We start from the raw sequence: 110,227 nt of genomic DNA, 5'->3' as shown, positions 1-110,227 counted from the left end.
CAAAACATAGAGAACCCCTCTAGGCAAAAACCTTAAGTTACAAAAAAGATACACAGACAGAAATAGTTATTCTATTCAGCACAATTCTTTTCTCAGCTATTTAAAGAAATCATAATCTAACACGTACCTAGCTAGATTACTTACTAAAAGTTCTAAGGCTTCATTCCTGATCTATCCCCGGCAAAGATAGAATATAGACAGACACACAGACCCTTTGTTTCTCTCCCTCCTCCCAGCTTTTGAAAGTATCTTGTCTCCTCATTGGTCATTTTGGTCAGGTGCCAGCGAGGTTACCTTTAGCTTCTTAACCCTTTACAGGTGAGAGGAGATTTCCTCTGGCCAGGAGGGATTTTAAAGGGGTTTACCCTTCCCTTTATATTTATGACAAGCCCCCACTTCTCTCTAGGCTTTGGTTTGTGGAGCCTGTCGGCCCGCGGCTGCCCTCCATGTCTCATGGCCCGATTCACGTTCTCTCCCTGGCACTCTTCCTATCTCTAACCATGCAGTGGCTCTGATCTCAGTCATTTCTATCTTCCTTCCCCCGCCCAGTACAATCACTCCACAGCTTCTTCCTCCCACACACTTGCATTATAACGGGTGTCTTCTCTCTCTCCACTCTGACTCAGTGTTTGCTCTTCAACCCCCTGTACTAGTGAACTTTTCTGAGGCTGTGACAGACGTATTAAGAATTTGCACCCTTATTCAGCAGTCCGTCCCTGTTTAGCAACGCACTTAAGCATACGCTTGACTTTAGTCACATGCTTAAGTCCCACTGACTTCAGTGACTTACGCTGGGGGTATTCCCTTGTGAGGAGTCTGCCGGGTTTGTGACCCCTGTATGCCCGCAAAGGGGCATACAAGTGCTGCCATGGAGGCAAGGATCAGGGCCCTAGGGTTGACGCAGCTTCCATTGAAGTTGATGGGAGTTTTGCTATTGACTTTAGTGGGAATAAAATTGGGTTCTTAATTTTCATTTTTCAGAGAACTGTGTTGGGTGTGTTTCAATTCAACTTTTACAGGCTCCTGCTTGCAAATTGTCCCAGCCTTTGGAAGTTTTTGTCCCAGCTGTTTTTGAAACTTTTGGGAGGGGGGAAAAAACTTAAACTATTGGAAAAGCGTGTTCCTCGCTATCCGAAATCTCACACTTTATGTGTTGTCTCTTTGTTGAGATTGAGCATGAAAAGTTTCAACCCTTAAAGGAGAACTTTGCAGAAAGTTATGAACATGTGAAATTAGAGTTATAAATGAAGGGCCTGCCATACCCTTAACTATAGCAGCTCTTGCTATTGCAAAGCCTTATAGTAATGGTTGTAAAGCTTTAGAAAAGGTTAATTGTTCCTGGGTTTTACCTTGCACGATCTGACACAAGCCTGCTCCCTGGCCCCTTCTTTGTCTTTTTACACACACACACACCTGTAGGGAGGTTTGGAATTCCATGCAACTGCCTGCCCCAATACTCCTTTCTGCTGAGACCTTGTCCAGACTGAGGATCTACCCTGATTCCAGCTATCAGTGACCAGCAACTCATGTAGCCAGGTCTGAATTAAGGCAATCCGGGGCCCTAGGCACACCATAGCATGATGCCCCGGTGAGTCCGACCCCATGGCCCCACTTCGACACCATCACACTCCTCCCCTCTTGGAGTGGTGGTGTGTGACATTATTGACATAATCTGGGACCGTATAGATCATTGTTGCTACCAAGTTCCTGTAGGGCACCAAATCTTGTTTAAAGGGAGTCAGATAAGGTGTCTAAGACAAGGTTATGGTTTGCTGGTTATGGTTATGCTGTCTATCTGTGTGTATCATTTTTGTAGTTAAAGTTATGAATATTGGCTCTATACTGTCTGTATTTCAAACTTGTGCTATGCTTCTGGGTGACACCCCAGACAAGTTGGCTTCAGCACTGCCTAGCCTGCTGAATGGCTCATTAAGGACCATCAGCTACACAACTGACCCATTGAGAAAAGGCAGACATGCCTGGGGACTCAGCCAGGTATGCAGGGACCTGCCTATGGACAGAACTCTGAGGTTTTTCCAGGCCATGTGATGGACAGCTTGTCTTTGGGACAAAGAAAGCAGAGACCACATGGCAAGAGACTACACAAAGCTGCTGCAGCTCCTCCATCTGGTCTTCAATCCTGCTTCCTACCTCTGGAGGGAGTTTGCTACAAACGGAAGCTCTACACAAAGGACTGAAGGACCCACCCCAGCTGTGGATGTTCTCCAGAGACCTGATTTGAACCTGCAGTTTATTCCATCACTGCTACAAGCCTGAACCAAGAACTTTGCCATCACTGTATGTCATTGATTCCATTTCACCAATCCTAGCTCTCATCGCTATCTGTTTCCTTTTATGAATAAACCTTTAGATTTTAGATTCTAAACGATTGGCAGCAGCGTGATTTGTGGGTAAGATCTGATTTGTATATTGACCTGGGTCTGGGGCATGGTCCTTTGGGAACAAGAGAACCTCTTTTCTTTTACTGGGGTATTGGTTTTCATAACCAGTTGTCCCCATAACGAGTGGCACTGGTGGGGATACTGGGAAACTGGAGTGTCTAAGGGAATTGCTTGTGTGACTTGTGGTTAGCCAGTGGGGTAAAACCAAAGTCCTCTCTGTCTGTCTGGTTTGATTTGCCTTGGTGTGCAAAGGAACCCCAGCCTTGGGCTGTAACTGCCCGGCTTGAAGCAATTTGTCCTGAATTGGCACTCTCAGTTGGGTCCCGCCAGGACCAGCATCGTTACATGATGTAAGGGGCCCTCCATCCCTTCCAGAGAGGCAGAAGTAGCAGCATGAAGTCCCCTTTTACCCACTTCCAAGAGTGGCATCAGGACCCCCTGCCCTTTTCAGAAGCACCCTTTTCTTCCAAAGACGCAGGGATGAAAGCAGGGGACCCTCAGTACTTACCCCAGCACCTGGGATGTATCTGCTACAGTGGGTGTGACAAGCCCACTGCACTTTTCTTTTGCTACCCCCAAAGCCGTCTGCTACCCCCAAAGCCATTGGCAGGCATCCCCAGTGTAGTGGGCTGTGGAGTTAACACCCCATTGAGAGATGGGATAGTTCCCCATTGAGAGATGGGATACAGCAATTGTATCAGGCTATCTGCAGACTCAGGCAGATGGCACTGCATCAGTTACACTTGCTTCATGCTTTCAGGTTTTTTTGTTTTTTGTTTTTTTCCCCCAACCACAAGGCCTAGACATGTCTTTTAATGGAAGCTGAGATTGCAATGTAATCACTTGACTCCAGGAGCCAGGGCCCTAGGCATAGGCATGGAATGCCTTTACTGTCATCTGGCCCTGGGTGTAGAATCCCCAGTGCAGGCAGGCAAAGCCACAATTTGCACCAGTGGACACCAGTGTCAAGCAGGAGCAAATAGCAGAGTTCCTTGTCTCCCCCAGGGTCTCACTGGTTCCTGGCCACCAACGACTGGGATGGAAGCAAACCCCAGAGTGGACAAGACCTGGTATTTCCAAGGCATGGCTGTTTACTGACCTTGGTAAAACGTTCTGCCAGCTCCCCACTCCTGGGAGCGAGAGTTCTGCCCAGATGTCTCGTCCAGCTTCCTGTTTCGTAGGTATAGGCTATGAGCCTGAGTCATGAGGTTCTGCATCAGCTTGGGGAGCTTTGTGTGTACGCGCCCCTCCCGCCCTTGTTTGCATGGCCGTGAGCCTCCCAGGGGAGGGTTCCCAACATTTTCCCAGTAGTGGGGAGCACATGTAAAAGAGGGTCTTATGGACACTTTCCTCTCTTCATGACCCCGCCGCAGCACCCTGGCTGTGGCCTGCGAGATGCAGGCGGTCAGGTGAGATGAAAAGTCTGCGAGCAGCAGGGCTGCCCTGGCAGAGTCACTCTGGAAAAGCACAGAAGCAGCTTTAGCTTCACAGTGCAGTTAGACTTTGTCCTTTCTGACAAACTTTACCTTCCCCTGTTGGGCATTCCCCTTCCCGTCACTCCAGGAGCAGAGCCAGCACCAGAGCCCCGTCCTAAAAAGCACGTAAGCATTCGTTGAAATCAATGGGTAACTCACCTGCCTAGAGTTACGTGTTCTTTGGTTTCAGAGTAGCAGCCGTGTTAGTCTGTATCGGCAAAAAGAACGAGGAGTACTTGTGGCACCTTAGAGACTAACAAATTTATTTGAGCATAAGCATCAGATACAACTGATTAAGTGGGCTTTAGCCCACGAAAGCTTATGCTCAAATAAATTTGTTAGTCTCTAAGGTGCCACAAGTCCTCCTCCTTCTTTGTGTTCTTTGTAGGATCACGGCCATGTGATCAGCCAGCACTTGGCAGACCTCCAGCAAATGCTCCCCTGACAGCAGCTTGGGAACTGCTGCTGGAAAGACTTTCATCGCCTCTCTTGTTATGTGTCTTCTGCAGCCAATATTTGCAGCCTTTGCCTCCTAGCCCCTTATCCTGCCTTGATGCCCTTCCCATTTCCTCAGTGCTTGTACTGTATCGCTTGCTAGGATGATTTTGGCTGACTTATACGGAAGCTGAGACCCCATTTTGCTGGGTCCTGGCCCAGCTTGTGCTCAGACACTGAGAACTGAAGTGAGATGTTGTTCTGGATGGTGCAAACCCCCCCCCCCCCCCCGGGCCAGTTTCATCTCTGCTGTAACTCTATGAACTTCCCTGGAGTTACATAAGGGGTGAATTTCACCCACTGGGTATTTGCCAAGCTATGCAAGCCTTGCCATCACAGGTGCAGAACTTGCCATGGTCACTGCTACTGGCACCTGGGTCCTGGAGATGGTCTGGAGCAGGGTCATTTGGGTTTTTGAAATGCAGGACGTTCACACACACTTCCAAATTGTTGAGGATTTACTTCCATGACCCTGCTAGTTACATATTGATGTTGTTATGACACTATGCCCCATATTCTTCAGAGAGAGATTGTTATGATATGAATATGGCATAACTAAGATATGTTTTATGCAAGATGGATCATGTGAAGTATCATTGGAAAGGTTATGATGTACTGACTATGATTATCCTATTTGTATGCATGTATCATTTTTGTATCTGAAGTTGGGAATATTGTCTATGTACCTATTTCGACTGTGTTTACACCTGGGGAATGCTATATGTGCTGGAGGAGGCTTGAGGGCCTGGCTCAGCAGGACAGCGTAAGGGAGCCCAGGCTGGTGGAATGGACCGGCTCAGTGGTACTCCAGTACATCAGGTGGCACCCTGGAGTTGGGGGGTAACCTGTCACAGTTGTATAGATGTTCTTTATCCAAAAGAGATGGCAGTGACCCTACAGAATTTGCTTCTGACCCATGCTATGTATCTATGACAGACATTTGTCCTGATTGTTTCCTCAAAAACGTTTCCCCCCCCACTACATTTTTTTTTTTTTTTGCATCTTAGACTTATCATCTTGTCCTCCCTGGAGGGCCACAGAGTCAGAATAGGAGCTTTCTCAGCCTCAGTAGAAGAGGAGGGGCAGGAGAATGCTGAATTTTTCAAAGGAATTTGTCTTGACAAGGACAAAAGTTTTTTTGGAATGGTAAATAATGACAAGGACAGGGCAGTCATGCCAGGCAATATGGATCACTTGATTAGCTGAACCCATTCAAACGTACCGCATTTTCATATAGCCAAATATGAGGTCAGACATCTAGGAATAAGGAAGGCAGGCCATGCCCCTTAGAGGGGCCTTGTAGCGAGGCGCACACTGGGCCTCTATGCTTTCGGCCCCTCTTGCCCTCTCCAATCACTCAGGAACGCCTGAGCTTGATGCCACACCAGTGTTCTTTATTTACTGTTGTTTTCTCACCACCACTTTCCACCTACGTACAGGTTTCGCAGCTAAATTTGCCAAGTGCAGGCCTGGCCAGCAACAGACCAGAAGGCTCCCACCTCTCACAGGAGGGACACCCACCTTCACCTTCCTTTTCCTCTGGCTTTCTCCCACCCTTTATAGCCCTGGCTAATGAGGCTGGCAGGTGCTGCCCATTACCAGGCAGACCCAGTTCTATCCAACCAGCCCCAGTCCATTCCCCTTGATCGGGGCTGGAGTGGCAGGGGCTGATTAAGTGCTTCTCACTCAGCACCCTGTCACAGGACTGTCACCTGGAAAGCAGTGACCCTGAGAAGGATTTAGGCCTCTTGGGCTATGTCTACACTAGAGACCTTATAGCAGCACAGCTGTACCATTGCAGCCCCGCTGCTGTATGGCCTCCCGTGTAGCTGCTCTGTGCCAGGGGCAGAGAGCTCTCCCATCGACATAATGAAACCGCCCCCAGCGAGCAGCAGTAGCTCTGTCTTCAGGAGAGTGTCCCCCACGGACATAGCGCTGTCCACACCGGTGAAACTTATGTTGGTCGGGGGTGTTTTTTTCACACCTCGACCAGCAAATTTTACTAATAAAAGTGCTAGTGCGAACATAGCCTTAGTGGACACATCCTGACCCTGAGCTCTCATTGCGATCCGATGGGGAAAAGGGCTCACGGGATCCTTGGAGGGACACAGCGGGGAGCAGTGAGTAGGAGCAGGGAGGTAATTTTACCTCTATACACAGCACTGGTGAGACTGATGCTGGAACACTGCGTCCAGCTCTGGTGTCCACATGTTAAAGGGGGGAGGTGCAGAGAGAGCCAGAAAGGTGATTTGAGGGCTGGAGAAAGTGCCTGACAGTGAGTGACTTGAGGAGCTTGATCTGTTTAGTTTCTCAAAATGATTGGGAAACGACTGGATTTGGGTCTAAGCAGCACCCGGTGTTTCTCCTAGGGAATGGATGGGCTCTTGAATCCAGGGAAGAACGTAATAAACACCAATGGGTGGAAGCTAAAGCCAGACAAATTCGAAGGAGAGATTAGGCACAAATTTGTAAGAGTGAAGGTGATGAAAAGCTGGAACAAACTACCACGAGAAGTGGTGGATTCCCAACACCAGAGGCCTTTCTGGAAGATGCTTTAGCCAAACAAGTTACTGGGCTTGTTGTAAGTAGGGCCCAGTAAATTCACCGTCCAATTTGGTTAATTTCATGACCAGAGGGTTTCAAAATTGGTCCATTTCAGATGTTTACATGGGAAGTTTCAGGGTGTTGTAACCATGGGCGTCCCGACCCAGAAGGGAATCGTGGGGGCTGGGGTTGGGGAGGATTGGAAGCTGTTGTAGAGGGGTTGTGGGATTGCCACCCTCATTTCTGTGAGGCCTTCAGAGCTGGGCACTGAAGGCAGCAGCCATGGAGCTTCCTGCAGCTGGAGGAGGCTGCTGGAGGTGGAGGTGAGTCTGATCTCCCCACTGCTGCTGGGAGCACCCCAGCCAGGGGCTCCTTGCTGCTAGTCCCGGCCAACTGGGGAGGGACAGGACTTGCTCTTCCCCTGCATGGCCCCTCTACGGGGGAGATCAGACCCACCTGGGGGTACCTCCCCCAGCTGCAGGAAGCTCCGCGGCTGGGCAGCAGCCCCAGAGCTTCCTGCAGCAGCAGGAGGTTCCTGGAGGTGGGTCTGATCTCCCTCATGCTGCTGGGAGCGCCCCAGCTGGGGGCTCCTCGCTGCTAGCCCCAGCCAGTGTCCAGGGGCCTCAGCCAATTTGGGGGCCCCTGGGAAAATGGGAGCCCCACGCCCAGCTCCAGGGCTGCGGCAGCGCAGAAGTGAGGGTGGTACGCTCTGCCCTGCCTCTGGAGGCGAGTCTGATCTCGCCACCGAGAGCCCCCTGGGGCGCGGAGATCGGATGCCACGGGGAGGGGCTTATTTCACGGTCCGTGACACGTGTTTCACGGCTGTGAAATTGGCAGGGCCCTAAATCTAAGGGTAAGTGGTGCTATTCTGTGGCCTGTGATCTACAGGCCACCCAACTAGATAATCGAATGGTCTCTTCTGGCCTTACAATCTTTAAAACCCTTGTATCTTTGAGAAGATCAAAGTGGTTAAACAATCTGGCTGATTCACCCCCCCCCCTCCCGGGCACAGTCAGGCTGAGCCGTTCCTCCCCCCCTCCCCCGGGGCACATTCAAGGCTGAGCCCCCCCCCACCCCCTTGGGCACAGTCTGGCTGAGCCGTTCCTCCCCCCCTTCCTCCCGGTCACAGTTAAGTCTAAGGCCCTCCCAGGGACAGTCGGGCTGAGCCGTCCCTCCCCACCCCCGGGCACAGTCGGGCTGAGCCGTCCCTCCCCACCCCCGGGCACAGTCGGGCTGAGCCGTCCCTCCCTCTCAGCTCTCTTTGGTCTCTTGGGACGGTATCATGGTTTCCATTTCACTCCCCTTTCATCTGACCAAAATGGAGGTACCGACATCACCTTCCCGGCCCTTATGTCAGACCATGACCCCCTCCCTCGGCTCCCCAATCCCCTTGTAAGGGTTAAACACGGCGTCCTTGTCTTCAGGGCTCTGCACAGCCTCACCCTCACTGGCATGGTGGTAATAACACAGCTGGCGCCTCTAGTGCTCATGGCCAGAGCTGCCCTGGTGTTAGCAGCCCTCGGACATTGGTACAGGAAATGCCCAGTGCAGACCAGATCCGAGCGGGCGGAGGGATGTCACAAGGAGCAGAGCTGCAGTTCAGCTGAGCCCCCTGGGTCTGCAGAGTGAAGCCACCTCCAGCGAGCCCCTGAGCCGTATCGATTACTGCAAAAGTGAGAGCGTTACTGCAAAATCCCGCCTGTCCTGCTGGAAACAGGAGGGGGCTGGGGGCGCCCTGCTGGCCTCTTTCAGGCCTGCGCCTTTTACTCGGATCACAAAAGCGTCCTGTTTGGGTTGTGAAATGTGATTTCGAATGGGGATTGCTGTTCCCAGGCCGATGAGCTCGCTGGGCTAGCCTGCACCAGGTGGTCCCGGACTGGCCTTGGCTGGGCCTTTGCAGTGTAATTTCTTTGGGGTGGGGACCCGTCATTTGTCTGGTTCTATTCACTCCCTTTGCAGCCAGCACTGTACAATTTGGCCAGTCTCTATGTAACAGTAACTAAGGAAGGCCTAGTTGCTCAGGGTGATTAGCGTACAATATGCTGAAATTGAAACAAGCCAGCGACTCAGCACCTGCAAGTCACTGAGCACTCGTCCCATGTCTTGTGAATTCTCCTGTTGTTTCCAAGTTCTGCTTGAAACCCAGCACTGTGGCCTGTGCCTCGAGCTGGCTATGGGCTTTCGGTGAGCGTCCAACAGCTGGATTCGGTTCCCAGGAGGGGCCTAGCTGGGGAGGCTGGAGGGCAATTCTGCAAACATCTCCTCTGATGAGCGCACATTGTAACCTCACAGCACCAGCTGAGCCCTGGGGGAACCTCACACAAGAGGTGCCCAGAATGAGCTGTTCTGTGTTAGCAGAATCCCAGTCTCCATGGACAATGGGTCCCTCCCCCACACAGGGGCCTGCCCAGCCCACCATCCATTTATTCCTGGAATGGCTTTGACAGCGGGGGAGGGGTGGGCTTAGCGGGGGTGGGGGTCGGGGGGGGAGAGCCCCTGCAGGGTCTGCTGGCTCCTATTCATTCTGAACGCACCCTGCGGGAAGCAGGGATAGGCTGGTGGCGTGCAGCCTTGCAGAGGTGAAGAGACCAAGGCACAGAATGACCTCGGCACTGTGTCACCACATTGCGGCAGTCACGACGACTCGTCGGAATGATGCCAACGTTGCCCCATAATCACCTGTGAGTCTGGCAGGCTGCTTCCCAGCTACAGACACACGCAGCACATATCTGCCCTAACTGCTGAGGGGTTGTGTGTGTGTGTGGCGGGGGGGGCAGTGTTTCTCCTCTCCGTCCTCTGGCTGCTTTGTCTGTTTCTTCCCAGTTGCAGGAGAGTTGGGGAAGGATGCACCTGGGCCATATCCTCAGCACTCCCCCCCCGCAGCCTCCCAGGAGGTCAGGCAATGAGAGGACCTCCCAGCACATCTGCAGACAACACAAAGGCCACGTGTAGCTCTGCAGCCTCAGGCTGTGTGTTTCAGTGACACAGAGAACCGAGACATGATGGAGCATCCCCTGGCTGGAAGGGGAATTCCCCTCTCTTCATCCTGCATGGGCCTGACCATACCCTCGTTCAGACCCCTCAGAGGGTCTAACCTACTTTAAACCCTAGCAGCTCTTCATATAGACTGTCAGGGCCATGGGGCTAGCTCAGTGCTGAAGAGACCTCTGGGGCTGCGTCAGAGCCACGCTATCAGCTGGGCCCAGCACTCAAGTTCACCGCCTTTCTAAACTTCCTGACTGCCGCAGCCCTGCGGGCCACTGCACTGCCTTGCCGATTACCGCCCTCCAAGCCGCTGGACAGAGAAGACATGTCTTTTTGTTAATTCAACATATTTATTTTTGCAAGATGATCACTGGAGCAGTCTGGTAGCTGGGCCTTTCCATAGCAAAGCTCACCCCACTGTGCAGCTGCTGAACTAACTCTGTTCATCCTGCCGGCTGCCCCCCGGCCATTCCCGTCATGCCCTCCGCTGGCCCTAGTTCTGTCCCTGACCCTCACTCCTGATCAGCAGCACCTCCAGCTGCTCTAGTGCTGGGGCTTTGCTGAGCCCAGCAGGATAATTGCATCAACTTTGATGCTGTTTTAATGACACACCAGAGAAATATCCAGCAGTGCTGCCGGAGTTTCTGTAGCTCAGTCAGAGGGTGATTGGCCCCTTTAAGAAATAATGGATCCAGCCCCACCTATGCCGTGCACAGCTCTGCTCCCCGGGGGGGGACAGTTATTGCCGTAGCATTGCAAATCAGTCCAGTAGACCTCGTGACAAAAGAGAAACTTCCAGCGAGCCAAGGGGGGTAGGAAATGAGCAGCCTGCCTGCCTGCAGACGGGGGGGTCTGGGGGGTAGGGAGGATTAAAAAGGACCACCTTGAAGAAGCTGAGGGCTGCAGCTTGTCCAGTTACCAACACAAACCCTAGAAGCAGACTATCAGAGCCAGGCCCAAAGGAGGCTCTGGGACTCCTGGCTCCAGGGGGAGGAAGGGTTGGACCCGACGGTCTAATGTCCCATTGCCATGCCGTACGGGACTCAGTCAGTGAGAGCCCTGGCAGCAGAATCTCACCTCACAGCATTCTGGCCTGGCAGTGACTCCGTAAAGAGCCAGACAAGGAGGTGCACAGGGCAGTACATCTGTAGGCCATGCGACTCTCTATGTGGGGGCCATGTTCTGTCTTGCCAGAGACATGGCTTAGTGACCACCCCTAGTTCCTCTGATCTTAATTTCATATGGGACCAAAGCCAGCTTTGAACCCAGGCCGTTAAAGAGAAAAGGCTGGTGCCTAGCCACACAGCAGTCCTGTGTGTGTGCCCCAAGCGCGGCCCAGCATGTGGGGGCCCAGCACTGAGCTTTGTGGGTGCCAAGCTATTCAAGAGGTCAGGCCTTGGGGGAAGATGGCTACCCCTTTGGGACTGTCAGAAGTGCTGAGGCCCCAGCTGCTTGCCCAGGTGCCGGGGTGGGACTAATCCAGCAGGAGCAGCTGAAGGGCTGAATTTCCAGATCTCCTGCACTGCCCACACTCAGTTTTGCAAATTCGTGCAAATTCTGGAGCAGCAGCCCTGTGTGCTTGCTCCCTGCTGTGAAACTGCATGGCCCTTGCGGAATTCCCCTCCCCACACAGCCGGCCCCTCACAATGGGTAACAAGGGCCAGTACCCAGAGCAGCCATGTTTTGCTTTGTGTATGGAGTTGGATGGCTATGCTAATGACAACGTGACAGCTCCCCTCAGAGCCTGTACCCGCAGATCAATAGGACGTAGGGAATAGGCAGTGTTTCTTCACCGCGCTGCGGGGTTTGCCTATGATGCCCCCAGGAAAGGAGATCCCAGCGGGATCCCCTTGAATCCTGGCTCAGCCCCAGATCTGCCCCCACCTGCCATCCCACCCATCCTGCTCAGTTCAGTTAATGACTTTAATGGCAGGACAAACTCTACCTCTGAGGCCATAGCATAAGAAACGACAGACTCCTCCACTTTGCCAAGAGGGTCCCCCATGGTTTGGGGGCTGATCCGTGTTCGTCAGCAGGTGGCTCCCTTGTGCGGGGCCAGCTCTGCATCACTCCCGCTCAGGCCCAGCCTTGGCCCTGCTCGCTGGGGTGTCTCTCGTGGCCCTGCTACGTTAGAGGAATGGCTCCCTCGTGTTGGGGATGCTGCACAGAAAGTGGCTCCGTCTCCCCACTGGCTGGCTGGCTGCAGAGTCACCCCGGGGTCGGACTGGGCTCTGGGCCTCCCACTCCTCACCCCAGCCTGGGGTCAATGGGTTTGCTGATCTAACTTAGTTTTTCACACACCGCACGGTCAACCTGGGGAAGTCTTTGCCAGAGGAGGCTGTGAAGGCCAAGACTATAACAGGGTTCAAAAAAGAACTAGATAAATTCATGGAGGACAGGTCCATCAATGGCTATTAGCCAGGATGGGCAGGGATGGTGTCCCTAGCCTCTGTTTGCCAGAAGCCGGGAATGGGCGACAGGGGATGGATCACTTGATGATTCCCTGTTCTGTTCATTCCCTCTGGGCACCTGGCATTGGCCACTGTCGGCAGACAGGACACTGGGCTGGATGGACCTTTGATCTGACCCAGTCTGGCCGTTCTCATGTTCTTAGCTCTGCTCAGCGCCCAAACCCCTGCCCCAACCTGACCTCCCCCTCCACACCCAGCTCAGCCCCAGCTCCTCCCCGCAAACCCACCCCTACTCCACATCCTCCCCCCGGCCAGCCCCCCAAACCTGCCCCACATCCTTCCCCCAAACCTGCCCCTGCTCCACATCCTCCCCCCAAACCCACCCCTACTCCACATGCTGCCCCGTCCAGCCCCCCAAACCTGCCCCTGCCCCACATCCTTCCCCCAAACCTGCCCCTGCCCCACATCCTCCCACTGTCCCACCCCCCGAAGCCCACCCCTGCTATCCTCCTCCTACCCAGACCCCCAAACCTGCCCCAGCCCCACCCCCACATCCTCCCCCCAAAACCCACCCACTGGATTGAGCCCCGCCCCTCCTGTCGTCTCTCCCTCGACAGCCCCGCCCGCAGAGACTCCTGTTCCAGCCCCGCCCATGTCCCGTACTAGCCCCGCCCCCATGGGGACGCTCCCTCGATAGCCCCTCCCACGCTAAGCCCCGCCCCTAGAAACTCCTGTTCCAGCTCCGCCCCGACGCTCATGTAGCCCCGCCCATGCCCAGCGCTCGGCCGCGTCTTCTGAGGCCCCGCCCATCGCCTGGCCTCTCCCGCACTAGCCCCGCCCATGGCATGAGGCCCCGCCCATCGCCGAGCCGGAGCCGCTGCCATGAGCCGCCCGTGCGAGGAGCGGGGCCTGCGCGCCGGCCGGTGCACTGCGAGCGGCTGCCCGGGCGCTGGGACCCGCCGGCCCTGCAGGGGTACGGAGCCCCCGCGCCGCTTCGGGCTGGGGCGCCACGGGCGCCGGGGGCGGGGCTCGCTGCGCGTGCGCGCAAGGGCGGGGGGGGCTGCGCGGGGCGGGGCTCGCTGCGCGTGCGCGCAAGGGCGGGGGGGGGGCTGCGCGGGGCGGGGCTCGCTGCGCGTGCGCGCAAGGGCGGGCGGTGGCCGGGCTGCGCGGCGTCCCCATAACCCCGCCCCCCCCCCCCCGCGCCTCCCAGAGCCCGGCACGGGCCTCGCGGGCCGGGGCTGTTGGGGAGACAGGGGGCAAGGTCCCTGCCGCTGGGCAGCCCTGCAGGCTGGGAATCGGCACCCGCCGCCCGCTGGGCTCTGGGGCTGGCGCTGAGCGGTGCGGGCCGGCGGGGGTTGGAACAGGGTTGTGCCGCGAGGACTGGGGTGGAAATGGCTCTCTGGAAAATCCTCTTGATATGTCCCATCCTAGGTAGAGCAGGACCAAGGCAGCCCTTCCTGGGATGAAATGAAATGCTCTGTAACCTGCGGAACTCACTGCTGCAGGGTGCTGTTGAGGCAAATGCTCAGTGGAGCTTTGTAAGGCTGAGAGGGATCTTTAAGTTTTATTTCTAAGACTAAGAACAGCATCTGTAGTGACACCGAGTGGGATAAAAGCCACAGGCACTCTCAGTCCTTATCCAACATCAAGGCTTGAGTTGACCAGCTGCTGAGTTCAGGAGAAATATCTGTCCTGCAGATGGGGCGGTTTTGTTTTTGTCTGAGGCATCTGGCTCTGGCCACAGCCTGAGCGGGGGACATGGGACTGGATGGCTGTCCTGGTGGCACGCACTGTGTCTGATTGTTCCCTTCCCCTCCCGTCTGCAGTGGGAACGGTGTGATTCTGGAGGGAGAGCTTCTTGATGTCTCTCGTCACCTCATCTTGGATATTAATGGCAGGAAGGTGAGCAAGGTGCCTTGTCCTGGGCTTCCCTTGGGGAGGAAGAGGCGCACAATGGGTGCCGGGGGTGGGGGGAGTCAGAGATAAATGACCATAATCTGTCTAGAGCTTGGTACAGAGAGGGCAGCAGCAGCAGACTTCCCCCAAGCAGGGCACAGAGGGGGCACGTGAGCCAGTCGTGGGAGGGCTTCCCACTGATGACGATACTTCACATTGGCATTTTTCTCCATATTTCTCAAAGCGCTCCCCACAGATGTGTTAGGATCTTTATAGCCATTCCACAGCTGGGGAAGTTGAGGCACAGCGATGGGCATTGACTCTCCTGTGGCCACGCAGGGAGTCGCTGGCAGATCTCCTGGGCCGTATCCACTGTATGTGATAGTGCTGCTGGCCATGCAGTGCATAGGGGTCTGTCTGTCCCTCTTTCTGCGCATCTCCTGCTTTTACTGATGCCTGCCCTCAGGCACTAGGGTTAGGGTTCCTGCTTCAGATGTTTGGCAGTCCAGCGGAGCACCTGGTGCAGAGTGGGAAGGTGCTTTTCTTGCTGATGCAGGTGCCCGTCGTGGGTGGGGTGCCTCCTCAGAGAGGGGCTGGCACCTCGCTGTCTTCCAGAACATTGTGCTGACTGCCTCCCTTGAATAGATGCTCCCTGGGAATGGCCTATCCCAGGGTGGACTTGTGCTGCAGTGAGCAGGTCCCAGCTGCTGTGTGGGGCTCTGGAGGCTGGGCCCTGGGGGTGTAGGTTTCTGCAGCTGACTTGCAGCCTGGAGTGTGGCTGGGTAGTGGCGGCTTTGCCGGTCTATGTCCTGTTACTGTTTGTAAGCACTGGTGCTGTCCCAGGTTCGCCCCCTTGCAGCAGGTGGGGTAGGGAATGCCATTACTCTGGCTGTCATCTCCCTGTGACTGGCTGGCAGTCTGCCGGTTGTGGGCTGGAGCAGGGGGACAGGGAGCTGGTGACCTGCTGTCTGGCTGTGAGCATCTCCGGTTCCTCCCTGCTGCAGGGGCGATACTGCGTGCTGCACATCAGGCCTGGCCAGGTCCATCGCCGCAGGTTTGATGCCAAGGGAAATGAGAGAGAGCCAAATTTCAGTGACACCAGGAAGGTGAACACCGGCTTCCTCATGTCCTCCTTCAGTAGGTACTGGGAGGAGCCCTCCTGCGGCTCCGTCCTGCCCTGCTCTCCCCAGAAACAAGAAAAGGAGGACTTGTGGCACCTTAGAGACTAACCAATTTATTTGAGCATGAGCTTTCGTGAGCTACAGCTCACTTCATCGGATGCATTAGACTCACGAAAGCTCATGCTCAAATAAATTGGTTAGTCTCTAAGGTGCCACAAGTCCTCCTTTTCTTTTTGCGAATACAGACTAACACGGCTGTTACTCTGAAACCTCTCCCCAGCAGTAGCGCAGAATCCATCTTGGGCACATTCAGCTCAGCCGCAGGAGGCTGGCTCCACCTTTCCATTCTCTCACCCCGGGGGAGGGGGAAGGCTTGTACCTGGGGTCGGGGACTTGTGCTCAATCTCCTGCCCAGTGGTTGCCATCTTGCCCATGCCCCCTGCTGGTTTCCCCTCAACTGGAAGTGGAGGCCAGCGTTCACCTTTGAACTGGGCTGGGGGGAGGGCGTGCGGCTCTCTTTAGCCCCTTGGAGGCGTGAAATACCACTGGCTTTGAGTCCTGTCCGACCCTGATCTCTCCCATTGGGGAAAGTCCTTTACTCATCGTGGGCTGTAGAGCCAGGCTGGAGGGGCTCTGTGTTACAGATGTTTTGGCACTTTAAGGCACATGTGAACCAGGGAGCTTGGTGTCAGGATCCTCGGGACCAGTGACCAGAATCAGAGCCCCCTCCCCCAGCCCGGGACTCCTGGGCATCCCGTGCACAGCTCCCCAGCTGGGATCCATCCCTTCCCTTGCGCTGAGAGGAGTTCAGTCTCCAAGTGCTGGGCGTTTCACGTACGCTGGCATTTGCTTTGCATGTGGCAGAAGTGGAAGCCAAAGGCGAGACAGACAGGCTGTCCCCCGAGGCGCTGAAGGGGCTGGTGAATAAGCCGGAGCTGCTGAGTTTGACAGAGCCCCACACCCCCAGCCAGGCTGTGGCCTTCTGGCTGCTGGAGATGGAGATGGAGAACATGGAGCTGGAGCTGGGGACAGAGATCCGTCTGAAAACCCAGGGTGACAGCCCCTTCATATGTGAGTGACCCCCTCCTCCCAGGCTGGGCTCTTTGTGCACCTGCTCCCCATAGTGGCACTGGGTCATTGCTCTTGGCTTTGGGGCACCATCCTCCAGCTGCCTCCTGCCTGTTAGTTACTGGTATTGACAGGGATTGAGGCTCTGTGGCCCTGTGCGTGGTGTTGGGCTTGTCGCCCTTTGGGTGTTCTGAGGCCTTATCCCAGATCCCCAGGGAGCTGGAGCAGGTGTAGCACGTGTCCTAGGCGTTCCCCAGCTTACCCAGGAACGAGGATTTCTGCTGCTCCTGCCTTGCTGTTTCTTCTCTGCCGGCGTCACCCAGAGACAGCGCAATCAACTTCCACATGCCAGCTGGGAAACTGCTTCCTCCAGCACCCCCTGCCCCCTCACCCCTGCTTCTGCTCCACGTAGCTCCTTTCTCCCTTTCAGTCTCTCTAGCCAAGCTGCATGCAGGGACAGTGACCAAGTGCAACTTTGTTGGCGATGGACAGGCTGGGGCTTCCTGGACAGACAACATCATGGCTAACAGACCTCAAGGAGGGCCAGCCCCCGAGCCCAGGGGGCAAGGGGACGGCACAGAGGAGGATGAATGGGTAGGTGGAAATACTTTCTCCCGTTCCTGTTGAAGTGGGGAAGCAGGATCACAGGACGGGATTAATCATCTGGAAAGTTCCTCTCTGAGCAAGGTCCAGCTGCTCAGGTTGGAGAGGCTGGGATTGCAGTCTTGGGGGCTGACTCCTCTATGGCCAAGTACCAGCATGGTGGGCTGCCCTAGAGCAGCATGCCTTGCCGTGCCCTGGAGAGGAGAGAGGGGTGGGCAGCTCTCCTGAGAGCACAGATCTGCTAGGGCCGTATTGAGTACACCAGCTCATCTTAGAGGCCGCTGATCAGTTGTCTGAGTGGGAGATCTCAGTGTGAAAGGCTCCATCCCCTGGGAGACAGCCAGTCCCCTTGCCTGCAGGAGCTGTGTATTCTGTCCCTGTCCCAGGCTGCCTGACTCAGGCTCCCTCCTCCAGGGCGCACACACGTGCTGGCAGTGCCCATCCTCTGCAGTCTGCTCTGGGGACAGACAGCAGGATGTACCAGCTGTCCCTGAGCTCCCTCCGTCCCGTGCAGAAAAAATAGCTAGCCGTGGGGCTGTCCTGGCCCTAGTCCCTGCAGCAGAGCTTCAACAGCTGCTGCTTGGATTGCAAGAAGTGGGGACCAGTGGCCAGGCTGGGTCAGAGCATTGGGCCAAGTGGCTCAGTGTCCTGTCTCTGACAGTGGCCAGTACAAGGTGCGTCAGGGGGAGTGAACAGAACAGGCCAATAGTGATCCAACCCTGTCATCTATTCCCAGCTTCTGGCAGTCCGAGGCCTATGGACACGCAGAGCATGGGGCTGCATCTCAGACCATCTTGACATGTGGACACCTGCATTCTGGGAGATGGCTTCTGTCCTTTACAGCCAATGCTGTGCTTATTCCTGTACAAAGTGGGACTGCCCCTGCTCCAAGGAGCCCCTGTCTCGATTCCTGACTCGTACTTTGTTGTGTTTGCGGCTTTTCCACGTCTGTTTCTTCAGCCTGTTATCCCATGCTGCTTCTTGGACGCTCCAGATCCGTGGCTGCACAGCTTCCTCCTCGAGTCTGTGATGAGGCCAGCAGTGGGCGCTGCGCCACCAGCCAAACCCACACTGCTCTTGCCTTTCCCTCCTCCCCTGGCTCGCTGAGCCCATCCCTCAGTGGCCTCCCCTCTCCTGGAGACCCAGCATAGCTCCTGGGTTCTGAGCCCAGCTAGGATTGTCTTTCGCACTGACTGGCTCTCTTGGCTTTTCCCTTAGGATGACTGAGAGCCGAGGGACCTTCTCCACTGAGGCAGCAGCCGCTCTGTACAGTAACTGTTCTGTTCTCCTTGCTTTTGACTCCATGGCACCAGGGAGGGTGCAGAGCCTGGATGGGGGGATTCTCACCCCTGGGTTGTTCAGGATGCAGTTTGCACTGGGCCAGCCCTGAGAAAGAGGTCTTCATGCACAGCTGGCCTTTGTATGTTTTGCAGTGTTTGTCCACAGAGGCCTTTGGGGTCCGTACGGCTCTGCCCTGAGTTCCAAGAGTCCCTCTCTCTCCTCCCCACCTGCGTCCTGCTTTGGGCGGAGGCTGTGGCCCAAGTGACCAAGCTTATGTTTCCCTTTGAAATGGATGGAATGGTCAGCACAGGGCAGCTTGGGCTTTTCCTGACTCCTGTGAGCCATCTGGGGCAGGGTGAAGGTTGGCACTGCCCCTCTGCTTAGTGCACCCTGCCCAGTCGCTGCCCCTGAGAAATCCCACTTGGTACGTGTAGATAATGCCTGTCTGCCCAGCCAGTCCCTCTCCCTTGGCCATGGAGTCCTGCTCCTTATGGGACACTAACCCGTGTATCTCGCTGATTGGAAATGTCCCAAGCTGTCTGCACAAGCCATACTCTAACATCCTGCCTGTGCATTTATGTGCAGTGTTTTTTTTAATTAATAAATCTCTCAAACCTACACCAGAAGCATATGACTGATGTTTTCAAAGCCTCCCCAGCCCTCTGCCAAGGGAGAACTGGCTCTTGTATCTTTTCCAAATACGGGCCTCTTAGTTTTGTCTGTAACCTAAAAAAGAAGAAACTTTCAGGGGCAAGTAATACAAGCATCTCTGTCTGGCTGGGAAGAGGAGGGTGGTTCTGTGGGGAACTTCCTTACCTGCTGGCTTAAAAGGCACTGCCCCCTAATTCCATACCCTGTGTGTGGGTAGAAAGGGCACATTTTGTTACACGGCCCACCTGGGTTGCCTGCTTTCCGGCAGGGATCTCTCACTGATGAGCTAGAGATCTACTGTAAATTAAAAAGAAGCAGGTGGTCTGCCACACAAGGCTGCCTGGCCCAAGGTGTGAACAGGGAAGAGAGGAGAAAGCATCTCCTAGACCCAGCAGGCCCTTCTGGGCATGTGCCTCGGGCTGATTTCCCACTTGTGGGCTCTCTCTAGCTATGATTGCTGCTGCGGGGCAGCCACCCACCTCAGAAATAAGGGATGGGAGTGCTGAGAGATGACGGGGTGTCTCCACTTTTCCCAGGACTGAGTACTGCTGCATTTCAGCACCACCCCATGGCCCTGGGCCTGAGTCTGTTCCATGCAGAGTGATAATATCCACGTCTGCTTGCCTGCCAGCTACCCCGTAGCCCGGGCCAGTCCTGCCCCAGCAGTGCCATGGGGTACAGTGAGGCGGTGTGTGGGAGTGGCACTCACCCAAGGTTAGGCCTGTTTCCTCCCTAAGGAGTGTGAAACTCCTTCCAGCTCCTGGCTCAGCCAGGGTGTGTCCTCCCCGATGGCAGGGCCCTGACCTCAGCAGCCCTGGGTGGTGTCCACTGGCCCTGGCTGCTCACTGTGTGTGTCCCCTGATGGCTGGGCCTGGCCACGCGGCTGCCAGGGGGTGGTAAAAGGGGCAGTTTGCCCCTGGCCCCCCAAGCAAGAGGTCAGCTTGGAGTGGTGCCGCATGGAGCGGGGACAGGACCCAGGAGCCCTGCTGCGCGGTGAGTCTGAGTCTGCCCTGTCTGTGTTGCCATTACTCGGAGGCTGTGCAGTGCTGTGTTGGGCAGGCAGTGGATGAGGATGGAAATGGTGTAGAAGGAAATTGCCACATGGCCTTGCTGAAGCAAGAGCTCTGCTCCAGAGGAAGGCTGTTGGGCTGTGACTAACTGGCCTGGGGATGGGATGGCTCAGCAATCGGCAGTTATTGCATGGCCATGGTGTGAGCGCTGGGAGGGATCGGTGCCAGCCTGGTGTCCCAGTCCCGCTCCGTTCGGAGGACACTCAGCACCTTCCCTGGTCGTGCTTTGGCTCTCTGTGCCCATCTGTGCTGCTGCAGGGGGCTTGGGTCCCCCCAGCAAGCACTAGTGGCTCTTGCTCTAAAGGAAGCTGCCAGGGCAGCTGCTCCCAGCCCTTGGTTTTCTGCCCAAGGCTCCAGGAAAGGCCCCTCAGGCTCCATGGCACCAGCTCAGCTGCGCAGTTTGGGGCGTTAGCTCCGGATGTCGGAGCCAGCACCGGCTCTGCAGCCCCTGTCTGGTCCTCACGGCTCTTTGTGCAGGCTCTTGGCAGCGCTTGGCCCAGCGACCGTGCCGCTCACTGGTGCCTCAGGCCCAGGGCGCTCTCCTCAGCTGTGGCTGGCCAGGCTTCCTAGTGAGCGACGGCCAGGTCCCTGCCCCAGGTCTGGCCCTTCCAGGCCAGGCTCCGCAGTGGGCCCCGCTTCGCGATGTCCTGGAGGAAGAGCCCTGTGCCTGCTCCGTGGAGGGGCTCGGCCTGGGGTGCCTGTGGTCCGAGCCATGCTGCTCTCCGGGAGGGCCCTCTGCCACATGGCCCAGCGCCGCAGGGCTGCCCCGGGACTTGCACCATCCCAGGTCAGCGTGGGGCTTTCCCCGGGACACAGGCCTCCCCTGGGAGCTGGCTCCCCCTGGTGGTGCCCCAGAGACCTGCAGGGCCCAGCACAGCGCCGCTCTGTCTGGTTTAGCCGTGGTTCACCTGCTGGTGCCAGGGGCAGCCGAGGCCCTGCCAGTGCAGGACAGGAGCGTGGGGTGGGGTGAGGGGAGCAGAGCAGCGGGGAGGAGAAATGAAAAGGGAGGGGGTAACACTTCAAACAGGACAAAAGCCTCCTTGCACTGCAGAAGCCCTGGTTGCCTCCCAGCGTGACTTGGCTCTGGCAGGCCCTGCTGCTGGTGTCTTGGGTCGCCCAGGGCAGGGGCCATGGGGTGGCGAAGCGGGGGGGACGTGTCTGTCCTACTCCCCTGCACTGGATCGCTGTGTCAATCAGCAACTTCCTCACTTACCAAAACATGATTCTGTAGGGGTCTGCTGACTCCTTGGGATGCCCTGAGCAGCAGTGAGAGGCCCGGCCTTTCCCTAAACTGCCCAGCTAGTATCGCCCCCAGGCCGTCGCTGTGCACGTGGGGCCTGGCCGGTACCGGTGCCCCAGCCGTCTCCATGTGCGTGGGACCCGGCTGGTACCGGCGCCCCGGGCGTCTCAGTGTGCGTGAGGTGTGAGGGGGTGAGGGTGCTGGCTCGGGGTGCGGGCTTTGGGGTGGGGCCTGGGATGAGGGGTTTGGGCTCAGGGCTGGGACAAGGGCTTGGGCTATGGGAGAGGGTTTGGGGTGCAGGCCCCCCACGGTGCTCACCTCAGGCACCTTGAGGGAAGCAGCGACTTGTCCAAGCGGCTCCTAGGAGCAGGGGTGGCCAGGGAGGCTCCGTGCGCTGCCCTCGAGTGCTGGTTCTGCCCCCACAGTTCCCATTGGCTGAGGTTCCCAGCCAGTGGGAACTGCGGGGGCAGAACCAGCTCGGGAGCAGCGCACGGAGCCGCCCCGGCCGCCCCTGTGCTTAGGAGCTGCAGGGACAAGTCGCTGCTTCCTGGAGAGGGCCTGGTTAGCAGGGGTCACACCACCCCTTCAGCTATCTCAGCAGCTATCTCAGCAAAGCCGTGCCCTGATAGCTGGTTGGGTTTCTTCACCTCCACTGCGTATCTGCTGCAGGCACTGGCAGTGATGTTTATCTTTGTCAACCTTTGACAGCCCCATAAAGCAATAGAGCGATCAAATGAAACAACCAGCTGGGTTCAGAGAAGTGAACGGAGGGTCATAAACCCTTTATCTTGCCGGGTGAAGGTGGCTGCTGCTGAGACACCAGGGCAGCCTGGCACCTGGGCTGGGGCATGACGAAGGGGAAGTTGTTGCCACGGTTACGTTTAGTAAGTCACGGACAGGTTGTGGGTAATAAACAATAATTCACGGACGCAACAGCTGTGCTGCCGGGGCTGGGGCGTTGACCACCCAAACCCTGCCGCCCCGGGGTGGGGGTGGGGTTTGACAATCCGAGCCCTGGTGCCGGGGCAGGGCCGACAGCCCGAGTTGCCCTGCTGTCTGCAGGGGGAGGGGAGGGAGCTGACAGCCCGAGCCCTGCCGCCCGGGGCTGAAGTCGTGGCCTCCGTGACCGACTCGTAGCCTTTCCCAGGCCCTGGATGCGGCGTGAACTCGGCCGATGGACTGCCCCCTTGGCTGGCGCTGGCCGCTGTCTGGCTGCGGGTTGCTGGCACAAAGCAGCACCCAGCGCCGGCACGGCTCCCTTCCCAATGCAGAGGGTGGGGGAGACACTGGATTTACACCCAGCAAGGGGGACCCCACCCATGGCACAAGGGAGGTTAAAAGCCCTTTACAGGGAGCAGAAATTATCCAAAAAGCTGCCTACGCCCCTCTTCTCCCCCACCAGTGCTTGGGGATTCTTGACTGCGCCCTGACGGAGCCCGCGGCTCCCCAGGGCCTGTGAACGGTGGTGCACCCTGCAAGGCTCAGCCCCTAGCATGCCCCTTGGCTTGCTGTGACTGGGCTACTGGTGACCCCTGCCCAGGTCTGGCCGAGCCACAGCTAACCTGGCAGCTGGGCTGCACGGGCCCCACAGGTGCTCTGGCGTGGCTGGTGGAATGGAAGCCCCAGGCCAGGCTGGTGGATTATTGGCGGGAGGTGGTCTGGTCAAGGGACCCATGTCTCAGTCCGTGGAACTCTGACAAGCACATAGATAACTGGGATCAGTCCGGCTCAGCTGTGGGTTAGTGGTGGTAAAGCAGGTATGAGAGCGATAAGGACGTGTTTGGGGTTCAGACTATGGATCGCTGGTAAGTGGCTGCAGCTCATTTCTAGCAGCTGGCTGCCATGTCGTAAGGGAATATTTGAGCGGGTGCATGGTGAGCCCCTGCAACTGTGTAAATCACCAGACAGGAGAGACTAACCAGTGCGAAGGGCTGACCCCCAACCGCAGGTGTCGCATCCTGCCCAGCAGGGACGGGCCATTGACACCAGGACTGTTGTGGGACGATAAAGAGGCCAAAGGATTTTGTTGTTTTCCTTCCCTAAGATGGGTCATGCAAGTGGATTCCTCCCGTCAGCTGAGTTCACAGCTCGGAGTACATGGCTGGAAGGGACTAAAACCCCTAACAAGAAGGAACTGGACGCTGGGGGCTAATGTTTTCTAAGCATACACAAGGGATCCCCTGCTGCTTAGCCTGGGTTAGCTCTAAAGCAGCGTCTCTCAACATTGTTGATACCAGGGACCGGCTTGCTGCCTTCCTAAACTGTATCAGGGAGGTCTCGGGGATCAGTGCTGGTCCACAGACCGATCATTGAGAAACACTGCCCTAAAGCAGTGCTACTCAAAGTGGTGGTCCGCGGGCCGGTGCCGGTCCGCGAGCCATTGGCTGCCGGTCTGCGAGCACATTGGGAAAAAATTGCCGTTCCCCCACATCAGAGAGCTTGAGAAGCACTGGCCTAAAGCCCAGCTAGAGACTGCTGATTATAGAAGCTTCTATTGCCTTTTGAAACTTAAGATAACTCATTTGTGTGTGTGTTTACTTGCTTTAACCTTGAAAATAATGTTTGTTTCCTTTCCTGTTAATAAATCTGTAGATAGTTTATCATAGAATGGGCTACACGCTGGTGTCTTTGGAATGCGATCTAAAGTGCAATTGACATGGGGTGAGTGACTAGCCCCGCTGAATGTTGCATCCGATGAAGTGAGCTGTAGCTCACGAAAGCTTATGCTCAAATAAATTGGTTAGTCGCTAAGGTGCCACAAGTACTCCTTTTCTTTTTGCGAATACAGCCTAACACGGCTGCTACTCTGAAACCTGAATGATAATGTTATTCTTGGAAGGGCCCATCTACCACGCAGACAGGCTCCCCTGGGTGGTGAGGTGGATCAGCGCACCTAAGGGGACAGTCCATGGCTCCATGTTCAGTCTGTCACAGCGCCTGAGGGGTTCACACTAGATAATGGGTTGGTGCAGTCTGGTACAGAACTCTCCACCAGTCTGGGGTTTGTGCCCTGGTTCCTACCAGCCTGCCCTGAGCCTGGCACTTGTGCTCCAGGGCTGGCAGGGGCTAAGTGGCCTCGTTAGGGACGTTCATGGCTCTAGGGGTTGGCCCAAGGTATATTTCAGCAATGGGCGGTGGTGGCCTCTGCGAGGCGGCCCCCCCCTGCAGGCAGAGGAGGGTGCGCCCCCCCAGCACAAGGCCGCAGCATCTCTCCCCAGTGGATGGGCGGCTGCGGCGGTTTTGGGCAGCACATGAGGGCTGTGTGCCCCTGGCTGGGGGCTGCTCGGTCCTAGGCGGTTCGGCTGGAATCAGCGTTCTGAGCTGGCAGCTCTGGCGCCAGCCACGCTGGGGTCAGGTACACGCTGCCAGTGGGGTGGGGGTGGGGACAGACCCGTTTGTTTCCTTGTGCCCTTCTGGCACATGCTGGTGTTGGTGAGATCCGGCCCCTCCTGGCCAGCCTAGCCATGTGCCTGCCCTGCAGCACTCAGGAGGCCTGGCCAGTCCCTCCGTTCCTGGGCGGGGCTGGGAGCCAGCTCTGCGCTGCCCTGGGGGCATGCAGTGGCATTGACACGGGGCGGGCAGGAGCGCGCCATTGCCTAGGGAGGTTTCCCTCTTTAGTCAAAACCAGCATGACCCAGCCGGGAGCCCAGTGAGCCACCGCGGCTCTCCCCTGCTGGCTGCCTGGACCCCAGGTGCTACTCTGCAGGCATGTGACGTGGTGTGATGAAGCGGGACTGTTCTTAACATTTCCTCTGAATAGGGTGGGGGTGCCTCAGTTTCCCCTATGAGGTTCTTAAGTATCTAGGTGGTGGGGTAAGGGTGTATGATCATTGCAGAGCCCTAGAGGGCAGGGGTGTGCAGGGGTCTGGACACAGAGAATGGCCGACACCCTGTTTCCTGGCAACTTCCACGGGGTGCAGTACATCCCACTCTGACACCAGTTGTCATGGAGTCCCCGGGCGATGCTCTGGAACTGCTCCCTACGAAGCCAGGCAGGACGCTGGGGAAGTCGCCTCTCGGGGAGCAGCCTGTCTGCAGGACACACAGCTCACCCGGCTTCCACCTTCCTGGGTCTGACCTCGGCGCATTCAGCCTCCTCTGCCCCTCCGTGCGCTTCCCACAGCCAGTCCACCCAGGCGGGGTCCTGGGGAAGCCAGAGGGTGCTGCCCCCCAACTCCACAGTCAGACGGGACTCTCAGCCAGCCAGTAAAACAGAAGGTTTATTAGACGACAGGAACATGGTCTAAACCAGAGCTTGTAGGTGCAGAGAACAGGACACCTCAGCTGGGTCCATTTTGGGGGGGGGCAGTGAGCCAGACAACCCCCTCTGCACTTCACTCCATGTCCCCAGCCAGCCCCAAACTGAAACTCTCTCCAGCCCCTCCTCCTCTGGGCTGTGTCCCTTTCCCGGGCCAGGAGGGCACCTGATTCCTTTGTTCTCCAACCCTTTAGGTCTCACCTTGCAGGGGGGAAGGGCCAGGCCATCAGTTGCCAGGAAACAGGGAGTCGGCCATTCTCTGTGTCTAGACCCCTGCACACACCTGCCCTCTCGGGCTCTTCAATGATCATACACCCTTACCCCACCCCCTAGATACTTAAGAACCTCATAGGGGAAACTGAGGCACACCCATAATATTCAGAGGAAACATTAAGAACAATCCCACTTCGTCACAAGAGGCTCCAGCCAAAATACCCCCAGTTCCCCAGCCTAAGACCCTTGAGCTGTACGCTCCTGCCCTGGTCAAAAGCTTGACCAGTGTGTGAGTTATTACCCAGTCCGCCACGTCTACAAAGGAAAGTGGACGTGCACCAACTCTTGTTCATGAGCAGAGATCTGTCCCCCAAGCACTTCCCTTGAACTGCACTGCTTTAGGTAAAATACAAAACAGATTTATTAACTACAGAAAGACAGATTTCAAGTGATAGCAAACAGTTCAAAGACGGTTACCTACAAAATAAACAAAATTGCAATCTCAGTCTGATAGACTAGATAGGGTTTGAGTCAAGCAGTGCCTCACCCTGTTATGTAGTATGAACAGTCCCCCAAGCGTCCATACACAGGCAGGTCTCTTTCTTCCCTGCCTGGGACCCCTGTTCCGCCTTTGTTCCTCTGGTGTTTTCAGGTGTTCTCCTGTGTGGGGAGCCAGGCCCAGTCATGACGTCTCTTCCCCATTTTTATCTTCTTCCCACTTGCTGGGAAGCTCTTTGCTGTGACCTGGGTCAAACCGTTCCCATCGTGTAGTGCTATCTCAGAGAGGTTTCTATCGTACACAGGCGTTGGGGTAATCCTGGTGCCTGGGTGCATTTCCTCCATGAGCCATTAGGATTGTTTGGCCTTTTTATTGTGTACCTGACAGGCTGCGTGTGGGTGTTCCCACCCTCACAACAGGTTTCAGTAGCACACGCAGAGCCCAACGTCGTAACTTCACATGCAACGGAAGCACGCACAACGCAGCGGGGTATTAATGTTCAACAGATTCAGACATTTAGAATGACACCTCACAAGGCATACTTTGTACAGAACACATCATCATCATATCACCATGGTGAATATGGGGCGCAGAGTGTCTCTTTGGGGCACACTCCACTCTACTGCCACCTGCCTGGTGGAGATCAGGCGGAGCAATACCTGCGAGGACGCAGAGGCTCTGACGTGGGTAGGCTTAAGGCCTCTGTAAGATAGCGGCAGGCGGTGTGAAGTCCAGGGTCTAGCGTCTTTGCGTGAGGGGCTTGTGCCCACACCGCACGGGCATATTCAGCAGAGAAGTAGCACAGTGCCAGTGCGGTTGATCGCAGAGTGGACATTGATGTCACCAGCTTGCTGAGAACGTTGTTTAATCTGCCAACTTGGCTTTAGTCTTCTCAGTGTGCAGTCGAGAGTAACACCGCGGAATGCGGGATTCATGGAACGAGGATGTTTCGTCCCAAGCCAGCTGATGTTGAGTTTGTGTTTGGCCTCTCAGCGTCTGAGATGGAATGTGGTTGCCTGCGTCTTTGTTGGGTTTGCGTGCAGTTGGCTGGCTGCATAGTACTTGTCTAGGGTGTTAAGTGCAGGCACCAGGGTAATACGCCAAACTCCTTGTGCTGTGTGGACGCAGAGATCGTCTGCGTAGATAAAGCACCTTGTGCCCGGGCAGCTTGGCTGGTTGTTTGTGTAGATATTGAACAACATAGGTGCTAAAACATTACTTTGTGGGAGGCCATTCTTTGTTCCAGCTCCATTTGCCACAAAAGTTCACGAAGAAGCTTCTGTTCTCCAGGATGGTCTGTATTAGCTTCGGGAAGTGGAAGTTCTTCATTACCAGTAGTGCCTTGTCGAGGTGCCCCCGATGACAGATGACAGAACGAGGAGTAATGGTCTCAAGTTGCAGTGGGGGAGATTTAGGTTGGATATTAGGAAAAACTTTTTCACTCGGAGGGTGGTGAAACACTGGAATGCGTTACCTAGGGAGGTTGTGGAATCTCCTTCCCTAGAAGTTTTTAAGGTCAGGCTTGACAAAGCCCTGGCTGGGATGATTTAGTTGGGGATTGGTCCTGCTTTGAGCAGGGGGTTGGACTAGATGACCTCCTGAGGTCCCTTCCAACCCTGATATTCTATAATTCTATGACTGACTGCACCATAGGCAGCTAAGAGATCAACAGACACTGCTCCTGGCCATATCCGTCCCCTTTCATCCCCAGCTTGGGGCTGGTGGGTCCAATTCAGAATCTGTGCAGTGCGCGACTGACCTGGCCTGTAACAGGGTTGGAGGCAGCAGAGACAAGGTCACAGTTTGTTGTTTTGTGCTTATTTCAGGAGAGGGAAATGGAGCAAAGGAGAGAGGGAAATGAGTCAGCAGGGAACGTTGTCCAAAGTGACGAAGCAGTTTGCCCAGAGCACGCGTGAACTGCTGTAGGGCAGACCGGAGAGGAAGTGCTCATGGCGCAAGATACATCACACGCAGAGTAGCCAAACCCCTTGGGAAGAGGTGCAGGTGTGGGGAGTGCAGGCCCGGGTGCAACATCCCAAAGACGGGGAGCTAGCCAGGCGCAGGCTTCAGCAAAGCAGCTATTCAGCTGGTGCTGGCCAGGTTGGAGCTGGCAGAAGTGGGGAAGGTCTGAGAAAACCAGAGGTACGGGCAGTCTACGAGGGTGCTAGCCTGCAGAGGGAAGGAGCGGGGCTCGCGGCACCCAGGTGAAGTGCCCATGTGGCTGGGGAGGGTTTCCCCACGTGGGCGCGGGCAGAGCATCCTCCCGCTGCAAGCAGGTGGGAGTGATTTGCCCCAGACCCCGAAAAGAGTCACCCGGGGCCACCGGGCTTGGGAAGGGGCTGCCCTGGGAATGGCCTCCCAGAGGGAAGCTGTGCCAGATCCCACTCCCATCAGTGGGGTGCTAGAGCATGGGGCAACGCTGTGCAATGCGCTCTAATTCTGCACGTGCCTTGGAGCGCCCCATGGCACTGGGTCCCGAGCTGTGGGTCTGTGTCTGGGGCAGGGCCTAGAGCGGAGCCAGGGGCCTGAGCCCCACCTTCCCTGGCTCCCCATTCCCATGCCCACCAGCCGGTGCCGCTCTGCGGGAGGGCCCGAGGAGATGGCGGGGGCTAGGCCTGGGGCAGGGCAGGTGGCGCTGGACTCCCCCCAGCTCTTTGCTGTCTCTCCGTGTCCCATACCCCCTACACAGCACGCACAGTTCAGTGCAGTTCAGTGCACAGGTCAGCTGCTCTGAAGGCAGCATATGGGCAGCACAATGCCCGTGTCCAGCTCTCCCCGCACTGCCCGCTCCCAGAGCGAGGTGTGTGTGTGTGTGTCGGGGGTGTGTGTGTGTGTGCAGCTTGGCCTTCACTTACCAGAGCAGCGGGCTGGGCAGGAGCTGGGGTGTCACGGAGTGTGGGGGAGTCTGGGCCCTGCACCCCTCTTCCTGGGATTCACTGTGACTCTCAGCCAGCCAGTAAAGCGGAAGGTTTATTGGACACCAGGAACACAGTCCAAAACAGAGCTTGTGGGTACACCCAGGACCCCTCAGTGAAGTCCTTCTGGGGGAGCAGGGAGCTTAGACCCCAGCCCTGGGGTTCCCTGCGTTCCTCCACCCAGCACCAAACTGAAACCAACCCCCCCCCTTCCCCCCAGCAGGCTCCCTCCTGCAGCCTTTGTCCAGTTTCCCGGGCAGAGGTGTTACCTCCCCCTCCCACTCCTGGCTCAGGTTACAGGCTCTCAGGTCTCCCATTGAAACTCCCCTGCCACATTCCCACACTCCCCCCTCCCTGTTGCGTCACATCTCTCCCCCCTTCGAGACTGAACTGAGCGGGGTCACTGTGACCAGTGACCTGGGGAAGTTCGGGGCCCCCTCTACGGGACAGCGCATCCGCTATCAGGTTGGCACTTCTCTTCACGTGGACCACGTCCATGTCGTAACCCTGCAGGAGCAGGCTCCATCTCAGGAGCTTGGCGTTGGCTCCTTTCATCTGGTGCAGCCAGGTCAGGGGAGAGTGGTCGGTGTACACGGTGAAGTGTCGCCCGAAGAGATAGGGCTCTAGTTTCTTGAGGGCCCACACCATGGCCAGGCACTCCTTCTCGATGGCCGCGTAGTGTTGCTCCCGGGGTAGCAACTTCTTGCTCAGGTACACGATGGGGTGTCTCTCCCCCTTTTCATCCTCCTGCATTAACACCGCCCCCAGTCCCGTGTCGGAGGCGTCGGTGAACACCACAAAGGGCTTGTCAAAGTCTGGGTTTGCTAGAACTGGGCCACTGACCAGAGCCTCCTTCAGCGCCCGGAAAGCCTCCTGGCACTGCTCGGTCCAGACCACCTTGTCTGGCTTCCCCTTCTTGCATAGCTCAGTGATGGGGGTGGCTATGGCGCTAAAGTGGGGCACAAATCTTCGGTAGTATCCTGCCATCCCAATAAAGGCTTGGACCTGCTTTTTGGTGTGGGGAGCGGGCCAGTCTCTGATCACCTCCACCTTGGCCGGTTCCGGCTTTAGGCGGCCGCTCCCCACCCGATGGCCCAGGTAAGATACTTCAGCCATCCCCACCTTGCACTTCTCCGCTTTGACAGTCAGCCCAGCCCCCTGGAGTCGGTCCAGCACTTGTCTAACCTGGGACACATGGTCCTCCCAGGTCTGGCTAAAGACACAGATCTCATCAATATACGCCACAGCAAAACTCTCCATCCCCCTCAGTAGCTGATCCACCAGGCGCTGGAAGGTGGCCGGCGCTCCCTTGAGGCCAAAAGGCAGGGTCAGGAACTCACAGAGCACAAGAGGGGTGATAAAGGCCGATTTCAGCCGGGCATCTGCATCCAGCGGCACTTGCCAGTAGCCCTTTGTAAGGTCCATGGTGGTAAGGTACCGAGCTCCTCCCAGCTTGTCTAGGAGCTCGTCCGGCCTGGGCATGGGGTAGGCATCAGATACAGTGATGGCATTGAGCTTCCGATAGTCCACACAGAACCGGATCGACCCGTCCTTTTTGGGGACCAGCACCACCGGCGAGGCCCAAGGGCTGGCAGATGGCTGGATTACCCCCAAAGCCAGCATGTCCCGGACCTCTCTTTCCAGGTCCTGAGCAGTTTCCCCTGTGACTCGGAAGGGGGAGCATCTTATCGGCGGGTGCGATCCTGTCTGCACCCGGTGGACAGTCAGTTTAGTGCGTCCAGACTGGTTAGAAAACAGCTGTCGGTACGGATGCAGCACCCCCCTGATCTCAGCTTGCTGGGCAGGGGTGAGCTGATCCGAGAGGGGAATTGTTTCCAGGGGGGAACCAGCTCTGGTCCCAGGGAATAGATCTACTAAAGGGTCATCTCCCTGCTCCTCCCACTGTCCACACACGGCCAACACCACATTCCCCCTGGCATAATATGGCTTCATCATATTCACATGGTACACCCGGCGGTGGTGCGCCCGGTTCGACAGCTCCACCACATAGTTTACCTCATTGAGCTGCTTGACGACCTTGAACGGGCCCTCCCAGGCGGCCTGTAGTTTGTTCTTTCTCACGGGGATGAGAACCATCACCTGATCCCCGGTGGCGTAGGCACGGGCCCGCGCCGTGCGGTCATACCAGACCTTCTGCTTCCTCTGGGCTCTGGCCAGATTCTCCCTGGCCAGGCCCATGAGTTCAGCCAGTCTCTCTCGGAAGGTCAGGACATGCTCCACCACTGACTCTCCATCGGGAGTGGCCTTTCCCTCCCACTCGTCTCTCATCAGGTCCAGGGGGCCCCTCACCCTCCTTCCATATAACAGTTCGAAAGGCGAAAATCCAGTAGACTCCTGGGGCACCTCCCTGTACGCGAACAGCAGGTGAGGTAAGTACTTGTCCCAATTCTGCGGGTGCTGGTTCACAGAGGTTTTCAGCATCATCTTTAGCGTCCCATTGAACCTCTCCACCAGCCCATTGGACTGGGGGTGATAAGCTGAGGCCCAGTTGTGCCGTACCCCACATTTCTCCCACAAGCGCCGGAGCAGGGCCGACATGAAGTTGGACCCATGGTCTGTCAAGACTTCCCTGGGGAACCCCACTCGGCTGAAAATGGTCAGGAGCGCATCTGCCACGGTGTCTGCTTCAATGGAAGCTAAGGGCACTGCCTTGGGGTAGCGGGTGGCGAAATCTACCACCACCAGAATGTATTTCTTCCCCGACCAGGTCGTCTTGCTGAGAGGTCCCACAATGTCCATGGCCACCTTCTGGAAAGGCTCCTCTATGATGGGCAAAGGTCTCAACGCCGCTTTCCCCTTGTCCCGGGCCTTCCCCACCCTCTGACAGGGGTCACAGGATCGGCAATACTGCCGGACGGTGGTAAAGACCCCGGGCCAGTAAAAGTTCTGTAGCAACCTCTGCCGGGTGCGCCGGATTCCCTGGTGCCCTGCGAGGGGGATGTCATGGGCCAGGGACAGGAGCTTGCGGCGATACTTCTGGGGGACCACCAGCTGCCTCCTGATCCCACAGGACTCCCCTTCCCCTGGGGGAGCCCATTCTCGGTACAGGAACCCCTTCTCCCACAGGAACCTCTCCTGGCAGCCTCTCCTCATGGTCCGTCCTACACTGAGGTCGGCCAGGTCCCTGAGCTTCCGCAAGGAGGGATCTTTCCTCAACTCGGCCTGGAACTCAGCGGCTGGGGAAGGGATGGGGCCCGGTTCCCCCTCCGTGGCCAGGTCTGAGGCCTGAGCCTCTCTGAGCCGTGCCCCTCGGCGTTCCCTCCCCACCAGGGTAGGGTCCTGCGCCTCCGGTGTGGCACCCTCCCCAAGGTCAGGGCGCAGTGCCCCTCGCCGGCTCTGGCTACGGGTCACAACCAGGGCAGTCTGGGGGTTGCTTGGCCAATCCTCTAGGTCTCCCCCCCATCAAAACCTCAGTGGGCAAATGGTGGTGTACCCCCACGACCTTGGGGCCCTCCTTGGCCCCCCATTTCAGGTGTACCCTTGCCACGGGCACCTTGAATGGGGTCCCGCCCACCCCCATCAGGGTCAGGTAGGTGTCAGGCACCACCCGATCTGGGGCCACCACCTCGGGCTGGGCCAGCGTCACCTCTGCGCCTGTATCCCAGTATCCATTGACCTTCCTCCCATCCACCTCCAGGGGAACAAGGCACTCTCTCCGGAGGGACAGCCCCGCACCCACCCTGTAAACCGAGCACCCTGAGCCCAGAGCCTCCAGCCCTCTGGCGGGGCTGGCTGGGGGTACTCTTCCCTCCTGAGCAGGTGGTAAACTGGTAGCCCCCCTTTCCTGGGTCGTCTGCCCCTCGTCCAGCTGAGTCCCTACCCAGTTAACCCTGGGTAGGTTGGGTCTGCTCAGTCTGTCCCTGAGCCTGGGGCACTGGGTCCGTACGTGGCCTCTCTGGCCACAGTGATAGCAGCTCAGGTCACGTTGGTCCCCTCGAGCGGGTCGGAGGGGCCCGACGCCAGGCGTTCCCCTTGGGAGGGGGTTCTCCCTATTTCCCCGCTGGGAGGCCCCATGGTGACTCTCTCTCTGCATCGGGGGGGACCTGTTCTTTTGGGACTCCTCCCGGCTACCCCCTGACCGACTGTTCACAAACTCGTTGGCCAGCTGCCCTGCATGCTGGGGGTTCTCGAGCTTTTTGTCCACCAGCCACAGCCTCCGGTCGGAAGGGCACTGTTCATACAGCTGCTCCAGTACGATCAGGTCCAGCAGGTCCTCTTTAGCTTGGGCCCCCGCTGTCCACTTGCGGGCATATCCCTGCATCCGGTTGGCCAGCTGTAGGTAGGTGACCTCGGGCGTTTTGCGCTGACTCCGGAACCTCCTCCGGTACATCTCGGGGGTCAGCCCAAACTCACGGAGCAGGGCCTGTTTGAACAGTTCATAGTCCCCTGCCTCCACCCCTGTCATTCGGCTGTAGACCTCCACGGCTTTGGGGTCCAGTAAGGGGGTGAGAAACTGGAGTCTGTCTGCAGGGTCAACCCTGTGCATCTCGCAGGCAATCTATGTCCTCCCCCTCTTTCCGCTGGGCCAGGAAGCACTTATGAAAGCTCCTTGCAGTCTTGGGTCACCCCGCACTCACCGCAGCCGGGGCCCCACTGCTCCTCAGCCTGGCCAGCTCCAGTTCATCCTGTCTCTGCTTCTTTTCATGCTGCCTCCGTTTCTCCTTCTCCTCCCGCTCATGCTGACGTTGCTTCTCCTCATACTGATGCTGCTTTTCATGATCCTCCAGCTCCCTCATTTTCATCTCCCTCTCCCATTCCAGCCGCCTCCGCTCCAGGGATGGGGAGCTCCGCTGGGAGGATCCCCTGCTGGCTGCTGGGTTCAGGGTGCTCTCGGTATTCGCTGGGCTTCCCTCAGGGACAGGGATCGGGTCATCCAAGCGATCCCTCTCCTCCAACTGGGCAATCAGCTGTTCCTTGGTGGACCTCCCGACGCGCAGCCCCCTCTGCCTGCACAGCTCCACCAGGTCGCTCTTAAGGCGTTTAGCGTACATCTCCCGGCTGGCCACTCGCAGGCCGGGCAGCTGTCCACGGTTTCCAGGAAGAACCCCTCGGGTGCCAGTCCTTCTTGAGGTCACCGCCTCTTTGCCAGGGTCAAGCTGCAGACTCCTCCGCCCCTGGGACCGCTCGCTGCAATCCCCCGGGGGACCCTGTTACTGCAAAAGTCCTTCTCTCTGGTCACACACTCCCAGGGGTTAACCGCACCCTGGAACTGTCTCTCTCTGAATCTTCAGCACGCCTGGTCCCCTTCAATCCCCCTTCGTTTTACTGTTCCCCAGTCACTTACTGCAGGAAGCGCCGTCCACGGGGTGCAGTACATCCCACCTCTGCCACCAGTTGTCACGGAGTGTGGGGGAGTCCAGGCCCTGCACCCCTCTTCCTGGGATTCACTGTGACTCTCAGCCAGCCAGTAAAACAGAAGATTTATTGGACAATAGGAACACAGTCTAAAACAGAGCTTGTGAGTACAACCAGGATCCCTCAGTCAAGTCTTTCTGGGGGGCAGGGAGCTTAGACCCCAGCCCTGGGGTTCCCTGCGTTCCACCACCCAGCCCCAAACTGAAACTAAACCCCCCCAGCAGGCTCCTTCCTGCAGCCTTTGTCCAGTTCCCGGGGCAGAGGTGTTACCTCCCCCACCCCCTCCCAGCTCAGGTGACAGGCTCTCAGGTCTCCCGTCCCCAGTCAAACTCCCCTGCCCCATTCCCAGGTCAATGCTCCCCCCTCCCTGCTGCCGCACACTGGGCAGATCCTGTCCGGGCAGGGCGACGGGGGTGGTAGTGTCCAGGATGCTGGGCAGGGGCCAGGGACTTTCCAACCAGCTCTGCCGAGGAGCCTGGGGCTTGGTGCCATCAGTGGCTCAGGATTGGGTAGCAGGTGCGTGGGCAGCATGGGGCAGAGGCGGCGGAGGTGAGGGCGTTGGCGAGGGTCACATCCACATCAGATTTCTCGCTCTCCCGTCTGCTCCATTCCCCTGGGCCTGGGTGCCCCGATGCCACGGCAGCTCCAGCACATGGCAGGCTTGAAGTGCAGCTGAGCCCCCATTTCCAGCCTTCTGGCTCCAGCCCCGTGGAGGGGGAGCAGGTCTCTGTCCCCAGTGAGGTCCCCACGACCGGGTACTGCCTCTCCTTGGCAGCAGGGGCTGGAATGGACATGTGCTGGCAGGGCCCCCTGGTCCCTCCCCCAGGCAGGGCCCAGCTCCTCTCCCGGCTCTGCCTCTGTTTCCCTCAGGCAGGGAAGAGATGACTCTGTTTGGAAGGAATTTTCCTGTGGTTTCCTCTGCTGCCTTCCCCACACTTCCCAGCCAGGCTTAACCCTTCCAGCGCTGGCCAGGAGCCACTCGAGCGCTGCAGGGGCTGGGCCGGGAAGGGCCATGGTGCACACCAAGCCCTTGTGCTGCGCAGGGCAGGGAACTGCCCCTGGCCCCGGGGCTGGCAGGGAGCTCGGCCAGGGCCACGCTGCCCCCTGCAGAGGAAGGGCTTGCGGGGGCGCTTGGCACCAGCCACAGGGTGTCCCTATGTGCTCCCTGCTCCTTGCGGCAGAGAGCAGCGCCCGGCCTAGCCCCATGGAGCTGCACACACCTGCACATGTGGGAAATGGGAGGCGTGTGCGTGTACACAGGACGTGTGGGCAGGGCCAGCTAGGGGGTGCAGGCAGCTGTGTACAGGCCTGTGTCGATATGGGCAAAGGCGGGGGAGGGATGTGAGTGGTGGGGGTATACAGATGCAGCACATCTGCACTGGGTGGGTTGCTGGCCCGGCGCCCTTGGCTGTTTCCCATTCACATGACCGGCTCTTCCTTCCTCTGGGCTCAGCTCCCCGCTCTGGGCTGTCTCCGAGAGCCCGGTTGTGCGGCTGGGCGCGGGCTGCGAGTTGGGGGAGCCCAAGCTGGCAGAGCGTCCCCACCCGTCTCCTCCTGGTGCCCCGCTTACAGCAGCGGGCTCTTGTGCTCCCTGGCCCTGTGCCCGGGGCTGCAGTGCAAAGGGGGACGCAAGGGGGTTGCTGACATATCAGCAGGCTCCTCCCTGGGGCAGCAGCTTGCCCAGGCTGGGCCTTTGGGCTGTCCGCTGCCTGGCGATGGCTGCAGGGTGGAAGTCAGCGAGCCAGGGCACTGCCAGCTGGGTGCTCCGTGCCAGGGCAGACAAGCCGGATCCCACGCGGCCCTCCTCTCCACGGGCTGCCAGCGCAGGCTGCCGGGGCAGGGAGGCCCTCGGTGGAGGGTGGTTTACTAGCCACTGGGGTCCCAGCCCTGCTCTGTGCAGACGGCTCAGGCTTCTCCTGGTCCCCGTCAGGGGACTCTCCTGCCTGCTCTTGGCCAGACCCCATGCTGCAGCCCGTCTCCAGCAGAGAAAAATCATTGTGCACCTTAGCGAGCCGTGTGTTAACCCCTCGGCACCCAGGCTACACCCAGCGAGCAGCAGGTGGTGCCCCTACACACTGCCCCACACAGCCGCCGGGTCCCTGCAGTGGGCAGGCCCTGAAAGGCAGCGAGGCTGGGCAGGCCATGGGAGTGACGGCTCTGCCCTGGGGCACTCTCTGGATGGCACAAGGTGCCCGGCTGAACGATGCCTTTCTCCAGTCCCCCTTGTCCCAGAGGGTGAGCCTGGGTGCGGGGTCCCCCACTGTTCCACGTGACCAGGGCAGGCATAATGGGCCACGAGCCAGCAGCTCCCACCATGGGCCGGGGAGGGGCCGCGCTGAAGGGAAGATCAGAACCACCCACTCGAAGCCACTCCTCCGGGCCCAGCTCCCTCCAGCCCCAGCTCTGCGAGGAGAAGCCAACGCACTGGGCTGCCTTTGCTGCCAGCTGCCTGTGCCCAGCAGCCAGAGCCCCTGGGTGGGGGTGGGTTGGGCAGCCTGAGCCCCACGGCAGGGCTGGTTCCCAGCCGGGGCTCCAGAGCCGGTGGCAGCTCTTTGGGGATGCAGGAGGGGCTCAGGCCAGTTTCTGGGAGCATAAGCCAGGCCCCCATGCTGCCCGCTCTGCTCCCAGGGGTGCAGGGAGGGGCAAGGCAGTTGGCCGGGTCCCTGGGCAGGGGGGAGTGAGGATTCAGGGGAATTCACCAGCTCATCCAGGGCCGGGCTGATCTCCATCCTCAAGTTGGGATGGCTAGAAGCTGTGCTCGAGGCAGCTGGGAGCAGGCCGGGGCAGTCCCTGGCTGTGCTCTGCCTGGCTTGGACTCTAGAAGGGTGCGGGGCCATGGGGCTGAGCAGGGCCCAAGCACAGAGCCATGCTGCACAGGGGCTGCCCTGGGAGCCGAGACCCAGAGACCTGCCCTGGGGCCCAAGGAGACCCCTCTTGGGCTGGCTTCTGAGGCCTGACCCTCACGCTTCCCAGGAACTCCACTCCCTTCCTGGCTCAGCACGGAGGGGTCGTTACTGTACAAACGACAGGGGAGCAGCTCAGGCTCCAGCACAGGGGTGGTGTCACGGGGCACGCTCACCCCGCGGCACCTCCTGTTGGTCGCCGCAGGGAATTAGCATCCAGCCTCCAGAGCGCCTCCTTCAGGCCAGCGTCTCGCCACCCCTGGCCCCCCTGGCCCTCATGGACCCCGGTGCCGTGGTCTTGGGTGCTGCCCCCTGGCAGTACCCCCACTGTTCTGGGTCTCCCCCTCCCAGGGGAACCCCCACCCACTATCCCCACCTCGCCTCAGTCTTCGGCTACTGCCAGTCACTGACTAGCCCCACTCCCTGGGGCAGACTGCAGGATAAGCCCCTCATCACAGGCGAGGGGGTTTGGACATGCTGCCCTTGCAACCCCTGTACCTAATAGGCCGTCCTGGGCCCGAACTCTCTTGGCCTTCCCCAGCCCTGCTCCCAATCTGGGCACTTTCTCAGCCCTTACAGCCAGGTCACTGTCTCTCCAAGCTAGAGAGAGACTCTACTGAAACTTCTGGCTCAAAGCCTTTCTAGAGCCAGCTGGGCCCTGATTGGGGCGTGGCCCCCAGCTGCCGCCACTTCCCCCCATCAGCCGGGTGCTCCCTTCCCCTGTCCCAGCCGGGCTTTTCCAACCCCTTCAGGGTTGGAGTGGGTGCTCACCCTGCTACAGGTGGGTACCAGGCTTAGCACCCAGCAAGCTCTGCCCTTATCACAGCCCATTGCACGGCTGAGCGCACCTTGGCGCTGGCATGGGTCCGCTGCAGTCCCCAGGCCCTGCCCAGGGGGCTGTGGCCACGCACTGCCCTGGCACGATGTACTCTGCACCTCAGCCGTGCATTCCCCAACTGCCGTGGGCATTGCTCCCTTGTTTGCAGTACAGGGCTCCCTGGGTGGCTCCTTGCTGTGGGGAGCGGTGTATGGGGCAGGGCTCCTGGCTCATTGTTGTGGGGCGGTGTGTGGGGATGGCATGTGGGGCGGGGCTGGTGGCTCATTGCCGTGGGGTGGCGTGCGGGGTGGGGCTGCTGGTTCGTTGTGGGGGCAGGGGCTGGTGACTCTGTGTGGGACGGCATGTGGGATGGGGCTGGTGGCGCATTGCTGTGGGGTGGTGTGTGGGGCGGGGCTGCTAGGGAGTTCTGCAGGGGGTCGGTGCTAATGCCAGCAACATGTCCTGGCAGTGCCCGCTGCAGCGTCTGGGTAGGTGTGTGTGTGCGCCGGGCGAATGACACGCTCCAGTGTCCTCTGTCTTGGGAGAACCCCATGGACCAGAACCGCAGATGGGTCAGGACATGGGGGGCTCCCTCCTGAGGGGCAGCTGCCTCACGGTGTCACCGCTGGCCCAGGCTGGGACAGGGCAGCCGGTACTGGCTGGGGCTCGGTCCCTCCCGGGGTCGCCCCAGCCTCTCTCGCGGCTCCCCGTGCAGCCTGGCTCTGCCCGCAGCCCTGGTGCCCAGCACTGCCCTCCCTGCTGCGGCCTGGCTCCCAATGTGGCCGTGAGCGAGCTGGGGCGAAGGCCTAGGCTGCCTCGCTCTCCCCCAGCCAGCGTCTGCCCTCCTGGGGAGCTGCTTGGTGTGAGGCCGGTCCCAGGCCTGGGCCGTGGCCCCTCCGCCCTGTGTTGCTGGACCTGGGGGCTCTTCTGGGCGCTGGCTCTGCTGCGCTGCCAGCCCCTGCTCAGTACGACAGGTGCAGCTTTGTACTTCCTCCAGTGCTCGCCATCCCCTGCCGGGAGCTGGCTGCAGTCCAGCACTGGCCCCGAGGCTGCTTGGCTGCCCGCCCTGGCGGCAGCCTCCTTTCATGGCTCCCCTGGGGTTTCCATGAGCCCAGCGGGGCCCGTGGGATCAGTCACTGCCCTTGTTTCCATGATTATTGTTTATGCAGGAGGATAGTTCCACACCAGGGGACCAGAAATGCCTTATTCAGCCAGGGGCCAAATGCTCTCGTGGCTCGAAACCCGCTGGAAAAGCCTAAGTAACCAGGCAGTGAGTGAGACTACCCCAGAGTGCAACAAACCCTTCTCACCTGTGACCGAGGTACGGCCAAAGCGGCTAACCCAGGGGTGCTGCGCCCCTCTTGGGGGGCTCCAGCAGGCTCTGGCACGTGGAGCAAAGGACCCTTTCAGCGTTTGCTTCATCTGGCCCCTGCTGTAGCCGAGGTCCGCTAATTGGTAATGACCCACTTGTTTGTTACAGGGTATGAAAAAGGAGTTCCTTATGGAGCCAATTCCTGACCGCACCTGTGGTTTAGTTCTGTTACGTCAGACCACAGCTCAGCCAGCAGTGACATTTCACAGGGTCACTCCACAGGTAACACAATAACTCGGTGTGCTCATGAGCTCATCCTGTTTGGTCGCATGCTTTGGACCCGTTCCTCGCCATGACGTGGCCTGTATTCTTCCAGCCCTCCTCGCTGGGCTCCAGGGGCTTGTGAGCAGAGTCCCGGTGACTGGGCTCTTTGATATCAGCTGTTGGGCTCCCGGGGTGGGGCGTGGGCCTGTATCCTGGCCTCTGGGGCACCTCTGGCATTGGCCTCTTGGTTCTCGGATGTGAACAGCTGTGACGAAGTGGGACTGTTCTTAATGTTTCCTCTGAATAGTGTGGGGGTGCCTCAGTTTCCCCTCTGCAGTTCTTAAGTATCTAGGTGGTGGGATAGGGGTGTATGATCATTGCAGAGCCCTAGAGGGCAGGTGTGTGCAGGGGTCTGGACACAGAGAATGGCCGACACCCTGTTTCCTGGCAACTGATGGCCTGGGCCCTTCCCCCTGCAAGGTGAGAGCTAAAGGGTTGGAGAACAAAGGAATCCAGTGACCTCCTGGCCTGGGAAAGGGACAGAGCCCAGAGGAGGAGGGGCTGGAGAGAGTTTCAGTTTGGGCTGGCTGGGACATGGAGTGAAGTGCAGACGGGGTTGTCTGGCTCACTGCCCCCCAAAATGGACCCGGCTGAGGGGTCCTGTTCTCTGTACCTACAAACTCTGTTTTAGACCATGTTCCTGTCGTCTAATAAACCTCTGTTTTACTGGCTGGCTGAGGGTCATGTCTGACTGCGGAGTTGGGGGGCAGGACCCTCTGGCCCCCCCAGGACCCCACCTGGGCGGACTCGCTGTGGGAAGCGCAGGGAGGGGCAGAGGAGGCTGAATGCTCCGAGGTCAGACCCAGGAAGGTGGAAGCCGGGTGAGCTGTGTGTCCTGCAGACAGGCTGCTCCCAGAGAGGAGACTTCCCCAGAGTCCTGCCTGGCTTCGTAGGGAGCAGTTCCAGAGCATCGCCCGGGGACTCCGTGACAGCAGCCCAGTGAAATCCCCTGGCGCAGGTGGCTGGGGCTGGGCCCGGGGCAGCAGAAGTGGAGGGTATGTTGTTAAATCCATCCAGGCAGCGGCTCTGGCTGGGTTCTGGGTTCTGCCCCAAGGCCCAGGAGAGCTGGAATCACTTTAAAGAGCCTGAAACAGCAAGTTGAACGGACCTGGAAAGGCCTCTTGTCCTCCAGTGCTGTACCCTCCTTGGTGGTAGCGCTGAGTCGGCCCAGCCTGACCGTGCAGGGGCAGGGTCTCTGCGGCGGGAATACAGGCCTGGTTGCAGGGCCCATTAGACAGTCCCATGGAGCAGTGCGGGGCATGCCTGGGGAGAGGGGGCCCATGTGGGATTCTGTGAGCAGCCAACCGCGCCCGGTGCAGTTGGGGATCCCCAGCTGGTCACTAATCTCCAGGAACTACCTGTGCCAAGGTCATCCGCACTGGTACAAACAGCTGTGGCTGGAGTCTGAGGCAGTGGGGTTGGGGAGGGATTCCCTCCCACAGCCATTTCACACTAGACCTGGGGTCGCAAGATACAGATCCTGGCACAGCCCAGTCCCGGCTCCCAAACAAGCCTGGTTCCCAACTGACCCCAGTTCCCATGGTTCTTGCTCCTCTCGGATCCCAGCTCCGTACAGCTCCTGTGGTCTCCAGCCCTGTATGGCACGCTGTGCTGGGTGCACGAGCATGAGCCACGTGTCTCGGCTGCGGTGGAGGGTGAGCACTGCTCTGCCAGGCCAGACAACGGCCCAGCAGCCTTCGGGATGGACGGGCCGGGATCCCTCGTAACCGCCCCGGCTCCCACGTGCTGCGGGATGTGTGGACACGCCATGTGCACAGAGCTCCGCTAGCAGCCGGGGGCTTGTTGCTCCAAGGGGTTTCTCCGGCACAGGGCCGTACGTTTCCAGAAAGCACCCGGCACTGCCAGGAATGGGGTGAGGGCCGGCTGGGTCGGCAGGGACTGGGAACACGCTGAGGCTGGATCGGTGACTGGCGCTGGGGCGGGGCCCATGGCCTGGGATGTAGCAACAGTGTGGGGAGCTATGGCCTCTTCTCTGATGTGTCCAGCATGGCTGGCCGCTGCTGAAGCCGGGGCAGGGGCTCCCTGGGCCAGGCCTGGCAGGCTGCAGCCTGGTCCCTGGCATTGTGTGTGGGGCCGGGGAGCAGCTCCTCGCTCGCGTCGCCTGAACAGACGCCTGCCAGATGTGGCGTCGGCTCTGGGGAGCAGCAGGGGGGAGGCACCGTCCGTGGGCAGGGGGTCTCCAGCACCACAATGTCTGTGGGTCAGAATCCGATGTCCAGCCTCCAGCTCGGGCCCCGGCTCAGCAACATGGGCACTCCCCAGGCCCTGGAGCCGATGCGTGGCACGTCCCTCACTGCAGGGCCCTGCCAGCCGCGCCAGGCCTGCTCACGCTGTGAGGTTCCCCAGGGCAGTGCCCTGTTGGCGGCCGCGCCTGGTGGTGGCTGGCCAGCAGTGCAAGGGTTAAGGTGGTGAGTGTGGTTCAGGTCGGGTTACTTCCCCTGGAGCATCGGGAGGAAACTTTCTTTTGCTGCTGGTTTGGGGCCAGCCGAGGGGAGGCGGAGGCAGATTCCGCAGCCCTGTGGCTCCACATCCCTGCTCAGGGGCTGGGACTGGCGGCAGCAGCCCCTGCGGAGTCCGGAGCGCGCACCCTGGGGATGAAGCCACAAAGGTGAGTGGGAGCCTCCTGCTCTGGCTGGGTTTGCTGCATCCCCAGCACCGCCCCCGCTTCCCCACACCCCCTGCACAGCCCCTGCGCACCCCACCGACACCCTGCACCCCCCCCACAATCCATCTCCCCTGCACACCCCCTGTGCACACCCCACCGACACCCTGCACCCCCCACAATCCATCTCCCCTGCACACCCCCTATGCACACCCCACCGACACCCTGCACACCCCCCACAATCCATCTCCCCTGCACACCCCCTGTGCACACCCCACCGACACCCTGCACCCCCCCCACAATCCATCTCCCCTGCACACCCCCTGTGCACACCCCACCGACACCCTGCACACCCCATCGACACCCTGCGCCCCCCACACAATCCATCTCCCCTGCACACCCCCTGTGCACACCCCACCGACACCCTGCACCCCCCCCCACAATCCATCTCCCCTGCACACCCCCTGTGCACACCCCACCGACACCCTGCGCCCCCCCACAATCCATCTCCCCTGCACACCCCCTGTGCACACCCCACCGACACCCTGCACCCCCCCCACAATCCATCTCCCCTGCACCCTCCATACAATCCATCTCCCCTGCACACCCCCTGTGCACACCCCACCGACACCCTGCACCCCCCCCACAATCCATCTCCCCTGCACACCCCCTGTGCACACCCCACCGACACCCTACACCCCCCACAATCCATCTCCCCTGCACACCCCCTGTGCACACCCCACCGACACCCTGCACCCCCCCCACAATCCATCTCCCCTGCACACCCCCTGTGCACACCCCACCGACACCCTGCACACCCCATCGACACCCTGCGCCCCCCACACAATCCATCTCCCCTGCACACCCCCTGTGCACACCCCACCGACACCCTGCACACCCCATCGACACCCTGCGCCCCCCACACAATCCATCTCCCCTGCACACCCCCTGTGCACACCCCACCGACACCCTGCACCCCCCCCCACAATCCATCTCCCCTGCACACCCCCTGTGCACACCCCACCGACACCCTGCACCCCCCCCACAATCCATCTCCCCTGCACCCTCCATACAATCCATCTCCCCTGCACACCCCCTGTGCACACCCCACCGACACCCTGCACCCCCCCCACAATCCATCTCCCCTGCACACCCCCTGTGCACACCCCATCGACACCCTGCGCCCCCCACACAATCCATCTCCCCTGCACACCCCCTGTGCACACCCCACCGACACCCTGCACACCCCACAATCCATCTCCCCTGCACCCTCCATACAATCCATCTCCCCTGTGCACACCCCACCGACACCCTGCACCCCCCCCCACAATCCATCTCCCCTGCACACCCCCTGTGCACACCCCACCGACACCCTGCACCCCCCCACAATCCATCTCCCCTGCACACCCCCTGTGCACACCCCACCGACACCCTGCACCCCCCCAATCCATCTCCCCTGCACACCCCCTGTGCACACCCCACCGACACCCTGCACCCCCCCCACAATCCATCTCCCCTGCACACCCCCTATGCACACCCCACCAACACCCTGCACACCCCATCGACACCCTGCGCCCCCCACACAATCCATCTCCCCTGCACACCCCCTGTGCACACCCCACCGACACCCTGCACCCCCCCCACAATCCATCTCCCCTGCACACCCCCTGTGCACACCCCACCGACACCCTGCACACCCCCCACAATCCATCTCCCCTGCACCCTCCATACAATCCATCTCCCCTGTGCACACCCCACCGACACCCTGCACCCCCCCCACAATCCATCTCCCCTGCACACCCCCTATGCACACCCCACCGACACCCTGCACACCCCACAATCCATCTCCCCTGCACCCTCCATACAATCCATCTCCCCTGCACACCCCCTGTGCACACCCCACCGACACCCTGCACACCCCCCACAATCCATCTCCCCTGCACACCCCACCGACACCCTGCACCCCCCCCACAATCCATCTCCCCTGCACACCCCCTGTGCACACCCCACCGACACCCTGCACACCCCACAATCCATCTCCCCTGCACACCCCCTCTGCACACCCCACCGACACCCTGCACACCCCCCACAATCCATCTCCCCTGCACACCCCCTGTGCACACCCCACCGACACCCTGCACACCCCATCGACACCCTGCGCCCCCCACACAATCCATCTCCCCTGCACACCCCCTATGCACACCCCACCGACACCCTGCACACCCCCCACAATCCATCTCCCCTGCACACCCCCTGTGCACACCCCACCGACACCCTGCACACCCCACAATCCATCTCCCCTGCACCCTCCATACAATCCATCTCCCCTGCACACCCCCTATGCACACCCCACCGACACCCTGCACCCCCCCCACAATCCATCTCCCCTGCACACCCCCTATGCACACCCCACCGACACCCTGCACACCCCACAATCCATCTCCCCTGCACACCCCCTGTGCACACCCCACCGACACCCTGCACACCCCCCACAATCCATCTCCCCTGCACACCCCCTATGCACACCCCACCGACACCCTGCACACCCCACAATCCATCTCCCCTGCACCCTCCATACAATCCATCTCCCCTTCACACCCCCTGTGCACACCCCATCGACACCCTGCGCCCCCCCACAATCCATCTCCCCTGCACACCCCCTGTGCACACCCCACCGACACCCTGCACACCCCATCGACACCCTGCGCCCCCCCACAATCCATCTCCCCTGCCCACCCCCTATGCACACCCCACCGACACCCTGCACACCCCCCACAATCCATCTCCCCTGCACACCCCACCGACACCCTGCACACCCCCCACAATCCATCTCCCCTGCACACCCCCTATGCACACCCCACCGACACCCTGCACCCCCCACACAATCCATCTCCCCTGCACACCCCCTATGCACACCCCACCGACACCCTGCACACCCCCCACAATCCATCTCCCCTGCACACCCCCTATGCACACCCCACCGACACCCTGCACACCCCACCGACACCCTGCGCCCCCCACAATCCATCTCCCCTGCACACCCCCTATGCACACCCCACCGACACCCTGCACACCCCCCACAATCCATCTCCCCTGTACACCCCCTGTGCACACCCCACCGACACCCTGTGCACCCCCCACAATCCATCTCCCCTGCACACCCCCTATGCACACCCCACCGACACCCTGCACACCCCCCACAATCCATCTCCCCTGCACACCCCCTGTGCACACCCCACCGACACCCTGCACCCCCCACACAATCCATCTCCCCTGCACACCCCCTGTGCACACCCTCCTACAAACACACACCATGCACCCTGCGCAGCCTGTAAATTCCCTACACTCTCCGTACACCCTCTTGCACACACATCATATCCCCTGCACAGCCCATACACCCTCTACACACACCGTACACCCCCTTACCTGCATCCCCCATCATACACCTTACGCACACCCCTACACACCCATAGGCTCCTTACCCCCCCCCCCCGGCATATCCCCTACAGACATACATCCTGCATACCCTGTACATACCTCCTTCACACACACCATACACTTTGCACACCCCATATGCCCCCATATATCCCTACACACATGCCCCACACCACACATACATTCTGTTACACACAGCCACACACCATATACCCCACATATTCCATACCTTCCTCTATACCCTACCTACCCACCCCATGCCCTGCGCACCCCATACACACCCCCCCCCACACCATAACCCCGCACAGTCCTACACACACACGCACCCTACACGCACCTTGTACACCCCCTACAGCCTGGACACATGCTTACACCCCATCCACCCTACCCACCTCCCTACACCTTGCCCCCACATATGCTCTCCCTACACACACACACAGCCTACACAACTCAGTCTCTTCCCCTCCTAACCCCTGCACACACTTGTTTTCACCTAGCATGACCAAGTACCTTCTCCCTTTGAAAGTCTGGAGTAAATTAGGGTCAAGTGTTTGGGGCTGATGGGGGGTGGGTGTCACGGAGTCCCCGGGCGGGCGATGCTCTGGAACTGCTCCCCATGAAGCCAGTCAGGACTCTGGGGCAGTCGCCTTCCTGTGAGCAGCCTGTCTTCAGGGCACACAGCTCTCACGGCTTCCCCCTTCCTGGGTCTGACCTCGGAGCATTCAACCCCTTCTGCCCCTCCGTGCGCTTCCCACAGCGAGTCCACCCAGGTGGGGTCCTGGGGGGGCCAGAGGGTCCTGCCCCCCAACTCCGCAGGCAGACGGGACTCTCAGCCAGCCAGTAAAACAGAGGTTTATTAGACGACAGGAACATGGTCTAAACCAGAGCTTGTAGGTGCAGAGAACAGGACCCCTCAGCTGGGTCCATTTTGGGGGGCAGTGAGCCAGACAACCACGTCTGTACTTCACTCCATGTCTCCAGCCCGCCCCAAACTGAAACTCCCCCCAGCCCCTCCTCCTCTGGGCTTTGTTCCTTTCCGGGGCCAGGAGGGCACCTGATTCCTTTGTTCTCCAACCCTTTTGCTCTCACCTTGCAGGGGGAAGGGCCCAGACCATCAGGTGCCAGGAAACAGGGTGTTGGCCATTCTCTGTGTCCAGACCCCTGCTCACACCTGCCCTCTAGGGCTCTGCAACGATCATACACCCTTATCCCATCACCTAGATACTTAAGAACTGCATGGGGGAAACTGAGGCACCCCCACACTATTCAGAGGAAGCCTTAAGAACAGTCCCGCTTCATCACAGGGGGGCAACCCCCAAACAACAAGTGATCTGTGGGTGTGGAGGTGTCCTTGCCCCTGACACAGACCACCGGGTTGGGCTTTTCCCTGCACTTTGGCAACACTTGTTGAATTCATCCTGCCAGTAAAGTTTCTTTGAATGGAACTGAACTGACTAGGTGTGCATGGGGGAAGTGGGGAGTGTGTGCATATGGCTATGGGGTGTGTGACCTGGGTTGCCGTGCATGGGGCACATGGCAGTGAGTCCATGGCATGCATGGATTGTAGGGCAGCGTGTGCACGGTGGTGAGGTGTGTGTGTCGGGTGTGTGTGTGAGGCGGGGCGGATGGGGTGTGATGGGTGGAAGGGAGAGTGTGTGTGACGTTGGGGGTATGGCGCAGTGGAGACATGTGCGGGGTAGGCAGCGAGGGTGTGTGTGACAGAGGGGTGGGGATTATTCTGTGTGAACAAGTTGTGGGAGGTGTTTATGTGTGTTAGCTGGCTGGGAGGGCTGGGGGTGGTGTGAGCTGAGGGGGGCTGGCCTGGGCATGTGAGCTGGGAGGTGGAGCTTGGCTGGGCATGCAAGCTAGGGGGTGAGCCTGTGGGTCCCCACCCTTCCCAGCCCCAGAAATCGACTCCAGAGATAGCTCTGGCCAGGGTTATTTGCAGCCTAACCTTGCTTCTGTCCCCCCAGCTAATCTCTGGCGTGAGCTCCACGCCTGCGGAAACATCTGGGGCTGGTTCCCGGGCTGGGGGGTCTGGGGCAGCGGCAGGGGGACAGAGAGCTGCTTCCCAGCTGGGGATGGGGTCATGATATTTTGCTTTTGGAAACTGTCAGTGTCTTTTGCCAAAGCAAATCTTCCCCTGTCTGAACACATCCTTCCAGCCTGCACCCAGCTCCTGGCGTGGGAACCGCTGCAGGCCCTTGAGTCCAGCCCGAGTGCTGGGAACAGCCCTGCTCCCCAGCTGTGCCAGGCAGGAGAGAGCCTGGCAGAGGGGAAGGCCATGGGTGTGGCTCCACCACTCAGCAAATAGCCAGGGGAAGCTGGGAAGGTTCCCCCCAGCGTTCACGGGCTCATTCGCAGAGCTGCCGTGTGCCCGAGCCAAGCTGCAGGCCGGGGGCGGCCCAGGAGGGCTGAGGCTGCATGGGTTTGCCCTGTGCTGCAAGGTGCGACGTTTGCTCCGCACGACATCCTCTCCTGAGTCCTGCTGGCTCTGCACTGAGGTCTGGCGCCACTTGCTCCCCCCTGCTGCCCCCTGCCCCCTGCCAGCTGGGGCAGGTGGCAGCCCCAGGACCTCAGTGCACTCCCTGGGGTGGCTCCCAGCAGGGCCCAGAATGGGGGTGTGCCTCAGGCTGCCTGGCTCGAGAGGCCATGGCCCCATGGCCTGCACTGTCGTGCTGCTGTCCTAGAGTTCGGAGAGGGTCGCTAAGCGCCCCAGCTTCCCAGTGCAGAGCTGCCTGGCAGACACCTGACTTCCCAGCTCCTGCACCCGGGGGTCCGGCGCTGCAGGCTCCCAACTCTGCAAGGACTCAGGATGTGGGGCACCAGGAACCCAGCACTTCCTGCTGAGGAGATGGCTGTCCCAGCGTCCCCGGGCGATGCTCTGGACCTGCTCCCTGCGAAGCCAGTCAGGACTCTGGGGCAGTCTCCTCTCTGGGAGCAGCCTGTCTGCAGGACACACAGCTCACCCAGCTTCCACCTTCCTGGGTCTGACCTTGGAGCATTCAGCCTCCTCTGCCCCTCCGTGCGCTTCCCACAGCCAGTCCGCCCAGGCGGGGTCTTGGGGAAGCCAGAGGGTCCTGCCCCCCAACTCCGCAGTCAGACGTGACTCTCAGCCAGCTGGTGAAACAGAAGGTTGATTAGACGACAGGAACATGGTCTAACACAGAGCTTGTAGGTGCAGAGAACAGGACCCCTCAGCCGGGTCCATTTTGGGGGGCAGTGAGCCAGACAACCCCGTCTGCACTTCACTCCATGTCCCCAGCCAGCCCCAAACTGAAAACTCTCCAGCCTCTCCTTTTGCCTTTGTCTCTTTCCCTCCTGGGCCAGGAGGCCACCTGATCTCTTTGTTCCCCAACACTTTCAGTCGGCACCTTTGCAGGGGAAGGCCCAGGCCATCAGTTGCCAGGAAACAGGGTGTCGGCCATTCTCTGTGTCCAGACCCCTACACACACCTGCCCTCTAGGGCTCTGCAAGGATCATACACCTTTATCCCATCATCTAGATACTTAAGAACTGCCTAGGGGAAACTGAGGCACCCCCACACTATTCAGAGGAACCATTAAGAACAGTCCCGCTTCGTCACAGGGCCTGCACAGCAGCAGCCACTGAAGGTCCTTCACCTACAGACCTGCCTAGGCTTGCTCTGGGCAGCCTGCGAGCATGCCCCTTAGCGTGGCTTCTCTCTGCCTAGGCCCCTGACTGGCACTGGCATGCGGGAAGTGAGAACGCACTTCCAGGAGCCCTTGTTCAGGGCCTCTGCAAGTTATTTGCTTCCCCCAATAAGCTGATAAACTTTATTACACGATGGAGCAGATCATGGACTTTGGAAGCCTCACAGGTGGCTGGCAGAGCCCACAACCACCCCAGCCTGTCTTGAGCGCTCCCACACCTGTCCAGCTCCACAGCAGCCTGCAGATGCTGGGCCCCCAGGACCCCCACGTCAGGGCTGCCAGAGCAGGCAAGGGCTCCTGGTGTCGTGGTGGGTGACGCTGGCCTGAGCCTGCCCCTCAGTGTGGGCAGGTGCGCGCACACAAATGCACACCAGCCAGGGAGCTGCACACACTGACATCCTGACAATGCATTGTGCTTTCCCTGGGCCTCCCCCCGGGAGCGCGAGGTACTTTGCAGGCAGCCAGGTGGTGGCCTCAGCACTGCCGAGGTAGGTGTCTGTGGCACCGCAGGGCTGGAAGGCCCCCGAGAAGTCACCACGTACATCTCTTTGTGCTGAGGCTGGACCAAGTGACCCTAGACCAGCCCTGACGGGGGTTTGTCCAACCTGCTCTTCAAACCCTCCCCTGACGGGGATTCCACCACTGCCCTTGGCAGCCTGTTCCGGAGCTGAGCTACCTCTACAATTCGAAAGTTTTTCCTAATGTCCAACCTAAATCTCCCTGGCTGCAGATTAAGCCCATCGCTTCTGACCTTACCTTAGGCAACATGGAGAGCAAACGATCCCCGGCCTCTTTAGAGCAGCCCTTCACAGCTGTGCAGGCTGTTCCTAGCTCCCCTCTCAGCTTCTTTTCTCAGGACGAAACATGCCCAGGGTTTTAACCACTCCTCACAGGGCAGATCTTCCAAACCATGTGTCATGTTCATTGCTCTCCTCTGGACTTGCTCCACTTTCTCCACATCTTCCCTAAAGCCTGGGACACAGCACTCCAACTGAGGCCTCACTAGTGCCGAGTAGAGTGGGCCAGTTACCTCCTGTGTCTTCTATATGACACTATGGAGGTGACTGTAAGCATGTCACATAGGGGAAACTGAGGCACAGAGAGGTTAATGGGACCCAGGGTCTCAGAACAAGCCAGACATGGGTCTAGAACCCCGGAGTTCCGATGCCCAGTCCTTCCTGCTTTATCCACTAGCACCCACTCCCCTCCCAGCATTGAGGATAGAATCCAGGAGTCCTGACTCCAGTCCCCTGCTCTAACCATTAGCACACATTTTCACATGTGATGGGAGACCTGTGCTGGTCCTGTTGGAAGGAGACTGATCCTGCAGGTGCTGTGCACAGATGCCCTGTTTCCCATTACCTTCCTCTTGGAGCGGGTAGGGCAGGTGGGGGGGTGCTTGTCCCAGATGCTGCGAAGCTGCAGTGACCTTTGTGAGCCTCCCAGCCAATTAATACTTCATCCATTAACCTGAAGAGCGGAGAGCCCCCAGGGAGCGCGGGATAAAAGGCTGCTGTGAACCTGGCCCTGTGACTGCCCTGCCTCTCCCTCCCCAGCAGCGCACCATGGCAGCCGGCTTCTTCATCAGCAAGACCCTGGGCATCGTGAGCATCGTCCTGGGCGTGGGCGCCGTGGCCACCATCATCGCCCTCTCTGTCGTGTACTCGCAGGAGAAGGAGAGAAATGCAGCGTCCCTGCCCAGCGTCACTTCCCCGCCGGCCAACGTGACCACCACCCCCCTGGCCACCACGGCCGGCCCTGCCAACCCCTGGAACAACTTCAGACTCCCCCAGTCCTTGGTCCCAGAGCACTACGCCGTGACCCTGCAGCCCTTCCTGACCCTGAGCGCCTCCAGCCTCTACATCTTCAAAGGGAACAGCACCGTGCGCTTCTCCTGCCAGAATGCCACCAACCTCATCCTGATCCACAGCAAGAAGCTCAACTACACGCTGCAGGGCACCTTCCTCGTCTCGCTGCAGGGGGTGAATGGCTCCAGCCCCCCGCCCATCACAAATACCTGGCTGGAGACCGAGACCGAGTATCTGGTGGTGCAGCTCCAGGGGCAGCTGGAGAAAGGCAAGAGCTATGAGCTAGTCAGCAGCTTCACGGGGGAGCTGGCTGATGACCTGGCTGGCTTCTACCGCAGCGAGTATGTGGAGGATGGAGAGACCAGGTATGGCCCCTGGGTGCCCCCACATTAGGAGGTGGGCAGCCGGCTAGTGGGGGGCAAGGGAAGGGGCAAGACTGCAGCAGAATTTGGGGTGACCTGCAGCACTGGGGGTGTGCCAGCTGTCCAGGGTTCCCTAGGCACGGGGCTGGCTGCAGGCTCCGGGTCACTCGCTTCCCATTGTGATGATTCTGCAGGCTGCAGCCGAGGGGGTAGAATCAATGTAAATGCCTGAGGGGCAGGGTGTCCCCACGCCCCCCCCCAGTCCAGCTTCCCCCCTTATGCTGCCACGGACCTGTGCCATGTCCAGGAGGAGAGCTGCAAGGTATTTCGGGGCTGGGCACCCCCATCCTACAGACCGAGTATGCCAGCCTGACAGCAGCTGCTGGTGCCAGCTAAAGCCTGGTGAAATTTGGAAACAAAAATCCTACAAGCTACAGCTGGCACCCTGGGGCCCCAGGACTCCTCCCCCCACCATCCCTAATGTCACTGGGGGGAGCTCTTTGGGGTAGGGTCGCCTCTCCTGCTGTCTGTGCCCTTCCTCTCATCCCCCCTGGGCCGGGTCCTTCCTCCCGCCATTGCTCCCCCCTGGGCCCAGCCTGCCTGGCCAGGTCCTTCCTCCCCCCATTCCCCCTTCCCGGGCCCAGCCTGCCTGGCCGGGTCCTTCCTCCCCCCTTTGCTCCCCCCTGGGCCCAGCCTGCCTGGCCGGGTCCTTCCTCCCCCCTTTGCTCCCCCCTGGGCCCAGCCTGCCTGGCCGGGTCCTTCCTCCCCCCTTTGCTCCCCCCTGGGCCCAGCCTGCCTGGCCAGGTCCTTCCTCCCCCCATTCCCCCTTCCCGGGCCCAGCCTGCCTGGCCGGGTCCTTCCTCCCCCCTTTGCTCCCCCCTGGGCCCAGCCTGCCTGGCCGGGTCCTTCCTCCCCCCTTTGCTCCCCCCTGGGCCCAGCCTGCCTGGCCGGGTCCTTCCTCCCCCCTTTGCTCCCCCCTGGGCCCAGCCTGCCTGGCCGGGTCCTTCCTCCCCCCTTTGCTCCCCCCTGGGCCCAGCCTGCCTGGCCAGGTCCTTCCTCCCCCCATTCCCTCTCCCCAGGCCCAGCCTGGCTGGCTGGGCACCTCCCCCACATTGCTCCCACGGCCCGGGTGCAGCCTGCCTAGCCGGGCTGTCTCTCCCTAGGTGGCTAATGCCCAGCCAACTTGACCGGGGCTCACAGTGCTGGCCAGGCCCAGTGCAGGGCAGGCAGGGTCTGCAGCTGCCCCCCGTGGCTCTGCCATTGCCCTTCAGGCCTGGCTCCCCTCCCCAGCCCGCAGCGCTGTGTGGTTCCAGGCTGCGGCTCTCCTGTGCAGACAGACCCTGCCGGGGGCTCTGAGCCGGCCCAGGTGTGAGCAGCCCCCTTGGGGTGCCAGCAGCAGGAGGTCAGGGGAGTCCTGGGCCTGCCTGCAGGACCCCCAAGCCGGGGCTGCAGAGGGTGGCAGGGCTGGCTGGGCTGAGCGGGCTGCCTTTGATTGCAGGGTCGTGGCCACCACGCAGATGCAGGCGCCTGACGCGCGGAAAGCCTTCCCCTGCTTCGACGAGCCCGCCATGAAGGCCAGCTTCAAGGTCACGCTGATCCACAGCCCCAACCACACGGCGCTGTCCAACATGCCTGTGGAGAGTGAGTGAGCCGGGGCTCGGCAGCTTAGGAACCGTGTGCCCTGCGCCAGCAGCCTCCGCCCTGCCTCCTGCCCCTCCCCAGGGCTGCGCCCGCTGGGCTTCCTCAGCCCCCCAAGGCTCCAGCAGGGCCCTGGGCTGAGTCTGCACCCCGGGACCCATGGGGATGTTCCCTGGCTAGGCCGGGTCACTGGGCGAGATGGAGCCGCCGGGAGATCAGCCGAGCACTGAGCGCACCCAGGGCCCCAGAGCAGCTGGAGCCCCTGGGGGGCAAGGGGGAGCAGACAGCAGAGAAGAGGAAGGGGCTGCTGGGGATGAACTCCCACGCAGGCTCAGCACCGGGCTGCCCACTGGCTCCCCTGAGCCTGATGCCCACATGCAGGCCCCGGTGAGAGCCCCTCCTTGCTCATCACAGGCTTGGGGCTGTTCTGCTCTGAGCTCGGCAGCGTGGTGGGGCAGAGGGACCGGAGCACTCGTCCCCAGCAGTGGAGGGGTGAAGTGGGGTGTGGAGGGAGAAGCATGAGGGAAGCAAAGCAGGAAACCAAACTGGAGTCAGGGGGAGAGATCCCCCGGGGGTAGGGCAAGGAGAGGGCCATGCAAGGGGCCCACTCTCCAGCCATACCAGGGGACTGCAGCCCTGCTTCGGGGGCTGGAAGGGGCCTGCCCGCCGCGGAGTGAGCTACACACCCGCTATGGGGGAGGAAGGGGCTCCCAGGAGAGACTGCGCCCTGCTCCGGGGTGGGGATGGAGGCGCGTGAGCCTCGATGATGGAGCCGTGGCTCTTCTTTCAGGCTCCCGGCAGCAGACCATCGATGGCACCACCTGGAACGTCACTGAATTCCAGACCACCCCCAAGATGTCCACATACCTGCTGGCCTTCATCGTCAGCCAGTTCCAGGCAGTGGAGGCCATGCAGGACAATGTGCTGGTAGGTTGCTGCACGGGGCGGGGGCGGTCTGGCTCGGCTGTGGGGTAGGGGAGCCTTGGCTGAGCCTCGAGTCTCCCCCTGCAGATCCGGATCTGGGGCCGTCCGAAGGCCATCGCAGCGGGACAAGGGGACTATGCACTCCAAGTGACCGGGCCCATCCTCAAGTTCTTCGAAAAGCATTACAACACGGCGTACCCACTGCCCAAGTCTGGTGAGTGCCCGGGCGACAAGCCAGCTGCTGTGCGCTCGGGGGTGCGTGTGCCGGGTTCTGCTGGGCTCTCCCGTGGGGATGGGAAGGTGTCAAGCTGCCTGCAGGGACCCCAAGAGTGGGTACCAACCTCCGGGCAGGCTGGTAGGAACCAGGGCACAAACCCCAGGCTGGTGGGGAGTTCTGTACTTAGATTGCACCAGCCAGTTATCTCGTGTGAACCCCTCAGGCGCTGTGACAGCCTGAACATGGAGCCACGGACAGTCCCCTTGGGTGCGCCGATCCACCTCACCACCCAGGGGAGCTGCACTTTAGATGGCCCTTAAGCCAAGAATTACAGTAATATTACAGTAATATTCAGGACCAGTCACTTACCCCAGGGCAGCTGCACTTTAGATCTCACACCAAAGACTGCGCTTGTAGCCAATTCAATAATAAACTCCATATCGACATATTAATAGGAAAAATTGACAGGTTTCAGAGTAACAGCCGTGTTAGTCTGTATTCGCAAAAAGAAAAGGAGGACTTGTGGCACCTTATAGACTAATCAATTTATTTGAGCATGAGCTTTCATGAGCTACAGCTCACTTCATCGGATGCATTCTGTGGAAATTGCAGAAGACATTATATACACAGATACCATGAAACAATACCTCCTCCCACCCCACTCTCCTGCTGGTAATAGCTTATCTAAAGTGATCATCAAGTTGGGCCATTTCCAGCACAAATCCAGGTTTTCTCACCCTCCGCCCCCCCACAGACAAACTCACTCTCTTGCTGGTAATAGCCCATCCAAAGTGACCACTCTCTTCACAATGTGTATGATAATCAAGGTGGGCCATTTCCTGCAGAAATCCAGGTTCTCTCACCCCCCTCCAAAAACCAGACACACAAACTCACTCTCCTGCTGGTAATAGTCTATCCAAAGCGACCACTCTCCTTACAACCTGCATGAAAATCAAGGTGGGCCATTTCCAGCACAAATACAGGTTTTCTCACTGGGGTGGGGGAGTGAGAAAACCTGTATTTGTGCTGGAAATGGCCCAACTTGATGATCACTTTAGATAAGCTGTTACCAGCAGGAGAGTGGGGTGGGAGGAGGTATTGTTTCATGGTATCTGTGTATATAATGTCTTCTGCAATTTCCACAGTATGCATCCGATGAAGTGAGCTGTAGCTCACGAAAGCTCATGCTCAAATAAATTGGTTAGTCTCTAAGGTGCCACAAGTCCTCCTTTTCTTAATAGGAAAAAGAAACCGGAGAGTTCTTTTCAAGGTTAAAGCAGGTAAACATAGATACACCAATGAGTTACAATCTTAATTTTCAAAAGGTAATAGAAGCTTCTATAATGAGCAAGCTCTAGCTGGGCTTTAGGCCTAAGTAGCTGGGGATCCCTTGCGTATGCCTTATAAACCTTGCCCCCCAGAGTTCAAGCTGCACAGAGATCCAGTTCCTTCTTGTTGGTGGTTTTTAAGTTCCCTTCTGTCTTGTGCTCTGAGCTGTGAACTCAGCGGATGGGAGGAATCCACTTGCGCGACTCGTTTTCATGGGGGGATAAGAGGGACAGCAACCAGCAGTCTTTTGTCCTTTTTAATGTTCCGCTCTAGTCCATCTGGTGTCAATGGCCCGTCCCTGCTGGGGACGACGTGACGCCTGCTGTGGGGGGTCAGCCCTTCGCTCTGGTTCATGTCTCTCTCCTGTCTGGTCATTCGCACAGTCACGGGTGCTCAGGTTGCAAACGCTCGGCTGCCCCTGTGCAGGGACAGAATGGGACCATACTGCAGTAGCTCACAAGCCTACACACAATGCACATTCTGATCATTCTAGTGCCTGTTTTACAAAACACCCTGCTCAGCCCGACTGGTCCCAGCTTGGCACCTGGCAGCGTGAAGCTGAGACATGGGCACCGTGGCAGGAGCTGGCATCTGGGCTGCCAGCATCACTCTCCCAATGCCCAAAGGGGCAGAAGGGGGGTCTCCGGCACTCCCTAATAAGCCTCAGGTCCCCCTTTTCTTTACAAGGCATCAGGATGCAGAGCTAGGCTCCGGCCTAATAGTCTGGAATTGGTCTCTTTGGCTCACTGCACCCATATTAGCAGGGAGTGGCCCGTTAAAACCTTAAATCTTTTCTTATACAGATAAGGCTTAAGTTGTTGAATAGCCCAAACAATGGCCTAGCATTTCCTCTCACTGCCAGCACGATCCTGTTCAATGGGGTCAGTTATTTACCCAGGAAGATAATGGGGGCCCCTTGCCCCCCCGCAGCCTGCATTAGCATGTGCCTAGCTCAGTGTTACACGCCTCAGGGCGCAGCTGAAATCAGGGCTGGCTAAAACTGGCTCTTAAGACAACGCCTCTTTTATGTCCTTTAAGCCTTTCTCCCAGGCCTGGTCCATACCAGCCAGGCTGGCTGCCCCTTTTTGGTAAGGTCTGTTATGGGGGCCACGATACCCCTTTGCAAACCTCCGGTGATAGCTGGCCAGAGCAATAAAAGATTGGACCTGCTGCTTGGTTCGTAGGGCTGGCCAATTCTTAATGGGTTCTACTTAGAAAGGATCAGGATGAACAAACCCACTGCCCAACCTGTGTTCCCAATAAGTTACCTAAGAGGGCCCCATCTTGCATTGGGACACCTTGACAGTGAGGCTGGCTTCTCCAAGCCTCTGCAGTACAATTCCCACCTGGCTCAGGTGGTCTTGCCAAGAGTCACTCAAAATAGCCAAGGCATCTCCACAGGCTTTGGTAAAGGTCTGTAAGCCCTGCAGCACCTCATTGACAGGCCTCTGAAAGGGAGCCCAAAAAGTAGAACCTTACAGAGGCCAGATTCCCCTGGGAACAGTGACTTTCCCTGGGCATCAGCATCTGCAGGAATTTGCCAGTATCCTTGTATCAAATCTAGAGCACTTATGAATTTTGCACCCACCCCAATGGATCCAGTCAGCCCCTAGCTAGGCTGTCACGGAGTCCCTGGGAGATGCTCTGGAACTGCTCCCTACGAAGCCAGGCAGGACTCTGGGGAAGTCTCCTCTCTGGGAGCAGCCTGTCTGCAGGACACACAGCTCACCCGGCTTCCACCTTCCTGGGTCTGACCTCGGAGCATTCAGCATCCTTTGCCCCTCTCTGCGCTTCCCACAGCGAGTCCGCTCAGGCGGGGTCCTGGGGAAGCCAGAGGGTCCTGCCCCCCAACTCCGCAGTCAGACGTGACTCTCAGCCAGCCAGTAAAACAGAGGTTTATTAGACGACAGGAACATGGTCTAACACAGAGTTTGTAGGTGCAGAGAACAGGACCCCTCAACCTGGTCCATTTTGGGAGGCAGGGAGCCAGACAACCCCGTCTGTACTTCACTCCATGACTCCAGCCAGCCCCAAATGGACTCATCCTCCACCCCCTCCTCCTCTGGGCTTTGTCCCTTTCCCGGGCCAGGAGGTCACCTGATTCCTTTGTTCTCCAACCCTTTAACTCTCACCTTGCAGGGGGGAAGGGCCCAGGCCATCAGTGGCCAGGAGACAGAGTGTCACCATTTATGTACCCTGGCCCTTTGCTCTGCAACAATTACATCCCCTTATCCCACCACCTAGAGACTTAAGAAATGCCTAGGGGAAACTGAGGTACCCCTACATTATTCAGAGAAAACATTAAGAACAGTCCACTTCGTCACACAGGGTGTGGGTTAAGGGTCAAGTTGGGTGATGGCATTGACCCTTCTAAAGTCCAGAGTAAATCTCATGGTTTTATCCCTCTTGGGTACCATTATAACAGGAGACGCTCCTGGGCTTTTTGACTTAGTATTCACCCCATCCCTAGCATGCTCTCCACCTCATCCTGACTCTGGCTGTATTTCTCCTGTAGCAGGACGTGCTCTGCTAGGAATGCCCATTTTTGTTCGTTGAACCTGGCACGTTGGAAAGTACCTGCCTGTGGTCTTTCAAGGGGGCCAACATCCAAACCCTCCCAGATACCCGTGCTTTCTAGAGGCGTTTCTTCCTTCCTCTGCCTTGCCAGATCAATTAAAGGAGCAGGAAATGGTCCTTCATCAGCCCAGCAAATTGTATTCACCCCCATTTCTCAGTTGTGGGAAGCTTTCAATCTATTGCTATGTGCTGTTTGCACAACTCTCCTGCCATGGGGTGTCATTGCATCGTAAGTGACCTAATTCATTCACTCTCTCTGTCACCTCGAAAGGGCCCCCCCCAACAATCTCGCACCGTGTTCTTCCTCACGGGGATCAAAGCTAGCCCCAAGTCACCCTATGACAAGACCTTTCTCTACCACGGCCATCAAACTGAGCTGTCTGGGGCACCTGACTCTTGTCAAGGCTCTGAGGCACTAAGTCCACCATAGCCTTTCAATTCTCTTTAACAGGAGTGACAGACCCCCCCAGGCTGTCCTGCCTCCCCTGTCCCGCCCTCCAAAGAGCCTCGGATCAAATCTAGGGGTCCCCTCATTTGTCTCCCATAAAGAAGATCAAAAAGGGCAAGCCCTGAGACCCTGGGGCGCACTCCTATATATGAATAACAAATAAGGGACCAACACATCCCGTTATACCCCTGCTGGGTAACACACATCCTCAGCATAGACGTCAATGTCCCACTGAATCTTTCTGCCAGCCCGTCGGTCTCTGGATGATGGGGAGGGGGCAGAGGGCAGTCTTTATGTGTCCCACTCCACACAGCTCCCATCACTTTCTGAAAACTACAGACATGAAATTTGCACCATGGTCTGACAAGATTTCCCTGGGAAACCCTACTCTGCTAAAATGGTGATGAGGGCAGTAGCCACGGTTTCAGCTTCTGGGGTAGACGAAGCTGTGGCTTCGGGGTGCCTCGTGGCAGAACCCACCACAACCAGTAGATATGCCTCCCCATTTCTGGAAGGTCTGGGTAGGGGTCCCACAATGTCCGCAGACACTCTGGCAACACCTCGTTAATGATGGGCAGAGGCTGCAAAGGTGCCACGCAGGGTCCCTTTAACCTCTGATGCTTCTGACATAAGACACGACTCTTACAGTCATTTCTTACTGCCTCACACATGTGAGGCCAATAGCAATTCTGTCGGAGCCTCTCTCCGCTCCTAAGTGTCCGGCAAAGGGACAGTCGTGACCCACCTGAAGCACCTCTGCCCTGTGCTTATCGGGTACAGACACCTGTTTGCCAACCTCAGCAGGGCACCTCTTTTCCCTTGTGGAAGCCTCCCTGGACAACTAACCACCTCCTAGGAAAAAGGGACCCTTTCCTTCCCTGGCTGGGGTGTGATTCCTCTCCTGGACCAGGGAAGGATCAGTCTGTTGAGCCTCCATAATGGCCTTTGGAGGCTCCCTGAAGTTAAGAGCAAAGCAATGGTGTCTTCCAACCCCTCTGTGACACACCCAGGCTACAGTCCAGACTAGTGAGTAGCTGTGTTGCCCCTGCTCTCGGACCTGGGGTGCCCTGTCCACCACTTTGCTGCTGTAGCTTCCAGTCCTGGGCTGCTCAGAAACAGCCTCCAGCATGTAAGTCTCTCCCCACTTGGACTGTGTGCTGCAGCCAGCCACCCCTTGGCGCTTACCAGCCGGGTTTGTACTGCAGGGTGACCCCAACACATCCCCAGTCCTGGATTCCACCCAGAAATGTGTGTGCTGCACTGCCCAGCCCTCTCCTGGAAAGGACAAGCTTATACAAAGCCTGTCTTTTTATTAATAGCAATGACAATGCACAAATCCTAGGGCTGCCAAACCCCAAACTTGTCCTGGAGCCTCCAGGAATTAAAGATGAATCTTTAATTAAAGAGTAGGTCATGTGATGAAATTTCCAGGAATATGTCCAACCTAAATTGGCAACCCTACCAAATCCTGTTATCCCAAATGGACTTTGCCATACACTTCAGTTCAAACACACTGGATTAGCTAAAACAATAAAACAAGTTTATTATCTACAGAGTGGGCGATTTTAAGTGAATGAACCATACAAGTCAGAAATAGTTACAAGAAAAATAAAGATAAAGCACAGCTAAGGACTAACTCAACAAACTAGGTTAAATTCAAAGCCAAGGTTTTCTCACCACATGCTCTCAACAGTCTTGCTGGCCAAACTTTTTAGGCCAGGAGCCCTTTCCCAGCTCAATGGCTGCTTCCTTTTTCCCTTCTGGTGCAGTGAATCAGTGGGTAGAGAGAGAGCAGGGGGGTACACTGCCTTGTCTGCCCCTGTTTTTATAGTCCTTTCCCCCCTCTGAGAAGCATTTCCAGCTGGGAATGAGGTAACAGGCAGGCTGTGTGGATGGGAACTCCAGACTGTATCTTTGCTAAGATGTAGATTTTTCGCCCCTGCCCCCTGTCCTGCCAAAGAATGGCCAGGTAGCAGGTAAGGGCCCATTGGCCTTGTTTATACCTGGCTGAGGCATCACCTGGCCCTTTGTCTCTGAGGAACTGGTTTGGCTGCTCCCCAGCCTTGGAACATGTGTTAGGCCACGTCTACCCTGCACTTTCATCATTAAAACTTTGTTGCTTATGGGTGTGAACGACAAAAGTTTTACCGACGAAAAGCACCGGTGTGGACAGCGCTGTGTCGGTGGAAGCTGCGCTCCCATCGATGGAGCTACCAGCCCTCGTCGGGGGTGGTGTTATTTTGTCTCTGGGAGAGCTCTCTCCCATTGACCGCGCACCTTACAATGGAGTGGCTGCACCGGGGGAAGGCGTGCAGTGTAGTAACAGCAGACAGTGGAATCTTCCCATATTTGACCAGGAAATTAGGAGTTTTCGAGTGATTCCTCCCAGGGCATCCCTTGTACAAAGCTTATTACAACAGTGGACACACCCCAGTCACCAGGGCCAGCTCTAGGCACCAGCAAACCAAGCACGTGCTTGGGATGGCACTTTTCAAGGGGCGGCATTCCGGCCCCTTTCTTTTTTTTGCTTCGGTGACACTCCGATTCGGGCAGCAAAACACCTAGAGCCGGCCCTGCCTGTCACACCCCTCACTCCCGGCTGACAAAGGACTGAGGGCGCCCCCCCCGCAGCCCTCCCTGCAGTCCACAGACCAGCCAGGCGAGGCAGAGCTGTGCTCTTCCTGGCTGTGAGTTACAGTATGTCTGCTTGGGCAGGGCTAGAACCTCCTACCCTCGTCAAGCCTCAGCGGGCAGCAGATCCGAATGCCCACAGCACAATCTCCTTTACAACCCTCACACTGCAGGTGGAGCTTGGCCAAAGGTCCAGTTCCTGGGGACTCGGCCAAAATTGGTTTACGTACATTTTTACCAGGAAGCCTGTCTTCCTCCCTTACCCAGCTCTCCTTGACCAAAGTGACGTGGGACATGGGGTCCCTCCAGCCTGGGCAGGGTAGGCCATTGACCGTGGTGTTTTAATAAATTCTGCACCACCCTCCACAGGCTCAGTCCTAATCCAGCTCACCAGGGTTCCCTGCTGCTCACCGCTGCTGCTGGGGCACCGGGAGTGGTGTTCGCTGTGGCAGGTGGGGCGTGGATCGTGCAGTTACCTTGTTTTGGCAGGTTGGTTTTAGATGACTGGGAGGTCCACAGGGATGTCAGACTGCCTGCCTGCCTGCCTTCCCTTTTGCTCTGGGCTCTAAACCCTGGGCTCCCTTGGGGTTTTTATCGAAGTTGGGGATAGGTTTATTTCCAGTCCCCTCTTAAGCTGCGTGATGGGGATTTCCCTTCCCTGGGGTAACCCCTCCCCCACCTCTCATGGACCCTTGATTCAACATATTCATCCACAATTTCTGCAGCCTCTAAAACCGTGGCCGGTTTTGGTCCCAGATGGCCACCTTTACCTCATCTGTGACTATCTTAACAATTGCTCTGGGGCCATCTGATCAAAGATTTTCTGTCATCACCTTCAGCCCCACCCCCATTGTCCATTTTCTCATGAAATTACACATTTTATGTGCATATGTCACATGAGTGACATTGTCAAACAGTCAGAGGTTTCGCCACTTCAGCCGACGGGGCTCAGGGGTGATCTTACACCTTTTCAATGCGTTTGCTTTACATTTCTGGTACACGTACATCACCCTCCTCCATCTCATAAAAGACTTGTCTGGCTTCCCCAGCTCCCTGGTTCAGAGGCGAGGTGGCTGTTTATCTGCTGGGATATTGTGCATCCCACGTAGTCTCCCAAAGGCAGACAGGAACCCTTTTATGCATCTCTTTGGGTATCAGTTGGGCAGGCTTGCTCCCCCGCTCGTGTGTCATGGTGGGGGCGCTCCCCAGATGAGGACGAGCTTCTATCAGCCTCCTGTGCGCCGTCTGCTCAGCGTCTTCATTCGCTTTACCTGCTGCTGTTTGTTCCATCTCCTTGGTGGCTTCAGTCTCTGACCCGCAGTTCTGCCAGCAGTCACTGGGGCTCGCTTTCTCCCTGGGCTCCCAGGTGCTGCAATCGGCCCGTTCCACTGCGGTGGTTCCTCTGTGGCATGTGGGTCTTCTCCTCCCCTGGGCACCAGATCAGGAGCGAAGCTCTCAGCTCCGGAACTGGGACTTTCTTTGGATAGGATATGCCCCTCTGCAGACTTGGCTGGCTAGGGGCTTTTCTCACAAGACCAGCAGAGCCTGTGGCTCACTCATTGTGTCTGTTCTTTAACCTCCAAAACTCTCACTGTTGAGTTTAAATTTTAACAGCGCTGGGGTTCTGGTCTATGAGCTTAATTGACCTCCAGTATGTGAATCCTGTCAAGCTGCCTGCAGGGACCCCAAGCGTGGGTACCAACCTCAGGGCAGGCTGGTAGGACCCAGGGCACAAAGCCCAGGCTGGTGGGGAGTTCTGTGCCTAGACTGCACCAGCCCGTTATCTAGTGTGAACCCCTCAGGCGCTGTGACAGTCTGAACATGGAGCCACGGACAGTCCCCTTGGGTGCTCCGATCTGTCTCACCACCCAGGGGAGCCTGCCTGTGTGGTAGATGGGCCCTTATGCCAAGGATCACAGCAATACTCAGGCTACTCCCAGTCCCAAAGGACCAGTAATTTACCCTAGGGCAAATGCACCTCAGATCTCTCACCAAAGACAGAGCTTGTAGTTTATTATAGGACTGGCTATCTAAAGATTTATTAATAGGAAAAGGAAATCAGAGAGTTATTTTCAAGGTTAAAGCAGGTAAACATAGATACACAAATGAGTTATAATCTTAAATTCAAAAGGAAATAGAAGCTTCTATAATCCACAAGTCGTATTTGTCCTTTAGAGCTAATCCCAGTTAAGAAGCTGGGTATCCCTTGCTTATGGCTAGAAACCTTGCCTCCCAGAGTCCAAGCAGCACAGAGATCCAGTTCCTTCTTGTTATGGTTTTTAACCCCTCCTGCCACATGCCCTGACCTGGGCAATCAGCTAATGGAAGGAGTCCACTTGCATGACTCGTCTTCACAGGGGGCAGGGGGAGGGCAGAACAACACATGGCTGTTGTCCTCTTTATCGTCCCACAAGAGTCCATCTGGTGTCAATGGCCCGTCCCTGCTGGGCAGGATGCGACACCTGCGGTTGGGGGTCAGCCCTTCGCACTGGTTAGTCTCTCCTGTCTGGTGATTTACACAGTCGCAGGGGCTCACCATGCACCCGCTCAAATATTCCCTGACGACATTGGGAGCCAGCTGCTAGAAGTGAGATTAATGCTGCAACCACTCACCAGCGATCCATAGTCTGAACCCCAAACACATCCTTATCGCTCTCATACCTGCTTTAACACCACTAACCCACAGCTGAGCCGGACTGATCCCAGCGATGTTATTTGTCCGTGTTCAGTGAGGCATGAGGACCTTGACATGAGCTGGTCCCTCGTGGGACAGTATTACAGGGGGTCCTGTGGTCTTCCAAGGGGGTGGGAGGGGGTGTTCCGTGCTCTCCCATGGGGTGGGGGGTTCCGTGCGCTCCCACAGGGGCAGGGGGTTCTGGGCTGTCCCATGGAGGTGGGGGTTTTCATGCTTTCCTGGGGTGAGGGTGCAACCCTGCTAACGAGGCCTGTCCCTCTCCCAGACCAGGTTGGCCTTCCAGACTTCAGCGCAGGTGCCATGGAGAACTGGGGGCTGGTGACGTACCGGGAGAACTCGCTGCTCTATGATCCTCTCTTCTCTTCCATCGGCAACAAGGAGAGGGTGGCGACAGTGATCGCTCATGAGCTTGCCCACCAGGTACCCAGTGTATCCCGCTCTGCCTCCCTCCCAGCCCTCAGCTGGGTGTAGAGATACTGAAGGGCTGGAACTAGTCCAGGATTCCCTGGGCTCGGGGGCTCCCTGGCTGTTTGTGTGTGTGTGTGGGGGGGCTCTGTCCTGGGGCTTCCTGGCTATGTGTGTGCATGTGGGGGGCTCTGTCCCTGGGCTTGGGGCTCCCTGGCTGTGTGTGTTGGGGGGCTCTGTCCCTGGGTTCCCTGGGCTCGGGGGCTCCCTCGCTGTGTCTGTCAGGGGGGCTCTGTGCTGGGGCTCCCTGGGCTCGGGGGCTCCCTGGCTCTGTGTGTGTGTGTGGGGGCTCTGTCCCTGGGCTTGGGGCTCCCTGGATGTGTGTGCTGGGCGGCTCTGTCCCTGGACTCGGGGCTCCCTGGCTGTGTGTGCTGGGGGGCTCTGTCCCTGGGTTCCCTGGGCTCGGGGGCTCCCTCGCTGTGTCTGTCAGGGGGGCTCTGTGCTGGGGCTCCCTGGGCTCGGGGGCTCCCTGGCTCTGTGTGCGTGTGTGGGGGCTCTGTCCCTGGGCTCGGGGCTCCCTGGCTGTGAGTGTGTCAGGGGGGCTCTGTCCCTGGGCTCGGGGCTCCCTGGCTGTGTGTGGGTCAGGGGGACTCTGTCCTGGGGCTCCCTGGCTGACCCTCCCCTTCTCACTCTCTCCTCAGTGGTTCGGGAACCTGGTGACCCTGCGCTGGTGGAATGACCTGTGGCTGAACGAGGGCTTTGCCTCCTATGTGGAGTACCTGGGGGCGGACTCTGCTGAGTCTTCCTGGCACATTGTGAGTAGCCCCAGCGGGCTGCAGCGGCAGGAGCTGGCCTTCCCTTGTCACCCGCACAGCCCCTTGGGCCACTGGTGGGCTCGCTGAGGTGGCAGGCTTCGGCCCAAGCAGGATCACCTGGCCGGAAGGAGCTGTGTGCTCCAGGGAGGGGCCCTGCTCTCTGCTTGGCTGCAGCCTTTCCTGGCGCTGGGACCCGGTGATGGAGGCCAGTGGGTCTCGGTCGTCCCTCCAGAGGGGCAGCCTGGCGCTGCTGGCAGCAGTGAGCGAGAGCTGCTTGCCGGGGCAGGGCCCACCCAGCTCCTGGTGCTGCTGGGCAGGGAGGAGGCAGCCCCCTCCGCAGGCCCATCCTGCAGGGGGTGAGAACGCCGAGCCCTAGGCTGGGCTCAGCCAGGCTGGGGGCAGGAAGGGAAGAGACGGCGCCGTGTCTGGGCTGGTAGCAGTCCCCACACGCCCACGGAGGGGTGGGCCGTGGCTGGGCACTGAGCGCCGCCACCGCCCAGGGCAGGCTGTAACCTGCTGCCTTTGCAGAAAGACCTGATCGTGCAGAATGAGATGTACCGTGTGATGAAGGTCGACGCGCTGGCCTCCTCGCACCCGCTCTCCTTCCTGGAGAGCGAGATAAACACGCCAGCGCAGATCAGCGAGATCTTCGACGCCATCGCCTACAGCAAGGTGAGGGACCCGCTGGGACTGCCCAGGGCCCGGGATGGGGGCAGCCCCTCCTGGGAAGCGAGCCGGGTGGGCTGTGCTGCGCTCTCGCGGCTCCTGGACCCTCGCTCAGCGCCTCTCTCTGATCTTCCTGCAGGGGGCGTCGGTGCTGCGGATGCTCTCGGAGTTCCTCACCGAGAACAGCTTCAAGAAGGGGCTGCAGGTGAGGCCCTGGCCGGACCCGCCTTGCCAGGGGCAGGGGCTGCGTGCCCAGCAGCGGGCTCAGCCGGACGCTGCCTGCATGGCCCCTGCTCCGAGGCAGGCGTCAGCCTGGGCTCCCTTGGGAGGGTGCTCTGCTGAAGGGGGAACCTGCCAAGCCCCCCCAAACCCTGGCAGTGCTCACCGGACCTGCGGCCAGTCTGTCCAGGAGGCAGTGCCACGGGGGAGGCGCTGGAGGGGCAGAGGAGTGGGTAGGGCCTGAGGGCAAAGGATGGTGCTGGGGGTGTGCCCACGCGCACATGCAATGCCCTGCTCAGCGTGAGTTACATGCCCTGCTCTGTGTCAGTGCCAAGGCTGCAGGGCTGGAGCAGCCCCTGGCTACAAAGCCTGGCAATTCAGTCAAGTGGCAGGCTTTGGCTTGCAGGTCCCTGGTCCAGTCGAGCGTTGGCCAGCATGGCTGCCATCATGCCCATGGTGGCCGGGCCTGGGGAAGGGCCCAGCCTGCGCACTCGCTCCCACTGTCTCAGTGCAGCACCCAGTGACATGGCCCTGCGGTGCCCACTCCTGCCCAGACACCCTGCAGGGGAAGAGTGTGGGTGAGCAGTAGGGAGGGCACTGCTGCTGGGAGCCATGGGCCTCTGCCTTTGAGAGCCATGCCCAGAAAGTCTGGGACTTTGCTCAATGCAATGCCTCTGCCTTCGCCTGGCAGCAGGGGCGCAGGATGTTCTCTTGGGGAGGTGGCTCCTCTGCTGAGCCCCGACGCAGGGATCCCCATCTCATCCCGAGTGAATAAGAACCCTGTTATAGTCTTGGCCTTCACAGCATCCTCTGGCAAGGAGTTCCTCAGGTTGACTGTGCGCTGTGTGAAGAAATACTTCCTTTGGTTTGTTTTAAACCTGCTGCCTGTTAATTTCATTTGGTGACCCCTAGTTCTTGTGTTACGAGAAGGAGTAAATAACACTTCCTTGTTTACTTTCTCCACATCAGTCATGATTTTATAGACCTCTGTCATATCCCCCCTTAATCGTCTCTTTTCCAAGCTGAAAAGTCCCCATCTTATTAATCTCTCCTCATACGGCAGCTGTTCCACACTCCTAATAATTTTTGTTGCCCTTTTCTGAACCTTTTCCAATTCCAATATAGGTTTTTGAGATGGGGCGACCAGATCTGCATGCAAGATGTGGGCGTACCACGGATTTATGTAGAGGCAACATGATATTTTCTCTCTCATTATCTATCCCTTTCTTAATGATTCCCAACATTCTGTTTGCTTTTTTGGTGGCCGCTGCACACCGAGTGGATGTTTTCAGAGAACTACCCACACTGATTCCAAGGTCTCTTTCTTGAGTGGTCACAGCTAATTCAGACCCCATCATTTTATACATATAGTCGGGATGATGTTTTCCAATGTGCATTGCTTTGCATTTATCAGCATTGAATTTCATCTGCCATTTTGTTGCCCAATCACTCAATTTTGACAGTTTTTGTAGCTCTTCACAGGCTGCCTGGGACGTAACTATCTTGAGTAGTTTTGTATCATCTGCAAATTTTGCCACCTCACTGTTTCCCTTTTTCCAGATCATTTATGAACATGTTGAATAGGACTCGTCCCAGAACAGACCCCTGGGGGACACCAGTATTTACCTCTCTCCACTCCGAAAACTGACCATTTATACCTACCCTTTGTTTCCTATCTTTTAACCAGTTACCAGTCCATGAGAGGACCTTCCCTCTTATCCCATGACTGCCTGCTTTGCTTAAGAGCCTTTGTTCAGGGACCTTCTCAAAGGCTTTCTGAAAATCTAAGTACACTGTATCCACTGGATCCCCCTGGTCCATGTGCTTGTTGACCCCCCTCAACGAATTTCAGTAGATCGGTGAGGCAGGATTTCCCTTTACAAAAACCGTGTTGACTCTTCCCCAACAAGTTACATTCATCGATGTGTCTGACAATTTCGTTCTTTATTAGAGTTTCAACCAGTTTGCCCGGTACTGAGGTCAGGTTACCGGCCTGTAATTGCCGGGGTCACCTCTGGAGCCCTTTTTAAAAATTGGTGTCACATGAGCTCTCCTCCAGTCATGTGGTGCAGAAGTTGATTTAAATGATGGGTTACAGACGACAGTTAGTAGTCCTGCAATTTCACCCTTGAGTTCCTTCAGAACTCTTGGGTGAATTCCACCTGACCAATCTTCCCTTTCCCTGTGTTTTCACAGTCCTACCTCCAAGCCTTCAGCTACGGAAACACGGTCTACGACGATCTGTGGAATCATTTGCAAAAGGTGCGAAGCTCCTCCTACCAGCTGGAGGAGCATGACCAGGGGCTGGGGCTGGGGTTCTGTTGCATGACGCTTCGTGGCACTTTCCTGTAAGAAGCCTGTTACTGTCAGGGACAGGGGGGCTGGGGCCCACCCAGCCGTGATGCAACTGAAATTAAGGTCCCGCAGCCACCTTCCCTCTGTCTCCATTTGCACGACACGCTCCCACACAGGGCACAGTGCTGGCTGCATGCCTGGGCCCCAGCAGGCAAGTGGGCGGGCTTGGCGCACGGCTCCGCTGGGCACAGGACAGGAATCGGTGCCGTTCCCTGGCAGGGGCCTGATTGGCGCTTGTCTTGCCTCGTCCGTGCTGCACGAACACAGAGAATGGCATGGCCCCTGCCCCAGAGAGCGCCTGATCCTGCCAGCCCTTGTGCCCGGCTCATGCGAACGGCGCCAGGTAACCCTGCTGAGGCCGGCCGGGACAACCGTACGATACCGTTCTTTCCAGAGCCGGTGAACGGAGTCCTCGTCGCTGGGGGAGGCTGGCGTGATGCCGCCGGTGACTGCCAGAGCTCTAGACAGGCCGTGGTGGGGAGTGTCCCTGTCACAGCTCATGAAGCCGCTGTGGGGGTTCAACCGAACCTTCCCAAACACCAGCTCTGGGCACTTCTCTCTGCCCCCAAAGGTGCCCTCTAGAAGGGCAGGGGGTGGGGATGGAGCCGGGAGTCCCCGGCCTAGCCTCTGCGGGAGCCGATCCACCGAGAACAGCAGCCAATAGCCCCTTCCTGCCCCCTGCACAGGTGGTGGTTGAAGACAACATTCAGCTCCCCACCACCATCAAAGGCATCATGGATCGCTGGACACTGCAGATGGGCTTCCCCATGGTGACCGTGGACACGAAAGTTGGCTCCATTAGCCAGAGACACTTCTTACTGGACACCGACTCCGTTGTCGAGAGGCCCTCGGAGTTCAAGTGAGTGATCGAGCAGCCCTTTTAGCCCCCTGAGGTCCCACACTGGAGAGGCTGGCTGTCCTAAGCACGGTGGGGCGTGAGCCCCTCCCCTGCCACCACAGAGCCCCATGGCTGTGCCTCTCAGAGGGGGCCCTCTGCGGGATCGTGGCCAGGGCTGCACTGCGGCACCCCTAGGTAGAGCTGAGAGAACTGAGACCTTGCGGTGCTGGGTCCCCTGGAGCCCCATGGGCCTTCTGCCTCCGAGAGGCTGAGGCCCGAGGCCAGCCCCGTTCCTCCATGCTCCTTGCAGGGCCCTCCCCATGGGGCGTCACCCCTTTGAGGGGTGAGGGTGAGTGTGTGATTTGGGTGAGGCAGCAGTGATCGCCGGGGGGGTGATCCCTCGCACTGGGGAGCTGGGACTCTGCCGGGGGCAGAACCAGGCAGAGTAAGGAAGAGCAGGAGAAGACCCCAGTGTCTGTCTGTCTGTCTGTCTGCAGCTACACCTGGATAGTCCCTGTCACTTGGATGAAGCAGCAGGGTGGGACAGAACAGATGTACTGGCTCACCGAGACCTCAGGTACTTGCTGGTCCCTGGCCGCGTCCCAGGGTGCCGGTGTTGCTGCAGGAGCAGGATATGGTGCTAGCAGTTGCCAGGTTTGCTATGCCAGTGCCATGGTCAGTGCCCTGGGGAGATTTCAGCGCGGTTACTGGGGGTGTCACTACCCCCTCTTCAGCGCAGACAGGTCTGCAGGGGAAGAGTCTTTATCAGGGAGCAGCCCTCAGAGGGGCTCAGTGGGGGAGTTCTAGGGGGAGACCCCCGGAGGGGCTCAGTGGGGGGTTCTAGGGGGCAGTCTCTGGAGGGGCTCCGGGGGGAGGGTTCTAGGGGGTGGCCCCCGGAGGGTTCTAGGCTCAGGCACTCTCTGCTGTAGACTTGAAGGGATGGGCCCCACTAACGTGCTTCCTTTTCCTTTCTCAGCCACCAACTCATCGTTTGTGGTGGCTGGTACCCCCAACTGGCTCTTGTTCAACATCAACGTGACGGGGTATTTCCGGGTGAACTATGACCAGGAGAACTGGAACAAGCTGCTGAGCCAGCTGGTCACCAGTTATGAGGTACCCGAAAGCCCAGCCTCTGCCCCCGCACCAGCACTCTCAGCCCAGGGGACCAGGCCCCTGCTGTGGGGCGGCCGAGCCCCAAGCTGGGCCAGGGACCCCACAGCCAGCCCAAGCTGAGTCGCCCATTCCAAGGCTCTTCTCCCCGACCCGGTCTGCTCCTGCCCCTTGTAATCGTGTTTGCTCTTTTCCAGGTCATCCCGGTGATAAACCGAGCCCAGCTCATTGACGATGCCTTTAACCTGGCCAGGTGAGTCGCCCGAGCCGCTGGGCCGCCACGGGGTGACAACCAGCCTCTGGCCTCCTCCCCCAGCCCCACGGCGGCGTCCTCTGCCCACAGCGCCGGAGCGCGGCTGGCAGGCCAGGGAGGAGTCTGTCCCCGCACCCCGCTCAGGCAGCAAGAGGGAGGCCCCCACACGCTCCGGTTCCCCCTCTCTGGGCTGGGCAGGCCGGGAATCCCACCCCCCCGGTTCCCCCTCTCTGGGCTGGGCAGGCTGGGAATCCCACCCCCCCCGGTTCCCCCTCTCTGGGCTGGGCAGGCCGGGAATCCCCCCCCCCCGTTGTCTGGTCCCTGCCGCAGCGGGGGACGAGGGGCCGGCAGAGGCTGGGCACTGACATCCCGGCAGGCCCACGGGCAGGGGACTGGGCTGCTGAACACCTGAGGCGTAGCGCCTACCCCAGGTTCACAGCCAGCCTGCGCCAGGCTCTGTCCTGCCTGGCACCCTGGGTCTCTCACTGCCGTGCCCTGGTGCAAGGGGGTGAGGGGAGCGTCCGGATGGGGGCTTGTGTGGGGAGCTGGGCTGCACGTCCTCCTCGCCAGGCCAGGCTGGCCCCTGTGCGTGGGGCAGCAAACATCCAGGGGGCAGGCGGGGGAGGGGGAGTAACTGAGCAGGCCCTGCAGGGGCTCTTCGGGGTGGACTGGCCACTCTGCTGGCAGGCAAGCAGGGGGTCAGTCTGTGGGGTATTAGCAACAGGGGATGGGGAGGGGTCCATTGCTGGGGGGGATGGGAGGAGGCAGCCAGGTGGAGATGGGGGGGGTCCATTGCCGAGGGGGATGGGAGGGGGTGGGGTCCATTGCCAGGCAGGGGGTGGGGAGAGGTTTAATTGCCAGGGGGTGGGATGGGAGTGGTGGCCAGGCGGGAATGGGTGGGGGTCCATTGCTCTGGAGGAAGGGGAGGGGTTCTATTGCCGGGGGGGATGGGAGGGGACGGCCAGGCGGGGATGGGGGAGTCCACTGCTGGGGGGCGGGGATGGGAGGGGGCGGGGTCCATTGCCGGGCAGGGGGGGCGCAGAGGGCACGGAAATGCCAGCACATCTGGTGCTGTGACAGGAGGACGTGAGCCCTGCGATTGGCTGTTTAGGGCTAAACACATCAGCATCACGCTGGCTCTGAATACCACCACCTACCTGAAGGAGGAGCGGGAGTACCTGCCCTGGAGCGCGGCCCTCGACAACCTGGCCTACTTCCGCCTGATGTTTGACCGCAGCGAGGTGTACGGCCCCATGCAGGTGAGCCCCCACCTGCCCCGGGTGCGGGGGATTGTGGGCAGCATGGCTGGATGGTGCTCGGACGGGCACTCTGCCATCCCCGCCAGTGCTGGGGTCAGTTCAGCCGTGGGCCTGGCACAAACGCAGGGCATAGGGTGGGCTCTGCAAATCGCCCCCTGCGAGCCGGAGAGACGCCGAGGCGGGCCCCAGAGGGTGGGAGCTGCTCAGGGAAGGGCATGGGGTGAGGGAATGGAGGTGGCAGGAGCCGTGGGCGCGCTGGGTGATTGCGGCATGGTGGGGGAAGGCTCAGAGCTACTGACCCTTCTGGCAAGCAGCGCTCACCCTGCCCGTCCTCCCCCAGAAATACATCCAGCAGCAGGTGATCCCCTTGTTCCAGTACTTTGGAAACATCACCTCCAACTGGACCAGTCTCCCGGAAGGCTTGATGGCGCAGTGAGTCCCAGCGCGGTGTGTCCTCTGGCCAGCCACAGGGCCAGCCCTGCGCCCCCGGCGCCCCCACGGCCTGGAGAACTGCTCCTTCCGTGACCACTGCTACCTCTCTGGGTCCCCCCCTCAGCCAAGGGGGCGCTGGGCATGGCTCCCAGAGTGCGGGCACGCTGGGGCCGGTTTGGGTGGTTCTGTGTTATGGGCATATGCCACTCTTCCAGACCCCGCCTCTCCTCCCGCTCTTCCTCCCTCTGCCCCACAGGACCTGAGAGACAGGGCGTCCCCTCCCCACTGGTGGGATGGCTGAGCTGGGCAGCAGCACCCGCTGGGGAGGAAGCAGAAGCAGCTGCCACGCGGTGCCCGGTGGGAACGGCCCAGGGTTCACCCAGGCCAGCACTGTTCCCGAGAGTGCCCACTGCTCACAGCCTCCGAGCGAGGTGACCCCCACCCAGCCCGTGCTGCGCCTGGCAGATGGGACAGCCGGAGAGACGCCTCCTGGGCCCGGCTGGTGATGGGCCGGTGGGCGCCTGCCTCGGTCACGGTCATTCTGCCTGGTCTCCCTGCCCCCTAGGGCCCCTTCGCCGGGTCCAGCCGCTGAGACGGCTCCTCTCCCCACTCAGGTACAGCGAGATCAACGCCATCAGCACGGCCTGTTCCTATGAGGTCCCTGAGTGCAGCCAGCTGGCCACTGCCTTCTTCAACCGGTGGAAGCAAAACCCCAGCAACAACACGTGAGCCCCTCCCTGTGGCCTCTGGGATGGGGGGCTGGGCTGGACCGGGCCGTGGTACCCCCTGGGATGGGGGGCTGGGCTGGACCGGGCCGTGGAGCCCCCTGGGATGGGGGGCTGGGCTGGACCGGGCCGTGGAGCCCCCTGGGATGGGGGGCTGGGCTGGACCGGGCCGTGGTACCCCCTGGGATGGGGGGCTGGGCTGGACCGGGCCGTGGAGCCCCCTGGGATGGGGGGCTGGGCTGGACCGGGCCGTGGAGCCCCCTGGGATGGGGGGCTGGGCTGGACCGGGCCGTGGAGCCCCCTGGGATGGGGGGCTGGGCTGGACCGGGCCGTGGTACCCCCTGGGATGGGGGGCTGGGCTGGACCGGGCCATGGAGCCCCCTGGGATGGGGGGCTGGGCTGGACCGGGCCATGGAGCCCCCTGGGATGGGGGGCTGTGCTGGACCGGGCCGTGGTACCCCCTGGGATGGGGGGCTGGGCTGGACCGGGCCATGGAGCCCCCTGGGATGGGGGGCTGGGGCAGGCCATTGAGGGAGCTCAGGCAGAATTTGCCTAGTTCCAGCTGGTAAATACCCAGCTCCCCGGCGCTGCCTGGGCCCTTGGTGTCCTAGTGAGATGCTAGCCCTACTCACGGGCCCGCTCTCTCCAGGTGGGGGGTGCCCCCCAGCACTCCTCCGTGGGAGCCTCTCCCCATGGCCTGCGCCAGGGCTCTGCTGAGTGGGGCCCGGTGCCTGAGCTTCCCCGGCACGGCCCCCATGACAGGCATGTTCCCCCGCCAGGATCCCCCCGAACCTGCGCTCCTCCATCTACTGCAGCGCCATACAGATGGGCAGCGAGGCAGACTGGGACTTCCTCTGGCAGATGTTTAAAAACGCCACCGTGGTGGCCGAAGCCGACAAGCTGCGCTCGGCCCTGGCCTGCAGCAAGGAGCCTTGGATCTTGAGAAGGTGGGGCGGGGGGGGGGGGGGGGAAGGGCACACAGCTGCCCTCGGGGAATGGGGGCCAGGGGCCTGTGGGCGTGGGGATGGGGAGGGTTCAGGCTGCCATGGGCACGGGGAAGGAGAAGGGCCTGGGGTTGCCTGCAGTGGTTGGCGGCCCTGCGTGTACCAGCCCTGCCTGCCCCCTCCCCAGGTATCTGCAGTACACCCTGGATCCCACCAAAATCCGGAAGCAGGACGCCACCTCCACCATCAACAGCATCGCCAGTAACGTGGTGGGGCAGAGCCTGGCCTGGGACTTCATCCGGGGCAACTGGAAGACCCTTTTCACGCAGTGAGTACCATGGGGGGCAGCCCGGGGGAGCGGGAGGCGGGCTGGGGAATGCGGGGGAGCAAGGGGGAGTGGAGGAGCTATGGGGGATGGGGGGTAGGGGGATGGAACAAGCAAGGGGGAATGGGGGGGCAATGGGGAGTGGAGAAGCTACGGGGGATGGCGGGTAGGGGAGCAAGGGGGATGGGACAAGTAAGGGGGGATGGGGAATGTGGGCGGGCAATGGGGAGCCTGGGGGAGGGGGAGGAGCAAGGGGGGATGGGGAATGGAGGGAGGCAATGGGGAGCCTGGCTAGGGGAGGGGGAGGAACAAGGGGGGATGGGGAATGGGGGGCAATGGGGAGCCTGGCTGGGGGAGGGGGAGGAGCAAGGGGAGAGGGGGAATGGGGGGGGCTCTCAGTCTCTCCCCGCACGTTCTGTGCCCTTCGTGCCATCCCGGGCTCCTGTGGCTCCTGGCGAAGGGCAGGGGGTGCTCCCTGCCCCCATGCCCTGAAACTCTTCCCTCTGCTGAGCCCTGGCAGAGAGACGGCCCCGGGGTGGCTGTTTCTGGGATGCTGCCCCTGTGGCAGGAAGGCACCTGCCCCACGCCCGCCTGCTCACCCCACCCTCCCCTCTTCAGGTATGGCGGGGGCTCCTTCTCCTTCTCAAGCCTGATCCAGGTGGTGACGCAGCGCTTTGCCTCTGACTTCGAGCTGAAGCAGGTGAGGCCGTCCCAGGCCTGTCCGTGCGCTGGGGTGGCGGGGCCCCTCGGGAAGGGAGAGCCCCGACAGGTCTGCTCTAGCCCCCTGCAGGGCCTGGCCGTGGCTCCCCGCAGCCTGTCCCCGGCGCCTGGCCCAGGTGGGCTGTGAGCCGCCCGAGTGCTGGGGCTGGCACCATTTTGTGTGGGGTTGTCGGAGCTTTGCAGCCCCTCTCCGTTAGTGTGGCTCAGCCGCCAGGCCGGAGCTCCTTGCCTGGCCACCCTGCAACAGAGGGGTCCTGCCTCCCTGCCGGGAGGGTGAGTCCGTCAAGCCCCCGTCACTTGGGGGCAAGCCAGGGCAGATCTAGGGAGAGGTCCAGCTGTGATGCCAGCCCCAGGGACGCCAGCGCCCCGCTACCTCCAGACACACATGCCCCCTGCCCTGTTTGTGGGGCCGCAGCCGAGGAATTGGTGCTGCAGGAAACCTCGTGTGTTACCTAAGCACCCCTAGGCCCAGCCCCATGGGCTGAATGCCTGTCCCTTGGTGTTCACATCCTGGCTCCCGCCCTGTGTGGCCAAGCTGCTTCCCTGCTCCTCCTGAGTCCATCCCTCTGGCCCTGCAGGCGTCTGGGGCTGCTCGGCACCCTCCCCAGCTCTGAGGTGCCCGGGTGGGTGCCAGGTCCGCAGGAGGGCACCGCGGTGCAGAGGTGCTGTCCTGCTGCCGCCCTCGCTCACTCTCGGGCCGCTCTCTCTCGGCAGCTGGAGCAGTTCAAGGCGGACAATGCTGACGTGGGCTTTGGGTCGGGCACGCGGGCGCTGGAGCAGGCGCTGGAGAAGACCACAGCTAATATCAAATGGGTGGCAGAGAACAAGCAGACGGTGCTGACGTGGTTTGAGACGGCAAGCAGCTGAGTGGGTGAACTCAGTAACACCGAACCCCCCCACGTCTGCCTCCTCCCGCTGCTCGGGGCGGGGGGAGGGGGCTGAGCCCCGGGCTCCCGAACCCCACGCCCTGGGCATGCAGCCTCCTGAACTCTCCTGTCACTGGGCCCAGGCTCCCTGCCCAGAGAGCCCCACACCCTCACCCCCACGCCCCATTCGGCCTACACCCCCAGTGTGCTCTGCACAGTCTGGGGCTCAGCCTGGCCGGGCTCCCACAAGGATTTGCACACTGGCCCCACTGACAGGGCCTCGCCACAGCCCTTGTTTCCGTGACGGTCCCAGGGAAGCCCAGGTGCCCGTGGGCTGGTCAGGGGCAGACAGGAGGGTGAGGGCAGCGGGGCTGCTGACTGGGGACCCCCCAGCCCCGCCGTGGGCCAGGACATGTGCGTGGTGTATAGTCCTTCTCAGCCCAGACATTGTAAATAAAGGCTTAATGTTAAAAGGTAGAGCTGTGGGCTTGGGCTTGGCCCGGCCACACCCACGTCTCACTCCCATGCTCAGCTTGGGCAAGTGCACGGGCTGTTTCCTTTGCCGCCGGCATGGTCAGCGGTGGGGGAAGGGCAGGGAGAACTGGGGGGGAGGATGTGAGCCGGAGGCAGGGGGCCCAGGGAGCGGGGGACCTGGGAGAACAGGAAGCGAACCCGCTGAGGCTGGTAGGAGCCCAGTGCTGGGTGGTGGCGAGGCCTGGCAGTGCTGCGGCTGTCTGATGGCGTGTGTCAGCGATCCCCTGGGGTGACGCCGGCCCCAGCTCTGCTCCCAGACAGGGCCGTGCAGGCTGGTGCAGAGTGACGGGGGCGAGGGGGAATCCGTGCAAGTGCCAGCGCCGGGGGCACGGAGCAGGCCCCCTGAGAAGGCACAGGAGCAGCGGGCCCTGGGGGGAGGCAGGGGGAGCAGGCCCCATCACAGAAGATAGAGGAGAGTTCCCTCCATCCAGTCCAACCCTCTCTCCGTGGTGCCCTCGGGCACAGCCGGAGCCCGGCCCAGCCTGGCTGGGAATCTCCCTCCGTGACGGGGCTCCTGGGGCGTGAGGCTCTGGCGGTGCAGCCCTGGGAGCCCGGCCCTGCAGGGACACACTGCCCGGCCCTGGCTTTGCAGCTTGGCGATGGGGTTGGTGCCCCGGTCTGACCTGGGCGCAGCGACCATTTGGAGAACTGGCTGGGGCTGCAGGCGTCTCTGGCTGCGTCGGGGGCAGCGCGGCAGCCCTGGGCTGAGGCCGGAGGTGTGATGTGGCACCTGGGTGGGCACCATTCGCACGTCCAAGCCTGGGGAAGGGGCAGGCAGTGGGGTGGGAAACCAGGGGGGCTCGGAGGCAGAGTCAGGCCTGTGTGACCCGTTCACGTCGTGCCCTGCGTGGGTCTGGAGTCACTTGGATAGCAGCCCACTTTCCTTGCCAGGAAGGTGGCACCACCTTCTCTGTGTCCCCCCCTGAGCTCTGGCCCCAGGAGTCCCCTTGACCGCCCTCTGCCTGTGACCCCCCATGACCCACTGTGATTCGCCTGGCCCCATTGCCTCATGACCCCCATCCTTGTGACCTCCATGATTCCCCTGAGTCCCTGCCCATCTCCCTGAGCACCCAGGTCCTCTGGCTAAGTCGGGGAGCAGGGCCCGGAGCTCCCGGCTTTGGGGGGCTCAGGCCGCGTCAGAGGTGTGCTGGGCTGCTATCGCTGTTTCTCCAGGCTGCCAAGGGGCCCCAGGGCTCGCGGGGTGAGATGGGTCCAGTTCCGCCCGTGGTGACTTCGGGCCCTGCCCAGTTGCCTCCAAGAAGCGCCATGGGCAGGGGCTGGCCAGGTGGGGAGCGCGCTCACTCGCGTTCTGTGCCGCACCAAGGGCCCTGCTCCAGGCCACTGCCCGGGGCTGGAGAGACCTGTCAGCCCTACACAGCCCCAGGCCCCGCCCAGCCCCGCGCTGGGCCCCCCTCAGCCCCACACAGCACCAGGCGGGTTCCCCCATGTCAGCCCCACACAGTAAGACACCGGGTCCCCCTTGGCAGCCCCCTGGGGGGCAGTGTCAGGCCCTGCTCCCAGACTGGGTCATTCTCATGCAGGCAGAAAGCCCAGCGCTGCCCACACAGCCGGGTAGGGAGCTGACGGCACCCATGGGGGTGCTCCCCCTCCTGGCAGGGGGCTAATGAAGAAATGTAACCGAGCATGAGCCAGATCAGAGCATGGGAGGAGCAGGGACCCAGGTCATGCGGCTCCGCGTCCATCACCGTCCACCCACCCTGCCTTCAGAAACTGTGTCTGCCCGTTCCCAGAGACTCCCCGCCTCCCCCAGCACCCACCCGCTCCCAGAGACACCCCACCCCAGCACCCGCCCACTCCCAGAGCCAGGCCTGCCTAGCACCTGCCCGCTCCCAGAGACTGCCCGCCTCCCCCAGCACCCGCCCGCTCCCAGAGACACCCCACCCCAGCACCCGCCCACTCCCAGATCCAGGCCTGCCTAGCAGCCGCCTGCTCCCAGAGATGCCCCACCTCCCGCAGCCCCCGCCCACTCCCAGAGACGCCACGCCTCCCCCAGCCCCCTGTCCACTCCCAGAACTGGGCCTGCCTAGCACCCACCTGCTCCCAGAGCTGCCCTCCTCCCAGCACCCGCCCGCTCCCAGAGCCGGGCCTGCCTAGCACCCACCCGCTCCGAGAGCCACCCCCCTGCAGCGCCCACCTGCTCCCAGAGCTGCCCCCCCCCCAGCACCAAACCTGGCTGAGTGACCCTACAATAACAAACCAGCATGAGCCAGGGCAGGATGGAAAGGGTTTAATCAGAAGGCATTTCCCTGCCAGGCACGGCCAGAGTGAAGTGTGGGGCCCTGGCAGGGACCTGCCAAGAGCAGAGCTGCCGCACCGAGCACTAGTCCGTGAAGAGCCCCGTATCTCCGCACCCCAACGTGGCCAATGTCCTGCTTCTCATCACCTCTTCAGTGCCAGCGGCCCCCCATTCCTGCTGCTGGGCCGGCTCGGCCGGGATGCCCCGGTGGTGGCTGCGGGCTGGCTGGGGGCTGGGGTCAATGGACCAGTCCAGGGCTGGAGACATGGGCCCTGCCTTGTGCCAAAAGGAAAGCCGTGTTTAAACAGGTGCCAGGTGGGCCGGCCAGGGCGAAGCGCACTGCACCCGGGCCAGACTCCACCAGCCCCAGTTCTCAGGCACCCCCTTGCCCAGGGCGCCGCGGGGACAGACCCTGTGCGCCTCAGCTGCGTTCTGAGGGAGCATTTCCCCCTCCCCGCAAGGCTCTGCGTCAGCCCCGCTTCTGGCTGAGGGGCCCCGTTGCACAGCCCCTCGGAGTCGTGTGCGGGGCACACTCGGGGTGCTGCACATTATACAAAGCGATGGGTAGTTCCCCTGGCTGGGCCTCCTGCTCTGCAGCATGGGAGGGTCCAGGTGGTGTCCCCGCAGCAGCCCGCCGCGGTTGGCCCTGGCACGGAGAGCGGGCCCTTGTTTCCAACCAGATGCCCCCCCGTCCAGCCGGGGAGTGGGTGTTGCAGACCCCTGCACCGTCTGCACGGCAGCGTGCTATGCCCCCGTATTGCCCACATCCTTCCCTGGGCTCCCGGCGCAGAACCCGCCTCAGGCCCGGGCAGGGCACAGCGCCAGGTGCCCCGGTAGCACCTGGCTGTCATGGCAGACCCTTGGGGCCCCATGCCCAGCGGCACGGGTAGCTCAGCCCAGGTACTGGGGGGGTGCTTTCTGCCCAGCCACCCTGCCAGGTTGCTTGGGCAGAGTGGCCCGGGGGACCCCAGGGAGCAGAGAGAGGCACATTAAAGGGAGGCTCCTGGCTTCCAAGCTGCTGCTGCTGGAGGAGTCCGAGGAGCCAGCCCAGATCTCTCCTGCATGGCATTCCTATCGGAGCCGTCGTGCCAGGGCCCAATGCCCCAGGCTTGCCCCGCGCAGAGCCCCGGGCTGCAAGCAGGCACTATGGCCCACCGGCTTGGATCCCCTAGGGGAACTTGGCCCGGTGTGGATGCTGCCGGCCTCCTGCATATGGGGCAGGGAAGGGGCCCCCCAAGCTGCCTGCAAGACAGAGTGCAGTGTGTACCTGGTAGAAAGCAGCCAGCAGGGGGCAGTGCGTGGGCGATGTCCAGTGCCTTGTGTCCGTGGCTCCGATCCCGTTGGGCTCAGGGGGGGCAGCCGGGCCAGTGCAGGATCCCCAGGATGCTGTGCCATGGGGCTCTGGAAGGCTCCCTGCCTTGGGGCGGGAGGTGGGCGAACCCCAGGCCATTAAGTCTGAGATCTGGGCCCCACGGAGCTCCGGGGGAGTCCCTGTTTCAGAGCAGGAGGTGGGTGTCATCCAGGATGCTGCTCCAGCACTTTGAGTCCAAACCAGCTCCGGGGACGTCCCTGCGGCAGGGCAGCAGGTGGGCGACACCCAGGACGCTGCGGCCGGGGGGGACCCCTCCCACGGGGCTGGAGATGCTGCCTGGAGGCCAGGGGTCCTGGCCTGGCAGCAACCCAGCCCCTCGGGGCACACCTGGCAGCGCCGGCGTGGGCCCTCTCTCCTCTGGGCCAGCGTCTCCTCGCTGAGCCCCAGCAGCTCCGACAGGTGGGAGATGTAGCGGATGGTGAGGCGCAGGGTCTCGATCTTGGTCAGGCTCTGGCCAGCCGGTGCCACCGAGGGGGGCAGGTAGCGTCGCAGGGTGTGGAGAGCCTTGGACAGGTTCCTCATGCGCAGCTTCTCCCGCTCGCTGGCGCTCTGCCTCTGCCCGCCGCCTGCCCTGCCCTGTGCCCTCTGGCTGCTGCGGCAGGGATCCGCCCGGTGCTTGGGGGGAAGAGCGGGTGCTCGCCCCGGGAGGCAGCCGTGGAGGGGCTCCTGGGAAGCAAGGAGTGCAGAAGAAGGGGACAGGCTATAGGAGTCTGAGGAGGAGGTGGGAGAGGTGGAGGCTGAGTGGGCCCAGCCCCACTCCTGCAGCAGGGCCTGGCTCGGGAGCAGCTGGAGATCCTGGGCTAGGAGCTGGGCAGGACAGCTGGCCATGGCGTCAGGGCTTGGGGCTTCTCAGGCTGCGTGTGGGGAGAGCGCAGCAGTCCCGGGCTTTATGCTGAGGCTGGAGGTGTGAAGTGGCACCTTCCCAGGTTGCATGGAGGTGTCAAAACCCACAGAGCCCTGGCTGGGGCTGAGGCAGGAGGCCCCTGGGAAAGCCAGCCCCATTTGCAGAGGTGTCAGTTCTGACTCCTCTGCCCTTTAATTGGTGCTGCCCTGAGCTGGGAAGTGTGCAGGGGCCAATTCACATGGCAGTGAGAGCTGCTAATTTTCTTACCATCCCTCCTCAAGTCAACCGGCACAATCCCACAATGCCCCGGGCTGGGCCAGCAGGAGCTCCTCAGTGTGCCGGCTACGCTGGGACCTTGACCTTACCCAGGAGAGAGACCCCGAGCGCTTTGCCATCGTTAATGCTGGGCGTGCTAACCTCCTAGAGTGCAGTGCTCAGAGGGCCAGGCTGGGCCGGCGGTGAAAGCCCAGGACGCCTGGGTCCTATTCCCAGCTCCATCAGAAGCATACTGCTGGAGCAAGCAGATTGATAGATTTAAGGCCAGAAGGGACAGGTGTGGTCACCTGTCTGTGTGACTCAGGCCAGAGACATCCCTGAGTTAATTCCTGGCTGAACGGAGCAGGTTGGTTACATCAAATTCAATGATGGGAATCCACCAGACCGCTTGTAAGTCGTTCCAGTGCTTAGTTACCTGTCCTGGGAAGCACCCACGCTGAATTTCCAGGCTGAATTTACCAGACATTAGATCGTGTTAGACGTTCCTCTGCTAGATTAAAGTAAAACAAGCACTGGAACGTGGGGTCTGGGGGGCACCTGGCCTGGCTTTCCGAGCCCCAAACCTGGGGTCCACATGGCTCCTGGCCTGGCCTCCCCTAACTCCCAGAACCCGGGGTCCGCGGCTGGTCTCAGTGCCCACCCAGTAGCCCCGGCCCTGCTTTCCCTGTTCTCCTGGGAACTTTCCCCAGTGCGGCTGAGCGGTGGTGGATCCAGGGGGCCCTGGGCCCTGGTGTCACCAGGGTAGCTCTACGTCAGCCCCCGGCAGTGCCGGCTGGGGCCAGGGGCCCTCGGGCCTAGCTCTCCCACTGGGGCAGCCCATGCCTGTCTCGGGGGAGGTTCCTGGGGCCCATTCTAGGGCTTGCGCTCACGCTGCCCTGGGGCGTCTCTGCTCGGTGGGGTGATTCCTGCGTGAGCCGGGACCGTGCGGCCAGGCTGCTACCCCCATGGGTGGCCTGGCTTGTGTCTCCCTGTGAGTGCAGAGCAGGGCAAGCAGGGCCTGGCTGTTCTTGGGTTGCTGCCTCACACGCTGCTTCGCACGCTGCTTCGCACACTGGGCTCAGCTGTTTGCACAAGTGCCACCTTGCTGGGCCCGCGGGCAGGGTTGCCAACCCTCCAGGACTGGCCTGGAGTCTCCCGGAATTGGCATCAATCTCCCGGTGAGTGTTGAAAGCAATCGGGAGATTTTAATATGTACAGTACAATTAATCTCCCAGAATAGCTTCAGTCGGAGTTAGCAACCCTACCCGCGGTTTCAGCTGGGCCGTGGGGCAAGACACAGCCCTCCCACCACCTGCAGAGCTGGGCCACGGACCTCCTTCTGGGGCGCTCCCGACCCCCGCTGCCTCCCCCTCCACACACCCGTACCCCACTCCAGCCTGGCACAGGACGCCGTGGGGCGCTCCTGGCCCCCACTGTACCCCCCCACTTCACACAGCCCGCGTGAAGCTGTGCCCCTCACCAGCCTGGCACATGGCGCAGTGGGGCAGCCAGGGGAAGGCTCTGGGCTGGAGGGGAGGTCAGGTGCCCCAGCGGTGGGTGGGGTACGAGCCCCTAGACTGAGAGGCTGGGCTGGCAGCGGCTGTGCCTCCCGCTTCGCAGCTTTTCCAAACTGGATTTTAGGGATGTCTCCCCTCAACCCTGCCCCTGGGCTGGGAACAGGCGTCTCCCACCCCCGGGCGGGGCACAAGCGTCTCCCACTCCCGGCCTGGGCACATTTCTCTGGGTGACCAGTACATTGCCTGGCTTCCAACCCCTCCTGCTGCAGCGCAGGGGCCCATCACTGCCTGCACCCACGTGCCCTGCGACGCCCCCTGCACCCACGCGCTCTGCGACGCCCTGCACCCATGCGCTCTGCGACGCCCTGCACCCACGTGCCCTGCGACGCCCTCCACCCACGTGCCCTGCGACGCCCCCTGCACCCACGCGCTCTGCGACGCCCCCTGCACCCATGCGCTCTGCGACGCCCTGCACCCACGTGCCCTGCGACGCCCCCTGCACCCACGTGCTCGGCGACGCCCCCTGCACCCATGCGCTCTGCGACGCCCCCTGCACCCACGCGCTCTGCGACGCCCTGCACCCACGTGCCCTGCGACGCCCCCTGCACCCACGTGCTCTGCGACGCCCCCTGCACCCACGCGCTCTGTGACGCCCTGCACCCACGTGCCCTGCGACGCCCCCTGCACCCACGCGCTCTGCGACGCGCCCTGCACCCACGTGCCCTGCGACGCCCCCTGCACCCACGCGCTCTGCGACGCCCTGCACCCACGCGCTCTGCGACGCCCTGCACCCACGCGCTGTGCGACGCGCCCTGCACCCACGTGCCCTGCAACGCCCCCTGCACCCACGCGCTCTGCGACGCCCTGCACCCACGTGCCCTGCGACGCCCCCTGCACCCACGTGCCCTGCGACGTGCCCTGCACCCACGCGCTCTGCGACGCCCTGCACCCACGTGCCCTGCGACGCACCCTGCACCCATGCGTTCTGCGATGCCCCCTGCACCCACGCACTCTGCGACATGTTCTGCTCCTGAGCTGCCCAGAACAGTCCAGGCCCCGAGAGGCCCAAAGGAATAGGCAGGCATCAGTTCCTGATCATGCTGCTGGGAAGGGGACGCTCCCGTGTGTGAGCCAGGGGGCAGTACTAGGTGGGAGCGAAGGGGTGAAGCCCAGACATCAGCACTGCGCAATCCCGCACAAATCCTGGAGCAGGTCCTCAAGGAATCACTTCTGAAGCACTTCGAGGAGAGGAAAGTGATCAGGAACAGTCAGCATGGATTCACCAAGGGCAAGTCATGCCTGACTCATCTAATTGCCTTCTATGACGAGATAACTGGCTCTGTGGATGAAGGGAAAGCAGTGGACATGTTGCTCCTTGACTTTAGCAAAGCTTTTGACACGGTCTCCCACAGTATTCTTGCCAGCAAGTTAAAGAAGTATGGGCTGGATGAATGGACTATAAGGTGGATAGAAAGCTGGCGAGACTGTCGGGCTCAACGGGTAGTGATCAATGGCTCCATGTCTAGTTGGCAGCCAGTATCAAGCGGAGTGCCCCAGGGGTCGGTCCTGGGGCCGGTTTTGTTCAATATCTTCATAAATGATCTGGAGGATGGTGTGGATTGTGTGTGTTTGCAAGTTTGCAGATGACACTAAACTGGGAGGAGAGGTAGATATGCTGGAGGGTAGGGATAGGATACAGAGGGCCCTAGACAAATTGGAGGATTGGGCCAAAAGAAATCTGATGAGGTTCAACAAGAACAAGTGCAGAGTCCTGCACTTAGGACGGAAGAATCCCATGCACCGCTACAGACTAGGGACCGAATGGCTAGGCAGCAGTTCTGCAGAAAAGGACCTAGGGGTGACAGTGGATGAGAAGCTGGATATGAGTCAACAGTGTGCCCTTGTTGCCAAGAAGGCCAATGGCATTTTGGGCTGTATAAGTAGGGGCATTGCCAGCAGATCGAGGGACGTGATCGTTCCCCTCTATTCGACACTGGTGAGGCCTCATCTGGAGTACTGTGTCCAGTTTTGGGCCCCACATGACAAGAAGGATGTGGACAAATTGGAGAGAGACCAGCTGAAGGCAACAAAAATGATTAGGGGTCTGGAACACATGACTTATGAGGAGCGGCTGAGGGAACTGGGATTGTTTAGTCTGCGGAAGAGAAGAATGAGGGGGGATTTGATAGCTGCTTTCAACTACCTGAAAGGGGGTTCCAAAGAGGATGGATCTAGACTATTCTCAGTGGTAGCAGATGACAGAACAAGGAGTAATGGTCTCAAGTTGCAGTGGGGGAGGTTTAGGTTGGATATTAGGAAAAACTTTTTCACGAGGAGGGTGGTGAAGCACTGGAATGGGTTCCCTAGGGAGGTGGTCCTCCTTTGAGGTTTTTAAGGTTTTTGACAAAGCCCTGGCTGGGATGATTTAGTTGGGGGTTGGTCCTGCTTTGAGCAGGGGGTTGGAGGAGATGACCTCCTGAGGTCCCTTCCAACCCTGATATTCGATGATTCGATGAGAACGCTCCCTCCTGCGAGGGGCGGGGGCTAGCGCCGGCCGTCCATGGGAACAGACGGGGAGACAAACCTGCCCAGGAGTGCAGGGAGCGGGGGGTGAGGAATGGGGCAGGGGCGCCCTCAGCGGCCCACTCGCCAGCCCCTCCTGGGCACACGCTGCGTTTGCTGGGAGGTGTTGCTGCAGGCAGCCCCCTGTCCCGCTGGGCTCGGGCTGGGCGCATAGTGAGGAGCTTCCCGGGGAGCTCCCCAGCTTGGGGAAGAGGGACGAATAATTGATTCCATATGGTGCTGTAGGCCTGGGGCTCGGCATGCTTCCTCCTGAGGCGGGGCAGAAGCCATGGGGCAGGGGGTTGCAGCTGAGGCCAGGGGCCGAGCCCCAGCAGCATGCAGGATGGTGGGGGCTCAGCACTCCCTGTGACTGTGTTTGCCAGTGGGGGGCGACTGAACAGAGATGACCGAGCGGCCAAAGCCCAGAGACTCCGGGAGGTTCCCGGCGCTGGCGAGGGGCATCCCAGGAGTGATGGGCCAGGACCTCCATTCCCTGCCCTGCCCCGTTGAAATGGCTCCAAAGTGCAGTGGGTATGGAAGGCTCAGAGCGGGCAGGGTGCTTCCCGCTTTCCCTGTCTGCTCAGCTCCCTGCTGCCCTCTAAATACACCCCCCCCCAGGGTCCCCATAGCATGGGTGGGATGGATGGTGGATGGTGGAGCCAGCATCACACCCCTGCAGGGACCTCCCCTCCCATTGCAGGGGGTAGGGGGCTCTGATCTTTCACCTCCGTCTGGGACAGCTCGGGCTAACCCTGGGTTCCCAGCGCAGGCGCGGCCGGGTAGAGCCCAGCAGGGAGAAACACCAGCACTTGTCAAAACCCAGGGGAGAGGAGGTGAGAAAGGCCCCCCCAGCTCCCTGCCCATGGAGTCACCAGCCAGGGCATCCACTAACGGGATACAGGAGGTGGGACGGGGGCGGAGAAGGGGGCAAGTGGAAATGAGAGAGGGGAACAGGCAGGAGACCCCGAGCACTGGAGCTGGCACAGAAATAAGTCAGGATTCCTGGCCTGGCCTCCCCTAAGCCCTAGAACCTGTGTGTGTGTGTGTGTGTGTGTGTGTGTGTGTGTGTAAACACACCTTTACGAGTGCAAGGCGGGGCTCTGGACATGCCTGTATTACTGCAAGGGCTATGTACGCTCTTGTATTAGTGTGAGGTCCAAGTACACACCTGTATTAGTGCAAGGGGGGAGCACTGTCCATGCCTGTCTGTTACAGGCCTGTATTTGTGCCTGGGGTCCATATTCATGCCGGTACCCATGTGGGGGTTGTGCATTCCAGTATTTGTGGCTGGGGCCCGCGTACACACCTGTATTGTGCGGGGTTGCGTGTGTGTGTACAGATCTGTGTCAGGGCAGCGGGTGCGTGTGTGTCTGTGTGGGGACCCTGTATTTTGGAAGCATGTCCCACGCCGCATTCCCTTGAGAGCCTCTCCCGCTTCTGTTTTCTTTTCCAGAATTGCAGCACTGGGTTTCCCTGGTAACCTTTACACCAGTCGTGTCAAGTGCCAGCTGCACTGGGCCTGGGAACGCAGCCCGGGGGTCCCTCCCAGCTCTTCACACCCTCCCTCCCTCCCCTTAGTGAGAACGCTCTGGCTCCAGGGGGACGCGTGGGGGGGGCAGGGGGGGCATTCCACCCCTGACACTGCCTTGGGTCTGGACGTCTCATTATAAGAGAGGGGCCCAAGCTGGTCGGGAAAATCATGGCGTAGCCCAGCCTCAGAACTCTCCAGCAGGGGTGCTCGGCCCCCACTCAGGCTGGGGTTTGTCATATGGTTGCTTTGGGGGCCCCCGCCAGGGATCAGTGCCCCACAGTGCCAGGTGGTGACAGACACCTGAAGGGGGACACAGCCCCCACCCTGAGGAGCTTACAATCTAGCGCCATGTCACAGATGGGGAAACTGAGGCATAGAGCAGAGACATGCTGTGCTCATTGAGTTAGTGGCAGAGCTAGGAGCGGAACCCAGGAGTCCTGGCTCCCAGTCCCAGGCCGAACTGCCCAGCTGCCCTGCCCGTCACATCCCTGTGCCAAGGCGGATTGGGGGTGTGAGTGCCAGGGAAGAAGAGGGCTGGCCAGGCTGCTCCAAGGGAGGGCAACTGAGCAAGGGGAAATGGTGCTAACATCAGCCTCTGCCCCCCAGCTGGCACATCAGCCTGTCGGGTGCCCATCCTTTTGGGCAGAGACACTGGCAGGGGCATTAGCCTCGGGAAGGGCTGGGAGCCTCATGGCTAGAGGCTCTTACCACTGGAGGAGCCCTGGGGACAGACCTGGCCTGGCCCATGATGGCCTGGCTGTGACCCCAGGGCTCCACATTTGGGGGTTTATCTGGGGGCCTGTGCACCGGGTTGGGCTGCTGGGGGCACCTTGTTTCCCTCTTGTCACCCTCTCACAATGCACTGCTTTGGCCCCTTCCCTGCTGAGGCCCCTCCCGACCCCCTGGGAGTGTCCAGCGGATGTGTGTGTGTGTGTGTGTGTGTTGGGGGTGTGTGTTTAATATTCTTGCTTCACAAGTGCTCCAGTTCCCTGGGCACAGGGTCCCTGCAGCTGAGCTGTCTGCCTGGGGTGGCCGCAGGCTCTGGGGCAGCATCTCCGAACAGCTGGAGCCAAGCCCACTGCTGCCCCCGGGGTTGGGGGCTCCTGGATCCTTCCAGCCCTGCGGTGTGGTGGCTGCCCCCTGGGCGCGGAGGGCACAACGAGCCCCTTGCTGGGGCAGGTGCTTGGTGGCGAGGTGCCCTCACGTTCCCAGCCCTGGGGAGCTGGGTCTGCCCCTCCCCATGACAGCTACCACTGCAAAGGGCCTCTCACCCCATTGTCCCCCGCACGTGCTGATGGGCAGCAACAGACAGACAGACCGACAGACCCTCCTTCCTGGCCCCCTGCAGCCAGCAGGCCCGGGTGGGGGCAGAGCCCCTGAGCCTGGCCTGGATGTGATAATGCGGCTGCTGGGCTCATTAGTGGCAGGGTGTGAAATGCCATTAGCCTGGGGCCGGGAGGGGCAGGCTGCTCTGGTCCCTCGCTGTCTCCCGCCCCCTTGGCCCAGGCTTCCCGGTGCCTGCAGGGCAGCAGTGCAGTGGTGCCCAGGGAGCTGGCGCAAGGCCCCTGCCCCGGCCCGTGCAGGGGGAACGTCCCTGGGTTGCTGGGTCCCTCCCCAGAATGTCGGGGGTTGGGCTCAGGAACCGGCTGGGGAATCAGGGCCTGGAGTTGGAGTTGGGCCCGATGCTCCAGCATCCCGGAGGGATGGGTTTTGGTTCAGTCCCTGCTCTAGGAGGCACCTGCCCCACGCCCCTCTGGCCCAAGCTCTGCCCCCAGCCCACACTGAGTGAGGACGAGTCTCTTGCCCCATCACTCAGGGCAGGGCCTGGCCAGGTTTGAGTAGTGTGGGATAACGGTTAGCACCCGGGCATGCAGCCCGGACTCCTGGGTTCTTTTCCTCTCTGTGTGGCTTTGGACCTCTGTCCCCCACCAAGTAACATGGGCTGCTGGCACTGCCCCTAGGAACACATGCACACAGCCTCCGGGACGCCCTGCCACGTATGGCTTCATCCTGCCCTTGGCAGTGGGGTGCAAGCTACCCCCTCCGAGCGTGTGGGGGCCCAGCCCAGCCACACAGAGCCGCCCGTGCCCTCGCCAGCTGGGCATGGGGACCTGGGCAGGCTCTGTCACAGGCCGGCAGCTGGGGCTCCGTGGGGTCCGTGACCTGTCACACAGCTCCACCCCAGCTGGGGTAAAATTCAACACCAGCCTGTTCAAAGGAGCTCTCTCCCCCAGCCCCCCAGCCCCCCAGGGCTTTGATGTGCTGATGGTCCCTGCGAAGGTGCCACTTCACACCTCCGGACTCAGGATAAAGCCTGGGGCTGCTGCGCTCTCCCCACACGCAGCCTGAGAAGCCCTGACGCCATGGCCAGCTGTCCTGCCCAGCTCCTAGCCCAGGATCTCCAGCTGCTCCCGAGCCAGGCCCTGCTGCAGGAGTGGGGCAGGGTCCAGCCCAACACGGAGGAGTACAGCAGCTGCTCCCCAACGCCCTCCACAGACTCCAGCAGCCTCTCACCCCTCTACCCCCTCTGCCCAGCTCCCCAGGAGCCCCGCAGCAGCTGCCCTGCAGCCCTGAGCCTGGTGCTGACGCCAAGACGCAGGGCTGGCCTGCGCCCAGCCTACGGGAGCAGGAAGGGCAGCCGGGGCAGGGCAGGCGGCGGGCAGAGGCAGAGCGCCAGCGAGCGGGAGAAGCTGCGCATGAGGAACCTGTCCAAGGCTCTCCACACCCTGCGACGCTACCTGCCCCCCTCGGTGGCACCGGCTGGCCAGAGCCTGACCAAGATCGAGACCCTGCGCCTCACCATCCGCTACATCTCCCACCTGTCGGAGCTGCTGGGGCTCAGCGAGGAGACGCTGGCCCAGAGGAGAGAGGGCCCACGCCGGCGCTGCCAGGTGTGCCCCGAGGGGCTGGGTTGCTGCCAGGCCAGGACCCCTGGCCTCCAGGCAGCATCTCCAGCCCCGTGGGAGGGGTCCCCCCCGGCTGCAGCGTCCTGGGTGTCGCCCACCTGCTGCCCTGCCGCGGGGACGCCCCCCGAGCCGCACGGGGCACTCGGCACAGACACAGCCGCTTGGCTTTCGCTCCCTTACTGCCCTGCCGTGGGGACGCCCGCCGAGCCGCACGGGGCGCAAACCCTGGATGCGGGGCCAATGCTGCTGCCAGCTGAGTTTGCAGGCGCGGGCCTGTCCTCCCAGGTATGTTCGCGCTCTGCCCCCCCATCAGCCTAGGCTGCGTCCTCGGTTTACCTGCCAGAGTAACCCCCGTGGTGCGTATTCGGTGCCACAGACCTGGGGAACCCGCCTGCTGCCTGGCCTGGCGCTGTGACTGCTGCAGTTGGCAGGGTTCTGCCTGAGTGGTGCTAGGGGCTGAGGGAACCAGGCACTCCCCACGTTCCCGGCCCCTTGCAGTGGCCCGTGGGCCGGGTCCTGAGCGGAGGGCAGCGTGCACGGCCCGGGGAAGCGGGGGGACAGCGGGGAAGGGTTTTCCAGGGCGGGTGCTGAGGCGTGGGGAGCTGGGAGGGACATGCTCAGGGCTACTCAGCCGATCAGCACAGCAGAGCCTGTGCGGGCTTGACACAGACCACCCCGCTTCCCCGGCCCTTGTGGGAGTCGCTTCGGCTGACAGGGCAGCGCGAATGGCTCAGTGCCCTCGCTCCAGGGTCTCGCTGGCCCTGCCCTGCTTGCAGCCTGTCTGTGCCCTCCAGGGGCAGTTTGTGGGTCCCGCTCAGAGGGCCCCCCTCTCCGTCCGGATCCCGGAGTCAGCGCCCAGCGGGTCTGGCCATGGCTGTGTGGCTCCACTGATCCCTGTGCTCCTCTCTGCAGAATCTCTCCAGCGAGCTCCTCTCCCTCCTGGAGGCCCTGCTTCCCCAGGACTGATCTCCACTGCCCGGCCAAGGGGAGAAGCCTGAGAAGCAGCCGGTGGCAGAGCAAGTCCTCATGAGCCCTGGCAGCCCGGCTGGAGAGGGCCACACGCACGGGAGGAATGAGAGGGACGCTGTTGCTGTCGCTGGCTGACGGACTCTGCCCTGGATCGTGTGCCCCCTTCTGAGGACAATGCAGCTGTGCATGGCCGTGCAGGCGTGGGGCACGCTGGGGACGTGCAGGCCTGGGGCACGCTGGGGACGTGCAGGCGTGGGGCACACTGGAGATGTGCAGGCCTGGGTCACGCTGGAAATGTGCAGGCCTGGGGCACGCTGGAGATGTGCAGGCCTGGGGCACGCTGGGGACGTGCAGGCGTGGGGCACGCTGGGGACGTGCAGGCATGGGGCACATGCAGCGGTGGGAGGGTATTTATCGTGTTATTTCCAGGCCAGGGGACAATAGCTGAAGAGATCTGAAAGCTGGTGTGATGCTGTGAATGAATAAACCTGTGTCTGTGACCTCCTGCCTCTTGCTGCCGTGGCGTCCGGGGGAGCTGGGGGAGGGAAGGGGGAACCATTATGGATCAACAGGCATCTCTGCTTCGGCCTCCTAGCCAGAACTGGACCTGCTGCTTGGGAGGAGGCTGCCCTGCTGTTAGGGCACTGGTCTGGGAGCCCGGACTCCTGGGTTCTATTCCTGGCTTGGCCACAGAGCTCACGCCCCAGCGGTGGGCTCCATGATAAGGCCGTGGGTGGGTAGACATCAATTTGGTGTGGGGGCTTGTTGGGCAGGTCCCTTTGCCCACCCTCTGGGCCTCTGTTTCCCTCGGTCCCACTTGGGGAGGATGCTACACAAGCCCTTTGCCTGCAGGAGGGATTCTCCTGAGCTGTGCCAGGGGAGGACCCAGGGTTCCCTTCCTCCCTCACATCCCTGTGACCCCATGGGACCAGCACCATGCTGGGGCACCCCCAGGGCAGGGAAGGAGACTCGAACCAGCCAGTATGTGAGGTCCCTTGCCTGGCGCCCATGAGGAGCTGCTGCCTTAAGGAGCCATGGAGGCCACTGCCCCGGTTGGGGGGGGGGGATGGGCCCCTGCTCTCCTCTGCCCTCTCCTGCATGCACAGGCCTGGAAGAGCTCTGCACAGCTCCCAGAATCCCAGCTCTGCAAGGGGCGTGAGGCACCCCTGTGCGGTGGCTGTCCTGCCTTCCCCAGGGCTGGGTGCAGGCTAGTGCTAAGTGCCCCCAACACATGGCCTGGCTACTGGGGCTCATTAAAGATCCCCTGGGGCTTAGCCCTGGGGTGGGTGAGCTCAGCCCATGTCCTGCCCCTGTTCCTGTGTGGCTCATTTCACTTGGCCTCACTAGAGTCCACTGAATGCAGGATGCTTCTGAGCTTCCTGTTCTAACATGCTGTGTCATTTTGCTGCTGCATCCCACCCCAGAGGTGGCTGCATTTCCACAGGGGGTGAGTGATCCCAGTGTATGGGCTGGCAAGCCCTTTGCGATAGATGGTGCGGTGTTAGTTACACATGGTATCAATGGCGACTCTGTGGTTCTGTGCCCGATTATCTCCCAGCTCTGTCCCCCTGTAGGAAAAGGGGTGTCACAGGCCCAGCTTGCGGGAGTGGGGGGAATGACACAACAGAGAGGATCAGGATTCAGCCCCGGATAAATAGATGGAGATCCCTGTCACAGAGTCCCCGGGCGATGCTCTGGAACTGCTCCCCCTGAAGCCAGGCAGGACGCTGGGGAAGTCGCCTCTCGGGGAGCAGCCTGTCTGCAGGACACACAGCTCACCCGGCTTCCACCTTCCTGGGTCTGACCTCGGAGCATTCAGCATCCTCTGCCCCTCCGTGCGCTTCCCACAGCGAGTCCGCCCAGGTGGGGTCCTGGGGAAGCCAGAGGGTCCTGCCCCCAACTCCGCAGTCAGACGTGACTCTCAGCCAGCCAGTAAAACAGAAGGTTTATTAGACGACAGGAACATGGTCTAAAACAGAGCTTGTAGGTACAGAGAACAGGACCCCTCAGCCGGGTCCATTTTGGGGGACAGTGAGCCAGACAACCCCGTCTGCCCTTCACTCCATGTCCCAGCCAGCCCCACACTGAAACTCTCTCCAGCCCCTCCTCCCCTGGGCTTTGTCCCTTTCCCGGGCCAGGAGGTCACCGGATTCCTTTGGTCTCCAACCCTTTAACTCTCACCTTGCAGGGGGGAAGGGCCCAGGCCATCAGTGGCCAGGAGACAGAGTGTCGCCATTTATGTACCCTGGCCCTTTGCTCTGCAACAATTACACCCCCTTATCCCACCACCTAGAGGCTTAAGAAATGCCTAGGGGAAACTGAGGCACCCCTACAGTATTCAGAGGAAACATTAAGAACAGTCCCACTTTGTCACAGTCCCATGACACCTGGACCCTGGGCAGAGCGGGGTCCCAGTTCAGAGCACTCTCCAATGCCCTGGTAGGGAAGGCGGGGCTCTGCCCGGTCGTAGGGAGGCTGGGCTCAGCTGCTGGGGCTTTGGCACATGTGTAAATGCAGCCAGGTGCAGGGTGTGAAACCTCCCAGCCCAGGAGGCAGCAGCCTGTGGGGGCTTGTGGGTGGGAATTGGGGAAAGTGATCACAGCTGTTCCCTGGGGAGTCCCCGCCCCCGTCAGGCAGTGGGGCAAGGGGCCTAAGGGGCTGGGTGGGTCCTAGCCCAGGGCTCTCGGCAGAGTTGTGTGGCCGCATTTCCCACCCCAATGCCCAGGGCCAGGACCTGTTGCTCTCTCCTGAGAGCGGAGACTCTCCCCATGGCTCCAGGCGTGAGGGGCATTGCGGGAGTGGTGGTGAGCACTGTGCTCAGGAATGGGGCGCTGGGGATGTGGGGCAGAGTGGGGCCTGTGTCCACGGGGGTTGGGATCCCTGCCTGCGCTGGCTCCTGACCCTGGCTCCCAGCATGGGGCCCGCCGTGGGGCGGCTCCGCTCCTGGCACGTGTGTGGGGCCTGTCCTGGGCAGCTGGGAGAGCCTATTACAGGGATGTTGCTAATTGGGATTGACAGGGAGATGCTAATAGACCAGAGGAGGCTCCATCTCCTCCCCCTCCCCAGGCTCTGGGGCAGGGGCTGGGCAGCTAATGAGCCTCACTTAGCTGTGAACTGACTTGCTAATAATATTAATTCCTTCTGCCAGAGAGACACGGCCTTTGAGATGCAAAACGCCCCTGTGGTGCCCAGGCCTACCTCGGCATGGGCCACGCTGCCCCCCCCAGGCCTGTGCTCCTCTGGGCACCATCGGTTCCCCTTGGCCCCGGGTTAAATGGCCAGTAGCCCCGGGGTGCCAGCCTGCACCTCTCTCTGTGGCTGCAGCAGCCTGAGTCTTTGGGCACCTTCCATATGGGAACGGCCCTTCGCCACGGGACACTGGCCTGCAAGGGGCTGTGCAATGCACAGGGCCGCGGGCCATGGAGGTGGGGGTGGAATCTCATGGCAAGGCTGGGAGGTGGGGGCTCCAGGGGACTCAGCACCCCCAACAGATGGAGGGGCTGAGCCTCTGAGAGCCCCAGAACTGCGCTCTGGAGCCAGCATGACGCTCGGTTTGTCTCAGTGGATCCTGGCTCTGCCCTGCTTGGTTCCCTGCTCTGCCACCTCAGGTCACCTGCGGAGACAAACAGCAGCCCCCTGTCTGGGCCCGTCTGGGCAAATCACGGGGCAGGGGCCACATGCTGCTCCGCTGAATGCGAGCGTGTGCGATCCCTGCACCCTGACGTGTCCAGGCAGTGCCATGATGCACGCGCAGAGCACATCCCCGGCCCGTGTGAGGTGAGCGTGTGACAGCACCATGCTCCCTGTGAGGTCGCACAGTCCATGGGGACTCAGCACCTCACTGTGTCCTGCGGAGACTCCTGCTGGCAGCTGGGCTGGGGGGTGGGGACCCACCGTGGGGTAGCTGGATTGTCCTTCCCCAGGCCTGTCCCGTGGTGCAGCCAGGCCAAGCGCATCAGCCACAGCAGCGGCTCAGACCTGGGTCCTGGTTGATTGAATCCAGTGTGATGAAGTGGGATTGTTCTTAATGTTTCCCCTGAATAGTGTGGGGGTGCCTCAGTTTCCCCTCTGCAGTTCTTAAGTATCTAGGGGGTGGGGTAAGGGTGTATGATCGTTGCAGAGCCCTAGAGGGCAGGTGTGAGCAGGGGTCTGGACACAGAGAATGGCCGACTCCCTGTTTCCTGGCAACTGATGGCCTGGGCCCTTCCCCCCTGCAAGGTGAGAGCTAAAGAGCTGGAGAACAAAGGAATCCGGTGACCTCCTGGCTGGGGAAAGGGACAAAGCCCAGGGGAGGAGGGGCTGGAGGGAGTTTCTGTTTTGGGGCTGGCTGGAGACATGGAGTGAAGTGCAGACGGGGTTGTCTGACTCCCTGCCCCCCCAAAATGAAGCCAGCTGAGGGGTCCTGTTCTCTGCACCTACAAGCTCTGTTTTAGACCATGTTCCTGTCGTCTAATAAACCTTCTGTTTCCCCGGCTGGCTGAGAGTCCCGTCTGACTGCGGAGTTGGGGGGCAGGACCCTCTGGCTTCCCCAGGAGCCGCAACTGGGCGGACTCGCTGTGGGAAGCACACGGAGGGGCAGAGGATGCTGAATGCGCTGAGGTCAGACCCAGGAAGGTGGAAGCCGGGTGAGCTGTGTGTCCTGCAGACAGGCTGCTCCCAGAGAGGAGACTTCCCCAGAGTCCTGCCTGGCTTCGTAGGGAGCCCTTCCAGAGCATCGCTCGGGGACGCCGTGACACCCGGGTCCAGACATCCGGCAGGCTGTCTGTGCTGGTGTCTGCCAGCTTTCCCTGGGGCTGGACATGTGCCCCGGCCGGCCACGGGGTGTCACTGGAGAGCTGTGTCTGAGGAGCGAGGCCCGGAGGCTGCGGGGCAGGTGCTTTGCCCGGGCCAGGCCTGCAGCACGGGGGCAGGCTGCTGCCAAGGTAGCACTGGGTGGCCCCCTGCCCAGCACCGCTGCCTCCTATCAGGCAGGGACGTCCAGGCTCAGGGGCGCCCCTTGCACCAGAGGGGAGTTGGAGGGCGCCGGCGGGCACCGAGCTGATCTGTGAGTCTGGCAGCGATGGGGTGGATGTCCAGGCCCCCACCCTGCCAGCCTCTGGATGCCAAAGCGTTGCTTTTGTGGGTCTAGCCCTGCACCACAGAGAGCTTAACAGACCAGCAACCACATCGGTTCAGTGGCTCCTGCTGAGAACGGCCAGGATGTGCTGTGGCCGCAGAGGCCATGCCAGGTTGCCAGCGGCTCCTGGGCTGCTCCACCCCAATGCCAGGTTCCACCAGCACCAGAGACAACCCTGGTGCTGCCGGCTGAGGAGACAGCCCAGCCAGAGGGGAATCCCGGGCACGGGGGGGACAGGCCTACAGCTCACCCCACAGCCCTAAGGACCTGGTGCACCCCAGCCAGAGTCCCCAGCTGTCCTGTCCACTTGGTCCCCGTGGGCAGGGTCTGTACCTGGCACCTGGGCCAAGCGTATCCAACATCCCCAGATGTGGATCCAGCCCCTCATCTGCCCAGGGCTTTGGATGGAGGAGCTGCAGAGAGAGGCAAGCTGGGGTAGGGCTATTGTGCTTTGTGATGGGGCGCCAGACACCCCTCCACAGCGGAGACAGGCTGCTTGGCAGGGCTGTGTGCCCCATGCCTGCCCCACTGTCCAGCAAGGGAGGCTGTCCGGACAGACCACCGCACTCATGGCAGCTCTTTGTGGGAGCACATGTGTGTGTGAGAGTGTGGATGTGAGTGTGTGACTGGGCCTGTGATGCCGTGTTAGTGCACGTCTGACTGGGAGTGCATGAGTGCATGTGAATGAGTGTGTGTGTGTGGGTGTGACTGCATGGGACTCAGGGGTAGTGCATATCTGTGTGTGAGTGTGTGTAAGTGCATGAGTGCACGTGAGTGTGTGACTGTGCCAGTGATGCCATGTTAGTACACGTCTAACTGGGAGTGCGTGATGCACGTGTGAGTGTGAGGGTGTGACTACATGTGACTCAGGGTTAGTGTGTGTGTGAGTGCATGTGACCGTGCGTGTGGGTGCCACATGGGGGATGGGCGAGCAAAGCCTTTTAAACACAAGTTTATTCCATCAAGAAGCAACCTGAGCCGTCAAGGGCATCTCATCGATCAGCTGCGTCAGCGTCCAGCGAGTCACGTGACGGGGCAGGTGGCAGTGACAGCAGCAGCAGCTTCTCCCCCTCCCAGCCCTGGGACTGGTGCGACTGGAGTCCGAGTGGGGGCTGGCTGTGGGGGGGGGGGCACCAGCTGGCTCGCTGCCGCGGGGATGCAGTGCAACCGTTAATGCCGAGGGAGGCTCCGGACACTGAGCGGGAACCAGCAGCACCAGCTCTGACCCACGCAGAGCAGTGGGAGTTTGTGGCCGGAGGTGAGGAGGGGGGTGGGTGGCTTGGGGCCCTGCTCCTTGTCCTCTGCTGTCCCAGCTGGGAGGGATGCATGGGGCAGGGGAGGCTGGGCAGGCATCCCCTTGCCCAGGGGCCGGATGCGCCTGGGGGATGCGGATTGGTGCAGGCTGGGTGCGGGGGCTGCCCAGCCCCAAAACCGCCTCAGCAGGTGTCTGGGTGGGACCGGCAGAGGGAGCATCTCCCACTGGTAGCAACAGCGCGGATCCTGTCAGGACGTCCACTCCCCGGGCATGATGGAGGGATGTCCCCTCCCCGGGTATTGCTGTGGGCACGGCATGCACCTGTGTCCCAGAGAGTGTGGCATGCGGCACAGACGCTGACCTGGCATTAGAAAAGGTTCTGAAAAGGGCAACTAAAATGATTAGGGGTTTGGAACGGGTCCCATATGAGGAGAGATTAAAGAGGCTAGGACTTTTCAGCTTGGAAAAGAGGAGACTAAGAGGGGATGTGACAGAGGTCTATCAAATCATGAGTGGTGTGGAGAAAGTGAATAAGGAAAAGTTATTTACTTGTTCCCATAAGATAAGAACTAGGGGCCACCCAATGAAATTAATGGGTAGCAGGTTTAAAACAAACAGAAGGACGTTCTTCATTCAGCACAGAGTCAACCTGTGGAACTCCTTGCCTGAGGAGGTTGTGAAGGCGAGGACTATAACAGGGTTTAAAAGAGAACTGGATACATCCATGGAGGTTAAGTCCACTAATGGCTATTAGCCAGGATGAGTGAGGAATGGTGTCCTAGCCTCTGTCTGTCAGAGGGTGGAGGTGGATGGCAGGAGAGAGATCACTAGGTCCTTACCTGTCTGTTCACTGCCTCTGGGGCCCCTGGCGCTGGCCACTGTCGGCAGACAGGACACGGGGCTGGATGGACCTTGGGTCTGACCCAGTCTGGCCATTCTGGTGTTCTTATAGCTCACAGACACCTGGGACCACTCCGTGCCCGTTGCCAGCCTGGGGGTGGGGGAGGACGGGGAGCTCCCTGTGGGGGGAGGGGGCACCTGCCTTGCTCAGCAGAGGCTGATTGCTGGTGACTCCACTACCCCCACAGCCCCTCCGGGGCCAGCCTGGGCCCACTACTGAGAGCGGCCCTGGAGCAGAGACCGAATGGGGCGTTCCCTCTTTAAGGGAGCTGCTGGGGCCAGGGATGCTGTGGGAGCAGCTCTCTGGCCAAGGCAGGCCGGGGAGGGTGAGGTGGGCTGTGTTCTGGAGGGTGGGACAGCTCCCGGCCCTCCCCTCGCTGGTGCCAGCTCCACCCTCCCCACGCCAATAGTTAGCTGGAGCCCATCACTGCGGCGTCTGGGCTGCACAGAACGGCAGGACCAGGGAAGTCGGTGATAGGGGGAAGGGAGGAGAAGCTGTTCCTGGCCTTCCTCGGGGCCTGGTGGATCTTCAGGGAGAGCTCCACAGCCAGGGGCCTTGCCTGGCAGTGTGTCCCCCCGGCTGAGCTCCCAGCCCCCTCCAGGTTCCACTCCCCAGCCGGGGCTCTCTGGAGGCTGCCAGGAAGTGCCCCCGACTGGCGCTGAGTGCCAGCCACTCATAGATCATTCAGGAGGCCGCTCCAAGAGAAGCAGAGACACAAATAGCTGGCGGGGGCAGCACGGAGCCGGGCCAGGCCCACTGCCAGGCTGGGGCTGTTGGCTCCTGCCCTTGGCTGGGAGGCTGGTGTCCTATGGGGGAGCTGTCCAAGTGTGGGGTGTGGTGGGAGCCCTGGGCCTGCAGCTCCCCCCGTGCTGAGCTCAGCTGCCCCCTGGCCCAGGCCGACTGCTCCGGTACGAGCGGGACCCCTTCATCCAGCTGCGCCAGGCTTCCCCGCCCTGCCGTGCCCAGGCCCTGCCAGGCTGTCTTGGCCCGGGGCTCAGCCTCATAAGGAGGTGCCCTGTGCAGTGCCAAGGATGCTGCCTGGAACCTGTGCCCATGGGCTGGGGGCTCTGTGTGGTGGGGAGTTGCCTTGGGGGTCACATTCCCCGGGAGTGGGTGCTGACGCTGTCTGTCTGTCTCTCCCAGCAGGGGGAAGCAGGCTGTGCCCCCCGTGTCCCTGTGATGAATGCCAGCCAGGGAGTGGGCCTGGGGCCCTCCAGCAGCCCCCCGCCCGCCGAGGGCAGCTGCGGGGGGGGCCCCTGGCCCAACAGGAGCGAGGGGGCTCTGCAGCTGCCCACCTTCTCCCCTGCCGCCAAGGCCCGCGTCATCCTCACCTTCGGGCTCCTCGCCCTCTCGGCCGCCGGCAACCTGGCGGTGCTGTGGGTGGGCGCGGGCGGGCGGCGCGGGAAGCTCTCGCACGTCCGCCTGCTCCTGCTGCACCTGGCGGCGGCCGACCTGCTGCTCACCTGCGTGGTGATGCCGCTGGACGCCGTCTGGAACCTCACGGTGCAGTGGCGGGCGGGGGACCTGGCCTGCCGCCTCCTCATGTACCTCAAGCTGCTGGCCATGCACGCCTCGGCCTTCGTCACCGTGGTGATCAGCCTGGACCGCCAGGCCGCCATCCTGCGCCCGCTGGCCGCCGCCCAGGCCCGCAGGAGGAACCGCCGCATGCTGTATGCGGCCTGGCTGCTGAGTGCTGGGCTCTCCGTGCCGCAGGTACCGCCGGGCCTCCCCGCCCGCCGGGCCTCCCCGCCCGCCGGGCCTCCCACGCCCCGGGCGCCCGCCGGGCCTCCCCGCCCGCCGGGCGCCCGCCGGGCCTCCCCGCCCGCTGGACCTCCCCACCTGCCGGGCCTCCCACGCCCCGGGCGCCCGCCGGGCCTCCCACACCCCAGGTACCCGTGGTCCCCACCCCATGGGTACCCGCCGGTCCTCCCACCCTGGATACCCGCCGGTCCTCACCCTGCGGATACCCCCTGCCCCTTCCCACCCCACAGATACTCACCGGTCCCCACCCCAGAGATACCCACTACCCCCTCACACTGTGGGTACACGCTGGTCCCCCACACCCACAGATAGCTGTTGCCCCCTTGCACTCTGGGTACCTGCCCCCTGCCCCTTCCCACCCCATAGATACTCACCAGTCCCCACCCCACTGATACCCACTGCCCCCTCACACCTCAGGTACACACCCCCTGTCCCTTCCTATCCCAAGTACCTGCCGGTCCCCACCCGCACATACCTGCTGCCCCCTCCCACCCCAGGTACCCCATCCTCTTCTCCCACCGCAGATACCGCCCCGTTCTCCCCTCCCCCAGGTATCCATCCCATAGCCCCTGCTGTCCTAGCCCTGGGCTCCCACCCCAATTCTGCCGAAGCCCCTCGTTACCCTCCTGCGGTCCCCTGAGCGGAGCAGAGTGTGCTGGGCCAGTTGGCAAAGGGTGGGGATCTTGTGCTGTTAGCCGTGCACACAACGGGGGCCGCTGAGCCCTCCCAAACCCATCTCATATGGGAGGGGCTCCTCACACTGCGCTGCTCCTCTCCCAGCTGGCTGAAGGGGGCCCCCGGGGGCCTGCCAGGGCTGTGAGTCGGGCAGCAGCAGTGTGAGCTGGGGGGTGGAGGGTGTGGGGGGAAGGGGTGGTGTGCGGGGAGCTCTCTGGGTGCTCCCTCAAATGGCAAAGCCCAGCTAGTGCGGCACCCCCCTGCGTGGTATTCCCAGCAGCCGTCTCTCCGGAGCTGGGCTCAGATGGGCACGGCGGACGCCCCCATCTCCCTGCGGCTCAGCTCATGCCACAGGGCATGGGGGTGCTGGAACAGCCTCTTGTCCCCTGATGTCCAGGTCCCCAGCAGGCTAGCTTGCCCCACAAACGTCTGTGGTTCCAAGCCCTGGCCCTCACCCGGGTGTTGGAGGGGTTGGGAGGGGCTGGCAAAGCCCTCTCCCTGTCTGGCTCTTGGCCCTGCTGGGTCGGGCGCGAGCCCACGCCAGGGTCGACTCTCCTCTGTCTTGCTTCCAGCTGTTCCTGTTCCACACAGTCACCATCCGCTCCCCGCAGAACTTCACCCAGTGCACCACGCAGGGCAGCTTCCCCCAGCGCTGGCACGAGACGGCCTACAACATGCTGGGCTTTGCCTGCCTCTTCCTCCTGCCGCTGCTCATCATGGTCTGCTGCTACGCCCGCATCCTGCTGGAGATCTCCCGGCGCATGGGCACCAGCCTCTGTGAGTGGGCTGGGGCTGGGAGGTGGGGCTGGGACACACGGGGCTGGGGTGGGGCTGTGGGGGCTGGGGAGAACCTGGTGGTGGGCCTGGGTACAGATGGGGCTGGGGAGACGCTGGTGGGGTTGGGGTGGGCCTTGAGGCGGCTCTGGCTCATGCTGAGGGTTGGACCGGTCCCGAGTTCCAGACTCAGGCCCAAGGTCCCTGCCCCGGAGCTCGTCCGTGGGGCCAGGTTACCCAGAGAGCTGGCTGCCCCGTGTGGAGTGCTGCAGCCAGCCTGGCCCTGGGGCTCACATCTGGGCCCTCTCCCTTCGGAGGGCCGCTCCTCTCCGGAGACGCCACCGACTAGCAGCGAAGCCCATGGACCTGGCACGCTGAGCGGCGGGGGGCAGCCTGGGCCCTGGGGTGCGCCAGCTCCCCCATGGCTAACGTGGCGTGGGGGTGGCTGCCCCCCGCCCTGACAGCCCTGCTCCCTGTCGCGCTAGTCTCCTCCAAGGAGGTGCCCCTGCGCCGCTCCACCAACAACATCCCGCGGGCACGGCTGCGCGTGCTGAAACTGAGCGTGGTCATCGTCAGCTCCTTCGTCGTCTGCTGGACGCCCTACTACCTGCTGGGCCTCTGGTACTGGTTCTGCCCCCGTGCCATGGCGGAGACGGTCTCGCAGTCCCTCACCCACCTCCTCTTCATCTTCGGCCTCCTCAACCCCTGCCTGGACCCCCTCACCTACGGCCTCTTCACCATCCCCTTCCGCAGGGGGCCGGGGCACTGCTGCCGGTGGGGGCACAGAGCGGGGCCCGAGCCCTGCTCCCCGGCAACTGGATCCTCCCGCTGCTCCGCCACCTCCTTGCATGCCAAGCGGGGCGCCATGGCCACCCCGGCACACGAGACGCCCGGGGCCCAGAGCCACCTGGGCAACGGGACCAGCAGCGTCGACAGCAGCTGCCCGTGAGGCCAGGGCCTGGATGGGCCGGGTTAGTGGGCCCTGCCCTTGTGCCCAGCTCAGCCTGGCGCCATGAGGGGTCGGTGCACTGCAGGAGAGGACGGACCCCTTGGGCTGATACTCAGAGGGGCAGGGCAAGCCAGGCATCTCCTTCTGCCCTTGGGCTTCCCACGCTCCCAACACCCCACCGGACATCATGAGTGGTGGAGCCCAAATCCACGCGGCTGGGGGAGGAGCGTAGGGGGCACTGGGAGGGCGGGGCAGGCAGTGACAGCAGCCGGGCCCTCTCCAGGGTCTCTCGCTCCCTAGGATGGGGGATAGGGAGCGAGGCTGGACACAATCAGCAGTGTGGGCCAGGAGCCCTGCAGGGCACGGCAGGCTAGGAGGAAGTCATGTGGGAAGTCTCCCTTCTGAGGTTATTTGGGGCTGACGGTGCTGGCTCCGCTGGGCCCCTGGAGTGGGTGGGCTGCCCTGCTCCCTGGCCTGGTTGTGCCCTGCTTCCCGGCTGGGCCAGTCTCTCTGCTCTGGCCCCGGGGGTGCTGGCTGCACAGCGGTCCGGTTGGTGGCACAGCGGGGCTCCTGGAAGCAGTGGTATGTCCCCCCTCCAGCTCTTACGTATAGGGGCAGCCAGGGGGCTCTGCACTGTCTCTGCCCCAAGTGCTGGCCCCCAAGGGAACATGCACTCCCAGCCCCTCCCACACCCCAACCCCCTGCCTCAGCCTGGAGCCCCCTCCCATACTCTGAACCTCTCGGCTTCACCCCCCAGCCCAGAGCCCCCTCCTGCATCCCAAACCCCTCAGCGCTGGCCCCACCCCAGAGCCCACCCCCCCCAGCCAGAGTCCTCCCCCTCTCCCTCCCCCCAGCCCCCTGAGCCAGCCCTGTGAAAATGAGCAAGTGAGTGAGAATGGGGAGAGTGAGTGACAGAGGGAGGAGGGGATGGAGTGAGTGGGGGCGGGGCCTCAGAGAAGGGGTGGGGCCTTGGAGAAGGGGCGGGGCAAGGGCGTAGAAAGTTGGCAAACCTATCCCCGACCAGGCTCTTTGTGTACAATACCAGCTGTGTCTCGTGGTCGTGGCCTGCGTGCTGTGGTCGCCCCTGGGCCTGCGCCCGCGGTCCCTGGGTCTGGCTCAGCTGTGGTTGGGGCAGCCAAGCGTCTCCCGGCCAGGCTGAGCTGCAGCCCATGAGGCTCCCGAGGAGTGAAGCCAGCACATGGTGCGCTGTGCAGTGTTCCCTGGTCCCTGGGTGGGGCAGGGCTGCCGGACTCCTATCACGTGCTGCCCCACAGGTCTGCTCCCCCCCCCTCGCACTCAGCATATGCCCCAGGACCCCGCGCTCTGGAAGAGAGGGCAAGGGCCCCTCGCTCCCGTTCCCAAAGCAGCCGTGTGTGGCACGGCCCTGAGCTCGGCCAGGAGCCTGCGCCTCCCCACGGCTCTGCTGCGGGGCCTAACCCGCCTGTCCCTGGGGGCCCACGGGCTGCATCCCAGAGAGCAGATCAGAGCCGCTCTCCTCCCTAGCGCAGGGGTGGGCCATGGAGATCGCTCAATGACGGGGGGACCCTCTGCTCAGCACCTCGGAGATCAGGCCCACAGAGCTGGGCAGGAAGGGGCAGGCCTGATGCCAACAGAGGTAAAGGAATATGCTGCCCCTGTAGATCCAGATGAGCTTGCCTGGAGGGCAGTTGGCCAGGGCTCCTTCCTGCCATCTGCGCTCCCTGCCCCACCAGCAGAGATGCCTTGGCAGCAGCCTCTGGGCATGCAGACTCCAGGCCTGGGAGCTGCTCTGGGACGGGGCAGCCCCTCACTCCCTGGCTGGGCATCCCTCAGGGGATGGGGAGGACTGTGCACCGTACCTGGAGCTTCCTTTGCCGGCCTTGGGAATAATTCATCCTTCCTCTGCGTGGGGTGCTGGCTCTGCCTCCCCATCCCCTGTTCCACCCTCCCCTGTGCCCCGCTGGGCGTGCATGGGCCCTAGCCGAGGGCTGGCCCTGCTGTTGGTGGCAGGTGGGGCCGGATAGACACAGGGGTTGCCAGGACATTTGGCTCCGGCTCGTGGGCTCTGTGCCCACCCCTTAATCCCAGGACCTTGTTCTCCTGGAAATTGGAGCCTCCCTGCTCTCGCTGAAGGTCGCTGCTCTCCAGGCTCTGGAGCTGTGCACAGCGACAGCTCCAGGGCCAGAGCCATCTGCCCACTGGGCAGGCCACGAGGCGCCCATCCTCGTGGGAGGGGAGAGCAGGCTGTCTGGGTTGCTGCCATCTGTAGTGTGGGATTTGGGGCAGTGGAGGACCCACGGGGTGGCCAGGAGTGAGGTCTTTGCTGGGAGGGACTGGCCCTGGATCTGGGAGGTTCTGGACCCGGTTCCCTGTCCCCAGCACCCAGCAGGGCCTCACTCTACTCCTGGGATGGACCCCGAAGGGCCTGTCCCCCAGGTGAGGGGCTGGAACATGGCCAGCTGGTGCCAGAGCAGCGTGTGTGTCACCAGCCGGCTTTGCTGCACATCCAGCTGGCACAGCCAGCACCCGCTGCTGGAGACCAGCTAATCCCGGGGTCCTTGGGAGACACGCCGGCAGGCAGGACCTTGCTCCTGGATCAGCAGCTTCGCCTGCTCTCTCCCCTTGTCCTTGCACCGCCGCTGGCCTCCTTGCCCCCGCTCCCCACAGGATGCAGGGCCAGGCTGGGGGGGGGGGGAGAGCCAGTCCCAGGCCATTAGCTCTGCGTAGCCCCCCGGCCAGAATGGGGTGGGGGGAGTACCTTGCTGCAGGGCCTGGGAGGAGAGACGGGGACGGGGCTGGGGCAGGGGAATGGGTCGGCCATGGCTCATGTAGCCTGCTGCTTCCCCAGAAGGGCTGATGGGTGCAAGGAGGTGAGATTAGCAAGTGAACCACCCGCCTTCCTGGTGCCTCTGCCCCATCCCTTGCCCCCCTGAAATCAGTTTCTTAATGTATTCAGCTTAGACTTGCCTGTTTTTGCTTTATTTTTGCTTGGTGACTTACTTTGTTCTGTCTGTTACTACTTGAAACCACTTAAATCCTACTTTTTACACTTCATAACATCACTTTTGTTTATTAATTAACCCAGAGTAAGTGATTAATACCTGGAGGAGCAAACAGCTGTGCATATCTCTCTATCAGTGTTATAGAGGCCGAACAATTTATGAGTTTACCCTGTAAGCTTTATACAGGGTAAAATGAATTTATTTGGGGTTTGGCCCCCATTGGGAACTGGGTGTCCGGGTGCTGGAGGCAGGAAACCTGCAGAGCTGTTTTCACTTAAAGCCTGCAGCTTTGGGGGTGTGGCCCAGACCCTGGGTCTGTGTTTCTAGCAAGCTGGCATGTCTGGCTCAACAAAGCAGGGCTCTGGAGTCCCAAGCTGGCAGGGAAAACGGGCTCAGAGGTAATCTCAGCACATCAGGTGACGGTTCCAAGGGGGTCTCTGTGACCAAACCTATCACAGGACCTATCCTCCATGAACGTATCTAGTTCTTTTTTGAACCCTGTTATAGTCTTGGCCTTCACAGCATCCTCTGGCAAGGAGTTCCACAGGTTGACTGTGCGTTGTGTGAAGAAATACTTCCTTTTGTTAGTTTTAAACCTGCTGCCTGTTAATTTCTTTAATAGGTTGTGTGGGTAGCTGGGCCAGGCTGAACTGCAGCTGCGTGTCCTGGCTACCTACAGCTTGTCCCTTGGTGTTGTCACAGATCCACAGGGTTGGTGCTATGCCCCCAGCTTTGGAACAGTCTCTTGGGGGAACCCCTTTGATGGGTCAGACCTCCGAGGGGTCTCACTCTGTTTTCAGGGTCAGCCACATGCGCTCACCACCTCCGGAGACTGAACCTCTGGGGCTCCAGCCCTCCTGCTTCACAGTGTGAGCTCTGCCCGGCGAATCCAACTGCGACAGCCTGGCAGAGACTCACCCACTCTGCCGGGACTAAGCACCTCGCCCAGCGGCTGCAGGGACGCGCACGCTGTGAAAACAGTCGGGTTTATAGTCACCTGGACACAGCCTAGGGAGGCCTTCGGGCAGCACAGAGAAATGAAGGTCCATGCTGGCCAACCCAGAGCACTTCACTAGCCCCGCTGCCATGAAGCCCAGTTCAGGCTCCATCTCTCCCTGACTGCCTTCCTTAGTCAGTTCCGGGTGAGAGAGCTCTGACTCCTTTCAGAAGCCAATTCCTTATTTCCCCCCTCACACCTCTCAGTCCTTTATTGTGGGTCAGCACCAGCCAATCCTTTTTAAAGACCCCGTTGGTCAGCTCAGTCAGCTAGGTTACACCCTCTCCCCATATCTCTTAGCCTGCCCAGCGAGCAAACTCAATCCCCCCACAGGTGGGTAGCCATGCAAAGTTTAAGGGAAACTGAGGCACACATAGGACTCATAAAAATATCACAAAAAATTCCAGCTCTGTCACAGCCCAATATGAGCCTCTTCCCCCAAAACTGCCCCTGCACCCCTGGGCCTCCTGAAATCAATGGGGCTCCTTTCCAGGGGAAAGGCAACAAGATGGAGCCCAGAGCGGGGACTTCCCATTCTGCACTCCATGCTGGGATCCTTCCTCCCAGTAGCCTACCATGTTCTGGGCTTCCCTGCTGCCATGTGGCACCGCACCGGTGGGAGGGGTTTGCCCCCACCCAGCACATCTCTTCCACAGTCAGGAGGGCTCAGCCCACCTTGGACCACTGGTGACATCTTAGGACAGGCCACGTAGGTGTCACTCAGCCCTTCCAAGCATTTGACAGCAGCTTGAAGAGACACTGGCCTCCAATGGCCCCTTTGGGCGAAGGCTGCCATAGGGCAGGAGAGCTGCCTGCACGGGCAGCGTTCAAAGGCAGCTGCCGAAGGCTTTCCCGTGGAGCAGGGTCCGCGCCCAAAGCCTTTGTGCGGGAACACTGACGAGGCAGGAGGCTTGCTAGTTGCGTTATAAAACTTTCCCGAAGTAGCCAGGGGAGGAGAGTATCAAACCAGGCAGGGCCCTGTTTGGAAAGGCTCCTGCACCTGAGCTCACACAAGGCCGGGCGGTGAGCTGTGGGCCCAGGGCATGCAGAATTGGGCTAGTGACGTGCCCAGCTAGCCATCCCATGGGTTCCGTCTGCTGCCCAGCCGCAGTCATGCACCGCTCTGCGGCCGTTTACACTGTCACAAACCCCGAGGAGCGCTGCTCAAGCCAGGGGCCAGAGGCCCGCTGGTTTATTCAGCACAGCTTCAGTGGGGTAGTCAAGGGAATTATGCTGATTTAACCCAGCTGTGAACCTGGTGCCTGGAGCCAAGCAAGATGGGGCTCGGGCCAGGTGAGTGAAGGGGAGCAGGATGGTGCCTGCAGTTCCCGGAGCAATGCGCTCCAGCGGCCAGCATGGGGGGTGCAGGGGGGGAAGCGGGTGATGGGGGCCTGCAGGAACAGCGGTTGTGCTGCCAAAGGACGATGATGGAATCGGTAGGAAATGCGTTTTGTTTAAGGCCTCCTAGCACGTGGATGTTACAAACAGGGAGCAGAGGACGGGCTGACAGGCCAGGCGCTGTGCCCTGGGAGGAGAGCAGGCGCTGTGACTGGCTGTTACTGAATTCCCCCCCCAGCGCCCGGGGGACAGTGGGTCTCATCAGTGGAGCAGGAAAACTGCGGTCTCATGGGTTTATTGAGAAGTGGCAAAGGTTGCATCCAGTGGTGTCAGTCCGGCTGAGCAGGGTCATTGCAATTCTTAATCCCCCCACCCCGCCCCTCTGGGTGGTTTAGTGCAAAGCACTGTTTGACCAATACTAGCATTGCAAAGGGTCTTGCACAACAGCCTGCCGTATCTGTTGCTGGCAATGTGGGGTGTATTCAGCGTAGTGGTTAAGTCAGGGCCCCTCTCCTGGGACAGTGGCAGGCCTGGCCCATGGGGCTCCTGCTTTGTGTTCTGAAGAAATACCAGGACCTTAGCCCAGGAGGCTTTGCTGTCTGAGCAGAGTAGGGCATCCCCACGGGCTGTGCTAGGGAAGGGTCCTCTGGACTGTTCCACGAGGGGAGGTTGGGGCTCGGCAGCCCTAGATTCACAGAGCGCAGGGCAGAAGGGACCAGTGTGATCCCCCAGGCTGCCCCCTGTATAGCACAGGCCAGAGACTTGCCTCAGGAGCAGACCTTGGAGCAAAACCTCCCATCTTGATTTAAAAATGGCCTGTGATGGAGCCTGCACCACACTCCTTGGGAAACCGTTCCAAGGCTAACACCCTCAATGCCTGATTTGCCCTTCTGGTTTCCGTCATGTTCCTAAAGGTCCCACGTCAGGGCTTCCACCAATCCCTGCAGCAGCCAGGGCGGGACTCTCCTGTGCACTCCAATGCACAACACTGGGTGTGTGTTTGGTTTCTAACTTGCCTTCCTCTGAATGGGGCCTGATCTATCGACTGCATGGAGCATCAGAGATGGCCATGCTAGGAGATGGGTGATGGGACAGGAAGGTCCACAGCTCTGGGGTGGCCGCAAGCGCTCCTTCCCCCAGGTGCTGGGCTGGCTGGTTCGTGGTCAGCTGCTCAGGGTGTAACTGATCACCATATGTGGGGTCAGGAAGGGATTTTCCCAGGGTCAGATTGGCAGTGACCCTGGGGGGTTTTCACCTCCCTCTGCTGCGTGTGGGTGGGAGTCACTTGCCAGGATTATCTGGGCATATTCATTTGTTTCCCACCCACTGCAGGTGCCTTGGGCATTGGTGCACTGCAGTCCTGCCTGTTCTCTGCCGTGGCACGTAACAGCCCAGTCTCCCGTGGGCTGTAACACGTTGGTCTCATTTCGGGTGTGGGGCTAGCGTGCGGTGCTGGTGGCAAGTGCTATACAGGAGGTCAGGCTAGGTGATCGAATGGCCTCTTCTGGCCTTAACCTCTCTGACTCTCTGGGACCACATGATCCCTTTTAGCACAAACAAACCTGGAGGGAGCCAAGAGTTACCAATTTCTGCCACTTTTACTGAGCTGAATTTGGTGCTTCTCTGTAAGGTCCAGCTCCTGGAGTCCTGTGATTATGGGAGAATTTCAGGTTCCATTAAAAAAAATGAGTAAGGTTTATAGCCTCTCCGGTTGGCAGCAGGAGCCACAGCAAGTTCCTGGCACTCTGGCGACCCTGGGCTGAGGGGGCTTCCTGACAATAAGCAGATGTTTGGGCACACCATAGGGGTGAGTGGGGCTGCTCTGACTCTTACCTCGGTCGTGGCCCCGGTTTGCAGCTCAGTGAACTACTGCAGTTCAGGCTGTCTGTACACCAGGGCACGTCTGGTGCCCCTTTGTGACACACTCCCCCACGCTGGCCTGGAACTCGGCTCTGTGCTGGGAGCAGGTGGCCCTAAGTGGCTCGGGGGTAGATATTCCGGCAGCATGTTGTGGTTACACCTCGCAGTGAAGATGCAACAGGGTTACAAATGAGAGTCAAACCAATGCAACGAATTACAGTGACACCGGTGCTAATCCTCCCTGTCCTAAGTCACAGCTCAGCTGCACAGAGAGCCCCTAACCCCTGCACACCCATTGCTTCCCGGGGCCCCTCTGAGGCAGCCAGAGAGAGGGTGTTGGCTATTAACAGCTTTCACTCCATCAGAACTGCTGCTTAGGTGACTGTCCCATGAATCCCTGTCTACTCCCTGTCCCGGTGAGCCGGGCCGGCCCCACTCACAGTCCCTTGGCAGCACTCCACTGTGTGACCCATGAGCTCCCCCAATACCGCCTCACCACCCCACCCCACCCCACCCGCTGGCACAGGACCGACTCTGGCTTCCTAGGTGCTGACCGCCCCAGGGGTGGCTCTCGTCTCCGTAAAGAAGCTCTTGAGCAGCATCACTTGGCTGACGCTGACCACGAGGAGGAGGATGGTCTCCCCCACAGACCAGTAGGAGACGTGGTTGTTCAGCTCTTCAGCCCGGATCCGGTCCTGAGCCTCCCGCAGCCGGTAATGAG

General features: G+C 60.6%; 6 protein-coding genes across 7 annotated transcripts in view; 4 read left to right on the top strand and 2 right to left on the bottom strand.

The window, feature by feature from the left end:
* The first annotated feature begins 13,194 nt into the window (after positions 1-13,194).
* ARPIN (actin related protein 2/3 complex inhibitor) lies at positions 13,195-18,967 on the top strand. The gene is given in 7 exon segments (XM_074964842.1): positions 13,195-13,225; positions 13,228-13,285; positions 14,139-14,214; positions 15,213-15,345; positions 16,194-16,400; positions 16,828-16,991; positions 17,737-18,967. Coding segments are annotated over 7 exon segments (963 nt in total). The 3' UTR covers positions 18,031-18,967.
* A 23,388-nt stretch (positions 18,968-42,355) lies between these two features.
* Positions 42,356-76,623, top strand: ANPEP (alanyl aminopeptidase, membrane). 2 transcript variants are annotated; one of them, XM_074966693.1, is made up of 21 exons: positions 42,356-42,488; positions 51,148-51,764; positions 53,260-53,402; positions 54,190-54,326; positions 54,411-54,537; positions 64,486-64,640; positions 65,327-65,440; positions 65,969-66,112; positions 66,246-66,311; positions 68,522-68,587; positions 69,367-69,539; positions 70,016-70,095; positions 70,495-70,631; positions 70,826-70,881; positions 71,993-72,140; positions 72,481-72,572; positions 73,187-73,297; positions 74,077-74,244; positions 74,429-74,569; positions 75,185-75,266; positions 76,001-76,623. In XM_074966693.1, exons 2-21 carry the CDS (start codon positions 51,157-51,159, stop codon positions 76,151-76,153), a joined length of 2,901 nt encoding a protein of 966 aa, XP_074822794.1. In that variant the 5' UTR covers positions 42,356-42,488; positions 51,148-51,156; the 3' UTR covers positions 76,154-76,623. The 2 variants fall into 2 exon arrangements, with proteins under 2 accessions (XP_074822794.1, XP_074822795.1); XM_074966694.1 differs by having other exon boundaries at positions 42,380-42,488; positions 51,151-51,764.
* A 2,404-nt stretch (positions 76,624-79,027) lies between these two features.
* On the bottom strand, positions 79,028-81,143 carry LOC141994602 (mesoderm posterior protein 2-like). The gene is made up of 2 exons (XM_074964841.1): positions 80,211-81,143; positions 79,028-79,219 (listed from the first exon to the last, which is right to left on the bottom strand). The coding sequence occupies exons 1-2, from the start codon at positions 81,141-81,143 to the stop codon at positions 79,028-79,030; spliced, it is 1,125 nt and encodes a 374-aa protein (XP_074820942.1).
* An 8,244-nt stretch (positions 81,144-89,387) lies between these two features.
* Positions 89,388-90,896, top strand: LOC141994318 (mesoderm posterior protein 1-like). Its single transcript, XM_074964523.1, has 2 exons — positions 89,388-90,215; positions 90,843-90,896. Exons 1-2 carry the CDS (start codon positions 89,388-89,390, stop codon positions 90,894-90,896), a joined length of 882 nt encoding a protein of 293 aa, XP_074820624.1.
* A 6,279-nt stretch (positions 90,897-97,175) lies between these two features.
* Positions 97,176-102,432, top strand: LOC141994601 (gonadotropin-releasing hormone II receptor-like). Its single transcript, XM_074964840.1, has 4 exons — positions 97,176-97,273; positions 99,315-99,884; positions 101,180-101,384; positions 101,867-102,432. The coding sequence occupies exons 2-4, from the start codon at positions 99,351-99,353 to the stop codon at positions 102,328-102,330; spliced, it is 1,203 nt and encodes a 400-aa protein (XP_074820941.1). The 5' UTR covers positions 97,176-97,273; positions 99,315-99,350; the 3' UTR covers positions 102,331-102,432.
* A 2,826-nt stretch (positions 102,433-105,258) lies between these two features.
* Positions 105,259-110,227, bottom strand: part of TMED3 (transmembrane p24 trafficking protein 3) — a 7,988-nt gene continuing 3,019 nt past the window's right edge. Inside the window, exon 3 of the mRNA XM_074966684.1 lies at positions 105,259-110,227. This exon is cut by the window's right edge and continues 58 nt beyond it. Coding sequence (XP_074822785.1) covers positions 110,049-110,227 — 179 coding nt within the window. The 3' untranslated portion in view covers positions 105,259-110,048.

The sequence above is a fragment of the Natator depressus genome, chromosome 10, assembly GCF_965152275.1.
Source record: "Natator depressus isolate rNatDep1 chromosome 10, rNatDep2.hap1, whole genome shotgun sequence".
Taxonomy (NCBI): domain Eukaryota; kingdom Metazoa; phylum Chordata; order Testudines; family Cheloniidae; genus Natator; species Natator depressus.
This window is presented reverse-complemented; position numbering and strand designations above follow the sequence as displayed.

Bases quoted from the DNA above. Each gene is read 5' to 3' on its own strand.
- LOC141994318 (XM_074964523.1), top strand. From the start codon at position 89,388: ATGGCCAGCTGTCCTGCCCAGCTCCTAGCCCAGGATCTCCAGCTGCTC. The intron at 90,216-90,842 runs GTATGTTCGCGC...TCCTCTCTGCAG, and splicing joins GCGCGGGCCTGTCCTCCCAG to AATCTCTCCAGCGAGCTCCT.
- LOC141994602 (XM_074964841.1), bottom strand. From the start codon at position 81,143: ATGGCCAGCTGTCCTGCCCAGCTCCTAGCCCAGGATCTCCAGCTGCTC. The intron at 79,220-80,210 runs GTACACACTGCA...TTTTGGCACAAG, and splicing joins TGCTGGCTGCTTTCTACCAG to GCAGGGCCCATGTCTCCAGC.
- LOC141994601 (XM_074964840.1), top strand. From the start codon at position 99,351: ATGAATGCCAGCCAGGGAGTGGGCCTGGGGCCCTCCAGCAGCCCCCCG. The intron at 99,885-101,179 runs GTACCGCCGGGC...TCTTGCTTCCAG, and splicing joins CTGGGCTCTCCGTGCCGCAG to CTGTTCCTGTTCCACACAGT. The intron at 101,385-101,866 runs GTGAGTGGGCTG...CTGTCGCGCTAG, and splicing joins GCGCATGGGCACCAGCCTCT to TCTCCTCCAAGGAGGTGCCC.
- ANPEP (XM_074966693.1), top strand. From the start codon at position 51,157: ATGGCAGCCGGCTTCTTCATCAGCAAGACCCTGGGCATCGTGAGCATC. The intron at 69,540-70,015 runs GTGAGTGATCGA...GTCTGTCTGCAG, and splicing joins GAGAGGCCCTCGGAGTTCAA to CTACACCTGGATAGTCCCTG. The intron at 70,882-71,992 runs GTGAGTCGCCCG...TTGGCTGTTTAG, and splicing joins GATGCCTTTAACCTGGCCAG to GGCTAAACACATCAGCATCA.